Genomic DNA, 121,896 nt, shown 5'->3' on the forward strand with positions numbered 1-121,896 from the left:
GCCTCCAGGAGCCGCCAGCCTGCCGGGCATCAGTGGGTGCCCGCGGTCCCCCGCGACGAAGTCCCCAAAGGGCAGTGCACCTCCTGGAGGAAGTTCACAGAAATGTCCACGTAGAGAAGCCAGGAATGGCGTTTGAGGAAAGTGTGTCATTTTATGGAACTGTTCTCCTTTCTCTTGCCGTGTGGGGTCCGCCAGGCAGACCAGGGGACAGACCCTGCCCCGTATTCTTGCGTGTCATGGGAGAGGGACAGAAAGCACACGTGTGGCAGGCGGCCCAGGGAGCTGCGGAGTGCCTTCCCCAGACACCTGTGGCCCGCCAAGCCCTCCAGGCTGGGAAGGTTGCTGGACGCGGCCCCGGGCCCTTCCCAGACACCCTCTCCTTCTGGTTCCCGGAGAGAACATTCCGTGGCCAGGAAGCGAGGTCTGCTCAGGCCCCCCTCCCTCTGGGGAAACCCAGCCAAGGGCTGCGTGGTGGGACGCCCAGACGAGCACTATGGGTCCACAAGCCAGGCCAGGCCCGAGCCCCCCCGGGGGGCCAGGAGCCCGCAGCAGGAGGGCCGTCAGAGGGCGCTGCTGCCACATGGGGCTGCCGCAGGGCGGGGTTCACACTGGGCATTTTTAATGATGTGGTTGTGTCTGGTCACCCTTGCCTCCCCAGCTCTCCTCACCTTGTGACCCAGACTGCGGCTTGAACTGAGAATATTTTCAGATAAATACACGCCTTAGCGGTTAAAACTATTGCCTAATGGTTAAACGCCAGACGGTGACGCCTACAGGATCAGAGAGGGCTCTGCGTTCTTGCTTTTCCCCTTGGACTCCAAAGGGACTCCAGGCAAACCCCGGACTGGTGACGAGCAGCTTCCCCCGCTCCCAGGCACAGAGGCAGCTGAGGCCAGAGGCACTGACTTGCCTGAGGCCCACTGCTGAGCAGTGGAGGTCAGAACAGTGGCCTGGCAGCCCCAGAGCCAACTGTCTCCTTGCCCCCATGCCCATGGCCCCCGTGATGCAGGTGTGTCTGCAGAGCAGCGCTCTGCTTCCCAGGTGCTGCCGTCATGCTGGGGGCTTCCAAACTCTATGCGCAGTGACACTCGGCCCCCACTGTGTGCCTGGCCCTGCTCCAGGCTTGGAGCATCACGACAGGTCTGTGCCCTGGGGAGTGGACATTCCCCACACCTGGCCACCTTCTGCTTGAGAGCTTGGAGGTCTCTGGGGACAGGAAGGCAGGGAGCTGGGCAGGGCACAGACTCCGAGGGTGGGGGGTCCTGACCCAGATCATGTGGGCATCCATTTCGGGGAAGCTAGACAGAGAAGGGTGCTAACAAGAGAGCCTTGAGGAGAATGAAGGGTCTGAGGTCTGTCCCTGACTGGGGCTCCTGGCTGGAGGTGCCATGTCCCCACCTGTGTGGCCTGTGCCGCCCGGAGGTGTGCAGGCTTGTGGGAAGAGCCTGGGGTCAGAAACATCCGATTCCAGTTCTGGCTTTGCCCCTGCATGCTCGAGGGGTGCCCTTGGGGACGAAGAGGCCACGGGGCTTGCATTGGCTGGGCCATTGGAGCCTGAAGCCAAAGGAAAAGTCAGCAATCATGACCTATTCTACCTTAATTCAGCTTTGATATCTTTAGATCGTGGATCTTTTGCGTTCTTTTTGCAGTTTTTAAAATTTAACGTTGAAGTATTTGTCTTGATGGCTGAGTCTTGGCGCCCCATCAGTTGTGGCCCGAGGCAGGTGGCTGGCTGGCCTCACTGCGTCCTGGCCCTGCCAGGCACACGGTGGGCGCCCAGCCCCGGCCCGGCCTGGTCAGTCCCAGACTGCCTGGTGCACACGTCTCGTTAACTTTATGGGCCGTGTTTGCAGGAAGACCTGCCCCCCGCCCGGGCCCCCGGATGCCACCCCCGCGGCTTTTTCCCAGAATCCATTGTTGGCACGGGTTGCCGAGCAGAAACACTGGCTGCTTTATGGGGAGAAACCTAATCGGGGCAGCAGTGGGGGGCAGCCGTTGAGGGGGGGTCCCGGCTCCCAGTGGCCCCGAGCCAAGCCCGAGGTGACTGCTGGGTGACACCGTCTGTCTGCCTCACTCGCTCCAGACATCCGCCAGCCCTGAAAGGGCCACCTGCCCACTGAGGCCTCCCACACACCTGTCCCCGCCGGCCTGGCCCCTCCCACCCCGGGCCTGCCGGCACCCTGCCCACGGGCAGACACTGCAGGACATGGGCAGGGCCAGCAGTGGCAGCTGGCAGGTGGCAGGGGACTGCTCACTCCCCAGGAGCCCGGTTCAGGGAACCCCCTTCACACTGCGTTTCCTGCCCCTGCCGCCGGCCCTCATGCAGGGCCTGGGAAGGGTCCCTTTGGTCTGTCTCAGGACCCCCACATCCCCCTGGGAAAAGGGGAGTCTCTGCTGTTCCCATGGTCAGTCCTAGGACTGTTGGGCAGGTGGACCCAGCAAATCATGGCTCCCAACACACGGAACTGGGGCCTTTCTTCCACTAGCTCAGAAACAGCTTCACAAGCGGGTCATAGACCCAGAAATGTCACTCCTATTTGCTCCCCCTCCCCCTGCAAAAACCTGGGTTGTTCGCTGAAGAAAGCCAGGTTCTGTGCGAGGCATGCCTCAGTGGGGCAAAGCCAGAGTGGGGACCGTGCTGGGGTCACGAGATCTGCTTCCTGGTCACCTGGAGAGACCTGGAGCAGGCTGGGAGTGGGCAGGGAGCCCGCCCTGGGCCCGCAGTGGAGGGAGGCATGCGCTGTCCGAGGGCACCTTCACAGGCCCGGCTCACATGAGCTGCACTGCCCACCGCAGGCCCCGTCTTCCAGGTATGAGTCCTGGGTACCGAGCCAGGGCGGAGCAAGGGTTCACCTTGGGGCCCCCTGAGGCCTCCCAATGGGCAGTAAGGGAGGTGCCCGTGTGGGAGGAGTACAGGGCCAATGTGGGCAAGGAGCAGGAACAAGTGGGCAGTTGCTCCTGGCTGAGGATGAGCAGGGGGCAAAGGCCGAGAGGTGGAGAAGGCTGGCAGGCGATCAAGGAGGGTTGGGAGGTCTGCCCAGGGTGTTTCTCTGCTGGGGGTGAGAGCCAGGGCCAGCGGGGGTGGGAGGGGCGGTGTGCAGTGGGAGGGAGCAGAGATGTGGCTGCACAGAAGGCGTAAGCGCTGGCGATGGGCAGCCTGGCCTCTGGGAGCACTGAGGGTGAGGCGGCAGGACAAGACCCCCACAGCCAGGTGGCCAGATCATCCCGTCCCTGTCAGGGGGAGGGACACCAGCAAGGCTCAGTGGTGGGCATGTAGCAGGGCTGGCCAGATCTAAATGGGTCTGGTGCCTGGTCCAGCGTCTTGGGCTCAGCCTCAGTGGCCCCCTAGCTGGTCAGCAGTCCAGCTGTGTGCTTGTCTTAACACCTGTGTCCCTTGCTGCAAGGACCTGCCGGTTTCCCCCAGCTTGCTGGTCCCAGGAGGGCACCTTGCCAGAGTGGGCTGGAGCCAGGTGGCACTGCAACTCACTGAGCATGTCCTGGCTGAGGCCTCGGGCGGGTCCTGGAAGCCCCTCTTCCTACGCTGGGGATTCTACTCTTGGGAGGCTCCCGGGCCTTACCTGCTGTAGACCGGAGCCTCTGGGAAGTGGAGATTTCAGCTCCTCCCTCCAGGGTCCCACTAACTGCCACGTGTACCCCATCCAGGCCCAGAGCAGCCGTGTAAGCCTGGCATGGTGCTGGCCACCCAGCCTGGGAACGCCGGTGCCCCTGACCAGGCAAGGACAAGGCCTGGGTCTTCGTCTCTGACCCGGTGTCGTCCAGCACAGGGTAGCCACAAAGACCATTCTTTCCAGGCCCTTGCACAGGGTGTGTACCCAGGCGAGAGACCGTGGTAAGACAGGCTGGGCCGAAATGCAGGATCTGCAGCAGGCGCAGGGCGAGGCCGGGTCAAGGCGCAGAGCAGCTGCCGGAGCTCAGGCGCGGCTGCGTCTCTTCTAAACCTGACGCTCGTTTCTTTCTTTCTAAAACCCAAACAGGTCAAAAAGTGGTGGCGAGACAGGAGCTGCTGACCTCGGCCGAGCTTCCTCACCGTGAGCTGGGGTTAGGGCAGGCCCCTGGGCCAGGCCATGCCCACCCTACAGGGCTACCTCACTGCCTGCCCCACTCGTCCCAGCCCGGCCTGAGCCCACGGCCTGGTCCCCGACCCCGGGGGGCATGCACGCCCCCTCTGGCTGGATGCCCGGGTAACATCTGGCACCACAGCATGCCCCTCCTACCATCCTTGCTCTGGGAAGTAGGGAGCCATGGAGGATTTTATGATGGGGAGGGACATGGTAGAACAGTGTCCCGCCTCGTTCATCTCCGAGCCCTGCTGTCAGGTACAGAGGTCCTTAGAAGGGGACCTGATGGTGTCACTGCCCAACCTGTGCCCTAGCTGTGCCCTCTGCCTTCAGCCATGTCTCTCCTCCTCCTCATGCCCCTTCAACAAACGCCCCTAGTTGACGCACCTCATCCGCCCACGATGCATTTGTGACATAGTAACCTTTGATCTGTTGTTCTGTGAAGGTTCCCTCTGGCCTTCGCCGTCGACTGGGCATGGCCTGAAGCAGCCACGGTCCACTGCCGGGTGTCTGCATGGAAGAGGAGCGCTCAGCCTCATCTCTCTGCAATGGTGAGGACTCGCTGTCCCCGGGTCACCCCCCAGGCTCGCCCTGCCTCGAGGGCCCTCTGGGGCCAGGAGTCCCTGAGGTAGCCCCTTCTCTCCTCCCAGCCGTGAACCAGCCCTCGAGGGTGTGATTAATACACACAGGCCGCCTGCCATCCACCTGAGATGCCACACAGGTGAATCTAACCTGGAACAAGAAGAAAGGCCACATGAGGGAAACTGAGTCACATCTTCTCCTAGACTAGGGCACGGGGCGGGGCTTGTGGTGGCAGCCAGGATGTGTGTCTCTTCCTGTGTGCCCCTCTCTCCCTGCCTCTCCCAACCCTGTGGAGCCCCGCCCGTGGGCTGGCCCATCGCGTAGTCCCTGCCTCCCAGCTGGGGCTGGGGCCCTCCGGGGTCAGCACTGCAGGCTCTGGAGCTGAAGCCCAGGCCCAGGGGTGGGCAAGTGGGTCCAGGCCGCAGGGCAGGGGCTATTGGAGTCCGCCTGGCACACACCCGTGGGTTCCAGCTCTGATGTTAGTTAGGGTGGCCTGGCTGCTGCCCGGATCCCCCCAGCTGGCTCTGCCTGGAGCATCCTTGGGGATGCCCTGGTCCCACCGCAGCCAAGGAGTCCGGGTAGAGGCAGGGGACTGGAAGTCGAGACACTCTCATGCAGATTTCTTTCTGGGGCCTTGAGGGAGCACAGGGGTCTGTGCTCACAGGCCGACCAGGTCCTGGGTTGGGGCTTCAGGCTGTGCTGGGACGTTCCTGGTCCCCCCTCCCAGGTGACTGCGCCTCAGTCTCCCATTCTGGGTAGGCTGTGCCACGCATGGGCGCTGATGCTATGGTCCCTGGTTGGGGTTCGTGGGACTTAGTCCCGCCCCTTGTGGGCAGGGCACACGCCTGCACAGGGTGTTGTCAGCACAGCGCCTGACACCCAGGGGTTCGGGGGCAGCAGCTGCTTGCTGCTTGGGCCTGAGCACGAGACCTCCCTCTGCAGCCATGGGCAAGGCCAAGCCTGGGAGAGCCTGAGAGGGAGCCCTCTGCTGACCTGGGGTCAGGGACCCTGCCCATCTGAGCCTCAGTTTCCTCACCGAGAAATGGGATTGGTGATCCTGGCCTTACCAGGCCTGTGAGGACCAAATGGCACGGCCCAGCCTGGTGCCTGCCTGGAGGAGGCAGCCTGCTAGGAAGGGATGTGGAAGGAGGTTTGAAGTTTCAGAGCTCAGAGCTCTCTTTGCACTTGACTAGGCAGAAATCAGAACGTTCGGAGCTCTGCTCTGATGCCAACGGCTGCGTGAACTTCATGTCGCCTCTCTGGGTGGGCCTCAGTCTCATCACCTGTGAGATGGGTGGACAGTAGTCCTTGCCTCATCGGCTTCACAGGGTTCCCCAGGAAGGTGGTGGCCATGCCGGTGGCTGTTGTGGATGTTTATCGAGGCTGCCTCTGGGCCTGTGTGTCCCTCGAGGGTCCAGTTCTGGCCCAGCCACTCCCCTGGGAGCCAGGTTCCCTTTAGAAGAAAAGAACAGCATCCAGAGGCCTCTTGCAAAGTGGGGGCGGCTCAGGTCACCCTAGATGCAGGACCAGATCAGCAGAGCCTGCGGGGAGGGAGTCGCACCTGTCCCGGGGGTGGAGGGAGCAGGCCCGCAGATCACAGGGGCATCTGGTGTGGCCAGGAGCCGGAGGCTGGGCTGTTGGTCGGAGGGTGGGCAGCCATGTAGACACTCACGGCACCTTTCTGACACATGGCCTCTAACAATTGACAACCTTCCTCCCAGTGTCACTAATGCAGAAGTCCCTTGGGGACATGGTGACCACTCCTGTCCAGATGGGAGTGGTCCAGTCGCCTGTAAGAGTTTCCCAAAAGCCACCTCGAACTTCTCCCCATGCCCTCCCTCCCTCCCCTCTCTCTCCCCTTTTGGTTGGTGGCTTTCTCCTGGGGCACCCTCTCTGCGGTGGTGCTGCCGGCAGTTCGCTGGTGCCCAGGCCTTTTGCTGACCTGCCTGCCAGAGTCCCTGTCCCCTTAGCACCCAGATGGCCTGGCCCCCAGCCCTGGTTCCCCAGTGCCTCTCCTCCTTCCAGGAGGTGCCTCTGGAAGCCGTGAAGTCCGTCCGGGAGCCAAGACTGACGGCCCTTTGGGGTGAGGTAGTAGGTTGTATAGTTTGGGGCTCTGCCCTGCTATGGGGTAACTATACAATCTACTGTCTTTCCTGAAGTGGCCGTAATATCAACGGTGGACAGCATCCAGAACCCTGGCTGGGAGGGTCATGGGTGGCAAGCTGGGGGTGGGGAGCAACCCTGCGGGGTGGGTGGCAGTGGCTGCCATGCAGTAAGAAGACTGACAGGCCTAGGGTTCACTTGCTGTGTGATCTTGGGCAGGTCCCTTAATCTCTCTGGGCTTCAGTTTTCTCATCTGTGAAATGGGGGCAAGTGAGGATTAAAGGAGATAGTGTGTCAAGTGTCTAGGGTGGGGGGCTCGGAATTGGCCCTTACTTCTCTACCCACTGTGCTGAGACCCAGTAGATGCATGGGACAGTTTGTGCAGCCTGCTCCCCTATCCTGTGGGTGGCCCCAAGCACGTGTCTGGACTGTGCCCTCAGCTGTGTCCCTGTGGCCAGCGCTGGGCACCAGGAGGAATTGCTGTGGGCTTGGCTGAGGTTGCAGGGCAGGGAGACCCACGGGTCTGCCTTCATCAGTGCGTCCCCCAGACGATGCTCCAGCCTGTCCAGCTCAGCGTCAGGCCTGGGGAGGGTGGGAGCCGGGGCCATCCCTCCTTGTGGCTCAGCTCTCCCGAGCAGGAAGCGGGAGGGGCGTTGTCCCAGCCCAGCGAGCGCCCTCGGCCCCTCCGGCTCAGGCCCACCCTGCCCTCCAGCAGCCTGCAGGTGGACGGTATGGGCTGCACTGCGTGGGGAAACCGAGGCACCATCTGCATTTTCGCTCCTGCCCTGCGCCTGCCCAGCCCTCCAGCTCAGCTCTGGTGGCTGCGGACCACCGGGCAGGGCTGGGCTGGGCGTGGGGCAGCGGCGGGCCACGGACCCTCCCGCCCCTGGGCGCCGGCGGGGTGAGGTAGTAGGTTGTGTGGTTTCAGGGCAGTGATGTTGCCCCCTCGGAAGATAACTATACAACCTACTGCCTTCCCCGAGGAGCCCCGCGACACGTGCCCGCGGGAGGGCCCACCCCACGCGCCACGCTCCAGGGGGATGCCGGGGCTCTGGCCGGGCAGTGGGAGGCCACAGTGTGCACACCTGACTGTAATAAAAGCTGATGTGAAACTGGAATCTGGCCCCTTCTTCCTTCTGGAAGCCCATGGGCTGGACGGCGGAGAGTGTGTGCGTGTTGGTGGTGCCATGGGGGGCATGTGTGTGGCCTGACTGAGGAGCTGCCACCTGGACCCTTGGGGTCACCAGGCCTCCCGTCTGCACCCCCGGCCCGCCCATTCCAGCAGCCCTCAGACCCCTCCGATGGGTTCAGTCCTAGACCCAGACCCAGCCCATCCTCTACCCCACTCATACCCCCTCCGAGGGCGGGGCTGTGGGACCCCGGCCCCAGAGGTGTTACTTGGCCCCCAGCCTGGTGGAGAAGCCCACCGGACAGCTGCCTTGTGGGTGGTACAGACCCCACAGGAGCTCCGAGCGCAGTCCGGGGCCTGGCCCCCTCGGCCCCCTCAGTACCTGGGGCTTGACTGGAGCCCGGAAGTTCCCGTCGTCCCATACCCAGCTCCCCCAGGACATTTCCAGGGTCGCCCTTGTTTCAGGTGTCCGTCCTTGGGCCGTGTGCCATTGCAAGCATTCATTGTGTTTCTGCCTGAGGCCTTGGCTCTTGTGTTGGTGGCGGCCGCAGGCCTGTCCCTGTGATCCCAGCCTGAGTGTTAGAAGGGGCCTGTCCGTGCCTGACCCAGTGCTGAGAGCACCCCTCCGGGGGCAACACCCTCCCCTGTACCCACGATGCCCGGCACAGACCCCAGTAAGGCACCACCTTCCTAGCCAGAGCCAGCCCCTCAAGTCACCCCACAACCCCCTAGGAAAGACAGTTCCAGGCTGGCCCTTGCAACAGTGTGCACAGAACCGAACTCCACCGCACCCCCAAATGCTGCTGCCTGACAACAGAGCTGACAGGACAGAAACAGTCCTCAGTTAGTGATCTAGGACAGGGACCCTGTGACAGGGACCAGAAGAGGCTCTTGACCCAGCCAGGGGTCCGCAGAGGCCCCATGTGGAGGGGCCAGCTGAGCTGAGCACCTCTTGGCCATGCACACAGCAGCCTGGGGTCCTGGCGGGACCCAGTGCCCTCAGCCCTCCCACCTTGGTGATTGTCTCCAAGCTGCATCTTGGCCCCAAGCTCCATCCTGAGTCTCCTGGTCTCCTACTTGGTCTTTGAAGGTCCCCCCAGACCCACATGACCATGCCTGGGCAGACCAGCAAGTGCCTGTCTTCACCCTGGGCCTATTGCCCTCAAGGGGCTGCGGGAGCCCAGATCAGGGACCCCAAGAGGCAGGGCTTCCTAAACAGGAGCTATCTGAGCTGGGTCTTGATGGTTGTGCAGGAGTTTGCAGCTGGAGACAGAGTGAGGAGCTCCTTTGCCCTCTGGGGCCGGGGCCATGGCACACTCTGGCACCATCCACCTCCCCGACTACCCCATACCCAGTCAGTGGCAGAGTCCGGCCTCCTGTGTCTCCTGAGCATCTTTTCCGTCCCTCTCTCCATCCGCACTCTCACCACCAGGCCTCAGAGCCTCTCTGAGCAGCCCCTCTGCATTCTTGCAGGCACTCGGTCTCCCTGTGCATAGCCCCGACCTCGCACCTGTGCGCAGCCTCACCTAGACCCCTCCCTGTCCATCAGGCTCTGAACACGCAGCCCCCTCCTCTGAACATCCACAGCTCAGACACTGCCTTTGACCATGGTAACTGTGTGTGAGCCAACCGTGACGGTGAACACCCGGAGAAGTCTGTGCATCCTTTCCTTCCCGCACCTCTGCTGTGCCCAGCCCTGCGATTGGAGCCGGGCTCTGCCTGCAGAGCTCACGGCCTGATGGGAAGCAGCCAGGGACACACAGAAGCCACCCATTGTGGTCAGCACCATGAAAGGAATGGCCCAGGAGCTGGGAGAGCCCTGAGGAGCCCTGGACCCAGCCCTGCAGTGAGGGGTGGCTTCCTGGAGGAGGTGACACCTGGCTCACTCTGTCCCTCCCTACCTTCCAGCCAACCAACTTCCAGCCTCTCCTCTGCCAGCTGGCAGTTTCTAAAGACACTGAGATTGGAACCCACCCAAATGTGGGCAGGGGGGCGGGGTGGGGGGGGCAGGTGCTACCTGTCATCTGGTCATCAGCGACATGGAGAAGCACTTCAGTCCCAAAACAAACTGGGCGAAGTCATCAGTGTGACCAAAGCAGCTGGTTTGTTTTCATCCTGCCCGCCTAGCCCTGGGAGCCCCAACTTCAAGGACAAAGGCCTGGGGCGGTGGCTCTGCGCAGTGAGCCTCCACTCGCCGGTCCCACTTCACCGGGCGCACGGGATGTGCGGAGGCAGCAGCCCGAAGACCTTTGCTCTGGCGGGGGCACAGGGTGGGAACAGCACAAGGGCTGGGGGGCAGGGGGAACGGACCTGAACCCTGGGCGCCTGGCGCCACCTGCCGCCTCATCCAGGGAGTGGCTCCTGGTGGGGCTCGGGGCTGGTCAGCAGGTGAGCAGGCGGAGAGCAGGCTGGGGGCCCCAGGACTCGGCCCCACCAGACTATGGGCTCCCCAGGCAGGTGGGGACCGTGGTCAGAGATGTGGATGAGTCAACTTGAGAACAGCCCAGCTCAAGTCCATGGAGAAGAGTGAGGGACCCGGACCTTGAGGTGGCCCCTGCGTCCCCAGGCGTGTGGGAGCCAGGCCCACACGGACCCCTCCCAGCTGAGGCGGGTCACCGAAGCACGGCTGTATTCCACAGAAAAGAGGTCTGTGTGTCCTTGCTTCTCCTGGGAGAGGACCGTTCAGACTCCAAGGGCTTCTGGGTGTCAAGCATAGGTCGTTTGAGAGCCTGTGGGCCCTAGGGTCCACAAGGCCACCTCTGACCCTGGACCCCCAGGAGGGACAGATGAGCCAGTCCAGCATTTAGACCGTACAGCCTGGAGCCGAGCTATGGCCTGCCTGGCCGCAGGGCATCGAAGGACAGGGCGTCACCCAGGGCCAGGACTACGGTGAGTGGCAGAGGCCTGGCGTCTCAGGGGCCCTCACTCTCGGGTCGGTGGCAGGGCACAGAGCCGAGGCCCGCATACTGTTAGGGGCCCAGAAGGCAGTTTCATTTCAATTCCTTTCCAAATCTAAAGGAAAATGAATACCACGATTTTCAATGTATCTAGTAGCGAATATGTATTATACATAATATATGATTACAGAGTGAATGTATATAATAATACGTGGTATATAATTTATGACATCTATAATAATGAATCCAGCCTGGATTATGTTCGTCTTTAACCACCCAGTCATAAAACCTGTTCTGTCATCTGTTTTATGGAGCAAGGACCCAGGAAGGCAGTGCCCCGGCTGTAAGCTGGCCTGGGCCCACCCGGGAGAGTGGCCGCTGCACGGCCTCCCCAGAACATGACGCCTCCTCCAGCTCCGTGCCCTGGGCTCCTCACTTGCCGGGCTGTCAACCCCGCAGTCCCCCTCCTGGCCACCCTTGAGAGAGGCCTGGGCCACGGCCAGCCAGACAGCCCTTCCATCAGACTGTGCGTCTCCCGACAGTGACACCGTGTGGTGGCAGGAGGTGGTGGCAGCCATGAGCTGTGAGCTGCCAAGCCCTGGCCACACCCTCCGTGGCCTCAGCCCAAGGCTGTGGAAGTGGGTGACCCGTCCTGGGCCGGAAGCCTCAGGTTCAAGGTCAACTCGGGGAGGGGGGCCCGGGGGCACTTCCTGCTCCTCCGGTGGGTGGGGCCTGAGCGCAGACCGAGTAATAACTGAGCAGCTTCTGCTCACACCCCCTGCCCTTCGCTCCGTGTTCTGCACGCCCTGCCATGGTCCCCAGCACAGAGGAGGGCCCCGGTGACAGGGCTGGCAGCATCCTGCTCGCCGTCAACGAGCCCTCAGTGTCACTGCCCCATCTCGGCCCCCCTCCTCACAGCCACACCCAAAGCAAACCTGCCCCCTCTACTCACAGGGGACCAGAGGGAGCAGCCCGGGATCCAGACCCACATCTGTCCCCAGGTACCTCCCACTGGCCCGAGGTCAGGCTTCCTGCAGGAAGGGAGACCATCCCCAACCTGGGAGGATGGGAGACTGGGTTGTCAGGAGACCTGGAGAGGAGGGTGGCCCCAGCAGTGCCCCCGACCCCTCCCAGGGCTCCCACGGCCTCCTGGGCCCAGGGCCAGAGCCAGGCCTAGAACCCCCCGCTGCTGAGAGTCTACCTGGGGGCCAGATCTCTCTGGAAGGAGTAACTTCCCCAGGAATGGGGGTGGGGGGCTCAGGCCGTTGGTTTAAATACTGGTGAGCCAGCCGCCACTGGTGACACCATGTGCCAGCATGGAGTCTCCGGTCCTCAGGACAATCCTGGAGGGGCTGCCGTCCTGAGCCCATGTCATGGAAGCAGACACTGTGGCTCAGAGAGATGTGGCCACACAGCAGCCCAGGGCAGAGCTGGAATAGCAACCAGGTCTGTCCACCCCAGGGCCTGTAGCTGGGCGGGGAGGGACAGGTGCAGCTCTGGGGTCCCTTCCTTGTGACCAAGGGAACGGGCCAGGCCCAGGGCCCTCAGGTGCCTTAGCCACCCGCCTCGCACCTGAGGGTTCACTTTAACAAGAGAATAGTGGCCGCCTGTGCACCACGCGTCTGGTCCCCCAGAGGGAAGTGACCTGTCTACCCTCAGACTTGACCTGGCCTCAAAGGTGGTGGGGCCTGTCCCTGGTGGACCTGGACCCCAGCCCTCCACCTTCTCCAATCCTGGGTGTCCAGGCCCCTGGCCAAGCCCCAGGCAGGCAGTGCCGTCCAGATGTGGTGAGCATGTAGAGCTGACCTCCTGGGGTCTCGGGGGATCCCACAGAAAAGGGCACCTGTCCTGCGGAAGGCCTTCCCCCACATCAGGGGGCCCCACTGGGCCTCCCCTCAGCCTGCCCCTCTGCTGCCCATTTCCTCGGTCAGCCCCGAGAAGCCCCGGGCACCTGGCACCCGTGGGAAGATGTTCTATCGCACCACATCCGGCCAAGAGACTGGAGGGTCTGGGAGCGTCAGGGCCGGGGGGAACCGGTGGAGGATGATGTGAAGGCCTGGGTGGGAGGGGGAGGCCAGGCGAGGGGGCACGGGGGGAAGAGGAGGGGAGGAGTGAGGAAAGCCACCTGGGGCAGTGGGGGGTGGTCTTTCCAGAAGGAGGGAGAATGGAGAGGCTGAGGAGGAAAGAGGGCAGTAGGCGCCAGCTTCCTCTAAGAGATCCTGTGAGAAGGGGGAGGCTGTGGGGCCACAGCGGAGGGCCTCTGGGAGGAGGAGGCCCCCGCAGGAGGGTGCCCAGTAGGGCAGCTGACGGGGGGATGGTAGGGAGCCAATGGAGCCCCTGTCCCGGCAGCTCCGATGGGCTCAGAGCAGTTCAGAGAGCCGAGCAGGTGGGCTGGCTGGTTCCAGGAGCGAGCAAGGCTGTGTCTGGAGAGGTCACTGGAGGGCCAAGAGCCCCAACAGCCTGAGGGGCTCAGCTAGATGGCCCACTTCCCTCTGCCCAGCCAGAAGGGGGCAGAGTCTTCGGGAACACCCAGCAGGCCCCCTGGGTGCTGGGCACTGGGGAGAGGCATCCTGCAGGTGGCCGTGGTTGCCCACAGATGGAGGCACCCCCCAGAGGCCCGTGTGTCCCAGTCAGAGGGAGGCCAGCAAACACCTAGGCCCTCTGGCTCGTACACATTCACCCCAGCAGCCCCTGAAATGCCACAGAGGGGCCAGGGAGTGGCAGAAGGAACACAAGATCAGGAGACCACCCAGCAGAAGGGTCCTGGCTCAGCCACACACCAGCTGTGCAACCTACGGCAAGCCTCTGACCCTCTCTGAGCCTGTCTCCTCACCCAGGGTGATGACGAGAAGACCAGCTCTCCCAGGGCCCACGGGGCCCACGGACGGCAGACACAGGCTCGGCAAATGCCAGCCAGGGCGGGCAGAGCAGCCAAGCTCCTCCGAGGGCAGAGGACATGAAGGTCCCAGTACCTGCTCCCGGACAGAGAGCCACCCTGGTCCCCAGGCCCGCAGCACACGCTCCCTCCTGAGTCTCTCCTCTCTCCCCCAGCCCACTTTTCTTTTCCTCCATCGAGCTGTCATGACCCTCCAGCCAAAGAACGCTGGGCCCCAGGTGGTGGGACAAGGGGCTCACTGGTCTTTGCTACCAGGGAGACCCTGGGGCGTCTCAGGAAGAGGGCATCGGGAGCATGCTGCGTGCTTCTGGGGGGCCGAGGAGGCGGGGCTTTGCCCGGGAGTGGACGCTCTTGGGAAGGGGGTGATCTGTGATTGGGCGCCTTAATAAACCTGTCTACAGGGAGGGCCGCAGCAGGCACAGCCGTGGTGGTCCCCTGTAACCGGGACGGGCAAGGTTTGGACTTTCTACGGCGTGAATGACGTTCATGTGCTGTCTGCGTTCAGACGCCACTACAGGGGTCTCACTGTTGTCCTGACCCATCGCAGTCCCAGGGCGGCCTTGTCAGGGTCGGTGTTCTGTGAAAGTGTTCGTGTCTGCGAGAGGACCCCAGGCCCCACCGAGGTCCCTACCGGCCTGCTTTCCCTTCCTCAGCACTAAACACCGCCCCCCCTCCACCCCCCCGCCCCGTGTTCTATATCCGCCTGGGCGGGGTCTGTTCCTACCCGACTAGGCTGTGAGATCCAGGGACTGTGTCATCTCGTTCCTGCAGCCACCCAGCGCCTAGCCTTGGCACACAGCAGGTGCTCTATAAACGCCCATTGAAGGAACAAACGGCTTAAAGTGAGCACGTGGTCTGGTGGGGTGGAGCCCAGCGCCTCGAGGGCCGCTGGAGAGGTGGTGGGGCAGGTGGGCGACAGGGAGCAGTGCCTGGGACCGAGGCTGAGGAGGGGGCTGGCTGCCCTGAAAGGGCCGGGAGGTGCTCTCGGACTCTGAGGGCCCCCTGGACAAGTGGGTCCAGGGCTGCTGTCCACAGCATCCTCTCTGGAGTCACACTTTGGTGAGCCCATTGAAGGCTCTGACAAGGCTGCTCTGACTTGGTTTGGCCCACGGCTTCCCAGACAGGCCCCAGCTGGTCCAGTCACACCAGTGGCCGTCCCACAGAACAGGAGCCATCACAGCAGGCTGTGGCCCAGCCTGGCCTGGCAGCTCTGAATTTGCCAGAGGTCCCTCTGGCAGCCATGAGGGGAGAGGGCCCCACGGAGGCAGAGAGGCCTGAGAGGTGGCGGCCGGGGGGGCTCAGGCAGAAGCAGGTGTGCCTGGACCATGGTGGTGACCAAGGAGAGCACTGAAGTGGGCCGTTTGAGAAACATTGGGAGGTGACACGAACAGGACCTGGGGGTTGACTGGGGCAGAGGTGGGGGTGGCAGGGAAGACCCAGGCCTTTCTGTGTCGACAGGTGGACCATCAGTGGGACAAAGAAGCGAGGCTGGGAACAGGTCCAGAGCAGGTGAAGTTTGAAACATGCCCCACGAGGTGCCCCAGAGGCTGACATCGGTGACCGCACATGGGTTGGAGGCCAGAGGAGCTTCCTGGGCCCACCCTGCAGGAAGCCAGACGTGTGGACCCAGGCCCTGCCGCGCACCCTCCCCACACACCCAGCCACAGGGGATCCAGGAGACACTCCTGGGCCTCCTTGCCCGCTCGTCCTCGGCCTCAGGGTCAGGGAGCGCCCCTCACACCCTGGCCCCGTGGGAATCAGGCCTCGGGCAGTCTCGGAGCAGCAGCTGGAACAGCAGCAGGGTTACCCAAGGACGCAGCCCGGCCAGGCCCCAGGACAGGGTTTAGACTGGGCAGTGGGCCATCGCGTTCTGAGAAGACCCCAAGGCAGGGACTGAGGTGCAGTTCCCAGCGCTCCCGGTCTCAGGCAAGGCCCTCGTCCCAGTGGAGGCTCCCCCTAAGTGAGCTGGGCTCAGGGCTGGGCAGAGCCTGGTCCTCGTCCATCACTCGTGGTCAGGAGTTGGAGCATGTCTCCCTCTGGGATCTTGGCCAACAGCGGCTCTGAGAAGGGGGCTGGGGACGGCAGGGGGGCCTCAGCTTCGTCAGGGCAGACAGACCAGACCCACTGGCTTGGGGCTGCTCAAGCCCAGCTGTGACTTGGGTCCCTGCAGGGCTGGGCCAGGGTCCCCGTGTGCCCTCAGCGTCTTCAGCCCAGCCACCCTGCCAGGGGCCCTGAGCACAACCACAGAGAAACCGGCAGTGGCCCCACGTCAGGAGCCTTGGCCCAGGCCTTGCCTCCCTGAGAGACCCAGGGGGTTCCTGACCTCTCTGTGAGCCTCAGTTTCCCCATGTGCATAGCGAGGAGGGCGCGAACTTGAGGGTCCGGACCTTCTTTAGCTGTGCACCTAGGATGCGCAGGTTCATCGCCAGCCTCCGAGGGCGACCAGCAGGTGGCGTCATGAGCCTGATAAAAAGTGCTTCTCCGCCTCGCTGGGTCTGGGGATGAGCAGTCCCGGAGTCAAGAGTAGGAGGTAGCTGGGCACAGGGTGGATTCAGCATCGGCCTGGCCACCATCGCAGGAGTAGGGCCCCTTTTCCCTCACGGCATCCCCTGGGTGGGCACAGTGCTCTAGAGGCTGAGGTGGGAGGGACGCAGGGGGACATGGGACATCCCACCTTCCGGCCACCTGGGAGGACTGCCACCCCTTGCCCCTCCCATCCACTGAGCAGGGGTCTGACTACTGGGCTGGGGTCTGGCCCCGTGTCTGTCTGCACTCACTCCACTGTGGCATGGGCCACATTACCTCCACCTCTCTGAGCCTCAATTTCCACATCAGTTAAACAGAAAATAACTCCACCTCCTCCCTGGGTGGGCGAGGCCGGCCACCCCCTCCGCACAGTGCCATCCCCATCTGCCCCTGGCCACCACTACTGTCTGCCGGGCCCCTGCATGTGGTGGCCAGTCCCTAGCAAGGCCGCCCTGAAGTGGAGGGTGTCACCCGTGCCAGCTGCTGGAGACCGTGGGGCCCGAGGTCATGCCCGGCAGGGGCCGAGATGGCGGGAGAGGGCCAGGATGAAAGCCCCAGTTGTCTACCACTTGCTGGGCAGCAGGAGGCCTGGGTGGGGGCCCCGCTGGTCTCATCTGACCCCACAAGATTTCCCATCCCAGTGCTCCAGATGGGAACTTGAGATCCAGAGAGGTCAGCACCGTGTCCAGGGTCACAAAGTTGTGTCCCCTGAGGACAGGGGCCTCCCTCGCTCCCCTCTGTGTCCCTTGAGCCCAGCTATGGGAGTGATGGGCAGTAGACACTGACTGTCGTTACTAGCATAGTCACTGCTCGCTGGTCCCGGGCAGTGGCTACCCTCATAGAGCTTTGGGGACCCCCCACCCCCAAGGGAGTCCTGGGAGTGTCACACAGTGGCAAAGAGGCCCCCTAAAGCTCTGAGCTCACAAGGACACACTAGTGACAGGGGGGGCAGGGAGTGTGGGAATAGCCACAGGCAAGTGGGCAGGTGCCATCCCTGGCAGGTGGACAGGTGCCATCTCTGGCAAGTGGACAGGTGCCATCCCTGGAAAGTGGGCAGGTACCACCCTAGCAGATGGATAGGAACCATCTCTGGGCAGGTGGGCAGGTACCATCCCTAGCAGGTGGACAAAGGTGCCATCCCTGGCAACGATGGGAGCCCGGTGCACACGGGCATGAGAGCTCTTTCAGCCTGGCTACCCCATGGCCCAGTGAGGGGCAGGTGGCCCGGCGGGTGAGATTGCCCCATTGGCAGTGGGCGGGGGCGGCTGCTGGCATGGCCGAGGCAGCCTTGTGGGCATAGTGGGCCAGGCTGGGAGTCAGACCAGGCCTGGGGGGCTCGGCTGCTCTGGCAGACCCTGGTGGCCAGGGCAGCGCTCAGTGGGGCAGCCTCATCTGGGGGACCATGGGCTGTGTGGCCTTGCTGGGCCTGGGTGACGCGATCTTAAAGAGGCCGAGGCCAAGGCCAGGCCACTGTCCTCTCAGCACAGGGCCCAGGCCCGGGTAGGGTCAGATGCCCAGAAAGAGCAAACTGCTAGGGCCAGAGGGGCCAAAGGTCACCCAGTCCTCCCCTACCTGGTTCACAGCCTCAGCTTGATCTCCCCAGCTCTGGGGGGCTCACTTGCAACACGGGCGACCCTCGGCCTCCAGCTTCCCTCTGGCCACAGGAGGCTACTGCCACCCCGGGGCACGTGGCACCCAGCCTCTGCTCACACTGGGCTCTCTGCCTAGGATGCCCCTTCTCCTGGCCCTTCCCCTCGCTACCTCCGCTGGGCCTTCCATGACAGCCACCACTGCTCGCTTCTGTTAACTGCTAACCATGTGCCCCGCACTGTCACATTATCCGACTCTCCCGTGGGTGTGATATTTTTCTCCCCGTCTGAATGATGAGAAACCTGCCCGAGGTCCCCTAGCCTTGGAAGACGCCCACTCCGGAGCGCCTGGGGCCCCAGGCAGACTTGCAGAAACACGGACACACCCGGCCTCACCTCCATCAGCCCGCCCTGGAGGCAGGAGCCCAGCCTCTCTCACCTCTGGGGAACATCTCCGAGTCCTGGCACCTCAGGTACTTGTGGACAGTTCAGGTTGGAGGGGGAGCCGCTCATGGTCCAGAGCAACCTCGACTGCACATGGGCCAGAACAGAAGCTTGTCACCTTGAGGGGTCAGCTTGGCGGTGCAGCCCTTAAGACGACCTTCGTTCGCTATATTCCAGCTGGGATGTAGACCTGAAAACAGGCAAGGACTGCACAGTAGGGTCAGGGGAGAGACTCTGGGCCTTGGGGGCCAGGGCAGGAGGGAGGACCCACACAGCTGGGGTGGGGTGGGGGGGGAGTTCATAGAGAACTTCCTGGGACGGGTAAGTCTTGAGTTGGGTTTTATGGGATGAGTAGGAGTTTGCCAGCCACAGGGTAGGGAAAGGCATGAGAATCCCCCCACACTCACACTCTGTGATTGTACATGCGTGTCATGGGGACCTGCTATATGGTATACTGATGAGGTGAAAGGGCACCAGGGACCACACATGCCCGAAAGGGCAGGTCATTCCTAGAGTCTCATAATTAATCAGGAAGCTTTAGTTGCAGGTGATAGAAACCCCAGCCAAACCAGCTTAGGCCCACAGGGGATTTATTGGCTTATATAACAAAAAATCCAGGAATTGGGCAAGCATCAGGCATGGCTGGATCAAAGGGTATCCTCAGGACTCTGCCTCCCCCACTTCTGCTGACTGCTTTCTTCCACACGGCTCCCCCCACCAGGCAGGATCCCCCTACTAGGCAGAGATGGCCCCGCCTCCATCCTGCTGCCCCGCCCCCGTGTAAAGCGCTTTCTCCTCCTGTATTTGAGTTACCTCCGATTGGCTGGGCTTGGGGCAGGTGCTCAGCCCCAGCCAGCGGCTGTGTGGAGCCAGCCCTGGGCACCCTGCAGGGAGGGGAGCAGGTGGCAGAGGGAGTGGACGCTGGGTGGACAGAGCAGGCTGCGGCTCTGGGACTGGCACTGAGGTCAATGCTGGGTGGAAATGGCCCCAAGTGGGCAGGCTCCTTGCAGCAACCTTGAACTGTGGAAGATTGAGGGGACCTCCGTGGCTGAGTCAGCTGGGGCTTCCCTTCTGTCGCCTGAGCCTGTCTGAGCGCTCAGCTCTGTGTGGCAACTGGGGGCCATGGTTGGAGCCACCCTGGCCAGATTGCTGGAAGGGGAGCAGCCCTCTGGGGGGCCAGGCCAGTGTGGAACTGGCGGCAACCTCTGGGAGGACGGGGAGAGGGCATGAGCGCTGGCCATCCTGCTTTACTCTGGCTGCTTGTGGCTCCACAGGACCCTCCAGATGAGCCTCCAGCAGCCCCAGGGAGGCACTGTTAGCATCTGCCCCCTTCTATCGATCAGAAGCTGAGACAGAGTTCTGTGACCCGGCCAAAGAGAGCCTGGAGGCAGGGAGCTGGGACTGGCCAGCAGTCCTATCCCACCCATGCCTGAGCCGCGTGGGCCGGGCCCTGTTCCCGTTTCTGCCCCTGCCCCACCGCCCCAGCCCCCTCCTGGGTGGGGCAAGTGGCCGACTGGCCATGGACAACTTCACCTTCTCCAGTGAGAGGCCGGAGAGGGTGGCAACCAAGCCAAGCCCAGGAGGAGCCAGGAGAATGTTCAGCCTGGACGCTCAAACCAGGCGGGGCTGAGGCCAGTGGCGTCACCCTGCACAGCTCGCAGCCGAGGTTCTCACTGCTGCCCTGGCGTCCAGCCTCCTGTGGGGCCACAGCCCCCGTGGGAGCTCAGGGTGTGGTGTCACCCACACTCTCTGCTCTGACCCCCCATTGTGGCAGGGGTCAAGTGGCAGGAGCCCGAGTCCAACGTGGAACCCCACAGACAAGAGGGGGTCTGTGTCTCATGGGTTCAGAAGACTCTGGGCCGCTGCCCCAGGAGAAAGGTCGGGGCCCCGGCTAGAGCACTTTCCTCTGTGCCCTGTGCCCAGCACGGAGCTGGTGCTTGGGGAACATCTGTCAGACAGACGGACAAATGAGGTGACGTTTGAGTTGGGCTTTGAAGGATGAATAGAAGTTCATCAAGGGGGAGAAGAGGGCCACATCCCAAGTGGAAGGCACATCCCAGAGGTGGGCAGGAGCTCTGTGTGTTCTGCTGCTGTGCAAGAACTTGAAGCCCCTCTCCCCTCAGTCAGAAGGAAGAAGTGGGGTCCTGGTCCACCAGGGGCCAATGTCCACTCCTTCCTGCCCCTGGCCTTGCTGGTACCTCTAGTCCTTTGTCCTGGCTCCCCAGCACAGCCCTGATCCCCCCTATATCTCCCTTTTCTCCCCTAGCCCCAGCCTCCTCCTCCAGGAAGACTCCCCTGACCAGCCTAAGCACTGGCTCTGGACTTCCTGCTCATCTGCCCTCCTGCCCCTCATATAGTACCCCGGCCAGCCTGTGGGACCCCCGTTAGAGGCTGGTCAGCACCCGCTGGGCACATGAGGACACCGAGGCCGAGGAGGGTGCCGGGGTGATCCAAAGTGACACCTCCAGCTGGGCTGGGTCAAGTTGAGGATCCCATGTCCCAAACCTGAGGCCGACTCTGAGAACGAGACACAGAGCCTTTTGGGGCTGGGTGCATGCACAGGGCCAGGGCTGGGCTGGCCAGGGGGCCTTGGGGGGCAAGCCCACCTGCCCCGTCCCACATGCCCTCTGGACCCCGGCAGAGCCTCCTTCTCTTAGAAAGTGACACTGCCTGGCAGCCCCTGCCCCCTCCCCATACCCTTCCCACCCAGCAGCCCTGCCCCATCGCCACCTGGGCTCCAGCCTCTCCCCTGGCTGGGGCTGTGGCATTCTTCCCAGGGGGAAAGCTGGGTCACCCACATCTGTGTCCCCTATGGCCCTCAGCCTTTCTGGCCCAGTCACTGCTTCCCTATGACAGATTCCCTGCATGTGTCACCAGTACCTGTGCCCTCTTGCTCCAGGCCCCAGCCACAACTGACCACTGGCACCCTCAGCACACCAGACCCCTTCAGGCTCCTGTGGGAGAGCCCCACCTGCCTGGCCCACCCTCCCTGCTCTCCCCACTCAGCGGGAACATGAGCTCCTTGGGGTGCTCATCCACCGTCCCCGAGGCTGGGCTAGCAGCCCCCCGTCCTTCTCCCCGGCACTTCCACCTGAGGCACAGCTGTCTCTGGGCAGCTCTCTGAGAGCAGGCCAGGGTCAGGCCCAAAGCAGGCGCTGGGAGGCTAGGCCCCCAGCTGCAGAGGGTCCGCCCTCAGCCTCCCGTGGCATCGCTGCCCCTCTGACCACGGGCCTGGGAGGCTGTGAGCTGTGGGCACCTCCCCTCCCAGCCCCCCACCGTTTCCCCGGTGGCCGCACCAGGGTGGGTGGAAGCTGCCCTCCAACCTCATGGGTGAGGGAGACTCGGGGGCTCCCGGCCAGGCCCACTCCCCGGTGCCCTCAGGGAGGCTTGTCCGGGAGTGACATGAGCAGGCAGGATGCCTTGGCCCAGGCTGGGGCCACAGGACACAGCCTTCATGCTCCCACCTGTTCACTGATTGCACCCCAATGGCCCCCCTGCTGCCCCAGGACCACTGGGCCCAGCCTGAGCAGCCCCGTCCTGTGGAGTCCAGATCGTCACACCAGCAGGTACTCCACCTCGGCGAGAGTGTGCTCCATCACCTCGCATGATGCTCCCCTGAGGCTGTGAGGTCACAGGCCCATCCCAGCCAGGCTGTGTGTCTTCAGGCAAGTGGCCCACCCTCTCTGAGCCTCAGCTGTAGTGAGTGGCCACATGATGGCTCAATAAAGCTTTAATGTACCAGCTAATGGGGACAAGCCCCAAGCGTCCCCTCCTCCAGGAAATCACCTGGGTTCCCTGGCCCCAGACCACATATATCACTCCTTTCTCTTCTCCTTGTGCCCCCAGCACCGCCACCACCACCGCCCCACCCCCAACACACACAGGGATCGGCCTGTCTTAGAATTGGTTGGACCAGATGGGGGCCCCTTAGACAGGGCCAAGTTCAGGGCTTGGCATGGCGCTGGGGCCCAGGTGGTGTTTGGTGGGCCAATTACTCAGTGGAGAGGGGAAAGGATAGGGAAACTGAGGCACAGAGCATGAAGAACCCAGTGCAGGCCAGTGCTGTCCCCAGGTTCCAGCAGGAGCCCTTGTCCCTGATGGTCACCTCATTTACACCAAATCGGTGCCAGCCCCAAAAGTCCTGAGCAGCACCTGTCTCAGCTGGAGCGGCTCTCGGCCAGGGTGGGGCCAGGGCCGGTGGCCGGAGCTGACCCGCAGCTGGGGAGACGCTCTCGGCTCCTGCATGGAGCCGGAGGAGGAGGAGGTGTTCGCCCTGCTTTCTACGGCTGCGATTCTGGTGCTGACAGCAGAAACGTGGCTTGGCCGGGCACCACGTTCAGCCCAGGTCAGCTCCCAGGAACAGCCGGGCCGCCCGGCCATCACCCAGGGCCCGGGACACAGGTGGACAAGGCTCTGCTGTGGGGCCTCAGAGGGGCGGTCAGCTGAGGAGGCCAGTGACCTTCCCAAGGGCGGACAGCCTGGCAAGGGCCGGGAGCAGGCCGCTGTCTCTGAACCGGCGTCCCCCTCCCTCCCCTGGAAGCCCTCCCCATGCCCACCTCCTGACCCTGCAGGCTGGGGGCTCCTGGCGCTCAGGTCCACGGGCCCCTGGCTCTAATGGCATCTGCTCCATATCACCCCTTAATCTTAGATTCTGGGTACTTCTGTTACACCCACTTCACAGCCAGGAGACGGAGCCTGGGCATGGTCAATGCGAGGTCGCACCACGGTGAGTGACAGAGCCGAGGTTGAAAGCACATGCCAGACCCAGCATGCATTCTCACCCACCACACCCGACTCCCCCTGTGCTGGGGGACAGCCCGCCATTTCACAGATGAGGAAACCGAGGCTCGAGAGGAGAAGCAGTCCCTGAGGTCGCACACTGATGAGCAAGGGCCCTCAGTCTGTGGACTCAGAACCAGTGCTCCCTGCCTGCACCCTCTGCCAGATGCAGTCCCTGATTCAGGAGGCATGGCCTGTGCCAGGAGCTGAAAGTGTGAAGTGCCTCTGGTGGCCGGGGTGACCAGGATGCAGGTCCATGCTGGGAGCAGTCTCATCTGGCCCCTGAGTTCACAACGTGCATTCACACCCACGCCCAGTCCCAGGTAGGCCAGGAAGGGGCCTGAGTCAGAGTGCCCATGTTGGCGTCTGGTGCTGTGTGTCTGGCACTTGGGACCTGGATCCAGCAGCAAGATCCAGACCCCTGTGCAGCTGGGTGGTCTGCAGCTGCCCCCCACTGGACAGCAAGATCTGCGTGGTCTCAGCACTAGCCTCCCAGCCCCAGGCCATGTGTGAAGCTGCGCTCAGGGACCCAGCGCTCCCCACTCCTGCAGAGGAGGCTCTGCCCCCTGGTCTGTCAACCTCGAACCAGATCCAACCTGGAGCTTCATCTTGCAGTTGTGTTTTCTGCGTGTCCGCTCTATGCTGAGTGGCACTGTGGGCAGTAGCCATCTGTCTGACTGCAGGTCGTGGGGGTCCTGGGGACACCCAGGGTCAGGGGAGCTGGGGGTGGGAGGTGCTGCGGGCAGATCGTCACGCTCATGGCCATCCCCTGGAGCCACTGGGCCAGAGGACCTCACTCGGCATCTGTGTGACGTGGCCCCAAGAGTCCGAAGGCCAGGCCAAGGTCATGCCGCGCTCAGGGCCAGTCAGGGCCAGAAGCTGGCTCTGTGCTCCCACACTGAGCCCTCTCCCCCGCAGCAGGCCACAGCATCCAGGACCGGCTGGCACAGGCTGTGGTTTTCACCATTCTGGTGGTCCGGGGTGTGGAGTGGCTGGGAGGTGACATGAGCCTGAGGACGCCCTCAGCTCTCCAGAGTGGGCTGGGGGAACAGAGGGGCAGGCAGCCAGTGTGCTGTGGAGCTCCAGCTCTGCCCCTCCCGTGGGGCAGCTGCCTGGCGGGGCAGCTCAGGGGCGGGCTGGGGGGTCTGAGCACCCAGCTTCCAGGGTGCCGTCACCATGGTCCACTTGGCAGCCTCTCCCAGCCTGGCATCTGTGTCACAAGTGTCCCTGGGCTCTGAGGGCCAGTGGGTACAAGCCCACACCTGGAGCCCCACTGCTCCATGGAGGGCTACAGGTGAGCTCACAGAGGCGAGGACCCCAGCGCCACCTCGGCTCCTGCCTTCTGCCTTCCCCTCAGGGGCCCGAGCGCTGCTGGCCTCTCCGCCCCATACCTGCTCCTGCAGCCCTCCTTCCAGGGCGAAGAGCCTGCACCCATCTGAGTCTCCCACCAGAATCTCGGCCCGTCCTGGGCTCCTCCCCCTCCCTCATGCACTCTTCTAATCCCCCTCGTCCTAACCCCCTCTCAGGGCCACCCAGGCCCCCACCTCCCCCGAGCCCGGCCTGCATCCCGGCGTGGAATGAGCTGGTCCCTGGAGTCCCCACGCCAGGCTCCGTCCCCCTCTCTGACAGGGGGATCTCACAGCACTTGGGAGACCCTACTCAGACCTGAGACCCTGGCTCCAATCCCGGCTCCACCAGTCCTAGCACCATGGCCTCTCTCTGCCTCAGTTTCCTCACCTGCAGAATGGGGGTCACTAGGACCGTCCCATAGGGTCAGGTAAGGAGTAAATGAGCTGATTCTTCTAAGCCTGCTCTCGGCCGTCCTCAGAGCCTGGGCCTCAGCAGGCTGGCCTCTGCCCAGCATACCCCTCATGGCTGCCCATCCTCCCTCAGGGCCCAGCACCCCGGGGCTCAAGTTTCCCCTGCAGCTCTCACCTCAGCCCCGTGAAGCCCAAACTGGCCCCTGACATGCCATGTGCAATTCCTTCCTTGGCTGGCTGCCTCCTACAGGCAGCCTGCCTGGTCCACGGCTCCTCCTCTGAGCACGTAGCGCTGCACGCTCCCCTGCTGGCTCTGTGGCCGTGTCTGCCTCCACCAACCTGGAGTCCTGAAGACCCCCAGGCCTCTGCTCTGGTTGTCCCCACAATGCCTTCCCCTCTTCCACCCCTTCGACCCAGAAAGGTCACCCCTGCTCCCTGACTGCCCAGGCATTGTTACTGGGCTCCCCTCTGGCCTGGCACTCCTTGGGGTCAGGGCCGGGGCCTGGGTCACCTCCCTCGGCCCCATCCCTGTGCGCTCCTCCGTCATCCCTGCACATTCCTCCCTCCTCATCCCTGCGCGGTCCATGCCCCCCGCGATCCCCCTGTGGGGCCTAGGGGTTGAGTTGGGAGACAAGCCTTTCTCCTGTGGCAGTGAGAAGGCTCGGGAACATTTGAAGCTATAGAGTGATAGGATCAGAGGTGCTTTCAGAGGAGGGGTTCAGGGGCAGGGGAGCCCAGGTGGGGGCTGTTTGGGGAGCCGGTGGTGGCTTGGCCTGGGCGGGGTGGTGGTGGCTGTGAGGAGGTGGCAGTAAGGAGAGAGCTGCTCTGGAGAGGAGCCTTGGCCAGAGTCGGGAGGGTCAGTGGGGCGTGGGAGTGTCTAGGCCAGCTCCTCATGTCTGGCTTGGACAGAACTGGCTGGCAGTTGGCGCTGTTGGCCGAGATCGAGAGGATTGAGAGGCGGCAGGCTTCTGGGCAATGGCGGGGGGCACCCAGGAGGGCTGGCTGACTGGAAAGAGGAGGACTGCTGGGGGTACAGCTGGGAGTGACGGGGGACAGCACTTAAGTCCTGAGCAGAGGCCAAGGAACCCAGAGAGGAACCTGGAGGAGGAGGGTGGGAGAGGCCAGTGTTGGGAGAAAGAGATGCCAAGTGCGTCCCAAAACCCCCATGTGGGCCGTGGGCAGGTGTCAAGGGACAAGATGGACGCCCCGGGAGGCACAGCTGGCACAGCAGGAGCCATGGCCAGCACTGCACCCACACCGCCTGCCTCGGCCTTCTCCAAGAAGCTGCTTCTGAATTCCCAAGCAGCCCATGGGCCTGGTGTTAGGACTCAGATCAGGGAAGGAAAAAATAAATTCTTTGTGTCACATGAACTGCTTCCCCTTTCCCAGAGGCTGTGACAATTCTGTCTTTGTTCCCAGTGAAGTAAATGGTAGAGAAACCGAGGCTGTTCACGTTACACTCGGTCAAGAAGTCCTCTGGAACCCGGGGAAGGCTTGAGGCTCAGCAGCAATGGAGGCAGGTCAGTGGGGAAGGGGACTCCCAGAGGCTGGCCTGGAGCAGGCTGCGCCCGGCACCCTCACGGGGTGGGGACGGTCCCATTGCTACTGGGAGACAGAGCTCCCCCAGCGACGGCAGCGCAGCAGCTGGCCCGTAGATTGGGCTGGGAACCAAAAAACACAGGCAAGATACCCTCAAGTGGGAGACGTTGGGAAATAGCAGTGGAGATGGTCAAAGGTGCTGGCAGCGTGTCCTGGGAAGCGTCCTGCCCCTGTGACCTTGGCTGTCCCGAGTGCAAGGTCCCAAGGCCTTTGGGGTCTGAGCAGACTGTGGGCGGATGTAGGGCGGGACAGAGCCCAGCCGGCAGCTCCTCACCAGGCCTGCCTTTGCATCCGTCTCCACCGCCCTCTGGATTGCTGCAGGGAGTAAACGAAAAACTCACATGTGTGCACACACAGACGTGCACACAGACGCACATGTGCAAAAGCACATGCATATACTCACATGCATACATGTTTGCACACAGGTGTGCATGGGTGCATGCACATTCTCGCTCAGGTGGCACACAAGTGCACACAGTCACATGTATGCGCACACATGTGCACACACAAATGCACACCTGCTCATGCACGCATGCATATGCAAGAATATACACATATATGCATTCCTGTGCACACGTCCATGCTCAACGTGGCCCTGAGCTGAGAGTCAGGGAAGGTCACCTCCTCTCCCCACTCCACCGGTAACTTGGCCATGTGGAGTCCAGTGACTCTCCCACCCTCATCTTTCTCCTCTGTTGGATGAGGAAGCAGAACCATGGTCCTGGGGGGCTCCTGCTCAGCCGAAGGTCGGACACCCAGTAGCGGGCTTAGCTCCCTCTGCTCCAGTTCTGGACTTCCCAGGGCAGCTTCCTGAGTGGGGCACAGAGACGAGCCCTTGGGGCTGCCACCTCCCGCAGCTGGGGGCTGGTTGTGCCCACCCTGGGGGTGGGGAGAGTGATTTGCTCAAGGTCATACAGCCTGCTGAGGCCAATGTTCTTTTTATTGTTTTGAAATAAATCCCCCTTACATTATACGTTAACTGAGAAAAATGGAGGCTTTGAGACCGGGGGGAGAGAGCCTTATTCCATCTCTTCCCCAGCACTTGGCCAACGGATGAGTCATTGTCCAACGAGTACACATTCAGCGCCTGCGACTTCCAGCAACGTGGGAGGACGTCGCATGGAAGGAAAAGCAAGTCCTCTTTCTTGTAAACCAGTTAAATCCAAGAAGAAGCCCTGTGTGGCTGTGGCGGCTTGGGCCACCTCCTGCCCTCCCGTCCCCCACTCCGGGGTGAGCCTAGGTGCTCTGAGTATGGGAGCAACGAGCACCCAGCCAGGAGGGGTGATGGGCAGATGCACAGGTGTCCTGCCCACTGATCCAAGTGGTCTGTCCCTCCTCAGCTACACAGGCTGCGGCCACGGGACTCCCATAAACGCTGCCCCTGCCCACGTCACACACCATTTGCCAGGAAGTGTTATAGAAACAGCAGTGAACCAGGAGGCAGGAGCCCAGTAGCAGGGGGCTGCCCCTGACTAGCCCCTCCTCTTCCGGGCTCCATCTCCCCACCTGCACAATGGACACCCCCCTGGGGCTGGCTGCTGCGGTGCCGTCCCCAGGAGCCTCCCCAGGTCCTTGGGGAACTCTTCCAGGTCAGGCGTGGGAGAGGGTGGCTGGGCCCCCTGGCTCTGGGACACAGATGGGCCTCTCGTCTAGGGCTGCACGTTAACCCTTCCGAAGCCACAGCAGAGCAGCCGCAGGTGCGGCGCTGGGGGCTTGTCAAGGCCGGTTTCCTGGACTGCGAAGGGCAAAGGGCCCCTGCCCACAGGCCCATGGCCAGTAAAGCTCAACCCTATTGGAAACCACTGGACCGCTCAAGGGCACACCTCCGCCTATGTGCCAGCACTCCTTAAGCACCAGGCCCGGCCCTGACGACCTTATGGATCCTTTCAACAGCCTGATGAGGTCCGACTATCATTAACCCTTCTTTACAGACAGGGAAACTGAGGCATGGAGAGGTGAGATGACTCACCCAAGGCCCCACAGGTGGCAAATGGCAGAGCCAGCCTGCTCCAGTGGCCACACTCCTGACTACTGTGGTTGACACAATTATGGCCCCCCCAAGACATCCACGTCCTGATCCTCAGAATCTGTGAATATTTCACCTTACATGGCAAAAGGGACTTTGCACGCGTGACTGAGTTAAGGATCTTGAGATGGGGAGATGATCCTGGATCAACCGGGTGGGTCCAAGGTCATGCTAACGGGCATGAGAGGAAGGAGGACCGAGGGGAGAGCAAGTGGAAGACGCTTCCTTGCTGGCTTTGAAGATGAAGGAAGGGCCACGAGCCGAGGAATGCAGGGCCCCTTCAAGCTGGAAAGGCCAGGGAACCGGATTCTGCCCTGGAGCCTCCAGAGGGAACACAGCCCTGCCCGTGCCTTGACCTTAGCCCCGAGAGACCCATGTCAGACTCTGCCCTCCGAAACTGGGGTTGTTTTTCCACTAAGTTTGTGGTCACTTGTTACAGTGGCTGCAAGAGCCTGGGACCATCACCGTGTTCTTGACCTCTTGGCCTCTGTCTTGTCTCATTAACCACGGTTCCCAAATCCTTCTCCACGTTTCTCCAGGTGTTTTGTATCCCCATCTTGGTGGACACAGAATCAGGCCGCTGCGCTGGGCAATGGGGATGCCCTCTCTTTTCCACGGTGACCATCGGCGCTGAAAGCCCGCTTCCCACGTGGTCTTAGGTGGGAGGGCAGGAGGCCACTCAGAGCGGACCTGTCTGCGGGGCCTGAGGACTCTCCTGATGGGACCGAGCCTGCCTGCCACCTCCCCTCCCGTGACATCTCCCCATCAGGTGTGGGGGGTCCTGGTTTTATCCTGGCCTGAGCACACTCCCTTCAAATGCGCTCCCAGGCCCCAGGGGGGAATGGACGGTGGTGAGGGCTGTGTGCCTCTGTGAGCCTGAGTTCTACGGCACATGAATTACACCGAGATAAAGCTGCGATGTTAGAACAGAAAAGAAACATCCACTGGATAAATGGATCCCCTGGAGCCACTGGGCCAGAGGACCCACAGTTGCCTGAAACCGCTATTAACACGCCCTGCCTCGTCCACCTGCTATTCATGTGAGGCTGGCTTTTCTTCATAGACGTCGACAAAAATGACCTGCTGCAGTAGACGCGAGAATCCAGCTCCCCTGTGCCAAACCAGACGTTAGAGAGATTTGCAAACATGTTTAAAAACAATTTTTTGGCTTTGAAAAATATAATCATTTTCATAAAAGTGTTGTATGTGTTATGTGAATGGCTTATTATTATTTTTATATGGATTAATAAATATTTAAAGGTTTTTTCAGTTTTAATTTCTAGTATTGGAAATATCGACAAGTATAGGCCAAATAAACATTTTGGGGTTCTTAACAGCTTTTAAGAGTATAAAGGAATATAACGTTATAAACCAATGTTAACTTCAGTTAAAAAATAAATTAAAAAAAGAGTATAAAGGAGTCATGAAACCAAAATGTTTGAGAATGGCTGTTTTATACGACCAGCGTACGACGACTAACATCGAGAGTTAACATCACTGCCATACTATCTGTTACAGCCCTCATTCTGATTTCACCAAATGTTCCCAAAACCTCTCACAGCTACTTAAAATCCTGAATGGGAAATGGGGAGTTACTGTTTAACAGGACAGAGTTTCAGTCTGGAAAGGTGAAAAAGTCCAGGAGACAGATACTGGCAATAGTTACACAACGGTGTGAATGTGCTTAAAGCCACTGAAGTGTCTACTTAAAAATAGTAAATTTCAGGGGCCGGCCCCGTGGCCAAGTGGTTAAGTTTGTGTGCTCCGCTTCGGCAGCCCAGTTCGGATCCTGGGCGCAGACATGGCACTGCTCATCAAGCCACGCTGAGGTGCCATCCCACGTGCCACAACGAGAAGGACCCACGACTAAAAAATATACAACTATGTACCAGGGGGCTTTGGGGAGAAGAAGAAGAAGGAAAAAAAGAAGATTGGCAACAGATGTTAGCTCAGGAGCCAATCTTAAAAAAAAAAGAAGTAAATTTTATGTTATATATATTTTACCACAATAAAAAATTACTATGTTAAAAAATAAATAAGTAAAAAGTTTATTTAAATATAGTGAATATCATATGTATCATAATAAAAACAAAATTTCAGAGGGCATAGGTGATATATTTCACTATAAAATAAGATTGTAGTATGAGTAAAAGCAAGCACCAGAGAGAGTTTTCTGCACAGAATAGCTGGGCATTGTTAAATCTGAACATGTGGGATGTAGAATATGAATAAAATGGTGATTTTTTTATTCCATCATTTCTGTTGTTATTATTGTTATTAATAATCTCAGATAAGATCCTAATCCCCAAGAAGCTTCCAGTCCAGTGAGGAGATGAACTAGTGAACAGACAAGAGTGAAACAGGGAGACCAGCAGAGGCACTGGTCCTGAGGAGCTCAGAAGAGGAACACAGCCTGGAGAGGGGGGGATCAGGGAGGCCTTCCTGGAGGAGGCGGCACCTGAAGCAATCCTTAAAGGAAAAAGAGAAGTGAGAGGAGGAGACATCCTGTAGAAGCAAAAGCAAGTGTGATGTGGTGGATTGCAAGTGGAGAGGCTGGAGAGAGGTGGGAACATAACCATGGGTGACCCCAAGTGTTGGGCCCAGGGGCTCTGCCACGCCTGTCAGGCTGCCAGCAGTGCAGGGATGTGGCGAGAGGGTGGGCTGTGCAGGGGGGACAGGGCCTGGCAGCCGGTGGGAAGTAAGAAACAAGCGCCCAGTGGAAAGCACATGGCGGGCCGGGTGGAGGAGAATCAGGGCCTGTAGCCAGTTGACTGGGCCACCTCGACCTTCATGACCTCTGACCCTGACAGAGACCCCCCCAAGGGCGGCCTTAATTCTGCCCACAAGGAAATGAGGAGCTGAGTGGTGAGGCCATCAGCCAAGTTCACCAGCAGAGCCGGCATTAGGGCTCGGACTCAGCTCAGCTTTGCTGCCCTGAACATAACTGGCGATGGGGAAAGGGGCTCTGTCAGTGGTGAGCCCTAATGTCACCCTAGTGACACCTACGACAGCCCTAGTGTCACCCACATGGCTGCCTGAGTCTTCCTTTCAGGGCCTGTGCCCGGCCCCAGGGGCCCAGAGAGAATTCCATGGGGTCGAGCTCTTAAAGAATCCCCCAGTCCAGAAAGATCCAGCTGGACCTCGGGTCCTGCCAAGAGACCCCTCCCAGCCGACTTCTTGGGCTCTCTTCCAAGAGGGCAGAAGCAACTGGGCGAGGAAGCCCCGGCCCAGCTGGGAACTGGCCTTCTGTTTCCCTATCGTCCCAGTGCGTGAGCGGAGGCCTCGTGGAGCGGCCTAGCCCCGGGTCGCTGCTGTGCCGTGCATTCACCGAGGCATGCACCACCTGGCAACTTCTTCCTCTTATCAGCAGGATCCGTCACCTCTGCTGGTTTCCAACAAGAAGCTACAGCGTATTTTTGGGCCAAAGCAGTGGTTGGGACTGGAAGAGCAAGTCGGATGGTGGGAGGGCACCGAGAGTGTCCCCTCCCCAGGATGGGGTTGGAGGGGATATGAAGCCTTTATCTGCTCTGTGTTTGCAGAAGGCAGAGGTGGGTGACTTTCATTTGACCTGCCTTGACCTGGGAGCTTCCAGCCAAAAAGGGGGCTGATTTCCCCCCGGGGAACACGCGTGGAGGCCCATCCCAGGCCTGGAGGCCGCTCCTGAACGCATTTCCAAAGCACAGAGCACAATACACGGATCTAATTCACTGCAAGGGCTCAGCAGGACAGTCATGTGCCTGCTTCCGCCCAAGTAAGGCAGGAAAAAATGACTCCCTCATGGGCACTGGCAGCTGGCTCCTGGAGCATGTCACAGTCACATCTCCGAGCACAACTCGGAATCCCGAGCTGGCAGGGGACGTTTGAGATTATCCAGCCCAGCCTCTCAGTTTACAGTTGGGAACAGAAGCAGGGGGGTCGCAGCTGTCCAAAGTCACAGTGCCCGGGAGGGGAGCAGTAGGCACAGTGGAAAAATTGAGCACACGTGAGCCAGGTTGTCGAGCACCCGGCCCAGGCTTGCAGCTCTCAGGTACTTGGCTCAGCTCTCAGCCTCAGTTTCCATGGCTGGGAGCAGGGACAGGAGCGGCTGCCTGCAGGGCCACTTGAGGCCGAGCGTTGCTGAGTACAAAGGGCCCTGTACACAGGCGGCACATCACCAACGACCTCTACACAAAGCCAAGCCAGGAGGGAGCTCGGGGCACCTGACCCTCTGCCTAGGAAGAGGGACCATGACCGCTTTCCTCTGGGTCAACACTGCCCTTAGGGGACGTGCTCAAAAATCCCTGATTAGTGACCACCTGCCCTGTGCCAGGTGAGGTGAGGACACCTGGAGCAGAGCAGGCTGAGTCCTGAACAGCTTTGTGTCTGAACCAGAAGATAAACAGACACCATCGACCCCTGAAAGCAAGGTTCAACCTCTGCGTCCGGTAATGGCAGGCCAGGTTATTCCAACTGCCTCTCTCCCTGCAAACAAGTAAACATTTTGGATAAAAAAATCATTAAAAAAAAAAATTATGTCAAAAGCCTGTAAGAAGGGCCAAGATAGTGGAGAACCCCAAGGCTGAGTTGGGGGCAGCAGGAAGCAGGAGATGGAGCTCAGCCCTTCTGTCCCAAGACCTTTGTCAAGCTGGCAAGGTTGGGACCTTGACCTGGGGGGACGGAGTGCGAGGACAGAAGTCGAGGTCTGAGCAGTCTCCCTCCTGGTAGGCTGGAGGCTCCAGTGGCCAGACGCCTGGGAGTTGGGAGTGGGGGGGCACCCGGAACTTTCCGGCAGCCCTGCAGGAGCCCAGTGCCCATGGCGCCCTCCTAGAGAGAGTCAGCACTGGGGGCGCTGGGTGGGGACATGGGAGTCACACTCAAGGGCCAGCACAGTACCTGGCACCTACTTAGCGACTACTAGAGCTTTGTTTTTGATGGGGGCGGGATTTTGGGCTTTTTTTTTAAAGATTTTATTTTTTCCTTTTTCTCCCCAAAGCCCCCCAGTACATAGTTGTATATTCTCCGTTGTGGGTCCTTCTAGTTGCGGCATGTGGGACGCTGCTTCAGCGTGGTTTGATGAGCAGTGCCGTGTCCGCGCCTAGGATTCGAACCAACGAAACACTGGGCCGCCTGCAGCGGAGCGCGAGAACTTAACCACTCGGCCACGGGGCCAGCCCCTCGGGGTTTTGTTTTAAAATTACACTCAGTGCTAACATTCGCAGACTTAATCTAACGCATCCTCCTGGAGAGATGAAATGACAGGCTACAGTCTCCCAGTCGTTGGCCTGTCCCACCAACCATCCAGGAACCCCTCCCGCCAGGGTGCTGGCCCCGAGTCCTCCACCTGGGGCCACCGTCACCTTCTAGGGAGCGTTCCCCTGGGGACTGCCCTCGCACAGCACACAGAATTCACCTTTCTTCCTGCCTCCAGCCAACTCCCTCCCCCGCAGACCTCAGGCTCCCAGGCAGAGGGTAGGCTCGTCCCCAGGCCGGACCCCCGCCCCAAGGGTGCCCAATGGCATGTGAGCCAAGGCCCTGCGTGGGTGTGTGACTGACGCAGGCTCCCCAGGCAGCGGCCCACACTCTGCCGCCTCGCTCTGCCTAAGATGGAAATCAGGCCCTCACGAGCGATTTTACGTTCCATGTGCAAGTCTCGACACTAGCCCGAGCCCGGGTGTTGACTTGAACACAAATATCGTAAGTAAACCTGGAGGAGAGAGCTGGGCAGCAGAAGCCTGGAAAAATGTCAGCAGGCCTTCACAACCGGCTGCGTGTTTATCAGTAAACAGAGCCCACCTGGGCCTACGGGCCCTCGACTTGGGGATTTATGAACCAACAGCACTTTACACAGCTTCGGGGTCTGTCGAGTCAAAACATACCAGTCCCTGTTATCAGCACTTCATCTAAGACATTTTTATTCAGAAAAAGCATTTTGAATAACAATGCAAGAATGTAAAGGACGCTCTCAGGGAGAAAAGGGGTATTTCTTGACATCAACTAGATGAAGCTTTACAATCTCTCTGCAATGTCCTGGCTTTTCTTCTCCATTTTGCTGCAGACTGGGAACATTCTGTCAGACATGGTCTGTCCCTTCAGGGGGCTGGGCACCATGGGCCACCTCCTCTAGTCAGTGATGACCAAGGCAGCAGGTGCCAACAGAACAGCCTCGCACACTCACGGAGGCTCCTGTGTGCCAGGCCCGGTGCTAGGCTCCCGGACTGAAGAACTGGGTGAGGCTGGCCCAGCTGGCACAGAGCTCTCTCCTGGAGCCGCAGCCGGGGGCTGGGGGCTGGCAGGCTGCTCGGGCTCAAGTTCACGCTGCCTCCACGGCTGACAGGACTCTTCTATGAAAGGCAGATACCAGGCTAGATCTGAGGATCACGTGAGGGAGCAACACACAGGCACCTGGCCGGGTGTCAGGGAGGTTCGAGGGCTCAATCAACGTCCGCCATTTCGAGTGGCAAGACAGGACTAGGCACCAGAAAGGCAGCGCTGAACTAGACAAAAGCCACATGGGAGGCAGCTGCGACCCAGGGAAGAGGGCAGCTTTGCTGGTGGGATGGATGCCAAGCAGGCTTCCTGGAGGAGGTGATCCTTGGTAGAGGCCTCTGGTAGGTGATCACCAAGTCTCAAATCTGACCCATCTTTCAGGTCCTGACCCTGCGCTTCCCTCAGGCAGCCTCCTAATTCTCACCCCAGAGTCTATGGAGGCAAGCATTGCTGCCCCTTTTAGAGATGGGCAAGTCGTGTGGCCAAGGCTGTGTTATGAGTAGAAGGTAGAGCATGGTTTGGAATCCAGGTCTGTGCGACTCCAAACCCCAGGTTCTATCTGTTGACCTCAGGAGGGAAACGGGGATGCCCCAGGCAGAGGCAGTGACGTGCATATCCACCTGCCTTTATTGTGCATTTGGGCATCAACACACAGGGTCCCGTCTCAGTCCCCCAGACCTCGCCCACCCACAACAGTGCAGGTCCCGGGTGGGACCCCTCCTGGGTCAGATCTCCATCTCCAGCAGAGCGGAACGTCCCCGATCAACCGAATTCGTCTATCCATCATGCTTTACGGCCAGACTCTCTTCACCAGGTCACGGGGGTCCTGAAGCTCCACACTCACCCTAGACAAAGGACGTCGATGACTCAGGCCCTGTCCCAAGGAGATTAAGCCACCGGGGGATGGAATAGCGAGTGCTGACGAGGAGAGTATCTGACTCTCTGGAGGGAAGGGGACGGGGGCCGGGCTGCTGCGGGTGCGTTGTTGCGTTGTTGCGGGCTTCTCTGGAACGGAGAAGCCACATTGAGGTGGACACTGTAGCAAAGCCAGTCTGTAAACTTTGGCTGGGGACAGGTTATTTATCAAAGGGGTGGAGTGTCTATGACAGCAGCAGCTGCTGGGCCTGCAGAAGGTTCCAGAACCTGCAGACCTCAAGTGAGCACATGGCTTTACCTACCGCCACCACCACTTCTCCTTCAGTAATAACAATTAGTTAACATGTATCATTTATTATTTGTACTAATCTGTTGGAGTCGAGCCAAACTCCCCACCTGGCCACAAGGTGCTACCTACCTCTGTCCGTCTTGTACCATTTCCACTCTCTCTCCCCTTGAATATGGCCCCTCTCTCCTGCCACTGCCACTGTGTCACAGCTGCCTCTCTGGAGCTCTGGGACCGAGACTGATCCTTAAAACCGTGCTCCTGGATCTGCCAGAGACAGCCCGGGTATCAGGCCAGGAGAGCACAGGTTTCTGAACCAGACAGCCAACCCCTGGGGGTACCCCGGGGCAGGTGTGGATGGTAGAGTGGGTTTGGACTCTGAGAGCCGGTTCTTGCTCTCTCTTGGAGACCTCAGCGAAGTGACGTCGTCCCTGGTTCTCAGTTTCCTCATCTGTAAAACGAGGACGAACCTAGTTGCCTTGCAGGACTGTTGCGAGTTCTGTGCCTTAAAGTGACAAGACTACATTACCTGGACCCATGAGGTTTTGCTGTCATCACTAAGACGGCAGCCATGCACATGACCATGGCTGGTCCCCACCGATGTCCTGCTGCGGGCCACGGAGCGGCTCTGTCCTTCCGACAGTGAACTCTCCCTTTCTCAATTTGCCTCCCCCCGCCCCGACAACTTCCACCACCTGACCTGAAGGCACGCTTCCAGGAGATCAGAGGCCACTGCCCTGGCTGACAACACTCAGGAAGCACAGATTCCATCTCATCAGGAAGCTTTGTGGATCAGCAAAGGGCAAGCAAGTGACCCGCAGAGGCCCTGGACAGGCCCTGGAAGAGGGCTTGGCTGAGTTGTAGGGCAAACAGACAGACTCCGCCGCCCGGACCCCTAGACCCCTGGGGGAAGCTTCCCCCGGCACAGGCTGGGGCCAGCAGTTGGGTCTCACATTCTCTCTGAACACAGACAGCTGACCCTACCTGCTTACACGTTTGGGGTGTAACCTGCTGCCTAGTATTGGGGGCAGACCCCTATCACTTCAGGTCACCACCCCCTCCTCTGAATGTCCCCACTTCCTGATTCTCCCTGGGAGGCCGAGGGAGAGTCTCGGCTGCGCTGGTGGGACTGGACAGGTTGGGGTATCCCCGAGTGGCTCAGCGGGGCAGTCATGGGCTCCAGAGACCCACCTCCTATCCTGGGCCCCACAATCTATGTGACCTGGTGCAGTGGGCGCCTCTCTGTGCCTCTGCCTCCCCATTGTAATGTGGGCGCCATAATAATTATTTCTCCGAACATCCTCAAGATTAGAAAACATGAAACGGGCCCTGGAACAGCATCAGCACCAGATAAATGGAAGCTACAAACTGAGATACATGTGCCCCCAAATGCTCCAGGATTGACGAAGGCTCCAAGGGGAACCAGGTGGGGCTCAGACGTGTTTGCGAGAGCGCTGATTTGTCCCTGAAGTTACAGACTTCTGCTCAGGCCCTGCACAGACGGCCGTCTCTGTTCTGCTGTGTTGCCTACGCTCCATCAACACTGAAGGAGGTAAGAAGGGAGGGAGAGATTTCCTGCAGCTGGGGGCGGCGCAGGGGGTGTCCTTTGTGGAAGTTTCTCCTATGCTGGGTGAGTGACAAGGTCTTCACGGCAAACAGGAACCCACAGTTCCCCAGGGGGCAGCATGTATGGAGCCATTTCCAGCCAGGACCCTCCCATGAGAAATTCCTGCACTTCCTTCCCCTTTCTACCTGTGGGGGCCTGGCTGGAGCATTTGCTCAGCGACAACTATCAACACATGCATGAAAAACAAGTTTTGTCTCCCTAAAACCTTGGGAACCCCAAGAACCCCAGAATATCACTTCTCTGTGTCTGCTGGATGTGCACACCACTCTGTTGAACCCTGCACAGCTTCCTTTGTCCTCGTTCAAAACGACCGTTCCCGGGTCTTTCCAGCTTGCCTGGTTGAGCTGGATTTATGGCAGACCACTGCGGTGCAAGTGGGAAAAGAAGCCAACACACCTACGTTTGGACTCTTAGTCCTTGACAGCCTGGGATCCGGAGTACATCAGGTGACATCTTTGAGCCTGAAGGTCCTCATGAGGACACAAGCTCCACAAGGGGAGGTGCTCGTCAGCTTCCTTCACTGCTATATCCATGACACCCAGCACACGATGGCCCCTAGCCGCACAAATAAATAATACTGTCGCCTCCCCACTCAACAGATAGCCAGGATATAACGTACGGGGAACACTTCCTAGTGAAACATAATACAAATATTGGCTATTGCTAGTGTGCAATAAAATCTGGACTTGTCTGGCTACAAGTGGGAAGGTTGTGTGGGTGTGTGCATGGTGGGGCAAAGTTCACCCAGGCATGGAGCTAACCAACCATCGTGAGTTTAAAAGGCATCTGCGAAAGGGACCGCTCCGGCCTGTTCTCCAGCGACTGCCTGATGCAGGGATTTGCTGGAGCCGCGTTGCCTGCCCCGAGTAGGTCCTCCTGGGCGCTTGCCGCTACAAATAGATCAGTGGCAGGAGCAGCGGGAGGGCAGGGAGGAGGGCTGGCATAGCACACATTTCGTTCCCAAAGGAGGGGCATCCTGATGCCCTGGCACCAGAGGTTTTGTGCTTTCCCCGCAGGGAGCTGGGCGTCGCCGCGCAAACACAGCCGTTTTGCAGCTCCTCCCCCCCGCCTTGCTCCTAGCTATTGGCTGTCGGGGCCGCGACCTCCCCTTGCGCTGGCAGAGGCCCAGCGCCTTGGCTGGGCACAGTCAGCCCCTCACCCGCGACGCACAGGGGGAGGTGGCACGGCTCTTTGGCAGCCGGCTGTGGGGTGGGGGGCGGGTGGTCGGAGAGGGCAGCGCCTCCCCGCGCCCGTCCCCTTTGCCCTTCATCCTACCCGTTCCCCCGCCAGCCGCACCTTCGCCACCTGTTGATGCGTCCTCCCAGCTCGTGTTCCCTTTCTCCTTCTTTGGCACCCTGGGGTCCCGGGGACAGGTCCTTCCCCGCCCGCCCCCGACTCCCCACCCCGCGCACCCCCGAGCCTCTAGACCAGATCCTCGTACAGACCGGCAGAGCCGGGCTCCCCGAGGGAGGAAGGGCCTCGCCAGCGTGGCCAAGGCGCTGGGCGGGAACGTCCACCCGTCCCGCAGCCTCGCGCCCGCCTCCGCCTGGACTTCAGCCCCTCCCGACGCGCGCGCCTAAGCCCAGCCGCCCGCAGTGTCCCATCGCGGCACCGTTCCCGCCCGCCCGGTGACCTTGGCAGTCCCTCCGCCTCCCCAGCCTCAGTTTCCCCACTGGTGCAGCTGCTGCAGGGCACGAGGTGAGAACCACCCAGCGCGGCCCCGTGGTCTCTGTGGTCCCCCCCGCCCCCGCGAGAAGCCAATCGGGAGCCGCCGTCCGGGAGGTGTGTCCCGCCCGGGCAGCGGCCGGGGACCCGAGGGCGGGACGGGAGGCCCGGGGGCGGGGCTTCCGGGTCGGCCACCCGCGCTCGCCGCCCGCGCTGCCGGGGTCGGGCTGGGGCCCAGGGGGCGGCGCTTGCCGCGGGGGCGCGGCTGGCACGGGCGCGGGGAGGCGGTGCCGGGCATGGGCAGGGGACGCGGCGGCCCCGCGGCGGGGGCAGTGGGCGGCGGGGGCGGAGGCGGCCGCTAGCGCCCTGCCCGGCGCCGCCTCCCTCGGCGCGCTCGCCCGGCGGACCGGCAGGCGGCGGACCGCGGCCCCAGGTGCCCAGGGACGGGCGGGCGGGCGGGCGCGCGGGGGTCCGCGGGCCGGGCCTCCGCTACCCGGGGACCCAGGGTGGCGGCGGGCGGGGGAGGGGCCGGGGCCAGGCGGCGCATGCGCGGGGCTCGGGGCTCCGGCGCCCGCCGCGGACTTGTGTCCGGGATCCCCGGGCCCAGGGGGCCAACCCGTGCTCGGCCTCGCCCCGAGTGCCGGGGGCCTGCCCGGAGCCCCGGCGTCCGCGGCTGTCGGCGGGGCTGCGCTGCGCGGCTGGCGAGGCCGGGGCCCTCAGAGCCTCTGGATCCTTAGGTTGTCCCCTGGGAGGGATGGCCCACCGGGCGGGGGCCTCGGGCGCTCCCTTCCCTCGGCGCGGTCGAGTTTGGGCGTCACCGACTGGGGGTACGTTTCCCAAGACCCTTGGGGATCCCCGAGGCTAGGTAGCCCCAGGCCCAGACAGACCGAGCCCAGGGCCGTGCGCCCGGCGGCCGCGGTCCGACGGGAGAAACTCACGCGGGGCAGTGCGCCGGCCGCGGGGCGCTTTGGCTGGACGGCCCCGCTTCGCGCCGCGCGCAGTCAGGCGGCCCCGGGGCGCAGGGGCTGCCGGCGGACGTCCCGAGGGTCTGTTCTGCCCCCACGCCCACCCCAGACTAACAGCGGACAGCAGCGCGCCTGTGCTGTCCTCGCCTTTTTCATTTAAAGAAGGACGGCGTGCCTCACATGTCAAGGTTCTTTCTAAGAAAGTCCGTGGTGGTATACTGTCTTGGGTTTCGAGGGGCGCTCAGGGACCTTCGGGGCTGCACGCCCACCTCCACCCAGCCACCCTCCTCTCCCGGGCCTGCTTGGCAAGGGGTGCGCGGGCAGTGGGGAAGGGAGGCGGGGCCCAGGGCTTTCCTGGGAACAACCCTCCTGCCATGCCGTTGCCGTGGAAGAAGCCGGGTCACGGTGACTTTCCTCTTCCAAGGTGGTGGAGAGCTGGGGAGAATCCAGAGGACGTATCGCAGTCGTTTCCTCCTTTACCTTCTCCGTGCCAAGGCTGCCGTGAAAGGCCCTCCCTCCCCTGGGAAGTAACAGTTTGTGGCACAAGCGCAGAACCCAGACGTTGGCATCGCAGGTGAAATAGAGGGTTTGATTTACTTGTTTCCAGAATGAAATGCTTTCCGCTGCCCTACGCAGCATTTTGGGGGTTAATTATCCTTTTGTGATGTACCTGAGATATATTTTCAGTGCTTTGAAAATAAGATAAACGTGGATAGATTCCCCTTTAAGTTCTGAAAACTTTATTGTGTCTGTTTCGCTAGGAACTTCATTTCTTCATGGCAGGCTGGTTCCATGTAATTTAAAACTAGGTCGTGTAACAGAGAACTGTTATTACTTGGTGGACCCTGAAGTTGCTCAGGCTGACAAGGGAAGAGCAGCGTCCTGGCCTCTTAGCTGTCTTAATTCTAATCTCAGTGTCAAGCAGACGGCTTGCTGAGATAGCAGGTCAGGTCTAGAACTGCCATCAGCTAGGACTGCGACAGCCACGCTGCAGATTCGAGAGGTCACTGTCCGTGAGGGGCTGGACAGTGAGCCTGACAAAATTCTGTACGACTTTGAAGGAAAGGCAAATTGACAGTAGAAAAAAAGTTTTCTCTCTCTTTTCTCACATCTTAGACGTATAGGTCATTCTGTAACCATAAAATCAGTTTTTTTACTAGCTCGTGTTTGTCAAAATTGTGAACAGTTTTTTAAACATTGTATGTGTGTGTGACAGAGAGAGGAGAGAAAAAAAGGTTTCTTCTATATAAACTATTTTGTAACCTGCTTTATTGACTATTAGGTTATGAAAAGTCTTTCCATGTGAATAAATGTTTGTGCTTTATCATCTTAAATGTCTATAATATTCCATTGCGTTCAGATACATTAATTAGTCAGTTCCTTTATATGTGTGTGTGTATGTGTATATTTATTCATTCTTTCTATAAATAGTTATTAAGTAGCTGCTGTGGGCTGTTGGCTCACTACTGAGCAAGGCAACTTTGGATCTGCTCGTCAAGCTGATTTTTATGCCAGAATATGAAAGAGAAATGTAAAGATTATCCTCACCTTCTTAAAGGATGAAACTGGAGTGCAGAGAGGGAACTCTTCTTGCCTAGCATCGTGCTGTTTGGCGATTGGTGAGCAGTGCTTTTTTCCTTGCATGCCGTCTATGAGCATCCATGTTTTCATGATAAATATTCTTTAAGTAATCTTTAAAAAGATTTTATTGAAATGTTTCTCTGCTTAATGTAAACAGATTTTAGACATGCCAGATTCTCTGCTCTTTTTTCCCCTCTCGCGGTCTCTGTGTGTGAGTGGATGTATTCTCAATGGCAAGTGGGTTGAGTATCTTAAGTTCCAAGCGGCTGGTGTTTTTGAACAATTGTAGTAATTTTGTTGCCTTGCAGTTAGAGGATGTGGCCTGTATAATTTCTGCTTTTTTGGAATTTGAGGGCCTGTTTTCGGTGGCTTGGCATAAAGTCAGTCTTTTAAATGTTTCATAGACATTTCAAAAAGAGGCATAGTTTCTGTTTGTAGGAAAACATTTGCTGTATCTGCTATTTCTACCTTATTAATTACATAAAACAAGCCAATCCACTTCTAAGGCTATGTGGTTAGGGAAAATTAGGCAGAGAATTTTAATTTCCGACTTGGTGTTAAGATAGTTTTAAGGTAAGAGCCAAAAAGGAGAAGTCCTGGATGTCCCAGTGGACCTTATTTAAAAGAACTTGTTTCTTCTTCCAGGTGTTTCTGTTGCTGGCGTGCAGTGAGCTTCTTAGGGAAATGAACACTTGGGCGAATTTTCCAGCCTCTTCTGTGGGTCGCAGGCGTAATGTAGTCTGATTTGCTCATTATCTGGAGGTGCGTTTGTCCTTTGCTTCTAGAGGATTTAATTCCTTAGCATCGTGTAGTTATGATACGGTGGGGTCTCGAAAGTGAAGAATTTACTCCTCACCGGGTCAGCCCTGTTCGAGCTGTTCCTGTGTGTGAGCTGCATTTGCTTTGAGATCAGCGTATAGACAAGAAGTATTGGAAGATTTTTGGTTTGCATCAGGAAAGCAGCTTGTTCTGGTGGAAAAGGCGTTAGGTGGTTAACCTTGAGGTTTGGATTTTCGTCCCTCAGCTGCTGCCTGCCAGGCCTGGGGGTTTTGTCCACATCCCTCCACTGCTATTTTCTCATCAGAAAATGGATTTCCTCTGCCTTCCGCCTCTAAAGGGTCAAAAACGGTGGATTACGTGAAGATTCTTTATAAAATCTGTAAAACCGTCTGTGGCCCAGGAGGCGTCTCGAGAGGACGAAGCTACACCCTGAGCTGCCCGCCCCTTTCCCTCAGCCACATCTGATTCCTGTATGATTTTTGCTCTGACCATTTTATGATTTTTCAAAGGCTTTCAGAAAGAAACACACCTCCTCTCCATATGCAAATTTTTAAAAAATTTCTTAATAGATACTTGAGAGTTCTACACCAGTTAGAATAAAACGTCACGAGTGGCTCGTGTTTTCTCTGAACGTGGACATGCCTCAGGTTTGGATGGTGATGCATTTTGCATTTGTCCTGACTCCGGTATAGCTAGACCATACTGGCCCTCCTCCTTGCCGGGTCTGCGAAATCGCGGGCTCGGTGCAGTCTTCCTGGACCTGGGCGCGCCTGTGTCGGGCGGCTCCTGGGTGCTGCCCTGCATCGGGCTCCTCGTTAGTGTCACTCTCCCCACTGGTTCTAACTTGCTGACAGCGGAGTGTGCCTTGCTCATTTCTGCGCAGCTGGTCCTGTATACTGAGTCGGCACTTGTAAATGTTCATTAACAAATAAGTGATGAACAGAATTTAATTCAACAAGTATTTATTGGTGGGCCTCTGTTTTCTCCGGTACTCAGATGTGGCGGGGAGCTGGCTGGGGCACTTAGAAGCACAGACAGCAGGCCTACCCTCCACAGGAGGACTCCACCTGCCGTTTTGCCCCTTCCCTGGTACCTGGGTTGGTGAGAGCGCGTTCTTCCATCAGTGCTAGATGGGTGTCCTGTACGCCACACTGGACTTCCACGTGAAGCTTCTGTTGCGTCAGGGCTGTAAATGTGGTGGTGGCAGTTAAAACAATTCTATGCGTAATTATCATTAGGTTTGGGGTATATCATGCATTAAGTAGACTTTTTATGAGATGGTTTGAGAAGCTAATGAAGTAAAATGCTCTTTCTTTCTGCGAGATCATGGATTCAAATCCCAAACAACAGACTCAGTTGGACAGCGCTATGTTTAAACCTTTGTGCGTTGGGATGTGCTGATATTTAACATGGCAAGGGTCCTGCAGACGCTCCAGTTGTGGACGTGAGATCTGCACAGGAGAAATTAGAGAAAACACGGATTAAACATCTTCTGTGTTCCAGGATGCAGCTCTCTTCTGACTGCTTTTACTTTGCTGTATTTTAGGAGATTTGCAAATAAAAAGGAGTGGCAGTTTCTATTCTGATTGATTTACGCTTTAACTTAGAGATCCCAAGTAGGCTTGTGAAGAAGTATTGCATTGAATGGTAGGAGTTAGGAAAGCAAATACAGAAGGACTAATTGTCTCAAAGATTATGAGCTTCATGGGAATGATTTGAAGTTATAATAAAGTTAAGTAAACAGTGTATTGCAGTTCCCTTTTTTTTTTTTTTTTTTTTTAAAAGATTTTATTTTTTCCTTTTTCTCCCCAAAGCCCCCCCGGTACATAGTTGTGTATTCTTCGTTGTGGGTTCTTCTAGTTGTGGCATGTGGGACGCTGCCTCAGCGTGGTCTGATGAGCAGTGCCATGTCCGCGCCCAGGATTCGAACTAACGAAGCACTGGGCCGCCTGCAGCGGAGCGCGCGAACTTAACCACTCGGCCACGGGGCCAGCCCCTGCAGTTCCCTTTTTTCCCCCATTTTAAAGAGTGGGTGAGGCCCCAGGTTTTCCTGCCGCCATTTGTAACTGAGTCAGTCTGTGGTTATGTGATAACCACGCTGAGGTGACAAATCGCCAAGCTCCAGTGAAAGAGACCTGGTTATGGTGAGGTTGACATGTGGCTATGTCCCTTTCTGAAATAGTCTAAGTAATTAGTTGTCAGCCTTATGTGAAGATGTAAATGCATGTTTACAGTTGAGCAATAGGCTTATAAAATACAAGATTGCAGAATCAAGGGACAACCACATCTTGATGATCTGAAAGCAAGTTTTTTTCTATTACCTGTATGCCAGATGGGGTTTTTTTCACTGGAAGAATTCTTGGAAGCATTTTCAGGCAGCTTTCCTTATTGGACAAGTTGACATCTATCAGGCTGCCAATGAGAGGAGCATATTCCACTCTGTCTGCGATTATCAGTACGTTTGATAAATTCGAGACGGCCGTCTCATTGTGGCTCATTTTGCGGGACAGCATGATGACCGGGCTAGTGTCTTCTTTATTCACTGTTGTCCACTCACAGTCTATTTCTGTTTTTCTGTCTGTGCATTGAGGATAGGATTAACGTGAATGATGTTTAAACGGAAGATTGTTCAGAGAAATTTGAAATTTGGGTTAAACAGAATCATCTCTGTGTGTGTGGAAGTTATTTATAATAGAAACAAACAGGGCTGCATTTGACACGTGCATGGCTCCCGTAGATGTTAGGATCTGTGAGGGGAGTATTTTGCTTGAGTATTATGATTGCCCTTATTTTCCACTTTGAAAATGTTACAGAGTCTCTTAGGCGATCTAGGCAAGGCAGCTTCCGCTCCCGTCTCTGCCGAGCCCTCCTGATGGTGCACAGCAGGCAGACCGATGTGCGTGCCAGTTCAGAAAACGACCTTTGTTCTCTTCTTTCTTTAGAAAAACTCCCTTGTTGAGAGTATTTTCTAGAAAGGAAGGCATTCTCTTGCTGTGGTTCTCAAATCATAGAAATAACCCTAATCGTTATGTTCAGTACGGAGTGCTAGAAGAGACAAGTAGTTTTTAAAAAAGTTCAATTGTGCAAAGAAATTGACAGTGAGAGCTTGATGGGAGGTGAGACCCCAAAGAAGAAGGCGGCTTTGAAAAATAAGAAGCGTGAAGAAGAGAAAGGTATTGGAGAATTTAAATGCACTTGAAACTGATGTTCCTTGAGAGACAAGACCAGCACAAACAGGATTAAAAGAGCATGTGTGGGGGCCGGCCCCGTGGCTGAGTGATTAGGTTTGCACGCTCCACTTTGGCAGCCCGGGGTTTCACCAGTTTGCATCCCGGGCATGGAGCTAGCCCACTCATCAAGCCATGCTCTGGTGGCATCCCACATAAAATAGAGGAAGATTGGCACAGATGTGAGCTCAGGGCCAATCTTCTTCACCAAAAACAAAAAAGCATGTATGACAAGTGATGATGAAAGAACTTGGGGTGGAAGTATTGGTGCCTGGAGGGTTTGTCCAAGTCAGAGAAAGAAGGTTCTAGACCTAGGGAAAAAGGTGGGTGAAGGCGCATGCACTCAGTTGTGTGTGGAGCATTTCTGAAAGAGATGGGAGGGTGGTCACCAATGGCAGGTGAAGGATGCTGACCGAGCCCTGGAGCAGCCTGGAAACCAAAGCTCAGAACCGGCAGCGAAGAGACAGGAAGTGCGGATCAGCGCTGATGCGTTGACCAGAAGGAGGAAGGTTACCATTCCTGGCTGGGGGCGACTGCGGATGGTGGCAGAGGAAGGTTTGCGTGGAAAGCTTTCGGGGGAGAGCAGTAGCAATTCTTCCTGAGTCCTGGCCTTCGTGTGTGAATGTAGAGTCTAAAGAATGCTTAGCAGGATTTCAATCTAAGAGGAGAGAACTATGAAATTTTTCTCTCACTCTGGAAACTGAAGATTATCAACTTTTTTTCCTCCTCTCTTCTCTTTACTTAGATGAATCTAACAAAGTTAGCTTTCAGTGTCTAGGTCAGAAGTTGAGGCAGGGTGAATATTTAACCAGATTCAAGGACGGCTGGTAATCTTTGATACGAAGAGAGGTACAACGCTTGAGAGAAAGGAGAATCTAGGAGGAAAAAAACCCAGGTATATCCACGGCTGAATCATGGACAGATTAGAGAGCATGGTACCTAGGGAGCATGGGGTTGCTGTGTTTGGCGTGAATGAATTCAGATGTGGGCTGTCTGAGTTGAATAAACCATTTTCTAGGAGACAGTTCAGAAAGATACATGCCCACTTAGGGTCTCGGATCTGGTTCAGTCCCTTTAAGGAAACGTGAAAGACAAGCCAAGCCATTAAAACTCAGAACTCAGGGACGGAATTACTTTCAAGAGATGAAAAGGTGCAGTTCCAACCTAAGGCATTAACACATCCACCGGCCTGTCATTCTAGATAGCTGCTGTCATCGTGTTTACACACGTGACGTTGAATTGCCAAGGGGCCGTGGGACGGCTGTTCCCTTTCTGGTCCTCTGTGTGTACCTTCCTCCGAGCCCTCCTGGCTTTCCCTCCCCCTGTGCCAGCACTTCGTCTCCACGGTGGCCTGGATCCAGCCCACCTCGCCACCTCCCTAGAGGTCCCCTGCTCTTCGTCATCCTTGTCGTGACGTCAGGCCCAGCACCCACTGGCCTTCCCGACACCACCACCCACCCTCCCTGAGGCTCAAACTTAGAGCGTCCGGTTCTGAGCCACCTGTGTTTGCCCTCCCTGACCGTGGTCTTCGTCCTTGTCCAGTGAGTGGCCTCTGCTGGGGCAACAGAGGCAGGACAAGTGCAGGGTCCCGACCCTCAGCTCTCCGACGCACGTGGACTGCTCCTCTCACCTGTGCCTCAGTTTCCCTGTCTCCAGATGGGGCAAATACTAGTGCTTTCCATGGGGGGTGGTACCTGGCATAGTAAGAACTCTGTAGATGTTTCTTTGCTTATGGTTCGCTCTCCAGCCTTAACGCTGACTCACTCATCCTCATTTGTCAGCTCCCGTCCTGACTAGGAAGGCCTGGCCCTACGACTCAGGGGCCGACTTTCTTTCTACACTACTGGTTCCTCCCACCCACCGTGCTTCCTGCTTCATCCCTGGGGCACTCCCTCACCCTCGTCCCCCACCTCACCCCCATAACCTCTACTCTGGAGATCTCAGCTTCAAATTGCTTTCTTAGGAAAACCTCTCTGAAGTGCGTGCCCAGGGCGATCTCTCTGATAGAAGCACTAACCAGCTCAGGGCTTTTTCTCCAAAGCGCATGCAATTTGCCTGGCAGCTTGATGGAAGTCCCTCTCCCAGATGAGTGATGAGTCAGTGGGTCACGGACCCGAGGGTGGGGGGATCCCTAGCTGCCTCGCTCACCATCCTCCTGGAGCGCACTGCCAGCAGGCGCTACAGGACCGGCTGTGCGAGCTGCAGCTCCTGTGGGATCTCCTCCGTTTGAGATTCCGTCAAGGCCTCATCGGACACCACCTCCTGCGTGAAGACTTCCTTGATCCTCCCCCAAACCAGATGCAGGAATGTCGCCCCTCAGATACCCTACGGCAGTTTGAATCTCTCTGATTTGACAGATTCTGCCTTCACTTCAGCAGCTGTTCAGGGGGCACTTCAGTCATTTCTTCCTGAACTCATTCATTCATTCAGCACATGTTTACTGAGCGCCTACTCTGTGCCAGGCAGTGTTCTACGTGTTGGGAAAGCAGTGGGAACACAACAGGCCCAGTTGCCTGAGCACGACCGCAGGCTCAGAGGGGAGGCAGGCACGAAGCCCAGGACATGAGCTGTGTGGTAAGAGCCAGCTCGAGGCAGGGCTGCTCCCTGGCACCGTGGCGGCTGCCGGAGCAAGCAGCATTTTAACCCCGAGCAGAATGTGCAGCCTAGGAAATGCTTGTCTTTCAAATTCCCTAAAGGAACTAAGTTGGGAGAGAGGAAAGAGTAAATAAAAGTCACCCAAGAAATTTCAGAACCCATTTTAGTTGTGAGGCTTATCTTAAAGGCATTAAGTGATACGTGAAATCCTTCTGACCCTCTTAGGTCAGCAGAATCCAAATCTCAGGTGGATGTTAACTGTCGTCGTGCTACTAATGACTGACGTTCAGGAAACACTGTGTGTTTAGTCACTGTGTCTGTCTCTCCTTGTCGCCAGTAGTTCCAGCATTAAGAGCAGATAAGCCTTCTGAGCAGTGAGTCTGTGTTAATCACATGAGTGTGATAATTGCTTCCTGACAGGCAGACTTGAAGTGACATGAGCTGGACGGTGAGTGCTGGTAGCTTGACACCATTTGGTTTGATAGACGCGAACGAGGCAAATTATTTCCTAGACAAATGTGAGCCCTTTCCTAGGATGGTAGTGAGTGATGTCAGCGCCTCGGGGGGGGGGGCGGTAGGGCAGGCTGGCTTCTGGCTTTGTGGGGTGGGGGGTGCAGAGGGAGGGAGGGAGGCAGCCGTCTCCCGCCCCGGGGTCCTGAGCCCTGTGGCTGCGTTCGGGGCTGGCTGCCAGGTGTTCCTGGGAAACCCCCATGGGCGTGATGATGTGTTGGGCCAGCTTCCGACACCAGCCCCGCCTCTTTCTAGTAGGCTCCCTAAAAACCAGGCAATGGAGATGGGTTTGAAGGGCTTTTTTTGGTCAGGTTTATTGAGGTATAATTTACATACAGTAAAATTCATCCTTTTTAGATGTACAATTCTGTGAGTTTTGAAAGCCCCCTCTGGCCCCTGTTTCTGCACTGGGTATCAGCTGAGGGGCCCACATCCCTTTGCTCGTGGCCCCTTTGTTGCCCAAACCAGCAGCAAGGGTGGAGTCCTTCTCATGCTCTGCATCTCTCTGACCTCCCTTTTCTTCTGCCTCATTTCAACCAGAGAAACTTGTCTGCTTTTAAGGGCTGCAGCGATCTGATCGGGCCCACCAGGTAATCTCGGTGATCTCCCCTCTCGGGGTCTGTACCTCGGTCTCCTGGGGCTGCCCTAACAAAGCACCACGATCCGGGGGCTTTGAAAACAGAAATTTATTCTCTCGCTGTTCTGGAGACCGAAAGTCTGAAATCAGGTGTCAGCAGGGCTGTGCTCCCTCTGAGCCTCTGAGGAGGAGCCTTCCTTGCCTCCTCCCAGCTCCTGGTGGTGGCCGTCCTCCCTGGACGTTCTTTGGCTTGTAGAAGCATCTCTCCGGTCTCTGCCTGGGTCTTCCCCTGGGTTCTCTGTGTGTGTGGATCTGTGTCCAAATTTCCTTTTTTCATAAGGACACCAGTCATATTGGATCAGGGGCCCCCGACTTTAGTATGGCCTCATCGTAACTACGCCTGCAAAGACCCCGTTTCCAGTAAGGTCACATTCCGAAGGACTAGGGGTTAGGATGTGGATGTATGTTTTTGGGGGACACATATCAGCCCATAATGGTACCTTAATCACCTCTGCGGAGCCCCCTTTGCCATGGTGACATGTCCATAGGCTCTGGGATTGGAGCGTGGACATCTTTGGGGGCCATTGTTTGCCACCACACCATGGTCCTGCCCTCCTGGAACTCACAGTCTATTGGCACCTAACACCTGCTCAAGGAGGTGTGGGGTACTGAGACCACTGAACGTGTCTTACCCACACTCGAGTGTGGGTGACCTGTTCATTGTCCAGCTCTGTCAATTAAGGGCTAATCTGTGACATCAAAGATAAAAAGTGGTGACCAGCATTGCGCAGTGCCTTAGGCAGCTAAGGTGGGGCAGGTAGTGTGGACCTCGCCCAGGCCATGAGAGTTTTAGGAGACAGATGTCAGGAAGGACAGCACAGTGAGCGCAGAGCCTGGCGGCTCCTTCCTTCCCTCCGTTAGGCTGGTGCTGAGGGGGCCAGCTGTAGGGGAGGCTAGAGTGCTGGGTCATGGGGTCTGTAGGACTCTCCCAGCTCCGTGTCCCTGTTCATAGAAGGAGGAATGTCATGAGGGATGTCATGTCATGCTCATTCCCCTGGGGGAGGTCTTCTCTGAGCCCCTTCCCCGCACTGTCTCCATCTAACATGGCAGCTGCTTTCATTGTCGTCTTTCCTCTGACTCCCTTGCTGGAACAGCAGCACCGTGGGCCATGATGTTTGTCTGTCTCCTTCACTCTGTGCCCAGAGGGGCTACAACATGGCCCAGCATGGGAGGTACCTAAAACTGTCTGCCCAGTGAACAGAGCCTTCCTCTCTACTTAATGGTCTGTGCCCTCCTGCTTGTGGAAAAGATGACAATTTTTCTGTCCTAAAATTTTATTAGGAAGCTGTTGTTTGCCTGAATCTGAGGAAAACCTTAAGAACATCTAATTGTTTCCCTATATTCCAGTCTATGGATTTCATTGAAGAGACAGAAATACTTCTTGGTAGCTCTGGAAGTAAAAAAATAAAGAGAAAAAGCACCATTTCAAACTGTGGAGCTGATAAATATTCATGACTATTGAGTGCTTTGTACATGTTAAGATGCTGGCTCCATTTCTGGTAATGGCTTAGTAGTTTGGAAGTCAACTCAAAAAGGTGGACAGAGTCGTTAAACACATGCCGAGGTGTTGGAGAGCTCATGAGGTAGTGAACCCTTGCCAGGCTGAGGTCTGGAGAAGATGGAAACTTGACATTTGGGGTCATTTTGTCTCTGGGTGTTGGCCAGTTTATGGAAGATGCACTTAAGAACCTAGTAGCACTTCTGTGGGGCCAGGAGTCAAAGTTTGGGATATAAAACCTGTGAGAAGGGAAAACCCTGGTAAACATCCCAAACTTTGGGTTGGGACCCCAAAAAGCTGCCCTCTAGAAGTACAGGTGATCTGGAAATGGATCAGCTGCTCAAGGACTGACGCCCGGTTCTACCTAATCTCAATCCTTGAGGTTGGATTAAGGTGATCCCAGATCGCTAGGGCTTCCCATCCCTGCAGAAGCAAACGGATATGCTCTCTGCAGGAACAAAGCAGCACCAAGGCCTCTATTTCTAAGAACACATTTTCAAGTACAGGCAATCCTTGCTTTGCATAGTTCCATGATGCACGAATTTCAGTGACCACAGGTAGTTAAATAGTAACACCAGTCACCCAACAACGCGGCTCAAGTTTCAGTAACCAGACATAAGAACTATGAGCAGTTGCATAGAGCACAGGCTCTGCTGTCAGCTCTCCACAAATCACGACACAGATCACAGACGTGCGTCAGGATCAGTGACCAATCCCGTCACTCCTTTCAAAGCCAGTCTGTGATTGGTCACTGCAGTCTGTCATTCTGTTCCCGCGCAGAGAGCAAAGTGCATAGTTGTGTTGCCTCCTTGTCTCCCAGTGATAAGCCCACGTGGCATTTTATGAAAACGGAAAAGTGGAAGAGGAATTGGCCAACAAAGATGAAAGTGCATTTATTTAAATGAAATATGAAATAAAATAAGTGAAAAATGGTAATTCTGGAAGAATCAGATGTAAACGGAATTGTAGAAAAAATAGGGGACCATGGAAATGTGGACACTGCTGACATTCGAGACTCTAGATGGGCAGCCAGAAGGACTTAGTGAAAGTGACTAAACGTAAACAAAGAAAGCAGTTGGGATGAAAAAGATGAAGATATCCTAGAGGAAGTGATCCCAGCAAAAAAATCGCTTTGAAAGGAACTCGCTAGATAGTTCATGACATTGAAAGTGCAAAGGATAAAATGTTGGAAGGTGATCCAGGCTGAGAAGTATGACCGTTCGCTAAGGCGTAGAAAAGATCTTCACTCCGTACTGGAAGTTATACAATGAGAAGGCAAGCCTGGTTCGAACTATTCTTGATAAGTTTTTTACGAAGAAATAAAACAGTTTAATTCTCAGTGCTCCTAATGTTTTAAATTACAATGTACTAAATAAACACTAGTTTTACCATATTTTTTATTTCCCTGTGCATTTACGACTGATAATAAGAGATGTTTCATGTTTTGACAAAAAATTTTAAAGATCAAGGAGCAGTTGTAATCTTTGCCATTAATTAATAAAATCACTTTGCACGTTTCTGCTTGCATGATTTTTTTTTATGGTCGTGCACTACTATGCAAATCAAGACTGTTTGTGTACACTAATGCCACACAACAAAACCAACGAAACCTACGAGGAGAGAAGACCTCATGAACCAGCAGAAATAATAGATGATAGCAACAGACCCACATGACTCTAAATATTAGACTTGTAAAACAGAAACTTTAAAATAACGTTGCTTACTATATTCAAGAAGAAGTAAGATAAGGTTGGTAATTTTGGTAGAGTACTAGACATTGTATTTTTAAAAAGGACATTGACTTGAAAGATAACCAAGTAGAAATTATAAAACTGAAAAATGCAAAAACTGAAAGTACATTCTCTGGAGGTAGAGGTAACAGCAGAGTAGACACAACTGATGAGAGAGTTGGTGAATTATAAGATAGGTTAGAAAAAAAAATCTAAAATGAAGCACAAAGAGACAAAAGGATGGAAATAAAAATATGGAGGATACAGTGATGAATTCTGTCATATGTGTAATTGGAATCCTAGGAGGATAAGAGAGAGAGAATGGAGTAGAGGCAATATTTAAAGAGAGAGTGGCTGAAGTTATTCCAACACTGATGAAAGATGTCAAGTCACAAATTCAAGAATCCCAAAGAACTGCAAGCAGAATTAGAATCAAGGAAAAATCCGTACCTAGACACACTATCATAAAATTGCTGGCAAAAAAGACAAAGTGATAATCTTAAGAGAAGCTAGAAGTTAAAAAAACAAACAAACAAAAGCCTTTCAAAGAAGCAACTATTCAGAGATAATTTCTCAACCAAAACAATGGAAGCCAGAAGACAATGAAAAGACATCTTCAATGTTCTGAAAGTTGGATTTATTCCAGGAATACAAGGTTAGTTTAACATTTAAAAAGTAATCAAGCATCAAAAAAGATGAAATGCGTAGGGATAAAATGCATGAGACCTGTACAGTGGAGTCTGCAAGCCCTTCTTCCCACAACGATCTGCAGATTCCAAGCGATCAGGGTACAATCTCAGCATGCCTATCTGTAGAGTCTGACAAGCTGATTCTAAAGTTATGTGGAAACATAACTAAACAACTTGGAAAAAGAACACAGTTGGAGGACTTAGACTACCTGATTTCAAGAATCGTGATCGAGCTGCAGTACTCAAGACAATATGGTATCGATATGAAAAAATACAGAGAATGGAACAGAATAGCAAGTCCAGAAATAGACCTGCACATATGGTCAATTGATTTTCAACAAAGTGCCAAGTCACACAGTGGGGAGAGATACTCTCTTCAACACATGGTACTGGAACGATTGGATAGCCATATGCAAAAGAACAAACCTCAACCCTCACCTTACACTACATTTACAGAAAGAAAAAGAAGAAAAACTTGAAATGGGGCAGACCTAATTGTAAGAGTTTAAACTATAAAATTTCCAGAGGAAAACATAAAGAAATCTTAGTGATTTGAGGTTTAGCAAAGATCTCTTATAACTGATTCAAAAAGTGTGAACTATATGGGGCTGGCCTGGTGGCACAGTGGTTAAGTTCTTGCACTCCACTTCAGTGGCACCGGGTTTGCAGGTTCGGATCCTGGGCATGGACCTAGCACTCCTCGTAAGCCACACACTGTGGTGGTGACCCACATAAAACAGAGGAAGATTGGCAGCAGATGTTAGTTCAGGGCCAGTCTTCCTCACAAAAATAAATAATTAAAGTATGAACTATAAAATAAAAAATAAATTGGACTTCATCAAAATTATAAACTTTTGCTCATCAAAAGACACTTAACAAGATGAAAAGGCAAGCCACAAACTTGGAGAAAATATTTGCAAAACATATATCTGACAAAGGACTTGTATCTGGAATATATAAAGAACTCTTACAATTCAATAAAAAGAAGACAAACAACCCAATTAAGAATTAAAGCAAAAATGGGCAAAAGAAGGGCACTGAATGGCAAGTAAGCACATGAAAAGATGTTCAGCATCATTGGTCATTAGGAAAATGCAAATTAATAGTAGTAGATACCACTATTAGTGGCACAGAGATATCTACACACCGACTAGAATGGGCTACAATTAGAGACTGACCAAGAGTGGCTGAGGATGTGGAGCAACAGGAACTCTCATACACTGATGATGGAAATGGAAAATGGTACAGCCACTTGGGGAAACATTTTGGCAAAGATATCACTGACATTATTATCGAAAGTATCATATAACTGAAAGAAGCCCATCTGAAAAGGCTACATACTGTATGATTCCAACTATTTCAGAGGCCGAAAAAAGCAAAACTATAGAGACAGTAAAAAGATGAGTGGTTTCCAGGGGTTAGGGGAAAGAGGGGTGAATAGGGGGAGCAAAGAGGATTTTTAGGGCAGTGAAACTTCTCTGTATGAGTCTGTAATGGTGGCTACATGTCATTATACATTTGTCCAAATCCATAGACTGTACAAGACCAAGAGTGAACCTTGATGTAAACCAGGGACTTTAGTAAGTAATAATATATTGTTATTGGCTCATCAGTGGTAACAAATGTAACAAATGTACCAAGATGTTACTAATAGAAAAACCATGGAGGGGAAGTGAGGAGAGGAGGGCGTATATGAGAACTCTGTACTTTCCACTCAGTTTTTCTGTAAACCTAAAACTGCTCTAAAAAAGTCTATTAATTAAAAATTACATTAAATATATATATAGTACACCTAGGTATAAATCTAAAAAAGTTGTGCAAGACCTACTCAGAAAATTGACGTTATTGAGAGAAATTAAAAATAGCCCAATAAATAGATGGCTATACCATGTTCATGGAAGAGACACAATCGGGAGGGTGTAATTCTCATTTGAAAGGCCACCTGTGCCCCTCGAGGGATATGGCATGCAACACGAAGTACCTGAGGCATGTCAGCTGTGTTCAGCTGAACATTGTGGCCTCTCAGAACTGATGACAGACAGTTGAAACGGCCCTGCAGCCCCTAAATGCACCCTCCCCCAGAATGTCCTAGGATGCACTTCAGGAACTTTACAGGAGAAATTTCTATATTTTTCTTAAACAGGTTGTTTCTGTTTCCTTAGCATTCTTGTTGCTTTAAGGTGCATTCTTCCTTGTTTCTTTAGAAAAGCATGTGTTCTACACCCAGCCTTTGCCCTGTAAACACGGCTGGTCTCCTCTGTGTAAGCTCCTTTCATAGGTTCATTATTTAAAATGGTAAGAGTGCTTTTTTTTTTTGTAAGAAAAGGAACAATGTTCAGAATGTACCAGTGTTAGATTGACTCACAGTCAATATTTATTGAACACCTGCCGTGTATGAGAGGGGACCGTGCCAGACGTGAATTCGGCCTTAAGGAGTTACGGACAGTTGGGCAGAAAAAGCGTCAGTTGATACCTGTGATGTGAGCAGTGGGGATGCAGAGGAGGGAGGGGGTCCTTCCCCGTGAGTGGATCCAGGAAGGCTTTTGGGGGCAATTGGGACATGCTAAATGTGTGGGAATGGGAGGCATTCCAGGCAAAGGAGTAAGATAGAGTATAGAGGCTGGGAAGCATGAGGTGAGTCTGGCAAATGCTGAGTAGTTTATTTTGACCAGAATACAGGATTTGCAAAGGGAAATAAAGAGAAGATTGATTTATTCAGGATCAAACTTCATCAAATATTTATTAAGTTCTTTCTCGGTGTCGGGCATCATTCTAAGCACTATGGGTATGTAAGGGGGCAAACCCCACAAAATCCGTTTTCTCATCGAGCCAGCACTGGTGGGAGAGACAGGTGATGAGCAGAGGGAGCTGGTACCCGGCTTGGTGTGTTTGAAGATGCTAAGTGCAGGGGGGGAAGCAAGCATGGAGTCGGGGAGTCGGTGAGCAGGTCAGGAGCACCAGGGAAGGGGAGGGCTGCAAGGGTGGCCTCGCTGAGAAAGTGACCTTTGAGGAAGGACTGGAAGAAAGTGAGAGCGTGACTGGGCAGACGCCAGGATGGGGAGAATTCTGGCAGAGCAGGCAGCCAGGCCAGGCTCGTGCAAGGAGCATGAGGAAGGAATGTCCCAGAAAGGAGGAGGACGTGAGGTCCCAGAGGAGAGGTGGCAGCGGGTCACCGTGGAGGACCTCGGGGGCATTGTAAAGGTTCTGGTTGTACTCCATGTGAAAGCAGCCCCACGGGAGGAGGGGATGTGACACGCTTGATTTAGCTGTTAAAGCCTCCCTCTGGCTGTTGTCTGGGGCCAGGGACAGAAGCTGCCAGCTGGTCATGAGGCTAACAGGGCTTACAAAGGTCCTGAAGGTGTGCAACTCCGGCAGGCAAGGTGGCGCGATGGGAGAGCGAGAGCCCTGCGCCGTGTGGGGACAGGGGTGGGGGAGGGGGCGAGGGGAGCGGTGACTTCAGGTCTAGCTTGGCATTTAAGCAGCTGCGTGACCTTGGATGTTGCTCATTCTTGGTCTGTTTCCTTACCTGCAAACCCAGGTATTTGGAACTGCGCTTTTCAGAGAGGTCTCTAAGCAGAGGGTGGTCTGATGAGGGTTGTACTTTGGGATGCACCTGGCAGCAACCCCGAGACCCTTGGAGAGGGGAGACAGCCTGCGAGGGAGACAAGAGGAGGCTGTTGCCGGAGTCCAGGTGGGAGGGAGTGACGCTGTGTGTCGGGGTGGAGATGGGTGGATGCGAGTGATTTAAGAAGAAAACGGTCTTTCCAAACGAACAGCAGACAAACAAACCAGACCATGCTAAGGACCCTAAGCTGTAACTTTGTGCAGACGTAAAACACCAAGGTCATCTCAGGGCGTGCTGGGTACATGGCATGTTGACAGCTGTTCCCGGCTCAGATATGCCCTCTTGTTGGCAGGGTGGCCACAGGGAACCGTCTGCACATAAAGCTTTGTTGCTCTGACAGGCTCCTCAGCAGGCTCGCTCCTGAATTTGGCCACCGGGAAGCACATAATCAGTTACCCCAGAGGCATGTCTGTCTCTGTCTTCAGATCGCCAGCTCTGGGTCTTATGAATAAACTCTTAGTGGGTTTCCTGTTTCTCTTATTTTTATGCAGAGTTTTACTTTATAGCAGAAAATTCAAATTTTTTTTCTTAAACAGATTGCTTCTGTTCCCTTAGTGTTCTTGTCACTTTAAGTTGCATTCACCCTTGTTTCTTTAGAAAAGGATTTGTTCTAAGACAGGCCAGTGAAGAAAGCGCTTGGTTTATTGTTACTAACATTTGCTAAATGTCTGAACTATGTCAGGCTGCTTAAAATCAGTGTTGGGTAGATTTTGTTTCTGTTCTTTTACTCTGTTCTTACTTAGGGATTTACAGAATAATTACATTTCTAGTGTTCTTTTATTTGTCGTGGTGAGTAGGAATTGGAGCTGTGTAGCTCCGGGAACCTCTAGTTCCGAAGAGGAAAGGCTTGTCAGCGTTTCCAACTGGCAAACTGACAAGACCGAGGGCATGAAAGTTGCTAGAGAGGCTGGGAGCCTGTGGAGGAAGGCAGCCTCAGAGGGGACGAGGACGCCGCCAGTGAGAGATCCTCATCCACTGTTGCTCCTTCTGTGCAGGTACCAACCGAAAGGAGAATTGAGTACAAATAAGTACTAAAGCGGTTTCTGCGTTCTATTTGGAAATGGAAGGAGAGGTAGAAATGGTATTCCTTAAAAATGCCAATATTGTAAAAGAGAAATAACAGCTTTCGAAGTGTTTCAGAACACTAAAAGAAATGACAACAAAATGCATTATCTGACCCTAGGCTGGATCCTGTACTGGAGGGAAAAAAATGCTATCAAGGACATTATTGGGTCAACTGGCAAAATTTGACTGTGAATCATAGATTAAAGTGTGGTGTCTTTGTTATGTTTCCTGATACTGGTAAGGGCACCGTGGTATGTGAAAGAACATCGCCATCCTTAGCAAGCACATCCTTCAGTATTGAGGGAGTTGGGGCCATGCTTAAGTAACTACCCCCAGATGCACACACACACACACACACACACACACACACACACTTACGCCATGGCTATCTACCCATAAAGAAAAAGCAAGTGAAAAAGCAGATTGGTAGAATGTTAATCGTAAGTGAATATGATAAAGGGTTTACAGTGTTCTTTGTAATATTTTGTGTGTGCAACTTTTCTGTAAGTAAAATTACCTCCAAATAAAAAATGAAATGGCAAACAAAAAAGACAGTTTCTACAGTATATATCCTAGCTACATTTATTACCATGTTTGGATTCTGAAAGCTGCAGATCAGAAAATATGAGTAACAGCTCACCTATTCTTAAAATATCACTCCTAATTTACCTGCCCATTAGTACTTTTTCTAAGTTAAAAATTTTGAGATAATTGTAGCGTCACATGCAGTTGTAAGGAATATTACAGAGAGATGCCCAGTCCTCTTTACCAGTGTCCCCCAGTGGGAAGGTCTTGGCAAACAGCAGCCCAGTCTTACAGTCAGGACATCGACATTGATGCCGTCCAGATACAGAACATGTTCACACCCAGGGATCCCTCGTAAAAGCTGCCCCTGACACTCACCCTCTCCCTCCCACCCCACCCCTTCCTTATCCCTGGCAATCTGTTCCCCATTTCTATCCCTTTGTCGTTTCAAGAATGTTATATAATGAATCATGTGGTATGTAACTTTCAGGGATTGGCTTTTTTCACTCAGTATAACTCCCATGAGAGTTGTCCCACTTGTTGGGTGTATCAGTACTCATTCCTTTTTATTGCTGCGTAGTATTCCATAGAGTGGATGTATACAGTTGGTGGAAACATCCACTCGTCTAGTTTGGGGCTATTATGAATAAAGCTGCTATGAACATTTGTGTACTGGTTTTCAGTTTTTGTTTCATATAACTCTGTTGAGATGTAATTTATATACCGTACAACGCTGGTTTGAAGTGTACAATTCCATGGCTTTTCTTATACATACAGGGTTGTGCAACCATTACCACAATCTAGTTTTAGAATTTTTCCATCACCCCTGAAAGAAACCACATACCCATTATTGATCCCTCCTCATTCCCTGCACCCCCCACCCCCACACAGCCCTAGGCAGCCACTGATGTGCTTTCTGTCTCTATGATTTGCATATCGTGGACATCTCATAAAAATGGATTCGTACCTTCTATGTTCTCCTGTGACTGGCTTCTTTCACTTAGCATAATGTTTTCAAGGATCTTCCATGTTGTAGCATCAATCAATACTTCATTGCCTTTTATTGACAAAAATATTATACATTGTATAGATACAGTCCATTTCATTTATCCGTTAATCAGTTGGTGGACATTTGAGTAGTTTCCACTCTTTGGCTGTGATGAACATTCATGTTTGAGTTTTTGTGTAGATGTCTGTTTTCATTTCTCTGGAAGCGGAATTGCTGTGTCATGTGGTAACTGTGTGTAAGTTTTTTGAGGAGCTGCCAACCTGTTTTCCAAATGGCAGCATCGTTTTGCAGTCTCGCTAGCGAATGTGTGAGGGTTCCAGTTCCTCCATATCTTTGCCGATGCTTGTTACATTGTCTGTCTTTTTAAATACAGCCTCCTGGTGGGCGTGAACTGGTGCCTCATTGTGCTTTTCATTTGTGTTTCCCTCATGACCAAGGACACCAAGCCTCTTTTCATGTGCCTACTGGCCATTCGTGTATCTTCTTTGGAGAAATGTCTGTTTAAATCCTTTGCTCATTTTTCAATTAGGATATTTTCTTTTTATTGTTGAGTTGTAAGAGTGCTTTAGGTATTCTGGATACGAGTCTCTTATCAGATGTATGATTTACAAATATTTTCTCCCATTTGGTGAGTTGTGTTTCCACTTTCTCGAGGTAGTGTTTATAGCACAAAAATTTTTAATTTTGATGTCCAATTTATTAATTTTTTTTCTTTTGTTACTTGTACTCTTTGTGTGTGTACAGGTTTTTATGTGAATATAAGTTTTCATTTCACTGGTTTAAATGCCCAAGAGGCACTCGCCGGGTCAGATGGTAGTTGTACGTTTAATTTGATAAGAAACCACCCAGAGTGGGTGTCCAGAGTGGCTGTCCCGTTTTACGTTCCCCCCAGCATTGTCTGAGCACTCCTCTTCATCTGCGTCCTCACTGGCATTTGGTGGCGTTGCTATCTTTTGTTTTAGCTGTTCTGATAATCGTGCAGTGATATCTTTTTTTTTTTTTAAAGATTGGCACCTGGGCTAACAACTGTTGCCAATCTTTTTTTTTTTTTTTTCCTGCTTTATCTCCCCAAAACCCCCCTGTACACAGTTGTATATCCTAGTTGCCGGTCCTTCTAATTGTGGGATGTGGGACGCCGCCTCAACGTGGCCTGACGAGCGGTGCCATGTCTGCGCCCAGGATCCGAACCCTGGGCCGCAGCAGCAGAGTGCGCAAACTTAACCACTCGGCCACGGAGCCGGCCCCTCGTGCAGTGACATCTTATTGTGATTTTCATCTGTAGATCCCTAGCGGCTAATGATGTGGGACATCTTTTCCTGTGATTATCTTGTCATCTGTATGTTCTCTTTGGTAAAATGACTCTAACTGCCCATTTTCTAATTGTAGTTTTGTTTTTTTAATTGTTCATGTTTGAAAGTTCTTTATATATTCGAGATACTAATTCATTGTCAGATAAGTGGTTTGCAAATATTTTCACCCAAACTGAGCTTGTCTTTTTATCCTCTTCATAGGGTCTTTTGCAGACCATTTTTAATTTTGATGAGATCCAATTTATCGATTTTTCCTTTTAGGAGTTATGCTTCTAGTGTCAACCCTAAGAACTCTTTACTTAGCCGTAGATCCTGAATATTTTCTCCTATGTTCACTCTAAAAGCTTTATGGTTTTACATTCTACGTTTAAGTCCATGATCCGTTGTGAGTTAACTCTTGTGTAAGAAGTGACCCTTACGTTGAGGTTCACTTTTTTATCGTGGATGTCCGTTTGCTCTAGCACCCCTTGTCGAAAACGTTGTCCTTCCTGCATTGAATTGCTTTTTCGTTTTTATCGAAAATCAGTTGGGCATATTTGCGTGGGTCTGGCTCAGGGTTTTCCGGTCTGTTCCATTGGTCTGTGTGTCCGTCCCTTCGCCAACACCGCGCTGTCTTGATTACTGAGCAGGTCTTCAGGTTGGGTGGCGTCATTCCTCCCACCTTGTCCTTCTCTGTCGTGGTGGTTGTAACCCTTCTGGGGCATGTATCTTTCCGTATAAATTTAAGAGGAGACCTGTCTGTGTTTCCGAGAAATCTTGCTGGGGTTTTGACGGAACTGTGTTAGGCCTTTGCTTTGGGGAAAATTAACCTCTTTCTTGTGTTGAGTCTTCCAATCCGTGACCAGGGTATGTTTCTTCTTTATTTAGGTCTTCTTTGACCTTTTCCATCAGCACTTTGTAATTTTCAGTATACAGATCCTGTATCTGTTTTCTTAAGCTTCTACCTAAGTATTTCGTTTTCTTTAGAGTGACTGTAAATGGCATCGTTTTAAATGTTCGTTTCTGCATGTTTACTGTTAGTAGATAGAAATATAATGTATTTTTGTGTGTTGGTCTTGCAACCTTGCTGAACTCGCTTACTAGTTCCAAGAAGTTTTTTATGGATTCCTGGGGATTTCCTACCTAGACAATCATATCATCTGTAAATAAGGATGGTTTTATTTTTTCCTTTTCATCTGTATGCCTTTGGTTTTTTTCTTGCCTTGTTAACAGTGGCTAGAACTTCTAGCACTATGTTGAACGGAGTTGTGCAAGTGGGCGTCTTTGCCTTGCTCCTGATCTTGGGGGAGAGCATCGAGCCTTCCATCCTCGAACATGGTGGAAGGCTTTTGTCGGTGTTCTTTACCAAGTTGAGATAGATCTTCTCTATTCCAAACTTGCTCTGAGTTTTTATTATGCATGGGTATTAGATTTTGTAAAATACTTTTTCTGCATTAATTAATATGATTATATGATTTTCTTTAAATTTTTTTTTTTTGTGGAAGATTAGCCCTGAGCTCACTACTGCCAGTCCTCCTCTTTTTTGCTGAGGAAGCCTGGCCCTGAGCTAACATCTGTGCCCATCTTCCTCTACTTTATACGTGCGACACCTACCACAGCATGGCTTGCCAAGTGGTGCCATGTCCGCACCTGGGATCTGAACTGGTGAACCCCGGGCCGCTGAGAAGTGGAACGTGCTAACTTAACCGCTGCACCACCATGCCGGCCCCTGATTTTTCTTTTTTAGTCTGTTGATGTAGTGGATTATGATGATTGGTTTTTTGTTTTGTTTTGTTTTTTATTAATATTATGGTAGATTACAACCTTGTGAGATTTCAGTTGTACATTATTGTTAGTCTTGTTGTGGGTACACCACTTCCCCCTTTGTGCCCTCCCCCCACCCCCCCCCCTTTTCCTGGTAACCACCGATCAGTTCTCCTTGTCAATATGTTAACTTCCACCTATGAGTGGAGTCATATAGAGTTCATCTTTCACTGTCTGGCTTATTTCGCTTAACATAATACCCTCGAGGTCCATCCATGTCGCTGCAAATGGGCCAATTTTGTCCTTTTTTATGGCTGAGTAGTATTCCATTGTGTATATATACCATATCTTCTTTATCCAATTGATGATTGCTTTTTGAATGTTAAACCAGTCTCGCATACCTGGAATAGATCCCACTTGGCCATGTGTAAATTCTTTTTGTATGTTTTTGGATTTGATTTGCTAATAGTTTGTTGAGGATTTTTATGTCTAAGCTCACAAACAAAATTGGTCTGTAGTTTTTTGTTTGTTGTTGTTTTCTATTGGCTTTTCTGGCTTTGATATCAGAGTAATACTAGCTTCATGAAAATGAGTTGGGAAGTATTTCCTCTTCTTCTGTGTTTTGGAAGAGATTGTACAACATTGGTATGGTGTTAATTCCTCTCTAAATGTTTGGTAGAATTTTCCATAAAAACAACTGGGCCTAAAAATTTCTTTTTCAGGGGATTTTTAATCATAGATTCAATTTTTAAATCGTTATACAGCTATTAAGATTGTCCATTTCATCTTGGTTAAATTTTGGTAGTTTGTAGTTTTTGAAGACTTGGTCAGTTTCTTCAGAGCTGTAGAATTTATGAGTCTTAGATTGTTTCTAGTCATTTCTTATTAACTCTTTGCTGTTTGAAGGATCTATAGTGATCTCCTATTTCATTCCTGATATTGGTGATATGTATGTTGTCTTTTTATTTTTCTCGATTTTGCTACAGGTTTTATCAATTTTGTTGATTTTTTTCAAAGAACCAGCTTTTTGTTTCATTGATTTTCTCTATTGTTTTCCTGATTTCAATCTTTTTTTTTAAAGACTTTATTTTTCCTTTTTCTCCCCAAAGCCCCTCAGTACATAGTTGTGTATTTTTAGTTGTGGATCCTTCCAGTTGTGGCATGTAGGATGCTGCCACAGCGTGGCCTAATGAGCGGTGCCATGTCGGCGCCCAGGATTCGAACTGGTGAAACCCTGGGCCGCCAAAGCACAGCATGCAAACTTAACCACTCGGCCGTGGGGCCGGCCCCTCCTGATTTCAATCTTATTGATTGCTGCTCTGTATTATGTCCTTCCTTCTGCTTACTTTGGGTTTATTTTGCTATTATTTTCCTAGTTTTTTGAGGTAGGAACTTAGATTATTGATTTAAGACCTTTCATCTTCTTTATTGTAAGCACGTAATGCTATAAATTTCCCTCTGAGCACTGCTTTTGCTGCATCCCACATATTTTGATATGTTGTATTTTTATTTTCATTCATTTCTATGTATTTTTAAATTTGCTTTGTGACTTCCTCTTGACTCATAGATTATTTAGAAGTGTATTGATTTATTTTCAATATTTAGAGGTTTTCCTGTTATCTTTCTATTACTAATTTCTAGTTTGATTCTATTATGGTTAGAAAATATACCCTATAAGGTTTCAATTCTTTAAAATTTGTGGATGTTTGTTTAATGGCCCAGGATGTGATCTGGCTTGGTGAATGTTGTGTGCGCACTCGAAAAAAACTGTATTCTGCTGTGCTTAGATGGAGTGTTCTGTTTATGTCAGTGAAGTGCTATCAGTTAATTATGTTGTTCAGATCTTCTGTAACCTTGCTGACTTTCTGTCTTTTAATTGTGTTGGTTGCTAAGAGGGAGGTGTTGAAGTCCCTAACTATAGTGATGGATGCATCTATTTCTCCTTTCAGCTCTGTTGGTTTTTGTTTCATGTATTTTGAGGCTTTCCTATTTGGCACATACATATGTAGGATCGTCGTGTCTTCCTAGTGGATGAATCCTTTTATCATTTTGCCATCCCTTTAGTTCTTTTAAAAATAATATGAAAAAGATAAAAATAATCTGCTTGATGGCCTGCTAGTCTTCTTCCTTTCCTGTTCTAGTCAGCTTTCATTAATCCTAACATTACATCAGAACTGACATTTTATGTGAAAATTTGATAGTATCATACCCTCTAAGATTCAGAATGAACTCTGAACACTCTTACATAATCTTGATAAACACGGGTTTTTGGATGGGTGTCAGTGTTGGGTTTAGGAAGGGGTTTGAGTATATCTTAGGAGAAGGAGGTATTTTAGGATCTTGGGCATATACACAGGAGCTATTATCAGGTTCTCAGGTGTACATCCGAGAAAACATATCAGAATCTTGGGTATTCGCCCAAGGAGGAGTAGCAGAGCCTGCTGCTTGAGAGAGGTGGGACTTGAGAGGGTTTACAGGCTACGGTGCAGGTGGAGGGGGGACAAGCAGAGCTTGGCAGACTCTCTTAGTTGAGGAGATGGAGCTGAGAGTCTGGAGAGACCCAAGTGTCTAGTGTTCCCTGGGCAAAGTACCAGAGGAGGATGCCACACAGAGAGCGCTCTGGAGGTCTGCTCAAGTGCTGACTGGTACATGGATATGAGCAAAACTACCGGAGGCCAAGAAGAGAACCATCTGAGAGGGTCAGAGGGAACAGAGCCCGGCACTCACACTGGGCCAGGAATAGTGCCTGGCACTCACACGGGGCCGGGAACAGTGCCTGTTCCACCTGCCAGTCTGGAAAACCTCATACTTCAAGGGGAATTGGACAGAGTACTCATCAGGATCTTGCCTCGGTAGTGGGGAGTGAGTATGCTGGACTACATACTGCCGTGCTTCTGCCTAGCAAATGTCAAAAATAAGATAGGAAAGGATTGAGGTTTTTTCCAAGTAATGTAACTGCATTCCAGAGCAAAGATCAAGACTATTCATAGGGGGTCCAGTCCCTGCTGTGTGCAGGCGCAGAGCAGAGGGCTCTCCTCGTCACTGGGCACTGCTTGTGAGCTTGTGGCTCTGTCACAGTGGTGGCCACTCGTCTCCGGCAGCATGAGAGGCTTCAGCAGCAAGGAGCACACCGCGCCCTTCACCCTCAAGTACTGAGTCTTCCTCAAAAATGAAAAAGCACTATATATCTCTCTCTCCATTTCGTGATATTCCAATTTATGCAGATGAGGATGTGTTCCACACGGTGGTTGAAGCGCCACTCTGGTCTAAGACAAAGATGGAGATTGCTACAAAGGACCCTTTCAAACCAATTAAACAAGAAATGATGAAAGGAAAACTTCGTTATGTGGCAAATTTGTTCCCTTGTAAAGGATATATCTGAAACTATGGTGCCATCCCTCAGACTTGGGAAGACCCAGGACATAATGACAAACACACTGGCTGTTGTGGTGAACATGACCCAATTGATGTGTGTGAAATTGGAAGCAAGGTGTGCTCAAGAGGTGAAATAATCGTGGTGAAATTTCTGGGCATCTTGGCTATGATTGATGAATGGGAAACCACCTGGAAAGTCATTGCCATTAATGTGGATGATCCTGATGCAGCCAATTATAATGATGTTAATGATGTCAAGCGGCTGAAACCTGGTTACCTGGAAGCTACTGTGGTTTAGAAGGTACAAGCTTCCTGATGGAAAACCAGGGAACCAGTTTGCTTTCCATGCAGAATTTAAAGATAAGGACTTTGCAATTTATATAATTAAAAGCACTCATGACTAGTGGAGAGCAATGGTGACAAAGAAAATCGATGGAATAGGAATCAGTTGCATGAATACCAGGGTGTCTGAGAGTCCCTTCAAGTGTGATCCTGATGCTGCCAAAGCCACTGTGGATGCTTTACCACGGCCATGTGAGTCTGCCTGCACAGTCCCAACAGATGTGGATAAGTGGTTCCATCACCAGAAAAACTAAGGAAATGTCTCTGGAATACAAGCTTATATTGCCACATCCTGTTCGTCTGGAAGTATTAGATACAAAAGTAGTAGCCTCTCAAAGCTTTAAATTTATAGAACTAACATAACTCAAGCAATTTCTGCTGTGACCAATCCAATATATTCAAAATATATTCCAATAATACATGTTATCCATCTAAAAGCATTTTTCATATCTCAACTGAGATAACTCTTAGTACATGCTTAAATATCAAAGCAGTTGATAAACTTCTGAGGAAGCAGTTAGTGAGTAAATGTGTAAGGTAAGTAAATATTGGATGTATATATTTACCATGTGTTAGGAAATAAAGTTATTTTGCTGGAAAAAAAAGAATATAGGAATACAAAACTATCCAACACTGAACAAGATAAAATCACAATATTTGGCATCTAATCAAAGATTACTAGGCATGCAAAAAAGCAGGAAAAGAGGATCCATAATGAGCAGAAAAAACCTGATAAATCAAAACCTACTACTGACCTACAAAACCTAGAACTGATAGAGAAATTTGATTTAGCAGACAGGGACATTAAAGTAGCTATTATGATGTGTTTCAGATGTTTGAAAAGTTGAGGAGACATAACAAAAGATACAAATTGTTACTACACTGAAAACTATAATGTCTGGGATTAAAAATACAGTGGATAGGATTAACAGCCGATTAGACATAGCAGAAGAAAAGATTAGTGAACTTGAAGGTATAGCAATAGAAACTGTCTGAAATGGCATACATAGAGAAAAAAGAATTTTAAAAAATGAAAACAGCATGAGTGAATTGTAGAACAACTTTAAGCAGCCTACTCTATGTATAATTGGAGACCCTGGGGAAAAAAGTGGAGGGCATAAAAAAATATTTGAAGAAACAGTGGGGTCAGTTCATTGGGAAAATCGAACTGGTCTAAAAGTTGATGCATCTAATAGCAAAGCTTTAACATAAATGAGGCAAAAACTGGTAGACCTGCGAGGAGAAATAGACAAATACACAATTATAGTCAGAGACAATTCATAGAACAAATATGGAGAATATCAGCAAGGATATAGTAGAAGATTTGAACACCACCATCAACTGAGTTGATCTAATTGACATTTATATAGAGAACAGTCCACCCAACAACAGCAGAATATACATTATTTTCAAGCGCACACAGAGAATTTACCAAGATAAACCATATTCTGGGCCATAAAACAAGTCTCAATAAATTTGAAAAGATTCTAGTCATACAGAGTAGATTCTGTAGCCGTAATGGAAGTAAATTAGAAATCAATAACATAAACATGACTGAAAAATCACCAAATATTTGGAAACTAAATGACACTCTTCCAGATAACCCATGGGTCAATAAAGAAACCAAAAAAGAAATTAGAAAGTATTTTGAACTGAATGAAAATAAAAACAACATATTAAAATTTGTGCAATGCTGCTAAGCAGTATTTAGATGGAAATTTATAGCACCAAACACCTATATTAGAAGAGTAGAAGGGACTCGAATCAATGTCCTAAAGAAACTAGAAAAAGGGGAGCAAATTAAACCCAATGTAACAGAAAAAAAAATAGTAAAGATCAGAGTGGAAATCAATGAATAGAAAACCAAACCACTGTAGAGAAAATCAATGAGACACAAAGCTGCTTCCTTCAGAAGATCAATAAAATTGATAAATCTCTAGCCTGGCTGATCCAGAAAAAAGAAAAGACACAGATTAATCAATATCTGCAATGAGAGAGTCATTACTACAGATTCTACAGATATCAAAAGGGTAACAAGATAATATTATAAACAACTTTATGCCAACAAATTTGACAACTCAGATGAAAAGGACAAATTACTTGAAATACACAGACTTCCAAAACTGAATTCAAGAAGAAATAGGTCACCTGAGTAGCCATACAGCTATTAAACAAATAGAATTTGTCGTTTCAGAGCTCTCCACAAAAAACCCCAGGATCAGATGACTTCACTGGTAGATTCTACCAAATATCTAAGGAATAGATAATTCCAGTTCTACATAAAATCTCCCAGAAAATTTAAGAGGGGGGAATACTTTGCAATTCATTCCATGAGACCAGCAATATCTGATACCAAAACTAGACAAAGGCATTACGAGTAAAGAAAACTAAAGACCAATATCTCTTGTGAACATAGATGCAAAAATTCTAAACAAAACTTTAGGGCATTGAATTCAACAATATATAGAAAGACTATTATATCATAGCCAAGTGAATGTCAGCCTAGAAATGCAAGGATGGTTTAATAGTAAAAAATTAATGTAATTCATTCTTTTAACAGAATGAAAAGGAAAAGCTTTTTTATCATTTCAATAGATACGGAAAAAGCATTTGATAAAATTTCGTACTTGTTACTAATAAAAACAACTGCTTTTTTACAAAGGTGCAAAGACAATTCAGTAGATAAAGGACAATGTTTTTCAACAGATGGTGCCAGCACAATTGGTTATCCATATGCCCAAAGGGAACTTTGGTCTGTACCTCACACTATATACAAAAATTAACTCAAAATAGATCATAAATCTAAATGTAAAATGTGAAACTATAAAACTTCTAGAAGAAAACACAGGAGAAAATCTTTGTGACCTTGGATTAAGCAAAGATTTAATAGCTATGCCAGCAATAGCACCATCCATAAAAGAAAAAAATGAATTAGTTGGACTTCATCAAAATGAAAACTTTTGCTCTTCAAAAGACAGTTTCATCAAAATGAAAACACGAATTATAGACTGAGAAGAAATCTTTGTAAAGCATAAACCTGATAAATGCAGAATACAGTAAAAACTCTCAAAATTTCACCTGTAATTTTTTAAATGGGCAAGAGATTTGAACAGACATTTCCCCAAAGAAGATAGATGGATAGCCAATAAGCATGTGAAAATGCTCAACATCACTAGTCATCAGGACAAGGCAAATGACCCTACAACCCCCCTGCTGCTGTTTCTCACAGCTTCTGCAGTGGTGGTAGGATAGCACTGCACGCCCAGGGGAATGGCCAAAATTACAAAGACTGAGCATACGAAATGTTGGCCATGATGTGGAGGAGCTGGAACTCTCATGCAGTGCTGGTGGAAATGTAAAGTGATACAAACACTTTGGAAAACAGATTGGCAATTTCTTAAAAAGGTAAACAAACATCTGCCATTTGATCCAGCAATCCCATACCTAGGTATTTAGCCAAGAGGAAAGAAAGCATATGTCCATATGGAGACGGTACGTGAGTGTTTATAGCTGCTCTCTGTCATAGCCAAAACTTGGAAACAATCCAGATGTCCACCCACAGGTGAATGGATAGTCAAACTGTGCTTGCCCACACGTTGGAACAGTACTTTGCGACAAAGAGGTATGAGCTACTGATACACGCAACAACGTGGATGAATCTTGAAATAATTATGCTGAGTGAAAGAAACCAGTCAAAATGAGTACATATTGTATATGCTATTTATATAAAACTCTAGAAAATGCAAACTGGTGTGTAGTGACAGAAAGCAGACCAGTGGTGATGGAGGCATCGGGGGCAAGAGGGAGAGATTATAAATGGGCACGAGGAACATTTTGGGGGTCATGGATGTGTTCACTATCTTGATTGTGATGGTGGTTTCACAGGTGTGAAACTTATGTCAAAGTATGTCAAACCTTATCAAATTGCATGTTTTATTTATTTATTTAAAGATTGGCTCTGAGCTAACATCTATTGCCAATCTTTTTTTTCTTTCTTTTTTTCTCCTTCCCCTTAAAGCCTCCAGTACATAGTTGTATATTATTTTTTTTAAAGATTTTACTTTTCCTTTTTCTCCCCAAAGCCCCCCAGTACATAGTTGTGTATTTTTAGTTGTGGGTCCTTCTAGTTGTGGCATGTGGGACGCTGCCTCAGCATGGCTTCATGAGCAGTGCCATGTCCGTGCCCAGGATTCGAACTGGTGAAACCCTGGGCTGCCAAAGCAGAGCATGCAAACTTAACCACTCGGCCATGGGGCCGGCCCCATAGTTGTATATTCTAGTTGCAGCTCCTTCTGGTTCTGGTTCTGCTGTGCGGGACGCTGCCTCAGCATGGCCTGATGAGCGGTGCTATGTCTGCATGGTGAGATCCGGGGCCACCTAAGCGGGGCGTGCTGACTTAACCACTCGTCCACGGGGCCAGACCCTTAAATTGCATACTTTAAATAGGTACAGATTATTTTATGCCAATTATATGTCAATAAAGTCAGTTTTAAAAAACAAAACAGAACAAAATGATTGGCTGATAACTGGCGCTGGAACTGGGTCTTGGGTCTGAGGTCTTCGGCTAAGCACTCAAGCACTTCCTCTCAAGTGGCCCAACGTGAAGACGCTTACAGAAGCGCCTCCATCAGCGGAAGGAGTAGACAGTTCTCCATGAAATATGCAAACCGTTAGCAGCGTGAGTACTAGGAATTCCAGTAATCCTCTGGATTTCATTTTGCCGTTACGTTAAACCTCCAATCTTTACTTTAAAAGCAAATCAGAATAATTCTGGGTTTTTTTCCCCTCATCTCTAAACTTTACTAAAGACTCTAGCAAAGAATTATATTCATGCCACAGGCCGTCTCCTCTTAATGTAGATAAACTGGGAAGGAAAAACAGCTTGCAGGTGATTCAGAAACTAGATTATCAAATCGCTAACTCGTTGATGGTTGGATTGAAAGCAGGGAAACATTAGCCCTGGGAGATGTTACGCAGTAAGTTATACAGAGGATTATAGCATGGTAGTTAGGAGCGGTAGTTAGGAGCAGAAACTGGAAGCTGGTGGCTGGATTCAAACCCCAGGCAGCTGGTTCGGTGACCCTGGGCGCATTATTGTAACGTCTCTGTACTTGTTTCCTTCTCTGCAAAGTAAACGTTGAAGAGTGCCTCCCTTGTGGAGTGGTTGTAAGGATGAAATGAGTTAATACGTGCTCGGCACATGGTGAGGACTCAAGGAGTGTCAGCCACCGTCATCAGCGTCAACAAAATCTCCAATTTATAGCAGCGTTGTGTCTGAATAATAGCTGGTGATGACACGGTCCTAAAGTTGGCCCGCAAAGTTCTATGAAACTATTAACATGATGCCAGTGAAGTGCAAGCAACTTCTAACGCTGCACTATAAGTTAGACGTCTAGAAAGGGTGCCGTGAGTTAAATTCCATAACTCCATAAAAGGCCATGGTCCCCAATAATCACCCCCAATATAACATCAGTACCGCGTGTGACAGCGGGAAGGATTCTAGAGTCTGAGAGAGACACGGTTACCCAACTACAAGAATAGGAAGCTTCCCGCCCTCCTGCCTGATGGATGGTTTATCTGAATACAGAGTTAGGAGTTGGAAGTAATTTTCCTTCAGCATTTTAAAGGTCCTTCGCTTCCAGTGCTGCTGTTGAGAAGTCCAGAAGCATTCTGACGCTGGATCTTTTCCATGTGACGTGTTTTCCCCCCTCTGAAAGCTCATAGGATCCTGTAGCATCTTCTCTTTGCCCCCAGTGTGTTCTGAAATTTCCCAGTGATCTGCCTCGATGTGGGGCTGTATCCATCCGTTCGTTGGGAAGGTGGTGGACTCTTTCACCCTGGAAACTTACAGCCTTCATTTCTGGGAAATATTCTTGAGTCCTCTCGCGGCTAATCCCCTTGGCCTGTCTTCCCAGCCCTCTGCTGGGACGGCTTCATTTGGGTGAGTCTCCCTCCCGGACTGGTCCTCTTGCTTTCTTCTCTGTCGTCTTGCATTTCCCATCGCTGTCTTTTCATTTCTTTCTCCTGAAGATTATCTTCGAGCCCCTCTGCTAAGTTTGTGATCATATTATTAATTCCCGAGAGGCTTTTGTTCCCTGAATGCTCCTTTTGGTGGCCTGCTCATCTCTTTCCATGAGTGCAGTGTCCTCTCTTTCCAAGGATGTTAATAACGTTCCCCTGCTGGCTTTGTGGCTTTCTTTCTCCTGTGTATTCTTTTCTCCACGTCCAGCTTCCTGTATTCGTTTGTTTGATGTCCGCTTGCCTTCCTCAGGGGTCTGTGACTTGGGGTCGTCTACTTTTGTGTAAAAGTGAGGAACTAAAAGGCTGACTGCGGTCTTGGGCAGAAGGGTGAGATGACCATTGGGCTTCCTTGTGGAGATCAGGCTGGGAGGGGTGCGGATGGGCTCCTGATATGCTGACCCTCAGTGCTTGAGAGCTTCCTTCTTCTTAAGTGAAGATACCCCCCAGATAAAATGTTTCAACCCCCTGCCGTGGAAGGAGAGGTGGAGGGAGGGAGCCCCAGAACTCCGTGTTCTGCAGGGAAGAAGCTCCAGGCTGGGAGTCAGCGTTCCAGATGCAGGAACTCACCGAATGTCCGCTTGTGCTTGGGTTGTGGAGCCCCTGCCTTCGCCTGTGTCTGCTGGCCGCCCCCAGTTCAGATCCCGGTTCAAGTTGACCCTTCCCAGAGAATCAAGCCCCCAGTGGCCTGTTAGGACCGGCTGCCAGCGGGGTGGATGGGGGAGGGGATGGAGGACTGGCCTGCTGCTCAGAGCTTCTGCCCGTCCCCCCGCTTCCCCCTACTGGGCGCCGGGAGGTGCTGGGGCGCCTCGTACCCCATTTCCTGAGCTCCCGGGGTCTGCAGGACTAACCACGTGCTTCTTGCTTTTCCCACGGCTGGTTGTTTGCATTCTGCTTTCTCGTTTTTGCCTCCGTCTGCTTTCCAGCCTCCAGATGTTTCTATTGCTGTCTCCTCCCTGCTCTTCTCTTCTTCATGGATTTGTACTTTTTGTTTTTGTTTTTTTTAAATCTCTTTACTGTGGTTTCAGAGGGGATTCAGAAAAGAGTGAAACTAAACACATAGAATTCACCGCTGCATCTCCAAGGCCACCTCTCTTTTACAGAGAAGGAAATGGAGGCTAGAAGCGTTAAGCAAACGGTCGAGGAGCTCAGTGTTGCACAGCTGGTGAGCAGTGCTGGCCGTTTCCACCAACTCCAAAACCTGCACTTCCTAATTATGAGGCTAAGACTAAATTTTGAATTTAAAAAAAGTTCTGCAAAGCTCAGCTTCCATTTACTTCCTGAGTGTGCTAACTGCATTTCTTCTTTGAAGCTGCAACCTCCCCCACACGGCACTCGGTGCCGGCTCTTATTCTGTCTCCTGGGTGATTATTGGGGAACGCCTCTTGCCGTCCACCATCCCCCCCAAAGACTTTGGACTCCTTAAGGGTTAAGAGCTATGTCCTAGTCAGCTGTCTCCCCAAAGTGCCTAATGCAGGCCGTGCACAGGCCAATAACGCTGGAGAGAAACGATAGGAATAAAGTTATCACGTGACATGTCCATTATCTAACTAGAACTGCTCAGGAGAAGTGTTTCCTTTTCCTCTCTCCTTATCCTTATGGAGAAGGATGAAGCCAATGAAAATATTATATTGAATATCCCAGATTTGAGCTTTTTTCTTCCCTTTGACTAATTTGCCATAGAGCGGAACACAGAATGAGAAGAACAGGCATCCATTGTTAGTCGAGCAGGAAAAGCGGAAGGCACACGCTCACTTTGTACCTTAGTGTTATTCATACAAATGTCAAAAAAGTGCTTCTCACCTTGCAGGAGGCTGAACTGTATCGGCCAAGTCATTATCCTGAGTGCGGGCTGCTGAGGAGTTCCCAGAAGGTTCCCTGGGCCTCGCGGGCGCTGGGTGCTCAGAGCCATGCTGGGCAGCTTTTCTCTCATCAGAAACTTCTGGTATTTACCAGTTCCCATAACTTTCTAAGAAGAGTGAGGATCGTTTCCCTCCGGAGTTCCCTGGCTTCCGGACTCTGTTGTGGACCCTGTTCTGTTCTTCTGGTGCTGCTTTTTGTCCGACTTTGAAGAAGTGGAAATACATTCAGAACTTGTCTGCTCTGACAAAATCCAATACCGTTGACTTAATCTAAAAACCGAAGCAGAAAGTTTTAGAAATGGACATATCTCTTTATCAGCTTCTTCTGTCAACAAAACCAAAACTGACCTCCAGGATATACAGCTTCACCAGAAGTCGTTATCTTGCTCCCTGGCTCCTCGGGTCGGAGCACATTCGGACTTCCGCTGAGTTGGCCCCAAAAGCTAAGGAAAAAGGGGAGGAACTTTTCTCTGTCCTTTAAAACCAGTATCACACGTTCGTCAGCGACTCTAGACACTGTAGGATCGGCAGTATAGAAATATGGTGAGATAGAAACACAATATTCTAAAATAGAAATACAATAATAAGTAAAGTAGAAGTACATTCTGAAATATCCTAAAATAGAAATTCACTATGTAGCTGGATGCCATCTGTCAGCTTGAGTAATCTGCTTCGTGTTGTGTGATTTTGTTTAAGTAACTGAAGTCCTTCATGTGTCTCAGACATTTATCCTTGGTTACTTGCAGTTTCTACTCTGAATTTTGTCTTCTTCCCCTTCCGTTTGTGGTTCAGCTCAGTGCATCCAAGGGTGTATTTTGTGCAATACGCTTGAATAAGGCCTGGTCTTGCCTTAGGGGACATTCTAGTTCGAGGAAGAGCAGCCAGGCAGAGGGAAGAGCGTGGTGAAAGGATAAAGGTGTGGGGTGGGGGTGAGGACGAGGGATTCCCAGGAGGGAAGGAGGGAGGAGAACCCCCATGTCCGGTCCATCGTCCGCAAACATTCAGAACAAGCTGCATGTGCATTTTACCAACCCCGATTTACAGTTATTGAAACTGAGGTGCAAGTATTCAAGGTCATGGAGAGCACTGCCCTCTCCCCTGAGGACGGGGCTTGATCTTGCCTAGATGCTGCTGCTAATGGGAACTGTACGGGTGAACACCGTCAGCTCCGTCGGAACCTCCCGCAAGAGGAGATGAGGTTGACAGAGGCCAAGCCCGTGTGTCCCTCAGATGCCGTAAACACTGGTTTACGTCTGACCTTGCCATCTTTCCACCTCCCAGCAGTCTCTTCACCCCGGAAACCTGCTCCTCTCTTCATATTCCGGATTTCGTGGATGTCACCTCACCTGCCCAGTTACTGAAGCCAAAGCACAGGTTTACGTAGACTGTGTCCCAGATCCCTGGTCCAGTCGGCCACCAGCTGTCCGTGTTAGCTCCTCGTCTTCTTCCAGTCCTCCCGGCCTCCCCAGATCAGCTCCCAGGGGCATCGTCACCTCTCACGGGGACAGTTACGACAGCCTCATAAGGAGTCTTGCTGCTTCTCGCCTTGTCCTCTTTAAATCCAGGTCACCCCCTGCTGCCAGGACAATCCCAGTGCAGACCTTCCCACGCCACACTCCTGCTCAGCGCCCTTTCGTGACTCCTTCCTGCTTGTTGGGTAAAGTGCACCGTGGGGAGCACTGCCGTCCTCTCCACCTTCTGCAGCCTCATCTCTGGCCACTTCCTCCTTGTGCTACATCAAAAACGGTCACAAATTCTCCGAGGCTCCCCCCAGCAAAGGTAGGGTTTATTCCCCCTTGGATCTGAGCTTGCCTCGTGACTCACTGGGACCCACAGAATGTGGCAGAAGTGATGTTGTATAATTTACAAGTGAGCCCTCACTGTTTCTGCACTCGCTCTCTGGGAATATTCTGGCATCTTAAGAAGCCCTGACTGGCCTCTGGGCGGATGAAGGACCTCCTGATGAGAAAGACCGACCGCAGCCAGCACCGACCTCCGCCAACCATCCAGCTGTGGTCACGCTGCCAGATGAGCACAGCTGTACGAGTCACCCCAGAAGGCCCAGCCAGCTGAGCCCAGCCCAAATCGCTGACCCAGAATTGTCAGCAAATAAAGTGGTTTTGTTTTAAGCCACTGGATTTTAGGGTTGTTTGTTATGCAGTGATGCGTACCTGACACAGTTCTCAAAGTGGATTGGCCAGCCATTCTCAACAGCTTATTCAACGAGGTTTTAGGTTGTATGTGCACAGAGGCTGTTCCCTTTTCCTAGAAATGCCCGTTACCCTCTTATCTGTCATTATTTTCTGCTGCATTCCTTCCTTCCTTCCTTCCTTCCTGCCTCCCTCCCTCCCTCCTTCCTTCCTTGCTTCCTTCCTTCCTTCCTTCCTTTTTTGAAGAAGATTAGCCCTTAGCTAACATCTGCTGCCAATCCTCCTCTTTTTTTGCTAAGGAAGACTGGCCCTGAGCTCACATCTGTGCCCATCTTCCTCTACTTTATATGTGGGACGTCTGTCACAGCATGGCTTGCCAAGCAGTGCCATGTCCGCACCTAGGATCCAAACCAGCAAACCCTGGGCCACGGAAGTGGAATGTGCACACTTAACCACTGTGCCACCGGGCCAGCCCCTCTGCTACATTTCTTTCTAATGACCTTTTGGGGTTCCACTTGAGAGTCCCTTCCTTTAGGGAGCCTCCCTGACCCTCCTGGACTCCCCAGGTAGCACGCATCATGCAGCCTCTACAATCATTTGTTTATTTGTGTCTCCCCTTCACCTATCAGCTGGGCAAATTCTTTGTCTCTGAACCTCTGCATTTTATCCTCTATAAATTCGGCCAATACTCCCCCACCCTGCCCTGGTATTGGGAAGATTAAAGAAACAGTGCGTGGAACTGATTGAGGGCCTGGCCCATGGTGGGGCTCCATCAATGTTGCTTGTCGCCTTTTCCCTCCCCTCCAGCCCCATCCCATCTCCCTACTCACTGTCCTGCGGCTGTGGTCCCTCCAAGGCCGAGATTGCCTCTCTGCGTCTGTCCTCCTATGTTAGGAGTCACCAGCTCAGGTGCACACTCATCTGTTCCATGGAGTTCATGAAACGTGGCCTCCATCCCAAAGGGAACCATCTGTTTAGCTCTGAAAATGAAGGCTCAGCCTGATAAAATTTGCCTGTTGAGTGTCTGATACATTTCTGCCAAAACCCATTAGGCCGTCGTTGTTCTGGAATGTCTTCATTCAGTTCTGTAACGGGCAAGGCCCTTGGTCCTCCGTCGCTTCTCCGTCATCTGGCTAGTGAACGCTTCCACGTCTTCCCCGTTGCTGCTGGTTCCGTCCGTATTGGGTCAAAGCCTTTGTGTGGTAGATGGGAATTTCTTTTCCGTTGGCTTTCGATTCTGTGACAGGCTTCTCAGCTCACTCAGATTTCATTGCAGCAGACACAAAATGTGTCCCCAGTTGCAGCCTCCCTTTCTTTTGACATCCCCACCAACAAAGGTAAGATTCCGTTTAAAAACAATAAGTCCACTTCCAGGAAAATGGGAAAGAGTGTTGGGTTTGAAGTGAAGTAATAAATACTATCACATAGTGTGACCTTTGTGTAAAATTGGGGGAATTTCTCTTGGAAATGGTTGAGAACGTTCTTTTTGCCCCTGTACAGAGAAAGGTACAGAGGCTCGCAGCTACTCTTTTGTGCCACGTTGAACTTGTCACCCATTTCACCTGCCAAATTCTTTTGATTACAAAATTTTAAGGTGTTGGGCATTTTGAGGAAAGCTCTAGATCGCTCTGGTTAAGCCTGTGTGCTGTGCGGACTATTCCTAATGCCTTTGAATTAATTCATTAACAGCCAGTCATTAGCTTCTTTACCACTGCTGTTCCCTGGTACTTTTTTCTTCCGTGTTAAATATTTCTGTAGGCAAGTTCTGTACTTACTTACTTAACAGGTGAATCATTCTACAGGTGGTAATGATTAATCTACTTCGGTGAATTCCTGGGGCCAGGTAAAGGTACAGAGGGCATTTTAGGATTCTTTTGTTTATTTTAAAATGTTGTTTAAATCCTAGCCCACAAATTAAGCCAAAAGGCTTCTAAATATTAAATACGATCTCTAGAAAGTATACAGAAAAGTATAAAGAATCTGACAAGGTGGTGAATGAGAACTGGTGGAAAACAAAAATTCATTGATAGTTGTCTTACCTGCCACATAAATGGTACTCCTTTGACAAAATTTCCACCTTTTACCTTTAAATCACTCAATGAAGTCTTCTCAGGCTTAATTTAGCAACGGAGAATGTGAAGAGATTTGTACGAGGTGGCCCTTATTAAGCGTGATAATCGGAGAGGGTTCACAGTACAATAAACTAGGGTTGGTTACAGAAAGACGAGTAGAGCAGAGTCAAAGTCTAATGTTTGTGGCTGTTCATCCCGACCCTTTTGTGTCCGAGATAAGTTAGGAGTGTGAAAATTCAAGCCCAATTTCATGTATTCTTTTTCTTGAGTATCTGATTCCGTAGCATAAAAACCATTTTGATAGCTCACTGTTATTTAATGTTTAACTTCAGGAGGTGTTTAGGGAGGATCTTCTGGGTCTAAGAAACCCTGTTAACAATGTGGGGGCGCAAAGATGGGTAAGATACAGTAATGCCCTGGGAGCCGGCAAGACAGTGGTCCAATCCGATGACGAAGGTTCTTTATGCCTTCAAAGCACCTAATTGGTGTTATCACAGAGCGTTTGCCAAGTTCTCTGTTGCTCCTGAGGTAGAGAGTCAGTTGATGGTCTGTGCGTGCCTTTACCTGCATCTGTATTGAGCACCTCCTGTGCGCCCAGCGTGGGCACGGTCCTCTCCCTGGGGATACAGTGTTGACGAGCAGCTCGTCTGCTCCCTGCATCCCCGTCTGAAGCATCCTCTTTCCTGCCCACAGGCTTCTTTGTTCACTATTTTGCTTTGATTTGATTTGTCCTCTTGCTTTGTCCTTCAGTCCCTGCGATGATTGCGATTCACTCTGCAAATCTGTGATCACTTTCCCAACACAGAACCACTCTGACTTCTGCTCTAGATGTCCTTAGGGTTTGTTGTCTTTGGACGCCTGTGTGTGCCGTTTTGCCCTCAGGGTGACGGCAGCCTGTAGATGCTAACGCAGAGCCGGGTGAGTTCTCACACACCTTCACCAGGTTGCTGATGGAGTAATTCGTGAGTGCGGTCTATACCAGCCTTAGCTAAGTGTTAGAAATGGAAATCGAACACCTACTGCACAGTGGAGATTGTGCCAGAAGTACGGATACAAAGATTAGCAAAATACATTCCTTACCCTCGGGGAACATATATAGTGGGAGACAGATGTGAAAAGTTCCAATACTGCATGTCATTAGGGCTCTGTCAGAACTGGGCCCAAGGTGCCATGGGAACCCAGAGGGGAGTGTGCCGAGCCCTCCCTGGCTTCACAAACTGAGAGCTCATTACACCATTAATAACTCATTTTAGCTAATCTTCCAAAATGGAAAATACCTTAGTGTGAAAGGTTATCAATTAATGTTACAATTCTTCCAGTGTTTTCACCTGCCCTATGTTTAGGTAACATAAAACAGTAACAGAATTCTCTGTTTCTTCGTTTCTTTTCTTTTTGATTTCTTTTTTTCCCGTTTTGGTGAGGAAGACTAGCCCTGAGCTAACATCTGTGCCCATCTTCTTCTACTTTATATGGCTCAATGAGTGGTGTGTGGGTCCACAGCCAGGATCTGAACCCACGAACCCTGGGCTGCTGAAGCAGAGCTCATGAACCCAACTACTGCACCACCGGGCCAGCCCCTTGATTTCTTTTTTTTTTTAAATATTCTGTAGTTTTCGTATACTCTGCTCCATGGTTCTCAAAGGATTATTTTGTTTTGTTTTTTCAAAGGATTATTTTGATTGCAAATGTTCAGTTACTAAGACCTGAAGATTGAATTGCAGCAGTTTCCATTTGTTTCGATATACAGGGTGCAGCTCTAACATTTCGACTGGATGGGGAAAGAAATGCATTGAGAAACCCAGCAGGCCTCAGGTGAAGGAGGAATGCCAGGATTACACAGAACATCACGTCTGCCGGGACGAGGACTGAGCCACTCCTTTTCTCAGTTTTCCTTTGCCCCCTGGCTCATATCTCGGCTCGTGTGAAACTCTCTGTGCCAGAAACCGAGGAGCTATTTCACTTCCATCTGCGTTTGCTTGTCCTTTCTCCAGTCGTTTTGTCTTGCCTCCTGGGCCAGATTGGCAGCTGCTGAGAAAACACATTGTTTTCTGCACCTCTTTGTCACTCCAGAGCACTGGGGGCGTAGGACACAGTGACTGGCCCTGGTCCGCTCTTCTCCGTGAAGCAGGCTGTGGCACTGTTATGTGGATGTTAGAGGCGGGGGCTTCCAGTGGTATTTCTGCTCCCTGAGCAGAAGCCATAGTGATGGGGCAGAGCCAGGTGCCAGAGCCTGCCGGGAGCCACAGGGCAGGTGGGTAGAGTGTGTGCCCGTTCGGCCTCAGCCCTTTACCTGGGGACGCGTTCAAAGGGAACTGTTCCTTATCTGCTGTAGCTGGAAGCAAGAAAGGGCCAGCGTGTCCAGTGATCTGTGCAAAAGCCAGTCCCCTGGCCAGAGTTCAGGTGTTACGTCACTCTTTGGAGGGACTTTATCTCCTTCACCTCTTCATGAACAGGAAGACTGATGTTCTGTAAATAAATCTCAAGTTTGCTTTGAAAGCGACTGAAAAGTAAGATGATAAGATCTCAAAACATTCCGACTCCCTGATTGTAACGACAAGGAAACTAACATCATGACGTTAGTTCCTCCTGTTCCGGCTCTCCCGGCTGGAAGATGGAATACCTGCGGGAGTAAAAGGCTGCCGTCCGCGCGCTTCCATCGCGGCACCGAGACTCTGAGGGGTGGAGGAAGAGGTGGTCCCGCTCCAGCGGTAACACAGCCTCTGCCCAGTTAGCTGATATCTATTAGGCTGGACTTTATGGTTAATGTAGTAAGTTAGTGACCACAGTTTTGAACCTTTTGTTCATGGTGAAAAATACTTTAAGTGCTGCTTACCCCATTATCTTGCTTGCCATTTGAGGAAATCTTTCTTCAGATATAATGCAGAATAAAATACGATAGAAAAATGCGCAGATTCACAGCCTGATTTATACTAATAGATTATAGAGAAAGAAGGTCTTCAAATCCCCTGAAAGATTAGTGATGCTGTTATAGTTTTCCTTGTGTGTTGTTGTCGACTATGATAACTTATGGTCAGAATTCCAAGCATGAGATGTGAATCTCACAGATGTGTGGATTGTACCCATCTTTCGTTTCTAAAGGAAACCAAACATCCCTTCACCTTTGCACTTAAGTTACTATTTCCTTTGAGCAAGGCTGAAGTGTGAAAATGATTTTACACGAGGACCTTCCACAGATTTGCTCTGGAATAGTATTCTCACTCCACCCCAAGAGCCTGGCGTTCTGTGGTCACGATGGATGGTAACCGTATGCACCCCTTCTGGTCCTCTCTGCCATGCGAGCTGTGGGCTTCACTGACCATTTCAGATGGGAAACAATTTCGGAACCTAAATGTCACCTCGTCAGCCTCATTGGGTGATGAGTGACTCTGCCGGGCTCAGAGGAGTGGACCTGGAGTGCAGCCTGAGGAAGGCGGAGAAGGGAGGGCAGCTCAGGAGGGTGGAGCCGGGTGAAGGCCCAGAGATGGAGCTGTGCAGGCAAGGCCTGCGATAGGAAGGAAGGACAAGGCGATAGCCCAGCGCCGCTGATGCCGTGGGCACAGGGGGACGGGAAAAGGGCTAGACCAGGAGGGGCCACGCCGTGAGGGCCCCACTGCTGTGCTGAGGAGCCTGGGCTCTAGTCTGGACGTCACAGGAAGTGGTTTCACGAGTCTGAGCGAGAACAGGAAGCCGGCCAGCATGGGAAGAACCGTTGTTTTGATTTTGTACCTGTCACTTTGCTGGAGCCAGCCTAACAAAGTCCCACAGACCAGGCAGCTTAAACAACAGACATTTATTTCCTCACAGTCCTGGAGGCTGGAAATCCCAGATCAGAGCGTCAGCAGCTCTGGTGTCTCCCGAGGCCTCGCTCCTTGGCTTGCGGGTAGCTTCCTTCTGGCTGTGACCTCACGTGGTCTTCCCGCTGTGCACGTGCATCCCTGGGGTCTCTTTTTAAGTGTCCGGATTTCCTCTTCTTATAAGGATCCCAGTAAGATTCGATTAGGGCCAGCTTTAAAGACCCCATTTTAGCATCCTCACCTCTTTGAAGACTTTATCTCCAAATACAGCCACATTCTGAGGTCCTGGGGGTTAGGACCCCAGCATATGAATTTGGGGGGGGACACAGTTCAGCCCATAACAGGCCCACATGGAGAGGGTTCTTTCGTTTGCTAGTTGAAACAGTCCAGCTTTGTCAGGGACTCGCCCATGTAGATTTTTAGAACTGTACAATGTGTTTTTTACAGCGCAGTCATTTTTTTAGGAATACCTACATGACTTACCCTGTGGGCACAAGGGGAACGCATGAGCTTGCACCCAGGGTGTGTACCGACTGCTCGTCCCTCCTGCTTCCCTGCCCCTCAGCCTGAGTCACACTGGCCCGATCCTTCTTGGGATGTACTGACTGGCGTGCTTCCATCCTGGGGCTTGCTCTTACTGTTCGCTTTGCTGGGGCATTCTCCCCCAAGACATCGGCTCAGCTCACTCCCTCGATCCTTCAGGTCCCTACTGTCCCCGAGTCAGGGAGGCCTTCCTTGGCCTCCTGGTGTACAGCAGTGTCCACTCCCCAGCCATTTGTCCTGCATGATCGGGTCACCATCAGACATTCCGTAGGTGTGTTTGTTGACTTGCTCACTGTGTCCCCACTGGAAGGGGTGTCTGGGGAGCAGGGATTTTGTGTCCGTGGCAGGTTTTTTCCATCTCAGATACAGTGGATCGAGGTCAGCACACAGTGTGCACTCAGAGAGAATGAATGGTTCCTGGACTATCGGCTCTGGCTCCTTAAACATTTTGCGTTGGAAGATTTTCATTTTCTTAGAGTGCTTACCAAGATGCAAGCTGAGAACAGGTGGTCAACAAAGTTGCTTTTTAGATTATGGATTTAGATTGTGAATTATGAATTTAGATTATGGATTTAGATTATGAATTATGAATTCAGGTTCATCTTCATTGACCAATGATGTTTTCATTCAGAGAAAACCAGTTCTCCTCTGCTGTTTTCACCAATTGCTTCTCCCTCCTCCCAGTAGGTCGGAGCACGTTGCGAGATCAGTGCGTCTGTCGCGATGGTGGACACGGAAAGCCCGATTTGCCCTCTCTCCCCTCTCGAGGCTGATGATCTGGACAGCCCGTTATCGGAAGGATTCCTTCAAGAAATGGGAAACATCCAAGAGCTCTCGCAGTCCATTGGCGAGGACAGTTGCGGAAGCTTTAGTTTTACAGAATACCAGTATTTAGGAAGTGGTCCAGGATCAGATGGATCTGTTATTACAGGTGAGTGTGCTGTCTCCCAGAAAGCTTTATTTAGAAATGTTCTTTCCACAGAGGAAATTGTTCTCTCTAGCCGGACAAGGAGTCGCGTCCTTCTGCAGGGAAATCTCAGACAAGGGAAAGCATCGCCTCCAGGGCCGCTGGGCCCTGCAGCTTTTAAGCTGTGTCTCGCTTCTCATCGTATGCCTTCCTTCAAAGGCTGCGCACAAGTCAAATCATGCTGGGCATCCAGTCGAGATGGTCGGCTGCACTTTAAAGATGCTGTGAGTTTATATTTCTTAGAAGCAGAGACTCCTGTTGTAGTAAAAATGATGCCCTTTTCTCTGGAAATGTCTGTGAAGCCCCTCCCTCCTTCCTGCACCGCGTTAGGAACTACATCAGGTATCGGGCAAGGTGGGTACAAAGCAATGAAGTGCGGGGTCTGCTCAGCTGACCTGCGGTGTTGTTGGCAAAGAGGAAATCACGAAGCAGCCCACCCTTCCAGGCGACGTTTAAGCCAGCCCCGGATAACGTGGTATGAACTGCAGCCTCGCTGTGACGGGAGCTCCCTCTGGATGGACTTGGCTCCGCCAGGCTTCTTGGAGAGGAGGGTCTTGGGTCGAGACTGAAGGCGTTGAATGTGGATTAGCCGGGAGGAGGAGCTGTGCTTGGTGACGAGGCGTGTGTACGGTCTTCCACTGTGAGCGTGGAACAGAGGGGCTCTCGGGCAGTCGAGAGAAGGTTCTCCCTGGCGGCGCTTGGTGGAAGTCTCTGCTCATGCCCTTCCACGCCTGCCCGTGTGTCAGGTTCGCGGCCTGGAATGCATTTCTGCCAGCTGTCTTCTCGCTTCCTCCCACTCCCTGAAGATCATTTCAGTGACTGTGCCGACCCTCGAGGCAGGGCAAGGGAGCGTTTGCGCTCTGCTGGAAGCGGTGTGCTGACCACTGCGTGGAGACGGCACCTGGACGCGTGTGTGCTCTGAACCCCAGCAAGCCCACGGGGTGCAGCCAGCATTGAAAGGGAGACGTGCAAGAGGGCGTGCATTGCAGCCGTGTTCGTGATCTCAAAGAACGGAAACAAGGCAATAGCTGCACTGTGGGAGGTCCTACCGCTGCACTGTGGGAGGTCCTACGGTGGGAGACTTTATAGCAACTTAAAAGGATGAACTAGCTCCCCGTGTGTCAACAGGAGTCCGTCTAAAAAGCAGTGTCGAATGAAAATAAACAAGCTCGAGGCCATCTTCAGTGTGATTCAGTTCATGTGACGTCTCAAACGCCAGGCAGTGCGCCAGCTTTAAAGTCTTGGGCGGCTCCCGAGAGAGACAGAGGTGGGACTGGGGAGGGGTCTTCAGGGGCTTTAACTCTCTCCAGGTTGTACTTTTGAAAAAAGACATGAGGCGGTGGGCTGAAACATTACCATTTGTAAATCTGGGTGGTGGGTATTATACTGTATGTTTTTCTACATGTTGGAAATACTTTAAGAAAAATCAAAAGAGTGGGAAAGAGCATTCCTGGCAGAAGAAAAAGGCAGCATGTGCCAGGGCTCTCCTCATCCTCACAAACGCTCAGTGAGAAAGCTTGTTGTGGTTGTTTTCCAAAGATGGGAATAAACTCGGAGAAATTAGGTAAGTTGGCTGGGTCACACAGCCAGAAGGAGAGGGTGCCGAGACTCGACCCCACGCTTCTCAGCTGGCTCTGAAGCCGAGCTCTGTGCACGTTAGCATGAGCGTCCCTTTTGAAAGCCAGCGGTGTTCCCAGCTTAGTAAATCAGCAGTCACGCCATCCATGTGAGACCATGAGGACATGACAGGTTAGTGGACTCGGGGGACCTGCATGGCCCAGCAGCCTTTGTAGTGTCCCTGACGGACCTTTAACAATGGTTCAAGCTTTGATTCCCTTTCTCACGACACGTTAGAGGGGATGTGCTTTGGGGGAAAAGAGCAAGCATGCGGGGTGATGGCAGCCTCCAGAAACAGTCAGGGAGGGGAGCAAGGAAATTCCTCCATGGTGTGGGACTGCCTTGAAGAGCCCAGGCAGGTCACCGCGTGGTCAGCTTGCACTAGTGACAGTGACAGCCCAGGTTACCGAGTGCTGTGTGAGCCACCGCACATACCTTATCTCACTGAATCCCAAGAACAACGCTTTAAGTTCGTTGTTCTATTTAATGAAGGAGGCAGGCCCCAGGACATTGGGACATGCTGGAGATCAAAACCCAGGTCTTAACCCCTCAGAATGGGTCCTTTATTCCCCACATTATAGCCACACCGCCTGCTGGTCAGTTGTTTTCTTATATTGACTATTTTTCAGAAAATTGTTATTTTTTTCTTTTATCTGGATTTGAAAAGATTTATCTGTTTTTTGTTCATTTTTTTCCTTCTTTTTAAGGAAGGCAGTTTTTTTTCCCTTCTTTGGAAAAAATGTAGTCCCTTTTATAATGAAAGAATTCAGGAGTATACTTTTTTCTTTGGGTCAGCCAAACCCTAGAGGTTGTTCTGAAATAAAGAATTTATGTGAATGGGGTGGATGTGCAGTTATAAAGCCTCTGGAAAGTTCTCTCCCAGCAGGGAACGGGAGGGGTGCAGAGACGCCCTCCTGCCTTCTCCAGGAGGAGTCCAGAGAGTGACACTCTGCCTATGCTTTCTCTCTCCCAGAGCCTCGCCCTCGAACAGGAGGAATCTGAAATTATGTTCTTCTGTCTAATTTAATTCAAGGTTCCTTTGCTAAAACTAGTGTCTTTTAGCTCATTGTCAAGAACTACAATCTAAAATAGATTTCTAACTCATCTGAAAGTTCTGACACAGATAAGACTTGGGAATTTCGTATAAACTGGCCTTGTGGTCTGCACAGTCCATGGAAAGCCACAATCGAGCCAGCTCCACGAGCTGACACGCACTTTCCCGTCTCAGTAAATTACAGACAAGTTCTTACGGGGAGAGAAAGCCCTCCAAATTGGTCTTTAACCAATTCCAACAAACTTTATAGCAAAAAGACAAAAAGGGAACTTACAAAAAAGTGGCCACATGGAAGTGTAGTGGACACACATCCTTCACTTTGGGCCACTGGCTGTTGGGGTGGGGGTGCGATCGTCCACGTGTGCTTCCTTCCAGCTTCTCCTTACTGTTGGTACTCATCCTTTTGGTTGTTTGGAATCATCTCATAATTCTTAAAATCGTGCTTTGTTTCCTTTGCAGGTTTTTCAGTGTTGTTGTTACCAGCTAGTTTGAGACATAAGGTTATTTCTTATTTGCAAATTAGATTTTTCTTCTTCGTATCTGATCCTTTGGGTGATATTTCTAAGTTATGTAAATTGCTCACACGGAAGTGCCGTATAGACAGCGTATTCACTTTAGACTTTACTCGAAGAGATGGCCTGGCTGAGGCTGCTTGCTCAACCAATCTGTCTTTACCTCTATTTTTCTTAGGAGCCTTATTGGCGTACAGTAAACTGCACTTATTTAAAGTGTATCATTTGATGAGCACACACACACATTTTTGCATGTGAAACCATCACCCCATCATAATAGTGACCAGACCCCAAAATTTCCTGGCGTCCTTTTATAATCTCTCTTTTCCCCTCTCATGCCTCCCTCCCTCTGAGTAACCACTGCTCTGCTGTCCATCCTTATAGATCTGTGTGTATTTCCTAGAACTTTATATAAATGGAATCATACACTGTGTGCTTTTGAGTCTGGCTTCTTTCACTCGGAAAGATCATTCTGGGATTAAGCCATGCAGTAGCCTGACTCAGTAGTTCCCATCTTTCATCCGGCGTGTGGCTGTGCCGCTGTTTGCCTATACAGGCACCTGTCCGTGTGGATGGACATTTGAGTTGTTTCCAGGTTCTGGCAGTCACACGTGGAGCTGCTGTGAGCATTTGTGCCCAAGTCTCTGTGTGGACTTGTGCTCTCGCTTCTCTCCGTCATGCCTCAGGCGGAATGGCCGCGACTTACGGCACACATTTGTGTAGCTACTTAAGAAACTGCCAGAAGCTTTTCCAAAGTGCCGTCCCATTTTACATTCCCACCTGTAGCGCGAGTCCAGTTCCTCCGCACTGTCGTCAGCACGGTCAGGCTTTGGCATCTCAGCCATTCTAGCGGGTGTGATGTGTGCGGTCTTTCATCTAGCTTCCTGAACATTTAAAATACAGTCATAATAACTTTTTTAAATGTCTTGTCTACAAATTCTATCATCTGTGTCATTTCTAGGTCACTTTCAGTTCATTGGTTTTTCTCCTCATCATGGGGTATATTTTTCTGCCTTTTTGCATGTTTTGTAATTTTTTTATTGGATGCCATATATTGTGAACTTTGTTGGTGATTGGTGTTTTTGTATTCCCATAAATATTTTTGAGTTTTGTTTGGGACGCAGTTAAGTTACTTAAAACATGATCCGCTCAGATCTGGTTGTTAAGGTTTGTTGGATGGAACCGCGGCAGTGTCGACTCTCAAGGCGATTTTGCCCCACTCCTAAAGCAAAGCCCTTTTGAGTGCTTCACCCAATGCCCTATGCATTCTGAGATTCTCCACTCTGAGGTGGAGGAACAGGACTTACCCAGCCCCATGTGAGTCCTGGGTATTGTTCCTTCTAAGCAGTTCACCTTCCTACAGGAGTGTCTTTTCCTTTAGGCTCTTACGGCTCACAGAGCAAAGACGCATATGTGTGTATCCTAACCAGTGTATATGCACATAATCTGTAGATATTTCTACATGTAGCCATCTGTATCTATATGAAGTTAAACATGAGTTCATACTGATGTCTGCAACTCTAATCCATCACCACATGGATCATTCTAGACTCCTTCTTTGCTTACCTGTAAGCTCACACTCCAATAATAAGAAACCTGGTTGCCACCATCCACCATTCAGTTAATCGCTTGTTCATTTCCAGTGTACGTGTACAGTGCTGCACAGGTAGCCCCGGGGGAAGCAACTGTATCAGCTAACGCCCAGCGCTTATGTGCAGTTCCTTTTGCCTTTAGTCTTACAGATGCCACTCGTTTCCAAGGTCACTTAGGGCACCTTCTTCCCACCTCCCTCAGTGAGGTTGTTTCATTTAGTTGTGATGCAGTTCGATTGTTTTGTCGCGTTCTGCCTTCCTTCCTGGAATCCTAACCCTGCTGACTCATCTTTGCTTCATTTGTACACATTACGATTCACTCTGTACTGTGAAGTTCTGTGGGTTTTGGCAGATGCGAACTCTCATGTGTTCACCACTACGCTTTCATGTGAATAGTCTCACCACTTCGCCTATTCAACCCTGCCTCCCCCATGCCCACCCAGCAACTGGTCTTTGTACCCTTCTGCCTTTCCCAGTTATCATATGTTTAAAATCATACAGTAGATAGCCTTTTCAGACTGGCCTTTTGTTTATCCATTCACCTATAAAAGGGCATCTTGGTTGTGTCTAATTCTTAGCGATGAAGAGTGAAGCTCCTATAAACAGTCTTGGAAGTTTTTTGTGTGGACATCGTTTTCAGATTGCTTGGGCGATCTCCAGGAGTGTAATTCCTATAAGACTGTTTTGCTGCCTAAGAAACCACCAGACAGTCTTCCCAAGTGGCTGTTATTTGCATTCCCACGGCAATAAATCAAAGTGCCCGTTGTTCCACATCCTTGCCAGCAATTGGTGTTGCCAGTTTTTTTGGATTTTAGCTGTTATAATAGGTATGCAGTGAGTCTCATTGTTGTTTGAATCGCAGTTTCCTGATGACCAGTGATGTGGAGCATCTTTTCATATGCTTACTTGCTGTCTGTATATCTTCTTCGGTGAGGTGTCTCTTCAGATCTTTTGGCCATTATTGAGTTGTTCGTTTTATTATTGTTGAGTTTTAAGCCTTCTTTGTATATTTTGGTTACAAGTCTTTTATCAGATGTGTTTTACAGATACTTCCTCCCAGTCTGTGGCTTGTCTTTTCATTTTCTTAATAGTCTCTTGCAGAGCAGAAGTTTTTAATTTTAAGAAAGTCCAATTTATTTTTTTTTCTTCCATGGGTTATGTTTCTGGTGTTGCACACATGGATTTTGATACTGGTGCAATTTACTGAGCTAACAGTTGCAGACCAGCTGGAAGGAAGCAAACACAGTAACAGGTTCTCTGTAGGATGCATCGAGTGGGGAGGGCTTGGGGAGCCCGGGGTGGAGGGATCTGTGAGGCAGCCGATGTGCAGCTCCAGAACCCAGGGACCCCTCAGCAAGAGCTCTGGGGATGGCAGCACGATGGTAATCGTATGAGCACAGAGCAGGTGGGACAGCCTCAGGCAGGGGCCGACTTAGGACGGCAGCTCTGCCCATTAGCTGACGCCCCCTCCCTCAATACCTCACATGCAAAACCCTAGCCTCATAGACCTGACTTAGACATAGGATGGGGATGCCGTGACTGTTTGCACATCTTTCCTCTTCTGTTCTCAGATACCCTTTCACCCGCTTCGAGTCCCTCGTCAGTCACTTATCCTGTGGTTCCTGGCAGCACCGATGAATCTTCCAGCACAGCATTGAACATCGAGTGTAGGATCTGTGGGGACAAAGCCTCGGGGTACCATTACGGAGTTCATGCCTGTGAAGGCTGCAAGGTGCGTGGACCCTGGAGGAGGAGAAAGGTGGCTGGCTTCAGGGACCGTGTGTGCTTCCTTTTGTCTTATACACAAATGTTCGTCGTGACTAAAACAGATCTGCAAAAAATCATAGATAAGAAACTGACCTAAATAACACATTAATTTCCCTCTTCCGAGGGTCTACGGCGCATTGTTGGACTGAACTTTGTAAATAACTTGAAGTGTGTTCCTTAATGACCCTTTCGTTTGAACATGGGGTCAGAGAGTTTTTGCCCACTTTTTCTCTCGATCCTCACCAGAAGGTCAGGTAGGATAGTGGATCTCATGGCCATCAGAGATGTCGAGTGTCTTGCTCAGGATCCCACAGCACATGCCAGGTGAGGACCAGACCCAGTGCAGTTTCCTCCTGCAGCTGCTCCCGACTCCCCCAGCAGTCCCTTCCTGCACGTCAGGGGTCTCTCCACCCAAACCGTGGGCGCCATTGTGCTCACCCTCATTCTTATGCCCGCTCAGCTGGACCTCTAAACGTGTGTGACCCAAGGCCAGCAAGCCACGCCCTCCAGTATTCTGCCCACTGCATCACTGGCCCTTCTATGACTTTCCAGCATGATGAGAAGGACCACATACTCTTATATCCTGAGCCTCCCCTGAATCATCGCATACTTTTAGAATGATGTGTACATTCTCAGGTTTGGCCCTTCACGGATATGATACATGGGAGATCCGGTAATCTGAGTGTGGGGTTAAAATCAGAAATCCCCTTTCCTTGCGCACGCTGGGGTGTTTCCTAACTTTGGAAAATGCCGCAGCCTTTCATGGCATGCTACCTAATCTGCATTATGAAACCCTAGCCCTCTGCCCTGGGCCAGGCCTGGCCTCAGAGGTCTGCTCACAGGCCGAGTGGACCACATTTGTGGGGCATCGCTGTATCCTGACATTTAAAACCCTCTCTCCTCACCCCTCCTCATCATCCCATACGTTCTTTGGCCATCCTACTTTACAAACCTACATACCGATCAAGTGAAGACATCAGCCTTCTTAGATTCCCCAAGAAACGGCTGCCCCTTCTCATGCGGGCCGGTCAGAACCCCCCACATCAGAAATATGCAAGAATGACTGCAAAGCAGAGAGGAAAAAAGAACCCAACGCAGATAGAAAGTCCCTCCCAAGTTAGAAAAACATGTACCTTTAAAAAAGCTGCTTGCAAAGTGGCCTTTTCTGCATGGCCATGGTTTCATTACTTTTGTTTAGTTTTATCTTTTGTGTACTAAATACTAAAGTTGTTTCTTACTGGCGAAAGTTTAAGATGCTTTTATAAAGCTAGAAAATTGTTTACAAACAGCTGGCTGCTGTTTACTATATTTTATTATAATTTCTGTCTTTAAGGGAGTTAATATTCTCTTACGAAAATGCCTAGAAAGTTTTTCGTCACAAATATGGTATGTTATACAAGAGGAAAAAGTTACGTTTGTATAAATCTGAACAGGGCCGAGTGACTCTTTAGGAGACTATAATTGTGTCTTCCCGAGCCAGATGAGGACATTTTGAACTTATTTGAGTCCACCTCATTTTACTGTTTTTCATTTTACGTGTTATGAAATTTAACGTTTTCAATTTGTCCCAATTATGTCAGACTTTTTAGAAGAGCTATTTCTCTAAACTTACTTCATTTTGAAAGAAATAATAAATGAACGGTAAGAACTGTGGATGAAGCAACAGCATTGATTCGCTAGTGGGTCGTTCTCTTCAACAAACTGTGTGTTGACCGCACAGGGCTTCTTCCGGCGGACGATTCGACTGAAGCTGGTATATGACAAATGTGAACGTAGCTGCAAGATCCAGAAAAAGAATCGAAATAAGTGCCAATATTGTCGTTTTCACAAGTGCCTTTCGGTTGGGATGTCCCATAATGGTAGGTAAGGCTGCCTACTGCATTTTCCCAGTCCATGCCTCAGTTCACCTTCCTTGTTGAGTTGAAATGGACTGTCTTTTGAATGAATGTTCAACAGTTAATACTCACATTATTTTGTAACCGTAATACCTTAAGAAAATAAAAGTCTCAAATAGCTGAGATTGAGCTGAGCACTTGGGATCACGGTTAGAAACTTCAGATAAGACGGTGATAGAGGATAGTAAAACCGATCGGAAGTCACTGCGGATGTCTCTATGTTCATATCGTACATATGAGGCTTGTGCCATTTTAAACATTTTAACATATTATGAATTTCATTTATTCAATCAGACTCTAATTTTAGAACATGCTAATTACTACATGAAGGTAAATTTACAATAACTAGTTCATGAGAAGGGCATGTCTACCTTCTGGGAAAAGAAAAACATTATGTAAGCTCATTGTAAAGCTTATTTCCATCTCCTTAACCTAAAGGATCAATTAACGAGAGTAAGCGGCCTTAAGCCCATCCTACTGGTGAAATGAGTAATGTTGTTACCTTTTAACCTTTTTAAAAAGTCCGGGATTTATGGAGTTTGAGTTTTGCCTTCATCTCTCCAAAGCACGAAGTTGGATCGTGTTGAGAAGTGGATTTCAACTTGCCCGCAAATTTTTATTCATTGTTTAGTTCATGGTGCGAACTTTTCGTTCGGCTGTTAGTCATTATCCCGAGCTGTGTTGTTCATTTCTGTTTGTTTTCCGTTGTTCCATTCTCTCCCAACTCCCCAGCAATTCGCTTCGGACGAATGCCAAGATCTGAAAAAGCAAAACTGAAAGCAGAAATTCTTACATGTGAACATGACATGGAAGACGCCGAAACCGCAGATCTCAAGTCTCTTGCCAAGAGAATTTACGAGGCCTACTTGAAGAACTTCAACATGAACAAGGTCAAGGCGCGGGTCATCCTCGCGGGGAAAGCCAGCAACCATCCAGTAGGTGTTTTCCTGCTGTTTCTTACGAGTCTACAGCGTTCTATTGGCAACCTGTCAACTAGAGTCCTAGACAAGGATTGAGGAAACATGTGTGAAATGTTGAGAAAATAATATTTATTCCCAAGGCAAACCGAAGACAATGGAGTGGAAACGTTTTCCTCAGAGACTCTGAGATGTAGCTTAACAACAACTCCTGTCTTCTGGGTTTGAGCCACCTCAGAGCTCCTAGCAACCAAGTTATTATAATGGCTATGTAATTAATACACTAAAAAAAACCTGAATAGCTTGCCAGATTCTAGAGTCGTTTCTTAAGTACATTTTTAAAAAAATCCCTATTTTAATGCTAGAAAATGAAACCATTCACTTCCCACTCAAAACGTGCCTTTGCCTCCCTTCTCCTAAAACCACTCCGTCCTTTCCTCTGTCCCACCCCTCGCCCCGCCCCGCCCCCCTTCTTTTTCTTCAACAAGAAGGCAGTGACATCTCAGGGCTTAGAAAGGGTCGTTTCTTTACGGAAACTTCAGTGTCTTTTTGGACAGTTCTGGACCTTTTCAGTAGCAACTGTGAGTGTCCCTCGTGGACCCCCAGTGCTTCATCACCGCCTGGCCTCGCGTCGTCTGCCCCCACCCCACGGTGACCTCAGTCTCTGTCTCCATTGCAGAACTAATCTCAGAGCTCCCTTCAAAGAGGGGGCTGGTCCACGGCTGGCAAATAAAGATATTTTGCCGTTTTGCTATGGACATGGTGAAACAGGTTTAATTTGTACTAATGAATAGCTTGAAGCAATCCTTACTGGGAATTATGAGCTGGAATTTTTAGTCACAGGAAAATAAAGTATTTCACAAGCTGCTTACTTTCATGAACAAACCAAACCCCTTTTTTACTGCATCTCTTAATTCTTCAGTGAATTCTCTAGTTAAATAGGCTGAGACGCCCCAGAAGGGTTCGAGCAAAGTCTATTAAGTTGGTAAAACCGCACCCAAGCTGGGCGGCCCAGAGGCTCCTTCCTGGAGCACAAGGGTGAAGGCAAAGTGAGTTTTAACTTTGAATTTCTATCCTGGAAATGATTGGTATAGCCCCAAATTAGAGTTTTGGTCTCTTTTAGATCTCTCTGAGAGCTTCTATTTCTCCAATGGAGTCTCAAAATTTAAAGCAAACTTAAAAGTCATCTTTTCTCTTAGCTAAACACTCTTGGTTAACATTGATCTGCTTCCCATCGAGTACCCTCTGCACGCCCACTGGGATCCCCAGGCCTTGAAGGAGCCCCGTCACCCTCGGCCGGAGCCGCCGAGGCCTGGGCACTGGAGGACCCTCGCGCACAGTTCCTCTTGGAGAGGAATCTTTATTTTGTTCTTAAGGAAACAAATAACAGACCAGTCGTCTAGGATTAGGCTTCACCGTATCGGAAAAACAGAATTTGGTGTATTGCCTGCCCCCGCCCCCACCTCCAGACCAGAGCACCTTGACAAGGTCCCGTCTGACAGGGAGTGTCCAGGGTCGCTTACTGTGTCTGACTGCACTGCTGCTCCAGGCTGAGCTCACACCCCACCCGTGTCCTCTGTGTGTGAGAGGCACGGCTCTCTCGTCTCCTCACCCAGCCCCGTGCACCCCAGAGCTCAGAGCTCCCAACAGGGGCCACAGTCTCTGCTTTTCTGTCTGTGCTCAGTCTGGAGGAAGAGCTGACAGGTGGCACGCCCACTGCCACTGCTGGAGTCTCTTCACAGAGCCCTGGTTTTGTCACTGCAGTCAGTGGATGTCGGGACCATGGCCTGCATTTCTTCCATGGTTTGGAAGGCACTTCAGTCTGTTGGTGGGAAGCGGGTCGGAGAGACCAAGCTTGGTCCCTGGCATATTCACCTTGACCTGCGCTCACCCCTCAGTAAGCTTTTCATGAAAGTTGCGACCTGGGAGGATGTGACAGCCCTCAGTGATGCTCAGGGACATGGAGTGGGTCAGAGAAGCGGAGTCTGTTTTGCAGACATCCAAGTCTGCAGGCTTGGGGTGCTTCGGAGAGGCTGTGTCTAATGTTAACATGGCTGCAGAGGGGGCGCCAACCCACCAGAGGGTGCGTGGCGGGGCAGGGGGACGTGAATTTGTCTAGGCTGTAAACTGATTTATTCACACAACCATGAGGACCGCGAGCTTGTGTGGGAGCACAGGCATCGACCCCGGAGCAGGCCAGGGCTGCTGTGCCACCAGCTCAGGGCTGGGCGCGCTTCCCGGCCGGCCCGCGAGCAGCTTCCTTCCGCAAGGACTGCTGGGCAGGGCCACCTGAGCTCCTGAGCTCTCCCCACCCCGACTTGGCCCTAAGATCTTTGGAACCTTGATAGAGAAAGATAGGTGCTGGACGGACTTTTAATTTGAAAGCGGGGCTCTGGTTTGCTGGAAGTGGGGAGCTGAATTTATCCTTGCAGGAGACCGGTCTTTGTTCTGTAGAAACCACTTCCATGACCTGGAGGTCAGAAAAAGCAAAGACTGGCTGACCTGGAACTGGTTAGGGTGCTGAGTAGATGAGGACGGGGACCCTGCTGGGCTGGCAGGGAGGGGTGGAGAGGGGGCCTCAGGAGGAGGAAGGGAGCCACACGGGAGCCACAGATTCAGTCGCTTTAGGGGAAAGTGGGTTTTAGCTGAAGGAAGGGGGAAGATAGGATGGATAGCGAATGTCTGTTTCTATCTGGACACGAGCTGGGTTGAGCCTGAGACTTCAGCACCATGGGCCAGAAAATGACCAGGCCCTTAGTTGTCTGGTCAGAGCCTGTCAGGGGAGCTTGCTGCCCCTGGATTTCAGGGTGACAGGGACAGAAGCAGAGGTGGGGAACGGGGCAACAGTAGTCTCCTCTGAGCATGGCTTCCAAGAGAGGCACTTTTCAACAGTGCTTTAAAAAGATGTGTTGATCTGCCATGAAAAGACTTTCCCGGAGGCAAGGTGCAAATGAGACTGTGAGGAGCGTTGACGTCAGCGCCTGTCTGAGGGTGTCTGCTTCCCTGTGTGCGACCAAGGACTCAGACCCCAACGCACAGGGACACACGTGCGCACTCACGCACTCACGCACTCGCACACTTGCACACTCCCACACTCTCACGCACTCACTCTCTCTCAGGCTCAGCTGCTTCTGGTTCTAGAAGCTGGCTGTACCTCTGAACAAAGGGGGAGGGTGTTCAGTTAAAAAAAAAAGCCGACTCATAGCACTGACTGTTTCGACTTGAGCAGTACAGAGCAGAATTAGGTGACGGGAGTGCAGTGCTGCTGCCGTTTAAATCTAACACACGGGTCAGAACTTTATGCGCTTCAAATGAAGGGGACGGCGTATGTTTATGGCAAAGATTCCCGTATTGCTCAAAACTGTCAGGAATTATCTTTAGAGTCTTTGAATACCTTCAGGTATGGAAAATCTTCATCCTCTGAGGATATAATTGAGTTTTAGACAAGACCATAAATCAGTTGCAGCCAGCCTGTTCGCAAACTGGGATTAAACAGAGTAAAATGTCGTATTTGAAAAGAAATAAGTGAAGCAAGGAGACTAATTTTTTACATGTGGCTCAGAAGGGGTTCTAAAACTCGTTTTGAAAGAGGAATTCCAACATTATTCTCAACATTGCCAAATCTTTGGGACAAGGAGGCCTCCCGGGCACCGTCCCGGGACAGCACTGCCCCTTCGGATGGGCGTTGCCTTGCACTACATCGCGGGGTTTGCCTCCTGTGTTATGTTGAAATATTATACAGACTACTTAAGGTGTCTTTAGATACTTAAGATTTTATACTGTTTCTAGAAATGTGTAGTAAAACTTAACCAAAAGCTTATTAAATAATTTCATCCAAAGCAATTCTACCAATAATTCACAACTAAATTTCTCCTACAAAATGGTGCTGCCTAACTTTTCATAGAAAATGCTGTTCAAATGTATTTTGGAGGGGCCAGGCTGGTGGTGCAGCGGTTAAGTGCGTACATTCTGCTTCGGTGGCCCGGGGTCTGCCGGCTCAGGTCCTGGGTGCAGACATGGCACTGCTTGGCAAGCCATGCTGTAGCAAGTGTCCCACATATAAAGTGGAGGAAGATGGGCACAGATGTTAGCTCAGGGCCAGTCTTCCTCAGCAAAAAGAGGAGGATTGGCAGTAGGTGTTAGCTCAGGGCTAATCTTCCTCAAAAAAAAAGTGTATTTTGGAGATGAATTCTACACATTAACACACATGGAACACCATCGGCTGTCAGCAAGAGTAATCTGTGTGGTTAGGGGCACCTTCCGGTCTTGGCGTGGAGTGATTGGAGGGGACACTGGGCAGCTTTCTGCCTTGTGCTGTTTAAAATCTTTACAACGTGCTTTCTTTATTTGAATCGGCCACCTGTAATGTCAGATATATTCATATTCAAACCTGAGAGTAGAAGGCACATACCAAAATTAAATATAAGCTGCATGGATTTTTTTAAATAGTCTTCTCAAGAATGTTTATCACTGAAGTTTGGCAAATTTTCAAGTGTTTTACTATACAATTTCTCTTTAGCTTTAAGAAACTTTGGTTTCTTTTCTTTTTTTAAAGATTGGCACCTGAGCTAACATCTGTTGCCAATCTTCTTTTTTTTCTTCTTCTTCTCCTCCTCCTCCCCAAAGCCCCCCAGTACATAGTTGTCCATTCTAGTTGTAGGTCCTTCTGGCTCTGTTGTGTGGGACGCCACCTCAGCCTGGCCTGATGAGCGGTTCCGTGTCTGTGCCCAGGATCCCAACTGGCCAAACCCTGGGCCGCCGAAGTGGAGTGCACTAACTTAACCACTCGGCCGCGGGGCTGGCCCCCAGAACTTTGGTTTCTTACTGTCGGCACTTATTTTGAATTCAAATGCTTTCTAATTTTGCCTGTTAGTGAGACTTGCCTTCTAAAATCCAAGTGATAATTTTATAAAAAGGCCATGAAATATTTGTTACTGTTTAAGGCCCCATTTATGAGAGTCTGTTTCACATAAAACTAGTCCAGGGCCAGCTTCCTGGGTGTGTGACCTGTTTGCAAAGGCCCCCGGCTTGGCAGGGCCCCGCCCTGGGGTTTAATGCGCTGCTGTTGCTGTCTTGGAGTTCTGGATCATTTGTTTAACACAGGGCCCTTACATTTTCAGTTTGCACTGGACCCTGCAAATTATGTAGCTAGTGTAGTATGCGCTAGTCCTGTGAGATGCTCTACCAAAAAGAAAGAAAGAAGATAAGCCTTTGGTAATCAAACACCTTGGGAACTGCCGCTTGCCCTGATTTATAGAGCACACTCGTTATGTTAAAGATTCTGGGAGGCCCTAACTTTGTTTGACTCAGTGCTTCTTGAATTGTTTTGACCATGGAACTCTTTTTTTTTTTTAATTTAACACCTTAATTTCTGCTAAATGTACTTTTAAAAAGGCAGTGATTTGCATAAAGTCAAGGCAGCCTGATGGTGTATTTTCCTGAATTGAGGGAATATTGCCAGCTATCCTTTAAAAACATTTCTCTGTGCACCCTATAAATGTTAATTTCTTAAATCTGAGCTCCAACTTCCTGTGAAGCAGAACGTCCCCCCCAAACTTCCCCAAAATAATGGGAATCTGACTTGCTTTTAAGGTCTTTGGAGAGAGATCATTTTAGTCTTCCTTAATCAGACTTGAGATATTTAGAAATTGGGCTTTGAATTTTGTATTTAGAATATTTTCACTTATTCATGGGTAATTTTAAAAATAGCCCTTTTCCTCAGATGTGGGATCAGACTTTTTTGTCTGACACTCATTGCAAATTCTAATTCTGTTTAAAATTTTGAAGACAGCCCATGGGATCGTTTCAACACCTCCATCGTGCCCCTGTGCCAAGTGGACCCCACAGGTGCCCTGAAGATGGTTTTGGGCTGTGACTCCTCCAGATGCTCTCGTGAGCCCACACACGGGGAACGTGTCATGCCGTGGGTCCAGATGCATGTCAGTGATGTGTTTTGCCCACTGGCAGAGTGATTCTTAAAACCACTGGGCTGCCTGTGCTCTCTTTGTTCATGTCCTCCAGCAGGGACTGAAAATAATGCCTCAGCCCACTTGATCACTGGTCTGTAGAACACGTATCAATCAAGAGCTCCCTTAGAGGCTGTCATCTCTTCTGCTCCGCACACAGATCTGGCATACAATTTGGCCAGCGGTGGTGTTTGTGCCCGTTCTCCGAAGCCCCACCAGACATATAATCCTTGCTGGGGATGTTGGCTTCAAATATCATAGCCAACCATCTCTCCTTTCCTCCACTAGATCCTTATAAAATGGCAGGACCAGTGGGTTTGGATACAAATGGTATGACAACATATAGGGAGCTGCCACGGGGCTTTGGCACTTGTTCCAGAACATGGAGCACCCATGGAAGGCTTCAGTCTCATGCACAGGGAAACACAGGCTCGTCAAGGCTTTTCCAGTTTATCTCCAAAGAGCAAGCGTTTAGTAATGCTTGTTTGCTTATTTCTACACAAATGCCAGCTTTCTGAGTTGTATATATTTCATGCCAAATTTATTCATTCAACAGTCAGTGTTAGATAATGATGGTTATCTCTAAAGTTCATAAAATGGTAAAAGTAAGAATTATTGTAATTAAGCCTATTGCAGTAGAATTTAGGAGTTCAGAGAATATTATAAAATATTAGAAGTGCTTTGCTGGTATTCTCTTGTTAGCTTTATTGCCAAAATCAGTACTTCACTTTCGTAGCACTGAAACCCTTACCCAACATCGGGCAATGACAATTACTATCTTACTGATTTATATTGTTGGTTCTCTATTAATGTCGTCCTGTCTGGAACTAATTTTGAGGCTGTTGAAGGATGAGGACTGTGTTTGGTACCTATTTTGATTTTCCACAGGTGACTTGGGCGCGGTGGCTGCTCGTCAGTTTAACGACAGTTAGGAAGACAGTTTGTTCCCAATTACCTGACTTATTCCAATGTCTTTCTTTGCAGCCTTTTGTCATACATGACATGGAGACATTGTGTATGGCTGAGAAGACTCTCGTGGCCAAGTTGGTGGCCAACGGCATCCAGAACAAGGAAGCGGAAGTCCGCATCTTCCACTGCTGCCAGTGCACGTCCGTAGAGACCGTCACGGAGCTCACGGAATTCGCCAAGTCCATTCCCGGCTTCGCAAACTTGGACTTGAACGATCAAGTCACTTTGCTGAAATATGGAGTTTATGAGGCCATATTTACAATGCTGTCTTCCGTGATGAACAAAGACGGGATGCTGGTAGCATATGGAAGTGGTTTTATCACTCGTGAATTCCTAAAAAGCCTGAGAAAACCGTTTTGTGATATCATGGAGCCTAAGTTTGATTTTGCAATGAAGTTTAATGCACTGGAACTGGACGACAGTGATATTTCCCTTTTTGTGGCTGCTATAATTTGTTGTGGAGGTAAGTTCTTGATTTAATCGGCTGGTGACATGTCGTTTACAGCTTCCTATCTTGAAGAATTGGACAGTGGTAAATCTGCGATGAGCGGGAGCCGCGCTGTGGTGGAGCGAGCGTTGGCAGGGTGGGACGGCTCCTGAGCCCCACGTCGCCACTACCAGAACTAAGTGAGATTCTGGCAGTGTCGGACTGTGTTCTAGCATACATTATGCTATATAAGTATGTATTTAAACATTATAGAAATAGGTTCTATTTATAATTATAATATTATATAAATATATATTCTACTTATAATCATAATATCAAATATTATATTAGGTATAATTAATAATTGTAATGTATCTAATAGCTAATATATATATTAGGTAATATATATTATCTAATATATAATAATTATAATTATATCATAATGTATGGTATATATTATTATTATATACTATAATTATTTTATTATAATATTACATCTGTATTACAGACAGTATTCTATAAAGTGCCATGCAGATGTTAGTTCGGTTGCTGTCACTATTGGTATATTTATGCTATTTTGAAAAGTATCAGGAGCTAACTGGCAGCAATTGCAAAGTTTGCTTTGCCAAAGGAAATGGATCCCAGTGAAGGAAAATCTGGGCCTCTCTTCAGGAAGGTGGCTCTGCAGCCCCCACATTTTTGGCTCAGTGTCACGTTCCTTTAAATAGCCCTGTCCCGGGTGTAAGAAGGTCATCCTCTACCGTAAACTCAGCTGACCTTGCCCGGCCTTGGGGGAGCCGACGGGGCCACTGCCCCACGAACTGCCAGCAGCTGTACTGCACCCTGTGATTTACCGACTCGCGGCACTGAGGCTGGCCGCGACCGGCAACGGCCCGGACTCCAGAAGTGGAGCGGGGTATGAGCGGCCCAGCCCATGAGGTCTGTCCCTGTTACCATCCAGCTGGGCAGAGTCAAGTGGGAGGGCGTCCTTCTCTCTGACAAAAAGGGTAAAACAACTTAGCAGCTGTATGTAATCGATCACTGTCCTTCGTACACTCAAGATATAGTGCTGTGGGTAAAAAGCAATTGCAGAACTATTTATAGGCAGTATGATCACAGTTTTATAAAAGAAATGCTAATTATACATTAATCCTATATAAAGAAAAATGTCTGGTGAGATATACATTAAACCTCTATGATGAGGTTAGAATTATGAGGGGGGGTCACTTTCTTTTTCTTGGTTGAGGAAGATTAGCCCTGCGTTAACATCTGTGCCAGTCTTCCTCTGCTTTATACTTGGGTTGCCGCCACAGCACGGCTAACGAGTGGTGAAGGTCCATACCCGAGATCCGAACCTGTGAACCCAGGCCGCCGAAGCAGAGCACTGAACCCAGCCGCTACGGCACAAGGCCAACCCCAACTTTCTATTTTTTTAATGTTTAAAAACTAATTATTTTACAACCAAAAAACTATAAAAAGTTCCCATGATTAGCAACACTTTTGAAAATCCTAGTAATGAGTGGGGCTTTAAAGCACTGCCTACTGAATATGGATGGGGGATATTTTCCAGACCAAGGGCGGGACATGTGGGCTGAGACTGAGGAAGTCCCGCGTGCACGGCTGAGCTCCCCAGGTGGGTCACCTGTGCGAACAGTGGCCCTTGCTGCACCTGGTCTCAGAGCTCCCCACGCCAGTTCCTCAGCATCCTTTCCCCTGGTCTCTGCCCTCCTATTCATATCTCGCTCCACTGTCTCTTCAGCTGATTCATGTCAGAAGGTACCTGTAACAGTACTGTATATCACAGAACCCAAGCCTAACGTGATCACACTCCTTAAATATTAGTAAAAAACTTGAAACCAAATATCCGGTTTTGACTCAGGAGGAAGAAGTTCATTTCTCATATTTTGCAAAATTGGTTGTTGTAATCCTCATCAGAATGTATACTTACTCTTACTGTTTTGGGGTGTTTACCCTCAGACAGGTGGTCATCAGGTAAATGCAAAATGAAAGGGCCAAATTGTAAGGCAGCCAGTCGGTTGAAGGTGATATAAATATTTAGGAAGGGGTATTTGTCTTTCTGCCCCTATTGGGCCTAGTGACTTTGAAAACATCTAGTTCTATCTTCTAGTCACGTTGGCAATATCTAAGGCCGCAAAGCTTTTTGTAAGAAAGGCCATGTGAAATAAGAATGTTTGGTTTCTCAAAGTGATAAAGTTATTAGGCGTTAACATGGTGATGATCACATCTCTTCTTTCTTTTGAGAATAGATCGTCCTGGCCTTCTAAACGTGGGACACATTGAAAAAATGCAGGAGGGTATCGTGCACGTGCTCAAACTTCACTTACAGAACAACCATCCCGACGACGTCTTTCTCTTCCCAAAACTTCTTCAGAAAATGGCAGACCTCCGGCAGCTGGTCACCGAGCACGCGCAGCTGGTGCAGATAATCAAAAAGACCGAGTCTGATGCAGCTCTGCACCCGCTGCTGCAGGAAATCTACAGGGATATGTACTGATTTCTTGTAAATGAACAAAAAAGAGAAACTTTTCGAGGTTTTTAAAGTTGACAGCACTACAAATGACAATTGGGAGCAACGCAACTTTGCACAAACATCCACCATTTTAACCTTAGAGAATGGAAAGTGTAAGCTGTAGGTAACCGGAATCCTAGTCCACAAATTTCTTTCTTTTTTTAATCAGTACTTCTAAGAGCATGCAAAGAATTGAGATGCTGGTGATAAGTGGCTAATAGTCAGGACTTGGAAAATTAAGGAGAATGATGTTCAGTAGTCTGATTTTAACGCGCCTGATGTTAATCAATGCAGATTTCTTTATATCACACTAGAAATGTACCGTTGAATCCACCGGCAACCTCCACACGTGGTCGGTCTTCCCATTTTACCACACTTTGGCTATCGTGCTCCTGTGTAATTTTGAGAACTAATCAGCACTTTTAAACTTTTATAATCCTGTAAATCTAGTTGTATCCAAAGGTTAGGTATTTAAAAAGCAGCAAAATATTTATTTGGAAGACTTCAATTCTGTTTCCTGAATTTGAAGAAAGACAACAGGCTGTTTTTTAATCATAGGATTTCGAGTTTCAGAGAATTCTTTGATAAGCTATTAGGATGCACAGTCATTCTGTTTTCGGGTCACTGTTTTCGTGGTCGCAGTGAATACGTGGAAAAGCCAGTTTCCAGATTTGCGTAAAAGATCCCGGAAAACCACATCTCAAGAGACCCCTCTGGACTTGACCATGTCCCTGTGTAAGCCAGCGTCTGTGGCAAGCAGGTAAAGCAAACTCTGCAAGCGTGCCAGCCTCCATTCCTCTCACCTCCACTTCCTGTCAGATCTGAACTGACTGAGTCAGGCTGTTGGGGGCCATGATAGTGTTTTTAGGGGCAAACTGACAAGATATTTGTAAATGTTCCTCTGGGCCCCGTGTGTCAAGGCAGCTCCTTGGTCTTTTCCAGTGTTGCTATTTAAAATATGCAACTTTATTTTTTTTAACTCTTGGTGGTAGTAGATGCTCCCTGGAGTGGAGAAGGCGAGGCCAATGGGATTTTATAGGCTGGGCTGGGGTGAGGTGACCTGGAGAACGAGGCGGGGTACAAAGTCCTTCAAAGGGTGGTTTTACTTAGTCTCAGGATTTGCAACAGGCTGGTTGTTTTTACAGAGATTTAGAGAGTTAAGTCTCCTTTTCCAACCACACATGTAAGGTGGTTTTTCCAACATCTAAAATATCTGTTTCAGCCTTAAAGATCGACTTCTCAACTTCGGTCCGGTTGTGAAAGCAGTGTGGATTGTGCTTTTTGCATAGGCCATATGGACCTGGAGACACTTTCTCTTTCTGGCCACCATAGTAGATAAATTGTCCCGTGAGAGAGCTTTTGGTAGTCCCTCCCTCCAACCCAGACTGGGCTGAGCCTGCCAGTACTGTTGCCTCCCTGGGGTCACTGGACGCCTCACCAACAGCACTTACGATCTGGTTGTACCCTCGATGCCCCTCCCACGCCATCTTTAGAAGATTGGACTCTAGAAGGGCATTTTATTGCTGTTAAAGAATTGATTAAGATTGATATTGATAAAGTTCCCAAGATCAGCATTGTGAAAATGCAACAGTAGAAAGAACAATAAAACTGAGACTTGAACTAGAAAAAAACGAAAGCTACAATTAGGACATCCTTTTAAAAATTGCACATTTAGTGGTATGTTTTTTTAAAGATCCAATCAAAGGATATGTTGGAAGCAAATAAAAGTATTTCCACATATAAATGACACCAATCAAGAAGTCATCCTAAGTCAGAAAGGAGCTAAGCTTTGAGGCACATGGCACATCCATTTCACCATTCTTTCCTAAAATGAGAATTCCTTGGACTGATAAGACTGGAGGGCTGTGGTTTGTCTGAGGTCGCGGGGTCAGTGGATTCCAGTGCCAGGCCCGTGTTGCCTCCATTGACCACCAGCCTCTCGCTCTGGTGTACGCTCACAGATGCCACTCAAGTGGACATGGACTTGGAAAGTGAGCCTCAAGACCCAGGCTTTCAGAAAAGTCATTCATTCTGTTTAGATTTTCATAAAACCTATCTAAAATAGCTCCTTATTTCCTGCTTTCTGCAGTAACAGTCAAGATGATGGAAGACACAGGATCTGCGTTAGTGGTCTTCGAGAGCACTTGGTTCTCTTGGGGCCTAGCTGGACTACCAGCAAGGAGAGGCCAGAAAGGAGGCCACAGGGACCTCGGCTTGAATGTCATTTGATGCTGTTCACTTTTCTTAATAGGACGAAAATCACGTGTTCCCATTCATTTAAAATAATACAGCATCAATAATGGCCACTCAGAATATTTTGGGTCACCTAATCAAAGATTCCTCATAGCATCGATAGTCAAATATAGACGAATTATTCACCAGTTCACTGAGCTGTAGTATTTCACATAGGAACTATTGAAAGAGTGCTTGCTGGGTTTCAGTAGACATCAGCACAGAGTACAACAGCAACTTCGTAACAGGCTCAGGAAGCTTCCGGCCACAGGCGTGCAGCCCGCCGCCTCTGGTGGTGAAAGCAGGTCCGGCCTCCTTTTCACAGCTGTGACGGATCTTCAAGTCACTGCTTGAACCTGGCCCTTCATTTTCTCCACCTGTAATAGCAAAACGTGCCAAACTCCTCAGAGACCACAAAGTTACCAAAAGCTTTTGTCTCGTGTGCTGATGAGAATGAAAGGATAACTGGGGCTCATCCGAGACGTGCCTCCTAATCGTGCCAGCCAGCTCTGGCTTGGGGTCCCACCTGGTCCTCCCACCCCATCCCACAGCGTGTCCCTCCTTTTCCGCCTCCTGAGAGTTTACGCTGAATTCTGCACCTGCCACCCCGCAAGAAGCCTGAGGGCTGCACGTGCTCGAGGCCATTTCGGTGAAGTCCAGTATTGCCAAAAATAGGAGGCTCCCAATTGCATCAGCGAGAGCGGGATTCAGGAGCAGTTGTCAGAGCACTAGTGAGCTGTTCCTCTCTTCCCACCTGCTCTCCAGTTTCCCTGTGACCTTCCTACAGTTGGCTCATAAGTTGGCTCATAAGTACAGAGCAGGTATGGATATGCACAAATAATGAACATGAAGTCGAGGAGAAAGAAACTCGGTGCTCAGTGCATTCAAGAACGCCGGCGAGAGCTGTCCCTGTTTTAAAGGGAGTCTTTCTCTTCATTTTAAGAGCACAGAACATATCTTTCTGCTTGTACTGATGCGTTTCTTACATAGGCCACCCAGAACTCTAAGGAAATAAACGGGCTTGGGGACTGTGCGATCCAGGGACGGGGTAGCATCCTAAGATCTGAGCAGAAGCTCAAGGCACAAGTAAAATCTTTTGTTTGATGTATGATAAGTAAACTATTAATTTAGCAACTATTTTTTCCCCAAATCAACAGTATAACAGCTACCTCAATAGACATATCATAAACCACTGTTAGAATTAAGGTACACCAGCTCGGGGGCCCTATGGTGCATCTGCAGGCAGACCGTCTGTGCTCAGGGCTCAGAGGCTGCATACTCACCTCTGCTTGTCCACACGCTGAGAAATGAGAAGTTATGACTTTCTAAAGGAAATTCTGTTGTTTAAAGGGAGCGTCAAAGATACACACGTGCAGAAGTTGCTGCCCCGTTTTAGTGAGACTGAGCACGAGCATGATGCAGGGTCAGGAGAAGCAGTGATGGTCTTGGTCTGCAGTGACCCGCCCACCAAGGGCCTCCCCGTCGTGTTCAACTATGCCTGCTGGCTGTGTAGCTGTCCAGGGAGAGACTGCCGGATGAGGATGGAAGGAGATGCCTCCAAGCAAACCTTAGGCGGATGGTGACTTCCCGCAGTCTCACCCTGCTGGCAGCACCTGTCCCTCTCTCCAGGCATTTCCTGCCTCATGCTCCCTTTTGCAAACCATGCTGACACTGGGCACATCTGATGCTTAGCAGCCGGATGCACAATGGAAGGTTTTTTTGTCTTGACCCAATGGCCGTGCCTGTCTTTGGAACATCTTAATGAACTCCTGTTTAAATATGGGTCCATTGTTTCAACCAACCAATCCGGCGCTCCCAGCTAAGACTGACTTGACCGCGGGCCTGGCCTTTTGGGGGGCTTCCATGGCCCCAGGGAAAGCCAGCCACCTTCAAAGTACCTCTTCAACCCTTGTGGCCTTTCAAAACACAGATCCCACTAGGAAAACATGTCAAGTGCTCACGACTCCCCAGCTACACCGCGGACCTTCACAGCTCTCAAAGAAGGTTCCTGCCGTCTCCTGCAATTCTCAGCCCTTTGAGGGGATCATCCCCATTTTAAAGTGGAAACACCCAGGCTCAGGGTGAAGGGCCGCCTGGCCCTGCAGGTCTCTGGCCCCCAGGTGTAGCGCACTTTCTCCACCTCCGCACTCTTGCCAGCCGCTTACAGCCCGGCCCCGGCCCCGGCCCTGTCCTCCACCCACGCTCTTGTGGGTCAGCCTGGTCTGCCTGACGCCGCTGTTCCTGGAGGAGTTACTTGCTTAAAGCCTTCCTTTTAAGCTCACAACAGTGGTGTGGATCCAGGAGGGGCAAGGAAATTCTATTGCCCATAGAAGGCACAAACTAAGATGAGGCCACCAGTGGGGGCTTCCTGAGTATTAAAAAGTGTCCCTGGAAGATTTTTTCCACACCCAGCGTTTATGGCATTGGCACTGCCAGGCACTAGACGGTTCCAAAGCCAGACTCTGTATTTGTTCTCATTTTAAAAGTGGCCCAGCTCCTCTTAGCTCTTGGTCCAAGCTGACTCATAGGGCTCCCCTGGGATTAAGGACTCTTACCAACCAAATCTTTGCATCGAGTTGTCAGCTAAGGAGACTCTTGCCTTCCTGACAACAGCGACCTTCAGACGGCACAGTCTGAAGTAAAGTGTCCGTGAATGGCTCTATGGACAGCTCAGCTGTGCTGTCGCCATGAGGAGCAAAAGAAGGGGTGTGACAAATGTTGACTAATCTGCCTAAAGTGGGCTGGCAGCTCCTCGCTAACCGAGGAATTCTTTGACGCCGTTGCGCTGTGTAGCGGCCTTCCTTTTCCTTTCTGAGTGCAAGGACTTCCCCCAGGCAAGCCCTCCTCTGGAAGACCTTCTGCCCAGGAAGATCTAAGAGTAGGCTCCAAAGATTGACATCTAAGTTTTTGCTGAGATTTATACATATTTTAGGTGCCATTTTAATAGAATTCAGGAAAATGGTCACTGACCTCCAGCCTGTGAAGCACACCAGAGTAAGAATAAAGTGACAAATCTGGTGTGACTCAAGACATAGGAGATCCATATATTTCTCAGGAAACCACAATACAAACTAAAATGTGATATTGGAAGTTTTGTAAGAAAAAAAAAGACAGAGTCTTCATGCTTTAGTTTAAATAGTTGCATGCTTTCCGTTATGCTGTTTTTGTGGAATGCAGCAGGTTCTTAAACTTTATTTCAGTAGAGCGGGCTACAGGCTTATTTCTTTAAGAAGCTGTGGTGCAGGCCCGCTGGTTGGAACAGAAAGCGCGTGGCCGCCGCCCAGGGCTGCCTTCCGCACGGCCCTGTCCCAGCTTGAGGGGCCTGGGCTGCCTTCTCAGATCTAGAGTGGGACTGGCCACTGACCGTCTGCTTCTCACAATCTCAGTTTGAAGCGTGAGAAATAGAACCATTTACTTCCCCTCCCCAAGAAGGGGGAGCCATAGCATATAATGCGGTCCAGCTGAAATACACACAGCCACATCCTTTTGGAATCCTTTGCCAAACAGAACAGACCAAACTGCATCCATGTGCAGTGTCACATCTTGACTGAAGCAATTGAGAACATCAAGGCCTTCAGTGGCCCCATGGCTATTACATGCATTCTTTCAAAAAAAAAAAAAAAAATGAAGAAACATCAATTTTTTACATCATAGAGAGGAAATTAAGACCTGGGTCAGATTTTTTAACTTAAAATGTTTGCTAGTTTGGGTCAAATGTGAAAACCTTCCATGTCTTTCTCCAGAGAAGGGAATTACCAGCCTCCTCCTCTCCTGCCCTTCTCCCTCCACCCAGCATCTAAAAGTCATTACTAGGCTGAGTGGATACAGCATCATGGAAGCAGGTGCACAGCATGAGCCCTGCCTCCTAGGACAAGGGGTGAGCTGCAAAACCAGGGGCACGTGGCCAGAGGGGCCTCAGGCCTTGACTCAGCCTCCTCGAGGCAGGGAGGTCAAGCTTCAGGCCTTGAAGACAAGTGAGTGACCATTCTTTTCAAGGTAAAACCATTCACTTTTGGGAACTGTCTTCTCTTAAAGGCACAGATGGTCTGTTCCTTTTTTTCAGGCCTGAAAAAAAAAGTACCTCACAAAAGATGCATACCACTCAGTCATACCCTTTCCGGTAAGATTACAGTATTCGCGTTCGAGTATCACGATTTTTTTCTGCACTGTATGGTGAAAAGAACTATGTTAATAGCTGTATCTTAAATACTGTGATTTGAGGGGTTTTTAAAATGCTAATATAAATATTTTACTAACTTACAATCATGCATCTAATAACAAACGTTCGGGTTCTTTTGAAATCAGTGTTAATTGATGTATGCTCTTAATAGCCTGGCTCTGGGACCTATAGGAAACACAAAGGAAGCTGAAATGTCGCAACTAAAATGCAACTGCACACACACACACACACACACACACACACACACGTCAAAGCTTTTCATCTCTCCTGAGCCACGTAGAACTGTTTTTCACTGTACAAATCTGTTTCATTCATCACACTTCACCGGCAAGCAGCACAGCGAGCCCATCTCATCATTTCTACCGGCAAGGCCGCCTTAGGCCCAGGTCAGAAGTCAATGTTGCACACAGCAGGGTCTCACCGAAGACCCTGACCCCTTCCTGCATAGTAAGTAGCCATCTGCTCTTCAGGAAGTTACTGCCTGTGGGTTTTTACCAAAGACTTTTCAATTTGAAAAATGCTTTCAGAAATGATTTGCACCAGCTGGTTCTCTGGCAGCCTCCACACGGCCCAACCTGAAGCATAAAACAGAAACCACAGACTCCGTGAGTCTCCCATGCGTTGTTTTCCATCTTTGCAAAATTCCGTCTTGATGTGTATCTGTCCTGCCCCTTCGGTCCACAGGGCCATTGTGCTGAGACCCGCCAGGGAGAGTGTTTGACGGACACCCCATCAGGACGGTGCAGGTTTCCAAAGCGAGACTGAGCTTGGTTTCTGGGCGTTTGTTTATCGTTACTTTTCCTGGGTGCCTTACACTCTCGTAGTATTCAGGGCTGACAGACCCTTTGTTTTTCGACCGAACAGGAGCAGTTCCAAAGGAGATCTTCGTGAGCAGGCTCTGGTGTCCTCTGGGCAGGGGGCATCCAGGGCCTCGGGAAGCAGGGGTGTGCAGAGAAGAGCAATGGCATCTTCCTCATCACGTTAACTGATAGTAGTTCCAGGCAATTAGAAAATGGCTATAAAGTAACTTTAATTTTTAAAAAATCTTATTCATTTTCCCACTAGGAGATTGAACTGATCATATATATTGATTTATATCCTGAATTTGGGGGAACTCATATGTTTGGAATGTCCTACTGTAAGACTGATGAATGTAAAGACTTAATTTCAGGGTACAGTTTTGCCTTAATGGTTTTAAAAAATAAACTATTTTTTAAAATTATTTGGTGAGTTTTGAGTGATACTGTGAGATGAACTGTTTGGTTTGAAAAAACCAAATCCCCAGCTTTGGTGTCTGCCCTTAGCCCGAAACAGTCCTCCCGCCCACTCATCTGTGTTGGCCTTCCCCCGAACAGAGTCCCTTTTTGTTCGTCAGTGGACAGAATGGACCTGGGACCGTGTGGCCCAGGAACATGACATCCATTTGTCTAAAGTAACATGAAACAGGGGAAGCTTTTAAAAGTGTGGGCATCTGAAAATAAAACCCAGCACACAGATGGGTCAGCACAAGCTCTTTATTCATTCTCTCATCAGACAGGCTCCTAACACGCCCCGGGAATGTGAACTGGCCTTGCAGTAACGATAACATGAGACAGAGCACTTCCTACCCTCTAAGAACTAGCAGACAGGAGGGAGCTCACAGTTCCCACTTGCTACCATGGGGCCTATGAGGGCAGGAGTGCCGTGGGCGGTGCCTGGGGGCGGGGTGCCCCAGGACAGCCGGCAGTCTGTGGGTTTGGACTTCACAGGCACCGAGGGCTGAGTTCACTATGGAGAGGAGGCAGGCAAGCAACAGAATGGCTCTGAGGTGTGAGCACGAGTGAGGGAAGGAAGCTGAGGGCATTCCTCTGCCTTGGAATGGAATTGGGCCTGGAGCTGGAGCCGGAGCCTGAGGGACCAGAAAAGGCCAGAAGCACCAACATTCAACCTCTGGATCTACCGCCAGGCCCACAGCACCCACGGAGAAGATTGGTCTCGTAGATGTTTCAGGGGAAGGATTATTTTCCAAAACATTAACTGGTTCTTTGGGCCTTTAATTATAAATATGACACATGGTCAAGATTAAGAACATTTTTCCAAGCATCACATAAGGATGGGAAGTAAAAATTTTATCCCCCCAGTCATCCCAATCGCGTTCTGTAGCTCTCAGTACACCTCAGCATCTTCCCACAAGCATACAGGTCGCCTCCCTGTGAACCGTTCTGCTGACTGACATCTTCGTGGCAGGAGCACTCACTTTCTGGCATCTGGGGAGGCAGGTGACACCCCCCGCCATGGCTGGGAGAAGCAGCCCCTCCTGCCTCTGCATGAGCACAGACAACATGACCACACAGTGTCCCCATACTAGATCAACAGCTCTGAGACAGTGGGCCTCTGTCTCTTCGCTGCTGTGTCCACAGGACCCAGCAGAGCAGCACGGCACATGGAGGCAACTCCCGGATCTGATGACTCATACGCAGGGTTAACAGGAGCCTTCCATGCCTGGCCCTGTGCAAGCAGAAGCCAGGGGAGGACCCTGCAGGAAAGCCTGGAGCCTCAGCCCCCGAGCAGGAGAGCAAAAGGGCCCACAGGCCCGACTGTGGCTTCCCTTTGTGGCCAGCTCCTGTTCTCGGTCTCAGGGGACGGGAGCTCTGGAGCAGAGGGCTGGGTTTGCAGGGTGTCTGGTCTGAGGTCTGCCTTTGAGGTGCCTTCTATGTGGCTCCCGGTCCTGCTGCTGTTGAGGCTGCACCCCAGCTACCTCAGGCTGCAGACGCTGCTCCCGACGGCCCAGAAACAGGCCGGGCCAAGCAGCTCCCAGCTCAGCCCCACCTCGATCCAGAAGCCCCGTGCAGGGCGCTGCTGTGGACCTGGCACCTGGCTGCACTCACGTCCGAGAACTGGGCTGGCTGGCAGGCCTCTTTGATGGAACTTTCCTTTTCTCCAAGTCTTGCCGAATTTCCTGAGGGAAAGCATCAATGTTCTCCTGGACACAGGGGAGGCAAAATCTCTTGGAATAGAATAAACTGCATTCCTGAAAGAAGAGGGGAAGGAAGGGGGCTGAGTACCACGGGGAGCCTGGTGCAGCTTCTCCCGGAGGCCAGCCCTTCACCGCATGCTGGATGGAGGCGCTGAGCAGGGCCCCCAGGATACACAGACAGCTAAGAGGAGACGGGGACGGTGTGGCCAGAGCCAGAACAGCAGGAGGGAGAGCAGGGCCCTGGGGCCTGGCCAGCCACCTCGAGGAGTGTGATCTTTGCCTAAGAGAGAAAGAAATGATGGAGGACTGCCGGAGAGGAGGGGCAAAAGAGCCAGGGTGAGACCCTGCAGGCAGCGGGTGTCGGAGGGTTTTCAGCATGTGGGAATCCTCCAGTGAGAATGGCAAAGGCATCCAGGAGAGAGGGATGCAGGCCTGGGTTAACCAGGGTGGGAAAGCGGGACAGGACAGAAAGACTCCAGGACTGCCCTGCTCCACTGCAGGCTGAAGAGAAACCATGAGAAGCTGTGGCACAAGCCACAGCTACATGGTCAGAAATCCCAGATCCCTCCCTAGGGCTGTCACAGCAGTGGGACAGGGGCTTGGTGACCACTGATGCTCGGAGCAGCAGGGTGTAAGAGGTCCAGCCCTACAGATCAAAAAGGCCATGGTCGAGTGGCTTCTCTGGGTGGAAGGCCAGAACGGTCCCAATGTGTCCACTCTCCCCCTGCCTCCATCCTCTAACACCAAACTCCCGATTTTCATCCCGCACGGGGCCCGGCCCATATACTACCATCCCAGCTGCTCTGCAACTGGGTGTAGCCACGTGGCTAAGTCTGGTCGGTGGCTGTCATTGGCAGCTGTGGGCCACCACCAAGTCATGCCCTTCGAAGGAATGGGTGTGTGCTCCCTGTCCCTTCCCAGCAGTGGAGATGTAGATATGACGGTGGGAGCTGCAACAGCCGCAGTGGCCCCAGCAGATGCTGAGTTGAGGGTGGCAGCCGTGCCCTTCTAGCCAGCACTCCCTGCTCTGGACTCTTACACAGAAGAAAACTAAGTGAATCCTATTTGTCTCGATGAAGCCACTTAGGGAGTCTCTCTGTTCCTGCACCTTAGCATGTGCCTCAACTAAGACAAGGCCGCCCTTCCTACAGTTCTCAGAAGAGGTCTGTTCCCACGAGGAGTCACTCCCTAACAACCTACCACATATTCAAAGAAGGCTGGGGATTTCTGAGAGCACCCTGGGCACCCTCCCCTCTGCTGACCACGTGTAGCCCAAATTCCCAGGGGGGTGCACTTGAGGCTCCTCCCACCCGGCCCCACCCCCCTCTTCAGTCTCAGCTTCCCAGCTGCTCCTCTCCGGCCAGAGCCTCAGGATCGTCAGCTGCCCCATCTCCTCAAACACCCCAAGGTGCCGTGTGTGTCCTCCCTCCCGGCTCTGCCTGAGCTGAGGCTTCCTCCCCTGACCTTTGAGGGATGGAGGCTGTGTCAGTGGGGTCTGTGACATGGCTCCTTTGCTCGCACTTTGCCCCCGGCGGAATGCGTGGGGACCTCAGACTGTGGGATCACTCAGGCTACAGGGGCCACACTCCCCAGCTACACCTCCATCCGTCCTCGGGCTCTCAAACAGGAGGCTCAGCAATCTCGGTGAAGCAGGCCCACTCGGGCTCTCGGACCCTCAGTCTCCTCGCCTATAGGACGGGGTAATAACCTGCTTTGCCCAACCACCTTTGGGGCAGGATTGCAGGAAGCCTCACAGGTAAGACAAGTCACAAGCAGAGGGCCTGGCACACCACAAGTGCTCAAGAAAGTGGGCTCCTACCTCTGGAAAGTGCCCCCAGAACACTTAAAAGGAAGGTCGCTATCCCCTGGAGGCGAGGAGCATGACGGCCCCCTGCAGAGTTGGGGGGAGGAGGAAGAACTATTAGGGGTCCCTGGGGGTGGGGCCGAACCTCCAAGAATCAATTTCTCTTCCTCAACCCCCGCTGAGACCCCCTACCTGACCCCAGCTCACCCCTCTACCTGTCCCCTCCCCCTCTGTGGGCTGCAGGATCCATCCATTATGAGGTGGGCCAGCTGGCCTCTAAGAACTACCCCACCGGCCCTCCAACCTAGGGACTGTGAAGGCTCCTAGGGTCACCAGGAAAGACTGACACTCACACAGTCCTTGGGAAAGGCTCACGCGTCACCTCTCCCACGATCACACGTGTGGGGTCCCAGCCTCAGGGAGGGACGGAAGGCAGCCCCAGCCACACGCGGCTTACCTACCGGGCCCACACACACCAGCCTGCTGCATAAACTGCATTTCGAGCCGAGGATCAGGAATCTGTCTTTGTCCGAGGTGAAGGGGTCCTTCATGACATAGCTCTCCTCCAGGAGGCTGTAGGACAGTAAGTGATGCCAGCGGTCGGAACAGCCTGAACCTCTGCTCACAGAAGCTGGGCAGCAGCATGGACCTCCCCAGGGCCTGCACACTGCAGGCTCATGGAGGGAGGGGCTGGTCCCCCTGTGCCACCCAGTAGTAACAGAAAGGCAAGCAGTGGGGCGCCAGGCTGGAAGTGAAGCTGGACCTGCTCTGGGCTCTGTACCAGCTGTGGTGGAGAGACCCGCTCCTCTTCAGCTGGAAGAAGGGCTGCTGCCAGCGAGCCCCCAGACCCCAACCTGACTAACCAGAGTGCGGGCAGGGTCACGAGGTCCCCCCCAGCCCTCCAAGCCCTCCGCTCACGCCAAGGAACAGTGACGCCCACTCTCAAGTGCTTCTGCACAGGGAGCACTAGGGCGCCTTACACCCTGTGTATGGTCTGGCCCCACGTCACGCATCAGAAAGGAGACCAGAAAGGAGGGTTCCATGATGACATCCCTGGTTCCCAGTCAGCAGAAGAACCCCAGACAGAAGAAAGAAGCCTTGTCCCCGCCACTTGTCCCACATGAGTAATGTACTGGTCAACTTCCCTCAATGGTGCATTTGACAAAGGGCAGGTTGAAGGTCAAGAATCAAGCTCTGGGACCCACTGGCTCTACTCTAGGCCTTCCCTGGGCAGATTCCTAGGAAGCTGGTCCTCAGGACTCACTCCCACCAGTGCAAGGGCCTCAAGGCAGGTGGGCTTCCGGCTAAGAATGTTGTCTCCACAGGAACCAGCAGGAATGGCAACCAGACTCAGGCCCACATAAGGCCGCCAGGGCGCCTTTCATTCCCAGCTGCTGAGCTGTTTCAGCTGGAGCCATGGGGCTTCTACCCCACAGCTGGAGCGGGTGTTGAACTCTGAGCTGAGCAGAAGGAAGGGGCTTAGGGGTTCTGGAAGAGCTGGCTGGCCCTCAAGCCTGTCCTGTGCCTCCTCAGGTCACATGTGAAGCAGCCAGAGCCTAGAGGGGTGGGCCTAGAGCACAACACCCAGCCATGTGTCAGACTCAGGCCAACCAGCTCCGAGTAGGGCTTCCTGGGGCCACTAGGACACTGGTACTCACACGACAGACTGGGTGTCAGGGGGCTTCTGCCCCACATAGCTGTATGGAGCTGTCAAGGCACAGAGCTGGCACGTAAACACACCCAAGGGACGGCACTCTGTCTCACACGCCATCTGCAAGATCAAGAGACAGGGCACAGCACCTTCAGAACCAAGAACGACACATCGCAAAGCGTCCTGCTGCATGCTGCTTACTCACAAGACACAGGGCGTCCCTTACAGACAGGGAACCGTGAGTTCAGAGTAAGTACGAGTTCAGAGTAAGCGCTCAAGGTCACACATTATTTTCAAGTGCACATGAGATATTCACCAAGAAAGGCTATGATGCTGGGCTATAAAATGGGCCTCAAACTTTAAAAGACTAAAGTCATAGAGTACGTTCCGCAACCCCAAGATCATTAAAATCAGTAACAAAAAATCTCAAAACATTTGGAAATTAAATGGTATACTTCCAAATAAGCCATAGTTTAAAGAAGAAATCACGAGGGAAATTAGAAAATATTTTGAACTAAATGAAAACCAAAACACAATATATCAAAGTATGTAGAATGAGGCTTAAGCAGTGGTTAAAGGGAAATTCACTGCTTTAAATGTTTAAACTGGAAAAGAAGGTTTAAAACAATCATCTAGGTTTCTACCTTAAGAAGCTAGAAAAAAGCAAATTAAACCCAACATAAATAGAAAGAATAAAATAATAAAGAACAGAAATCAAAGGAATAGAAAATGGACAAACAATAGGAAAAAAAATCAATAAAACCAAAGGTGGTTATTTCAAGACTTCAATAAAGTTGATAACCTCCACTAGACTGATAAAGAAAAATGGGAAGAAGATACAAATTACCACAATCAGGAATGAAAGAGGGGACGTCACTAAGACTACAGACATTAAAAGGGTCATAAAGGAATATGTGAACTTTTTATCAAAGAAATTAGAAGTTTAGGTGAAATGGACAGATTTCTTTTAAAAATGCCAATTATCAAAAGTAACTCAGAAAGAAATAGAAAGCCTGAATAGCCCTGTATCTACTAAGAAAATTGAATTCATAATTTAAAATTTTCCAAAAAATGAAATAAAACAACACCAAAAAAATTTCATGCCTAGATGACTTAACCAGCAAATTGTCAAGCATTTAAGGAAGATGTAATACCAACCGATAGAAACTGTTTCAGGATAGAGAGGAAGGAAGACTTCCCCAGTGATTTTATGACACCAGGATCACATGGACACCAAAACTAACAGGATTACCCTGATACTATTAACCAGACAAAGCTGTTACAGGAAAACTATAGATCAATACAATATCCTTCATGAAATAGATACAAAAATCTTTAGCAAAATATTAGCAAACTGAATTCAATAATATGTAAGAAACCTAACACCTCATGACTGAGTGGATTCACTCCAGGAATGCAAGGTTGGTTTACCGTTCAAAAACCAATGAACACAATTCACACAATAGTAACAGAACACAATAGTAACAGAATAAAGGAAGAAAACCATAGGATCATTCCAATAGATGCATTAAAAAGTATGATAAAATTCAACAGAATTTTACAAAATTCAAGGTTCCGGGTGGTGCTTCAACCCTACGGGGCTCCCCAACTGACTACAGAATAAACTCCCTTCCTTGGCAGTTGAGGTCTCTTTAACTTGGGTATCATCTTGTCCAATTACTCACCCCTCCTCACGTGCTGTCCTTCAGAGAGCCCCTATACTTCTCCACCTCCTTGCCTTTGCTTCTGCTGTTCCTTCCACCTGGAGGGCTTTTCCCCACATCTCTACCCAAGGAATTGCCCTCCGGCTGCCTTGCAGATTTTCTCTTTATCTTTGGCTTTCAATGCTTTGAATATATATTTACTCTTTCTTTCTTTTAAACTTATTTATCCTGCTTGTGCTTCTTTAAGCAGCCTTTGATCTGTGGTTTCATATCTTTCGTCATTTTTGGAAAATTCTTGAGCATTATTGACGTGGATCAAGGCTGCCCCGGGGAGAGAAGCCTAAGGCGTCCTGGCCTATATGCCGATCATGACCTGATTCATATCTAAAGTTATATGACCACATAATAACCAGACCCCACCTGCACTGACATGATTTAATGATTTTTTACATCATCTTTCCTTTGTCTGGTAGAAGTAAGTGACGTACCCATGCCTTATAAATTGAGCCCTAACCCTCAACACTTTGCAGCCCTTCACTGCCCGTGGGTCCCGTCCCCACGCTAGTCTCTGAATAAAGGAGCACTACAACCAGACCTCGAGAGTCCAAAGAAATCTTTCTTTTGACTCTTTGCCTCGCTGAGCCCGCAGCATTATCACGTCAAATATTTCTGCTGCCTTATTCTCTGTCTCCTGAGACTGCAACTGCAAGAGCAGGAGGCCGTGCGACACCGTCCCACGGTTCTCGGACGCTTGGCTGCGGGTTGCGTCTGTCCCTTCCTCTCTTCGTGTCTCACGGGGGGCATTCCTAGTAACCTAACTAGTGCACTGACTTTCCTCCTCGGCCGCGTCACATGACTGACGGGCCCGGGAGGCATTCCTCCTTATCCCTAGCCCCCGCCCCCCGATTCTTCCCAAGGTTTCCGGGGCCGCCCCGCACGTAGGAACCACCCCGGAGCTCCCCAGCCCCCAGTGTCCCCAGCGCCGCCATCCACCATGGTGGCTTTTCCCGCGTCCTCCGTCCCGTCCCAAAGCCGCAGGCCCCCGCAGCCCTCCACTGAGGCGCCGACCGCGGCCGCTCGAGCAGGAGGCATGTGGAGACCAGGGCGGGCATCACCGCGCACGCGCCGCTTGGACACCAGGCCGCACACTCACCTCCGCCGCCTCCGCCGCCCCGCGCGGCCCCCGCCACGGCGCATGCGCGGGCCCGCCCCGAAGGCGCCCAACTGAGGGCGCATGCGCGGGATAGGGCGGGGCTTCGTGGCTGACTTTCGACCCCGTCTCGTGCGCCGGGCCAGTGAGCTATGGGGGTGGCAGCAGGACGGGGAAGAGTTGGGCCTGCTCTGCGCGGTGTTCGCCGCCCCGAGGCGCTCCGCTTCTTCCTGGATTTTCCACCGGGATCCGCAGAGTGGAAGCGCCCGGGCGCGTGGCCCGCAGATAACCCGGCGGCGCCCCGGCATGGTCTGCTCACCTCGCGCCTCGGCTGAGATGCCGTGGTGTGATCTCGCCAGCTCCCTGTCCCCCCATCGGACGGGAGCCCCCCGGGCCTAGGCCGCAGGCGGGGGTGACTGTGTCAGCTAAGGCAACAGTCGAGATGAGTTCAAAACGAGCCCCGTCGTTTCCTGTGACCGTTGTAAACCTGTGCGCTCGGGACATGTCCGTGTGCTCTTTGAAAGCCCTAAAGTGGCCTGCGACGCCCGTCGTGATCTGGGCCCCACCATCCTTCAACCTTCTGAGCCTCGCTCCGGGGCACCAACCACACTTTCAAAGGTCCCCCTGGCCCCCAAGCTCCCCTGCCCTCAGCCCCTAAATCTGCAGTGACTGTCCTACCTTACCCCAGCCCCACTCCTGACCCCTCTGTGCCTGTGTACGCGAGGCATCATTCTGTGGAGTTAGGGGCAGGATTCTGAAGCCAGCAGGCCTGAGATCTGGGACTTTTTCCCACGGGGAATTAAGAACTAAGGATTATACAAACTATTTAGTAACGCTGGGAACAAAATTCTTGGACCTAGGCAAGAGGGGCCCCTGCCCTGGGCACCAGGAATTAGCAAGCAGTTTGATTTCGTTACTAGAAAACATGACAAACTGTGCTTACAGCAGTGACATTCTTTGGATCAGTTCAAAGATGATACACTGTTGGGTTTTTTTCTAGATCTGCCCAAAGATGGACCATCTTGACGAAGCATTTCAAATCTAATTTATAACCACTCTCAATACATGACGGTAATCCCATGAATGCTGTGAAAGCCATTAGACAGTTTAGACAAGTTAGGAGATGCACTCGAAGAGTTAAGTGAAATCATATCCAAAGAGAAAATAATGGTCTTTGGCAGAAAATAAAGTTAATTTTGAGTTTGAGCTGTCTACAGTTGTTACTGTAAGAAAAAGCTTACCAAAAAATCCAAAAGGATTAAAAATATCTCAATGTTTTAGGGAAAAAAGTGGTTCCCAAAAGAAACCGCATGTGAAATAAGCACAAATCAAGAGAATGAAAAGACAAGCTACAGGATGGGAGAAGATATTAGCCAAAAGACATATATGATAAAGGACTGTTGTCCAAAATATACAATACAAAGAACTCTCTTAAAACTCAACAATAAGAGCTGATTAAAAAATGGGCCGAGGACCTGAACAGAGACCTCACTGAAGAAGATATACAGATGGCAAATAAGCATATGAAAAGATGTTCCACATTCTATGTCATCAGGGAAATGCAAAGTGAAGTGAGATATCATGACATACCTATTTGAATGGCCAGAATCCGAATACTGATGACACCAAATGCTGGTGAGCATGTGGAACAATAGGAACTCTCAGTCATTATTGGTAAGAACGTAAAATGGTGCAGCCACTTTAGAAGACAGTTTGGCAGTTTCTTACAAAACTAAACATACTCTTATCATATGATCCAGCAATCATGCTCCTGAGTATTCACCTAAAGATGTTGAAAACTTCTGTCCATACAAAAACCTATACGCAGATATTTATAGCGGCTTTATTCATATTTGCCAAAACTTGGAAGCAACCAAGATGTCCTTCAGTAGGCGAATGGATAAATAAACTGTGGTCCATACAGACAATGGAATTTTACTCAGCACTAAAAAGAAAGGAGCTATCAAGCCATGAAAAGACATGGAAGAAATTTACATGTATATTAACAAGTGAAAGAAGACAATCTGAATATGCTACATATTGTATGATGCCAACTATAGAACATTCTGGAAAAGGCAGAACAATGGAGACACTAAAAAGGTCAGTTGTTGCCAGTGGTTGGGGTGGGGGATGAATAGGCAGAGCACAGAGGATTTTTAGGGCAGTGAAAATATTCTGTGTGACACTATAGTGGTAAATACGTGTCATAATACGTTTATCTAAACTCATAGTATGTACAACGCCCAGAGTGAACACTAATGTAACTATGGACTCTGGGTGATAATGATGTGTCAACATAGGTTCATCAAGTGTAACAAATGTCCCATCCTGGTGAGGATGTTGATAATGGGGAAGGGTATGCATGTGTTGGGGCAGAGGGTATAGGAGAAATCTCTGAATCGTCCCCTCAATTTTGCTGTGAACCTGAAACTGTTCTAAAAAATAAAGTACTTTTTAGAAAACACTAAGGTGGCATTCAAATACAATGTAGGGAAATTAGAACTAGGAAACAGAAACATTTGCTGGACTCTGAAGGAGAAGATTCATGTACAAATAATCCTGAAAATAATGTCTCTGGAGACTATTTTCTGGCCACTGTGGGTCAAGGTATAGTCGCTACTGAAGAGAGAGTTGAACCAAGTGGGCAGCCTACTGTAGTTTTCAGTTTTCTTTATTATATCTTAGTACTGAAAAATGTGAAAGGAGAAAAACTTAAGAACTACTGTATGGATCTAGATATGTTGTAAGATATTAAGATATGGTGAGAATAGTGAACTAATTATTTCATTTATATAATGAAATGGAAATATTTTGTAATATTTTCTGCAATGGTGCTAATTTTTCAGATTCACCCTCCTTACCGTGTTTAAACCTGATGTCACTATTCATGGATCAATTCTAAATCTAAAGCTTTAAGAATTTTATTGACAATTCCAGCTGCTGCTCCCTCAGCAGAGTGAAGTTTCTCCCAACTGAAATAATTGAAAACTGTCTACAAACTATAATGACTCAGGAAAGTTTATCTAACTTGGCACAATTGTCAATATAACACAATTATATGAAAATTTTATTATTATCAACACAATGATTTTTTTTCTGAAACAAAGGCAAGAAAAATAAATTTTGTGGTATACATACATACATAATAAATTATGGATTATGTATGTCTTCTTACTTATTCAAGCATCAGTGGCCCATGGACAGAACCTCCAGAAGTGCACAATAATAGTTCAGTTATCTTTGATATTTTGCCAATTTTCAGCCATATGAAAGCCACAGCTTTACATATAAT

At 51.0% G+C, this 121,896-nt stretch overlaps 2 protein-coding genes, 1 long non-coding RNA gene, 1 other non-coding gene and 1 pseudogene across 29 annotated transcripts; 3 read left to right on the top strand and 2 right to left on the bottom strand.

The window, feature by feature from the left end:
• Nucleotides 1-6,742: 6,742 nt before the first annotated feature.
• MIRLET7A-2 (microRNA let-7a-2) lies at nt 6,743-6,816 on the top strand. The gene has a single exon (NR_033060.1). It is a non-coding gene; the product is annotated as a microRNA let-7a-2 (primary transcript).
• Nucleotides 6,817-34,273: 27,457 nt separating this feature from the next.
• On the bottom strand, nt 34,274-38,959 carry LOC106782728 (uncharacterized). The gene is made up of 3 exons (XR_001380013.3): nt 38,741-38,959; nt 35,950-36,084; nt 34,274-35,500 (listed from the first exon to the last, which is right to left on the bottom strand). It is a non-coding gene; the product is annotated as an uncharacterized lncRNA (long non-coding RNA).
• Nucleotides 38,249-104,598, top strand: PPARA (peroxisome proliferator activated receptor alpha). Of its 23 annotated transcripts, none has more exons than XR_011433431.1 (10): nt 39,407-39,542; nt 40,499-40,648; nt 41,506-41,693; nt 83,439-83,685; nt 90,068-90,228; nt 91,984-92,122; nt 92,891-93,093; nt 100,026-100,473; nt 102,705-103,727; nt 104,190-104,598. XR_011433431.1 is itself a non-coding variant. In XM_070253551.1 (10 exons), exons 5-10 carry the CDS (start codon nt 83,478-83,480, stop codon nt 102,950-102,952), a joined length of 1,407 nt encoding a protein of 468 aa, XP_070109652.1. In that variant the 5' UTR covers nt 39,407-39,542; nt 40,499-40,648; nt 41,506-41,693; nt 42,301-42,417; nt 83,442-83,477; the 3' UTR covers nt 102,953-104,598. The 23 variants fall into 23 exon arrangements, 21 of the variants coding, with proteins under 21 accessions (XP_070109655.1, XP_070109659.1, XP_023486750.1 ...); XM_070253551.1 differs by adding an exon at nt 42,301-42,417 and having other exon boundaries at nt 83,442-83,685; nt 102,705-104,598; XM_023630980.2 differs by adding an exon at nt 42,301-42,417 and having other exon boundaries at nt 41,633-41,693; nt 83,442-83,685; nt 102,705-104,598.
• On the top strand, nt 65,580-66,694 carry LOC138921201 (inorganic pyrophosphatase-like; annotated as a pseudogene).
• A 6,281-nt stretch (nt 104,599-110,879) lies between the features above and the next one.
• On the bottom strand, nt 110,880-118,693 carry CDPF1 (cysteine rich DPF motif domain containing 1). Of its 4 annotated transcripts, XM_070254057.1 has the most exons (5): nt 118,448-118,602; nt 115,798-115,910; nt 114,601-114,712; nt 114,155-114,226; nt 110,880-112,389 (listed from the first exon to the last, which is right to left on the bottom strand). In XM_070254057.1, the coding sequence occupies exons 1-4, from the start codon at nt 118,544-118,546 to the stop codon at nt 114,194-114,196; spliced, it is 357 nt and encodes a 118-aa protein (XP_070110158.1). In that variant the 5' UTR covers nt 118,547-118,602; the 3' UTR covers nt 110,880-112,389; nt 114,155-114,193. The 4 variants fall into 4 exon arrangements, with proteins under 4 accessions (XP_070110158.1, XP_005606841.1, XP_001488894.1 ...); XM_005606784.4 differs by lacking the exons at nt 114,155-114,226; nt 118,448-118,602 and adding an exon at nt 118,608-118,693; XM_001488844.5 differs by lacking the exon at nt 114,155-114,226 and having other exon boundaries at nt 118,448-118,617.
• Between the last annotated feature and the right edge of the window lie 3,203 nt (nt 118,694-121,896).

The sequence above is a fragment of the Equus caballus genome, chromosome 28 (assembly GCF_041296265.1).
Source record: "Equus caballus isolate H_3958 breed thoroughbred chromosome 28, TB-T2T, whole genome shotgun sequence".
Lineage (NCBI taxonomy): Eukaryota > Metazoa > Chordata > Mammalia > Perissodactyla > Equidae > Equus > Equus caballus.

Coding starts and splice junctions, on each gene's coding strand:
- PPARA (XM_070253554.1), top strand. CDS start 83,478: ATGGTGGACACGGAAAGCCCGATTTGCCCTCTCTCCCCTCTCGAGGCT. Junction 90,229..91,983: donor ATGCCTGTGAAGGCTGCAAG/GTGCGTGGACCC, acceptor TTGACCGCACAG/GGCTTCTTCCGGCGGACGAT. Junction 100,474..102,704: donor TGCTATAATTTGTTGTGGAG/GTAAGTTCTTGA, acceptor TTTTGAGAATAG/ATCGTCCTGGCCTTCTAAAC.
- CDPF1 (XM_001488844.5), bottom strand. CDS start 118,546: ATGCCTCCTGCTCGAGCGGCCGCGGTCGGCGCCTCAGTGGAGGGCTGC. Junction 115,911..118,447: donor ACGCGGGAAAAGCCACCATG/GTGGATGGCGGC, acceptor TTGATCTTGCAG/ATGGCGTGTGAGACAGAGTG. Junction 114,713..115,797: donor CCTGACACCCAGTCTGTCGT/GTGAGTACCAGT, acceptor ACTGTCCTACAG/CCTCCTGGAGGAGAGCTATG.